The sequence below is a fragment of the Gasterosteus aculeatus genome, chromosome 13, assembly GCF_964276395.1.
Source record: "Gasterosteus aculeatus chromosome 13, fGasAcu3.hap1.1, whole genome shotgun sequence".
In the NCBI taxonomy this organism is placed as follows: domain Eukaryota; kingdom Metazoa; phylum Chordata; class Actinopteri; order Perciformes; family Gasterosteidae; genus Gasterosteus; species Gasterosteus aculeatus.
In genome coordinates this window covers 19,591,381-19,733,464 of record NC_135701.1, presented here as the reverse complement: position 1 = coordinate 19,733,464, position 142,084 = coordinate 19,591,381, and the positions used below count along the sequence as shown (strand labels likewise).

The 142,084-nt window shown below is 46.5% G+C and overlaps 5 protein-coding genes and 3 long non-coding RNA genes across 23 annotated transcripts; 5 read left to right on the top strand and 3 right to left on the bottom strand.

The window, feature by feature from the left end:
• Positions 1-59,313: 59,313 nt before the first annotated feature.
• On the bottom strand, positions 59,314-63,059 carry LOC120830267 (uncharacterized). Its single transcript, XR_013452105.1, has 3 exons — positions 61,398-63,059; positions 61,134-61,197; positions 59,314-61,057 (listed from the first exon to the last, which is right to left on the bottom strand). It is a non-coding gene; the product is annotated as an uncharacterized LOC120830267 (long non-coding RNA).
• A 4,615-nt stretch (positions 63,060-67,674) lies between these two features.
• hscb (HscB mitochondrial iron-sulfur cluster cochaperone) lies at positions 67,675-71,970 on the bottom strand. Of its 4 annotated transcripts, none has more exons than XM_078087526.1 (6): positions 71,364-71,970; positions 71,164-71,260; positions 69,523-69,612; positions 69,237-69,381; positions 68,240-68,317; positions 67,675-68,073 (listed from the first exon to the last, which is right to left on the bottom strand). In XM_078087526.1, the coding sequence occupies exons 1-6, from the start codon at positions 71,726-71,728 to the stop codon at positions 67,979-67,981; spliced, it is 870 nt and encodes a 289-aa protein (XP_077943652.1). In that variant the 5' UTR covers positions 71,729-71,970; the 3' UTR covers positions 67,675-67,978. The 4 variants fall into 4 exon arrangements, with proteins under 4 accessions (XP_077943652.1, XP_040050723.2, XP_077943651.1 ...); XM_040194789.2 differs by having other exon boundaries at positions 68,240-68,287; XM_078087525.1 differs by having other exon boundaries at positions 71,101-71,260; positions 71,364-71,927.
• A 1-nt stretch (position 71,971) lies between these two features.
• lrrc8ab (leucine rich repeat containing 8 VRAC subunit Ab) lies at positions 71,972-80,064 on the top strand. 5 transcript variants are annotated; one of them, XR_005713887.2, is made up of 5 exons: positions 71,972-72,110; positions 72,689-72,854; positions 74,264-76,382; positions 76,490-76,847; positions 77,487-80,064. XR_005713887.2 is itself a non-coding variant. In XM_040194785.2 (4 exons), exons 3-4 carry the CDS (start codon positions 74,271-74,273, stop codon positions 76,763-76,765), a joined length of 2,388 nt encoding a protein of 795 aa, XP_040050719.1. In that variant the 5' UTR covers positions 71,972-72,110; positions 72,689-72,854; positions 74,264-74,270; the 3' UTR covers positions 76,766-80,064. The 5 variants fall into 5 exon arrangements, 3 of the variants coding, with proteins under 3 accessions (XP_040050719.1, XP_040050721.1, XP_077943650.1); XM_040194785.2 differs by having other exon boundaries at positions 76,490-80,064; XR_013452103.1 differs by lacking the exons at positions 71,972-72,110; positions 72,689-72,854 and adding an exon at positions 73,435-74,124.
• A 426-nt stretch (positions 80,065-80,490) lies between these two features.
• Positions 80,491-82,754, top strand: ppil3 (peptidylprolyl isomerase (cyclophilin)-like 3). Its single transcript, XM_040194791.2, has 6 exons — positions 80,491-80,620; positions 80,893-80,967; positions 81,435-81,528; positions 81,624-81,691; positions 81,814-81,932; positions 82,111-82,754. Exons 1-6 carry the CDS (start codon positions 80,618-80,620, stop codon positions 82,235-82,237), a joined length of 486 nt encoding a protein of 161 aa, XP_040050725.1. The 5' UTR covers positions 80,491-80,617; the 3' UTR covers positions 82,238-82,754.
• Positions 82,755-82,873: 119 nt separating this feature from the next.
• Positions 82,874-85,204, top strand: LOC120830264 (3-oxoacyl-[acyl-carrier-protein] reductase FabG). The gene is made up of 8 exons (XM_040194790.2): positions 82,874-83,083; positions 83,182-83,352; positions 83,745-83,923; positions 84,051-84,144; positions 84,256-84,325; positions 84,413-84,449; positions 84,533-84,596; positions 84,737-85,204. The coding sequence occupies exons 1-8, from the start codon at positions 83,060-83,062 to the stop codon at positions 84,893-84,895; spliced, it is 798 nt and encodes a 265-aa protein (XP_040050724.1). The 5' UTR covers positions 82,874-83,059; the 3' UTR covers positions 84,896-85,204.
• col27a1b (collagen, type XXVII, alpha 1b) lies at positions 85,193-130,136 on the bottom strand. 9 transcript variants are annotated; one of them, XR_013452099.1, is made up of 61 exons: positions 129,684-130,136; positions 128,595-128,659; positions 124,999-126,149; positions 123,123-123,176; positions 119,539-119,592; positions 117,356-117,409; positions 117,209-117,262; positions 112,785-112,829; positions 110,837-110,890; positions 109,269-109,313; positions 108,358-108,411; positions 107,033-107,077; positions 105,732-105,785; positions 105,490-105,534; positions 105,233-105,286; positions 105,084-105,128; positions 104,846-104,899; positions 104,550-104,603; positions 104,051-104,104; positions 103,889-103,942; positions 103,764-103,817; positions 103,622-103,666; positions 102,879-102,932; positions 102,618-102,662; positions 102,406-102,459; positions 102,081-102,134; positions 101,838-101,891; positions 101,608-101,661; positions 99,763-99,816; positions 99,345-99,389; positions 98,983-99,027; positions 98,749-98,802; positions 97,998-98,051; positions 97,860-97,913; positions 97,453-97,506; positions 97,319-97,372; positions 96,582-96,689; positions 96,435-96,488; positions 96,182-96,289; positions 96,045-96,098; positions 94,876-94,929; positions 93,926-93,982; positions 93,809-93,845; positions 93,629-93,682; positions 93,490-93,535; positions 93,319-93,372; positions 93,110-93,217; positions 92,904-93,011; positions 91,848-91,955; positions 91,685-91,738; positions 90,040-90,102; positions 89,838-89,891; positions 89,709-89,744; positions 89,218-89,235; positions 89,069-89,104; positions 88,836-88,862; positions 87,575-87,625; positions 87,282-87,453; positions 87,077-87,186; positions 86,602-86,820; positions 85,193-86,504 (listed from the first exon to the last, which is right to left on the bottom strand). XR_013452099.1 is itself a non-coding variant. In XM_078087514.1 (61 exons), exons 1-61 carry the CDS (start codon positions 129,728-129,730, stop codon positions 86,358-86,360), a joined length of 4,926 nt encoding a protein of 1,641 aa, XP_077943640.1. In that variant the 5' UTR covers positions 129,731-130,136; the 3' UTR covers positions 85,193-86,357. The 9 variants fall into 9 exon arrangements, 5 of the variants coding, with proteins under 5 accessions (XP_077943640.1, XP_077943641.1, XP_077943642.1 ...); XR_013452100.1 differs by having other exon boundaries at positions 87,282-87,450; XM_078087514.1 differs by having other exon boundaries at positions 93,482-93,535; positions 93,792-93,845.
• LOC144386397 (uncharacterized) lies at positions 87,449-88,712 on the top strand. Its single transcript, XR_013452106.1, has 2 exons — positions 87,449-87,656; positions 87,954-88,712. It is a non-coding gene; the product is annotated as an uncharacterized LOC144386397 (long non-coding RNA).
• Positions 129,936-139,879, top strand: LOC144386396 (uncharacterized). Its single transcript, XR_013452104.1, has 3 exons — positions 129,936-130,253; positions 138,684-138,989; positions 139,077-139,879. It is a non-coding gene; the product is annotated as an uncharacterized LOC144386396 (long non-coding RNA).
• Positions 139,880-142,084: the final 2,205 nt, after the last annotated feature.

The window sequence follows — 142,084 nt, the reverse complement described above, 5'->3', positions numbered from 1 at the left end:
TCTTAATTTACTTTACTCAACTTCCTTTGTGCTGCGTTCCCTCTCATGCTCGAGCCAGGCAATCATCCAGAATTTATACAGAGCCTTTCGTTACAGGAAGTCACCGTGGGATAAATGTACGCCGACGAGAACAATAGAGCAGGATGGTCCTCACAGGGCGGTTTAACAATAATTCAGCTTGACTTTGTGAAGGTTAAAATACAACATAATCCCTCCCTCCCGTGCTACAGCAGTGGAATTCCAGGAGGCTGGGAGTAGGAGGGGAGGGGAGGGGGGAGGGCACTAATTCCGCCTCCCAGCCCTGCAGAATATTGGCTGTCAAGAAACAGACAAGCAATCAATCATGAGGCCAGTCGCGGTGATGTAAAGGATACCGGCCCTCCTTGGGTCTCGTGGTTGTGACAAAGCAGCGTTTGCATAACGTTCGACCTCGTAGTGCTGCGGGTTGAGATTAATGGACATTGAGTATTTGTTCTTCCAAGGGCATTGGGAAAAAAGAAAACGTGTCTGACCTCTTATGGGGGAGAACAGATTGTAGTGTTTGTGTATACATGGATTGATTAAACAGCAGAGATCCCGGGGCTCAAAACCAACACCCTGCTGCGACATGATGCTGGTAAACTCTGCTTAATGGTCTCGTTTTCACGATCATGTCTCGCATTTTATCCTTTTGTGTTTTCTTCCTCTCTTCCCTCTTGAGAATTTTGGCAAAGTATTGCATGAAAAAGCCACTCTGCTGCTGACGGATTCCTTCTTGTAGGTTTGTTCTTTGTGCTGGAGTCCAAAAACTTAAAGTCTTATGTGGATTCCTTTTGGAGTCCTTTTCCTTCTTCACCAACTCTGACAAACCAATTCTCTCATTTGAAATTCTCTTCAAGTCGGAGAAAAGGATCTGAGGACCTTGATGTTGAAGTCTTTGCAGCCACCCTCAGTTCTCCAGCCGAGGCAGTCACTCGACGCTGTTTTGCTTTGGGACAACTCAGCTATGAAATAACAGCTCAGACAGAGTAGTTCAGGAACTCATTGAAACACACAACTATGTCGCCATCTAGAAACTAAAACATTTACAAGAGGGAGCCTGCCATTCAATCCTGCGTCCGTTTGTTTCTCCAGGCCAAAATATATTTAAATGAGTCCCTCTCCTCACTTAATATCCTCCTGGATCGTGCCTTTTTTTGCTATTTCCACGATTCCAGGATGCCAACTTATTTAGCTTTGCTCCTTGTTGGGGATAGCGATAGATTGCCCTGGATTTAGCTGCGATCACACACTTATAGGATTTATCAAGCTTTCGCAAGCTGCTCTGCAAAAACACAGGCATGCTTCAAATCGCGGCTCCATGTGTTTGCAGCCCTGACAAGGAACATCATGTCGTGCGCATCTTTGCCAAATCAATGGACACTGTCAGTTGGCACATCTTCTGCATTGCACTCTAATCCTCAACGAAAGCCAGTTACTGTGTTGAGAGGCAACATGACAAAGTTGTTCCCCAAAATTGTCTGCCTGAACGCAAGTAGAGTGGAGTGTGCTAAAGGCTCAGTAAGGCTCAAAAGTGATGACTTCAGAACCAACAGACTGTGTCTTGTATTTATGACTAGTTTGGTGCTTATCTCTACTCTATGTTAAACCAAAAATAAAGCACCAAAAACAACGGCTTATGGCACATAACTTGCGGTACGCGGGGCAAATCCGGCGAGTGCCGCCCGCCGGGTGACTTTGCTATTGTGAGAATCACAGAACGGTCCTCATGCATGCGCGGTCGCTTCTGCTTCTTGTATATCGATTCGTCCCCTCCCTGGCTTATGGGATTTAGAATACACCAACACAGCAGGATGAAGATGTTTGCGTACATGATATGTCATTAGAAGTCAGTCCGTCGATCGGTGATGCATCACAAAGGACGTTGCAGTGGAAGATTTTAGACAATCTGAGTCTCTGTTTGACAAAAAGGTTCAACTCAGACAGCAGATACAGCGAGGTGGTGCTTCTCTGCGTTGCAGATGCTTTCTTACCACCAGGGCTGCTACGACAAGCTACAAACGATGCATTGGTCCAATACAAGTGGCCAGCAACTACTCGATGATAATTACAATGTAAATCAGAGACGAAATAAACTATGTGAGTGGGTTGAGGGTGCTGCTTCTTTGGTTAAATTGGGAAAGGAGTGCTTCACAAATAGATAGACTGTTGGAAGGCAACGAGACACCACTTGAAGTCTCTTGTGTCCGTTTGTTTCCCAGCATAAATCCCTGGATGAAACCTAAAGATGGCTCATTTTGCTGTTTTTGTTTTCCCCAATGAGGACAAGCTCTTCATTTTCGCACCTCTTACTGCTAAAGTAGCTCTATAAAGGACCCTTCATATTCTCATTATTCGGTGTTCTTAATTCAAACACCGCCAGAGGACAACAGGGCAGCATCAGCGGCATTCCTCTGCCACTGGTAATTAACAGACAACACTGATAAACAGAACTCTCCCTAATTGAACTGCCAGCCGCATTGTTCCTGGTAGTTTGTAGGGGAATGGAGGGGCATGTTGGTGGTCCGCAGTGTGATCACCGGCGTCTGCCCCAGTGGGAAACAGGATCAATCTTAGGTGACACCGGTGGTGGATGCCACTCGTTGTATTTGTCCTCGGTGAAAGGACGGGTTTATCACCACCGACAGAGAGACACCTCAGTGTCTCCAGGCGGTACCGTGTGTTGCCCTGTCCGTTTGCAACTCGACAGATTCCCTGTGGCACGGTTTTGTTTTGTTTCTGTACTTATTTTGTAGTTTTCTGCCTCTTGTGTCCCTGGGTAACTTCACTTCCTGCCTTGTCCTGTCATCCCCTGTGATTGTCTGATTGTTTTCACCTGTGTCCAATCACCTGCACCTTCCCAGTGTATTTAAGTCATGTGTGTCCCTTGTTGCGTCATTGTTGAATGTCCGGTAGTCCTAGTCAGAGTGTTCCTGGTTCATGTCTACATTTTTCTCCATTGGCCTTTTGTTTTGGAATTTTGACTATGAAAGTCTTTTTGTTTTTCTCAAAACTCTGCGTTTGAGTCCTGCCTTCCCTGCACACGTGACACCCTGGATCACAGTTGTTACTTCTGGTGTTCAGATTGCAAAGAAAAAACAGAATTCCGAAACACTCATTTCATAGGCTCCTAAACGGTTGAGGGAATTCAATTAGAAAAAGGAATAGGAGTTTTGAAAATGTGGCACTGTGCCCGCCAGTAACTCAAGGGACTTGATTGATGTCTGTGAGTGGCATTTAGCACAGCTGACCCCCATTCAGATTATCATCTCATTAGCATCAATAGACCGAGACACACAAAAAGAGAGCAGAGGCGGCGCCTGAGGGATTTTTATTGCTAAAAAATACTTTCCTCGGTCTTGGAGTGACATTAGGTTTGGGAGTGCAGCTGCATTCAAACCACTACAATCACCCGACAATGAATGAATGAATTATCCCCTCATCCCTGCTTTCTAAATTAATTTGGATTATGTTCCCGAAAGTGGGGCCGACATGAATGTATTTGTTGTTATAATTATAACAGCATTTTCCCGCTCAGGGTTGGAGGTTGTCTTGGCTTACATAAGTATAATCTACATAATGCATAAGTTATTTGTGGAATTTTACAAGAATTTAAAGATATTCTTTTGCTTAACTAGAGAGCTTTGAAGTTTGGTCATTGGGTCGGAGAAAATTACTTGGTTTAGCATCGCCGTGTCTATTATCCTTGACTTAACAATTATTAAGCTTTAGGAAAAAGATGTGAAGAATTTACGTCCTATATAGTTTGAAGGCCGCGGAGGTACAAATTGTTACCAATACCGGTCGGTTAGCAAAAACAAAAAAATTAAGTTACTTAGTCTAAAATAATAATAGATTTATTGAATTAAGACCTAGGAGTTTATAGCGACTGCTAGCTACTAGCTAGCTAGTTTGTCTGCTAGCTACTGGCTAGCTATAGCTAGCAGACAAACAACGAGAATCTTCATTCAATTCTTTGTGAGGACATTTTACTACCTTTTGGCAGCAGTAGTACTCAAAACAAACAGACAATTCGTGATTGATGAGGCCAAGAAAACCAGGCCAGTCACTGTTCATTCCTTTTACAACATTGATGTGTTTTTGTCGAGACCGCACGTTATATGAAAACAGGGCATCTTTGTGGTTTCATTTGAGATGCTGCTGCAGGCCTAAATATGGCCTACTTTTACCTTTTCCTCTTCCCCCTGGTGACACAGATGTTATAAGAAGATGTTTAAATATAGTTCTGAACAGATGTTTGCGTGCGATGGCAACGTAGGTGTGGATTTTGAATCATCTGTTTTTCCATTGTGGTGGTAAAATACATTTGGGGAGTGATACGTGGAAGAAAAAAAAGATACAGGAAAGGGGAGATGAAGAGAGGAAGGGCAACAGACCCAGAAGAGGGAATAACAGACAAATGGAAATGTGTGTGTGTGTGTGTGTGTACACATAAATGTGATTTTTACTCAAGAATGTGTGTGGAAGCCAAATTAAAGGTTGTGTAGAAAGGAAGAGAAGACCGTGTCTCCCTTGATTCTATTAAGAACAGGCTCCTGTCCGTTCCCAATCAAAAGCTGCTTTCGCTTGGTGCTGGCTCAAACCCCTCCTGCTCAACTATAAGCCACCCGGCTTTGAGCATTATCATTCACGTGGACCAAATATGGGATGAGCACACCGTAAGCTGGGCTCGCCTACATGCCTCCCCACCAGCCAAGATACATCCCTTCATCATTTTCTCCTGTTAGAAATGGTCACAGTTGAAATAACTGTTCTTGAGATATGGTACCAGTGACCAACAAAATCAACCACTCAAAGTTAAACGTTGAGTCCAAGTGGACGTTTGGTCAACATTTTAAGAAGTCCACTGAGGACTTTCCTGATTCGCTAAAGTACTTGAGGTGACAGTGACCTTGACCTTTGACGACCAACATCGAATTAACAGTTCTGGTGGATGTTTGCGCTAAAATTGGAGATGGACATTTAGGCCAAATATGAAGAAATAAATTCCATTTGCTCCAAAGGTTTTAGAATCACAGGACTGGACCCAAAAATACGAGGATAGCCACGGTTAGGTAAAATAACTGCAACAGTTACCTGACTTCAATCCACAATTATAATTATAGACCAATTCAAGTATCAAAATCAGTCTGAAACACTAATCTTTTCCAGCCATTAGAATTGATAGATATCTGAAAGCAGGCCTTCAATATAGGACATGAGGGGCAAGACATTCGTGGCATTATCAGTACAGCTAACCAACGGACGCTTGTTTTAGTTACAGTTAGCATTTATCATGGCTACCGTGGTTGTTTTACACAATTATACGAGGTAGTCGATGCCTCTCTCAAAGTCTGAGAAAGTTCAATGGACAGTTCACTCCCCATATTTGAAAGGCTTTAATATCTAAATATTAAGTGTTTCTGGTGTGACTTGTTTAAGAGTTATCTGTGGGACAGTCGTTGGCTTCTCGGGTTGTATGGAAATGGGCTTGTTGTGTTCAAAGTGTCAAAACATACATTATACATTTAAAAACATTCAAATCAAATTTCCAGAAATCATGACCCTGTAACCGGTTGACGAATTATGAAACATGTTCGTGCACGAGGTCAAATTTTATTTGCAAAACAGAAAACAAAAACTAAAAAATGACTTAGATAAAAAGTTGATCTCGCTGTGAATCTGTTTCTTTCGTGCTGTCTTTTTCTCTCCAGTGGTAAAGGTTGAAGCAATGAACCATGGACTTTCCTCAGGTTCTTCTCGGCTTGGGGGCTGCTAATTCCCTCTAAACTCCCACCAGCCTCTACTGAAGCGTGAGCACATCCGTGGGCAGGTCAGGGGAGGTCATGTGTGCATTGCTGTAAATCTGACTGGCAAATCCTGGCACACTTCTTATTCCTTTTGGCTGCGTGTGTAATTGCCCTACTTCCTATTGAACACGTGAATTGTGCGTTGCTCAACAGAAGCCACAGGCCGACTTGTGCGTGTACCATTAAATGATTGTCATGCCCTGCTGTTTGTTTGGTACGAGATGGCTCTGTTGCCGGTCTCACGTTATGGTTTCGTTGAACTCCCCTCGTGCAAAATTAAATGAAAATGTCTCCGCCATGCTGTCAAAAGTAACCGAACAGACATTTTGCAAATTGTCAGTTTCATCCCTAAAGGCCACAATCAAAATTTTTTTTCAATAGTCATCCGCATTACCCACAAGAGGAGGTCCATGTCAAAGTTCTTGGATCCGTGCTGTAGGATTGACTCATCATCTTCCCACGAGGAAACAGGAAATGGCAAAAGAGCCTGGCGGTCTGGTGGAGACAGGATGGAAAGATCTATCGAGGCACTCTGAACCCTATCTATAATTCAAAGGAGATATATTAAAATCAGTTTCCACTTTTGTCATTTGCTGTAGGTGTGCTGAAAGCCAGACCCAGCCGCTCTCTCCTGATGAGGAAAAAATGTGTCTTCATTATTATTGCACTGGAGCCAGCCTCCTTGTTTGGGTCTTTGATTAAATATTGACTTGCAATTGTGTGTTCCTGTCTCAGTCCAATCAATAATTCATTTAAAAAGGTAAAAAAAAAAGATTGTTCAAAAGGAACCATCCAAGACGCTATACATTTCTTCCAACATCTGCATGCACACAATTGAACGGGGCAGCTTCTCACGGCTCCTTCTCTCCTCCTTATGCTAGCAGCAGTGACACGGCGTCAACACTTTTAACATCGTTTTATCAGCGACGGGTGAATTGGTTTATTGTTCAGGGAGCGGAATCCCTCACAGAATTTGCAGGAAATATTTTCTTCAGCGCAGCTTCAGCGCCTCCATTGCACTCCAATTTGAGTCTGTCATATTCTCATTAAATTAACGTGACAATTTAATATTCTGCACCTGCAGTCATTTCCCATTACAAAGTAATAATTGACAAATCAATTTGTAGCCCATTTATTCGAACAATATGCCAGATTTGAAGCTTAAAATTGCCGAGGGAATTTCTTTCAACCAGTTGTGGACGAGGGCTGCTTACGTATTAAGTGGGGACTGTAATCCACTCAATTGCAAACCTATGTAAACACAAAGGCTTGCTGCATCCGGCAATACTACTTCATTATTTAGCATTATGGTATTTGTATTATTCAGGTCACCGTTTGCCTCTCAGTGGTAGCTCACCTGCAGCTCAGACTCCTGTTGCGAATCAGCAGCGAAACAAGCAGTGCCATGAATCTTTCATAAGTGTGAAAAGGTTGCTGATGAGTACAGTCCCTGAAGCGCGTTTCATAACGCATACCCTTATAGATGGGGAATAAGCCGCCCACACGCCGCCCTCATCAATGAAGCACTCGTGGGAGGAGAGCCATCTATACAGAATACCTCCATGATGGACCATCATTTACTAGATCATGTCCCCCACATGAAGAACCTTGACGATGAGCGTGTGTGAAAGAGCTTTCCATTAAAGGTGAGGAAAGGACAAAAGGGACGCTCAATGGTAGTCATCAAGGGGCTCCAGTTTCCTCACCTTTTACTTGCGTATGTCAAATGCATAACCCTGGAGAGCGTCTAGGAGGCTTCTGCACAACAGGCATCCCACACGCTGACTGACTATCCTCCACAGAGATACTGGCAGCTCGGCTTATTCTCCACTTTCCCCCCATGTCAGGACTTATATCCGGCTGGCCTCTGACACACACATATTGGATTTTACAGCCGTGGAAGATGCCTTTTTATTGACACTTGGGGATTTGCGGCCGAGTCACACTTTGAACCAATGGGATGAAGTGAAAGGGGCAAATGTGGAATGTTTTATTTTAAGAAGAAGGTTACCGGGCGAGAGTAGTACGAGTTAGATATTAATCATATAAATGATATTCAAAAGACAGCTTTTACAACTGCAGACAGAGATGAATGAAGCATTACTGTGAGTTTATTGTGTTCTAATGTTGACTAATCACTTTAGACACAATCATTTTGAAAAATGTTTGACCCAGTTGTTGTACATCACAGTATTTTTTGAGTTTGTAGAAATTGCCCTAGAAACAACATCTGCATTACATTCCACATCAAATTAGGTCGGTTCATTCCAAACAAAACACAATTCAAACTGAAAGGCGCCTGGTTTGATGCTCTGAGCATCTACTGCCTCTCAACATGGCAGAACAGTGATAAGAGTGCAAACAACAGCTACAGTGTAGACGTCGGCCTTTAGCGATGGGGGAACTAGGAGGCGGGCTTTTTTGCTAATCACAATACCCGCTCTTATTCTGTACATTATTCGGACAGCTGCACATTTAGATTGATTGATTTATGGAAAGACTAAAGGTGAGTGAAAAAGGGAGAATTAATCTGGTGGTAAAGAGAAAGATGGAGCTGGTGAGTGAGCGCATGATGAATAGGTGACAGAAGGTCAGTGAATGTCGTCTGATACAAAACAGCAACCCAGCCTGTGTGTTATCTTTCCCATTTAGATTAGCGAATCCAAAAACAGGGCACGCGCTGTCCAGAAACTACCAATTACCCCGTGCAATTCACGTTCTTCTTGGATTATGAACTCCCAGTCCTGTCCCAGTCCTGTCCTGTGTAGCAACACCTTTTATAAATCCAGGGTTTGTGGTTTAAAGTGCAAACAAGACGCTTGACCAGCCCCTGTCAAGAGGTAAAACAGACTTGAAACAATCAACCAGAGAGGGAAGCAAAGCTCAGTGCAAAGGGTCCGTGTGAAGATTTCTTATAAATAAGTAAGCAGGTTGCTAACATTGAGTGCTGTAACCCAAGTCTAACAAATATGTTGAGTGCATTTTCCTCCAAAGCCGATTTACCCTGTTGAAACAGCCGTCAGTCTCTTTCCTCTTTGTTGCCACGTTGACGTGTTTCAGCCAATTGTAGGTCCATGAAATTACCACTGACTGTGGAAGAGATCCACATGGACTCAGTCAGCAAATAGATTTTAAGTGCATCAACCAAAGTAGACGCTCCTACCCTGAAAGTTGCTTTGGATAAACGCGTCAGCTAAATGACATGTAATAAAATGATGTACAGTGATCCCTCGCCACTTCGCGGTTCACTTATCGCGGATTCGCTATTTCGCGGATTTTCATAATGCATTTTTTTTTTTTTTGGTGCATTGTGCTCTGCATTCTGATTCGCTAAAAACTCACTCCCGCTTTTTGTATCAAAACATGCTACGAATTGTGCTATAATTTTCGATGGTGGCATGTCGGTGTACAAGGATCTTTTTGCAAAGAAGAAAAAAGAGCGACAACAGCTGCCTATCACTATGTTCTTCTCCCGAACAAACACACCTGCACCGCGGGCTTCAGAAGAAGAGAACACTGCAGAGCGCAGTCAGGATGCAGCGGCCCAGTCTGAAGAGCAGTGAAACGGCCTACACGTGAGTCACTGTATTTGTATACATGTAATAGTTGCTAATTGTAAAAAAAAAAAAAGTTTTCTATTTCGCGGATTTCACTTATCGCGGGTCATTTTCGGAACGTAACCCCCGCGATAAACGAGGGATTACTGTATACTCCAAAATATGCCCATAATCCAAAGTTAAAGTAGTGTAGTGTAATTTTCTCATGGATTTTTATGAAATAAGACTTCTTTATGCAACAGAAGAGTTGCCCCTGATGGCCATTACAGAGGATGGAGTTCATAGCACTTCAACATTAGCGCGTTGGCAGCTGCAAAACGTAGCATCACTTTGCAGAATGGCAGGGTGATGCTGGTAGGAATGTGTATTGCGTGACTACACGAATACTACTTGCGTGGTATTCATGACAGTAACTAAAAAACAATAAAAAATCAGCTCATGAGCATCATAGGAACACTAAAATAGGAGCCCAACAGTGAATGTTCCAAATACTCCTGCCAGTATCCTATTTCTAATCGTGTCCCCTTTCATTTCTGCACGTCATATTCTTTTCACCCTGAGAGGATATTTTTAGGTTGATGATTTTTCATTTTCCTTTCTAAAATGAATGAATTGTGTCTTGTGATCAGAGGAGGACAATGGAAGCTGCGTGGATACGGGGGCTTTACTTTTGCGTCGACAAAGTCAAACAACAGCTCCCACTTATCACACCAAGCAAGCAATCCTCAGTGCCTGGAAATCACAAAGCTCCACCGTTCATGCTTGAAGTTAATTCCCCCCCCCTCTATTTTAGTAAATTTGCCAAGCCACGGGGATTTACTACTCCTCTCAAAAGATTAACCCCGAGACACCCATCCGATGCATCTCTACTCCGTTCTCTCAACGTCCCGCTGAGATTTCAATGCCACTTTGATCAAACTTTAACTGTCAAAATGAGAAATGTATTTTTTACAGCTATAACAACTTCAGAGGAAGCTGGTCGGCCATAACACGAGGTTCGGCCTGATAGACTTTCGCCTGGCACTCTGCAAGGGGGGGGATGGAGAAACGGACGTATGGTTTCCCAGGAGCATTGCAGCAGTCGACTGATTCGGGAGGAAGCGTGGCTCAGAAATGTTACCTGCTGTGCTTATCTCCTCTGAGAAGAACACCACCTTCACCTGGACGGCAGTCTGAAAGGCAAATATCCAACACAAGGTCTAAATTGAGCTGTACTAGGCCTAAATCATCTGTACTGGATTTCTGAGCCATGAAATAATGTATTAAATACATTTGGGCATCCCAATTTATTGCACCATCTTACTACCTTTAAGTATAACAATTATTCTGAAAGTGTGAACGATAACACTCATGGGTAACATTGTCTAAACACCCCTTAAATAACAGCAGTCAAATCTCCAAAAAGGACAATTCAACGTCTCACCTGAACCCCTGATGCTGATGCATCACCAATTGCTCTACACGCACTGGTCCAAAGGTTGCACACTAGAGGATGGATACCCGACGCGTCTAAGGCAGCTATTCACAAATAACTTTCGTAATGTCAAATGTGTAATTAGTATAAACAGTTGAGACTCCGTCACTACTCTACACTAGCAATATGTTTCCACTGTGGAGGGCGGCATCGTAAGGCTAGCAGGTTTGCACTGTGTGGGTAGTTAGCGTACGTTTCTAACTTTAGCTAACGTTACGTTACTCTCTGGGCGGTGACAAAAAACTTCAGGTATCTCTTTGGTGGCATTTTCCTATCAACAAAAGCACAAAAGAGTCAACAATATCAATGCTGAGACCAAAACGACATACTAATATGAGGGTTTATTATTTCCTGGCGTATTATTCTTTACTCTTCTGGGCGACGAACATAGAAAAACAAATCTGCACAATATATTATCTATACTAACAGGCAATTAAAATTGAAAATATATTGGAGACAATTGGGTCTTTCACAAAGTTTGGTCGTGACTAGTCCCTAGGGACCCTATGCAAACCTACGGCCTTGGTATATAATCCGATGCCAGTGGTTGTAGTACTCCACTGAATGCAGATGAACAGATTAGCAAAAGAAAGGTCATGGTGTTTGCTCGCGGGGGAGCCATGTTTTAGTGTTGTTAGGAGGCAGCGGTTGTCATCCTGCCAGATCGGAAATGGAAGAACAGTCAGCAAAGCTGTTTTGGGTTCTACACTAGAGCCGTGAATCTTCACTGGCTTTACGATTTAAATAACCCATTAAAACAGATTAACTGGGCAGCCAGCGGATTTTGGTTCGTTAGTTACTTTCACTTATGCAGATCTCTCCTGCCTGTTTTCAGGTGTTTCATTTCTCAGCCTAACATTGTGTACAGCTGAGCTCACAGCTCAACCATGATTGGTCAGCAGGGGGCATTAAGTGATCCGGGTTTCGGGATGCACACGTAAACACCATTTCTCAGTCTAAGACATTACATTACATGTCATTTAGCGGACGCTTTTATCCAAAGCGACGTACAATAAGTGCATTCAACCATAGGGTACAAACTCAGGAGAACAAGAAACAAGAAAGTGCAATTTCCTCAAATAAGCCGAGTGACGTTACAAGTAACGTTACAAGACCGTGTTAAAGTGCTGGATCACTCGAAACAGCCACGTGTTGAAGCATCAGGGACAAACCTGCACACCGCCCCCAGTTACGGTGACGTACAAGCTCATGGCTACGGTACCTTGTGCGTGTAAATAAAGGTCGCTGTACTACGTCCCTTTTGAAGACCCCTGACCAGGATACTCGTGTGCATGTTCGGAAAATACCCCCATTTCAATGACAAACCCCCGCGACGAACCGGGCTTGCTTCGTTCACACTTTACTTTTCATTTGCATTTTTAGGAGAGGAGTGGTCTTTACACGTGTCAAAATAATAAGCACAATGTTGTATGAGCCAAACATATTGCTCGACCCAATATGGTGGGAATCTTAATCACCGGCTTGACTGCATTCAAATCATAACAACAGAGTGGCTGCGCGTACGCCATATGACTCCTGAACTTAATCTAAAAACAAATCAGGGAGTATCTGATTATGCTGGAGCGCTGGCTTTGCATTTCAATTACAGGAGCACAAGCGATGAGGCAGAAGTGAGGCTCGCTGCCAAAAGCTGACTTGTCAAGCGAAGACACGAATGTGGACGGGCAGCTGTGTTTAAAAATAGACGTGAATATTATCTGCCCTCACTACTGTTTCACTACTATTTCATCATTTCCTCAGGTTCCTCTGAATTCCATGTAACGGGGCCGCATGGGCTGTGCTTAAATAGGTCGACTAGTGGCAAAGATTCCCCAAAGTGCTACTATACGAGCATTGGAACATTATTCATTCATCACGCTCAGTTAGCGGCGTTTGGCCTTTCTATACAAAAAAAAAGAGAGAATAACCAAATACATGAAAAGGGAGCAAAGACAAATTAAATTGAATCTCTGAAAGACAAACTGCACAGAAACACTCTGTTCATTCTCAATAATTCAGCTCCTAAAAAAACACACTGACAAACTACAACGTAGAAATCAAGCAGATTACGTGTAACAGGGAGATTTCTCGCTGGATTGAACTCCTTAGCATCTTCGACGGGGCTGTTCAGAGGGAATTTTACCTCAGGTTCTCAAGATCAAACGTTCAATGTGGAGTCACAGTAATTGTGATGCAGACATCTGTGTGGAGGATGTCTCCTGCCAAATGCACGACGATTTATATCCTTCTGTGCCTCTTTAGAGCCCTGCAGTCTGCACATAAACCATATTGCATCACATTCGGTTCAAGCTGTCGTGGGAATTAAAACATCTCAAATGTAAATAGAATCTGAAGTGTTTAAGAGGTATTTTGTGATGTATCCAATGGCGTGCACGCCACCCCACGTCGGCCGTGTCGTCCGCCACCCCCAGTCAAGTTTAGCAGACCCGCAAACTTCTGCATCAAGTCAGCTGCTGTTCCAGTTTCCAATTGCAGAAATGACCGGGCTGTCAACATAAACGCATGAATCTATGCGATTAATGTGGCCAAGATTAATGCACCAATTGTTTTAATGCCACTAGTGCTTTGTCTACTTCTGGTTTGCGTTCACCCCGGACACGAAAGTCCACGTGCTGTAGTCAGTGAGCTCGGAGAGACCAAGACGTTAGCCAAGGGATTATTGGATGGAAAGTTTATTTTTAAGACGCAAAAAGACGGAATAATCGTCAACTAGAGTTGTATAACCGGGAGCTGAGAGCACCGCAAACGGCACACGGACAGCAGGAAGAGTCGCTGGTCCAAGGAATAGCAAAGAAACACCTGTCAAGCCCACCACAGTGCCCTGTGAGCGGCATTGGCTCCAGAAAACGTGGACATGCTTGTCTGCCTTAGTACAATTTGGTTAAAGATCTGTTTTCATTTCAGTTTTTGCACTTTTAACATGACCGATTTAAATGTCACATGTTATGCTGTTTGTCGTTAATTCTTTATTTTTACGAACCTGGATGTTGCACTGAAGAAAGAAGCTGTGTTTTTGAGCATATTCTCAGATGGATTTTGTTCTTTTCACACAATGTTTCATACATAATTTAATTCCTGGCTGGCACTTTATAGGTAGGAGTTATTAGGCCTGAGCCTCTTCAAAAACACAAAAAAAAAAATACAATTAAGAACCTCTTTCTAAAATACACGCTGTCTCGTTAGTTCATAACATTAACCCGCTTTTAATCGGCATTTAATGAATTCCAAAATGTGCGTTTAATTTCCTATTGACAGCCCTAATAATCTTATGTGTCAAATGCTTCGGAGATTATTTTATTTTATTACTTCCTAACTGTGCACTTGACCCCCATAAATCTGTATGAAACGCCAAATGTGCTATCGGACATTCCACCGGCGGACCAATGTGACCCGACGCTACCTGAGGAAACCGGAGCCAAGAGGCCAGCTGAGCAGCTGATTGGGAACAGGTGTGTTTCAAATCAAGCGTCACAGCAGGAAACAAGCCTCCGCTTCGTGGTCCTGGTGTTATAAACGCTGCCGTGCCCTAAAAAGGACTCTTTTCAGTGCGGCCAATGTTAACTAGTAACGCCTGGTCTATAATCAGACACAAATATAGAATGATCAGGAATCCTTTTGATGAGTAAGTGTAAGCAAGAACAGACATGACGTGCTTTTGTGGAGTCACTGAACACACCGCAATGCACCAGCCGTATCTTGAACAGTGCAGTGATGCATTGGCACAACATTATTTGTGGATTTGTGAGTACACCGCATTACATTTATAAATTCCACCCACAACACTAATCCGTCAAATCTGTGTTGTCAAGTCCAAGGCTGAAGTAAAAGAGTTTTGTTTTTTTTCTGAGATGGAAACGCAATAACCAAAAGAGAAATCCAGAAGACGCACAACAAACAAGCCTTGCGTAATGGGACTCAGTCATACTTTAATATCAGTTACACTAAGCCCCATACCTCATACAGACGCACGCACACAATAAACAATCCCTTCTGTGTGATGAGATGTTAATGACTTGTGGGACCTGACCACTGGTTTGTTAATGGCTCAAAAACACAACCATGTGTCATTGAAATAAATCGCACAAACTACGCATCAGCCTAAATCCGCGAGCAGGGATCTTGACTGCACACCGCTCAGTACCTCCGAGGAATGTTTGCAAGAAATGTCGTGATCTGTCGTAATGCAGCGCGTCAGTTACTCATGCACAGGCTCCGCCGTCACCAGCGCCGGTGAGTACGACCGGCCCGCACACCGCCGCATCCGTCTCTCTGTGGGCGATCCGACCCGAGAGCCGTCATCCAAGAATGCATTATGGATTGTAATGCATAAATAATAGGGGGGAGAACGCTGTGAGGAAATCCACAAAAGGATTGGGACGGAAGAGCGCCACAAAAACCAACCTCACCCGTTGTTCTGCACATAGCGTGGCGATAAATCAGTTCCACAATCTTTAAACCAACGTGTGCCTAGATACTATATCAAGGGAGCGGGTTCCAGCCCGTCATTCTTGTTCAAACAGGTTTTTACATGTGAAACGTGTGCAAAACAAAGCAAAATGTTGCATTTGACGTCAAACTCGCCGTCGGCTGGCAGAACCGGGTATAGGGAAGGGAGATGGACGTGTCAAACGGGTTAAGCAGAACTTCAGGTCCACATCAGGGGCCGGCTTCCTGCTTGTCCGTGGTGGAATAGCTTAGCTTAATGAAATAGCAAGGCCTGTATTCGGGCAGTGCCTGTAAATCTGCCCGAGGTACCCACGAGCCCCGTGCGAGCCGCGAGGTGATGAAGTGGCGTCTCGCCGGCGGTACGAGGGTCACATAAAAGAGTCTCAGTTTGTGTAATCGACATCATATATCCAATCTCACACTTCTACAACACGGGCTTTAAATTACTCAGAGAAGCCTCTTTTTTTCTCCTTTTTTCTCGTCCCTACAAAGATGATGATGACAGGCTAAATCATTTATCCACCCGCTGTCGAATCCCTTATTCTAAAGCATTTTGTGCTAATGGTGGAACATACTGAAATAGCCTTGGGTGGGTGGTTATAGAATGATAAGTGGTTTAAACTGTCTGCTATTTGGCTCTGCAAGGAACCCGGGAGTGCAAACAGTTACACTTCCCTTGAACTCATATCCGATGCCTGCCGACATTTTAAAAACCCAGATGTATGGAAAAAGAAGAGTAACGATTGCTTGACAATTCCCTAGAAAAGAAGAAATGTTTTTATCCGTGTTAGACTCTGCACCTTTTTGCTGCTGCCTATTGTTTTGGTGCCCGGAGAAACAATTAAGTGTCAATGGTGTCTGAAATTATCCATTTCTTCCACAGTAATCTTTTCACAGAAAAATGTGTGACATTTATTTATATATTTCAAACTCGCAGTATAACGCATTACCTGGCTGATGCAGCTTGACATTACAATCCCCTTGCTGTTGATTCCTAAATGTACCCGGCAAAGTTTTACCAAATCATGAAGTGGAGCTTTTTTCTTTCTTTGGGACTTCAAAATCTTCCAGATATACGGAGTTGAGATGGGGTTGTATTCCTTTTTGAGGTGGCATCTATTTGACATCACGTAAACTAAAAAAAAACAGTGTCCAGTTTAAAAAGGAAAACTCATTTTTGCAAGAGACTGCCATATATGTAGTGAGAACAAGGCATTTATAGTGGATCAACCAATAGGTGAAACGTTGACCACATGATACACTTAAAAGCCACTTAATAGCCCTCATACGCATAATGGAAAAAAGTTCATGGGGAAAAGAATACAGAAATACAAATGAATCCATACATTTTAAAGATAAATTTTAAATACTAAAATGAATGTAAAACTAACAAAAAAAATCATACATCTTTAGTACATTTAACAGCAAATGTATTTGAGTATTTTTGTACTTGATTGTACTTTATAATGTATTCTCCCGTCTATGTGACTACGCCTTGTGCAAAATGTGATATCATTTTTCATACAAAAGAGGAAGCTGGAAAGGTTCTTTCAAGAATCCCAAGTGTTCTAAGTAAATGTGTGATATCTCCTTGAATACTGGATTGTTTAGCACAATGTGGGGAAGCCTTTGATTAATAGCCACGCTATTTATTAAATGCTTCCGTTGGTGCCAGTTTCGTTTCTTAATGAGCATCAGAATTAGACATTCTGGTGCTCATTAAAAAATAATCCTTGCAATTAACCCCTAAGTCCCTTCGAGGCTCCTCAAGAGATACATTAAATCATATGGTTATTGTGACCGTGACTGGTAAGTAGACAAATGGCTTAGTGGGATAAGATCTAGGGTCCCTCGTCACCCCATCGAAACGTCAAATAAATCCCATTATTATGGGGACTCGGGCTTGGTGCTTAATCTTTAAAATCGAACGTTTCATTGATATATACGTCTTTGCAAATAAAAAATACATCCGTGCAGCATCGCAAATTTGATCCTCTTGCATTATGAACAAAAGGGATGTGAAGTAAAAGGTGAACAAGGACATTTAAGGCCAGCGGCCACCTTAACCACATATTGCTGTTTACCTCTGAAGATCTTTCAAAATGATGGATGAACTCGGAGGGAGTAGTGAGACGGTCAAAGTAAAATCCAGCCTGTTTCACCGGCACGATTGGGGGCGAGACAGCTGCTCTTTTGTGGAGCTGGTGCTATTCCTTTGGTTTCCCCTCAGTTTGAACAGGGATTTCTCTTATTCAGCAGTGAGCGTCCTTCACCTGATCGCTCAGTCACACTTCACATTATGAAACTGCAGAGCTTGGCAGTTCACTTTCATACGTAAAAACCTGAATTAAAAAGGAGTAAGCACAAGGTTATTGATGGGAGATTATGATGTATAGATTATAACTTTTTAATTTTCTTTTTGTTGTCATAGTTAGAATTATAACCGACACACACACATTAAATATTACCTGGAAACGCTGTAGTTTCAATTCTATCTCACAACCAATGTTACATGTTTCATTGTAAATTCCTCGGTTGAAGCACAAATAAAGAAGGTGCATGTGGTCATCCAACAGGGCAACATGTCTATCCTCTGTGCACATTTGCTCAGGCTACCATGCAGTCTGGATAAGAGGTTATTCAACGGCACTATTTTGTCTGTTGTGTCAGTATCCCAAACTTTTTGGAAGTGATCGTTTCCATTCAACTTTTTGTTTACCTTTTCTATATTTAAAAAACACGAACTGAAGTGTGCGTTCTTACAGAGGAAATGCAAGGCCAGGGAGCGAGCTCTTACCACAGCGGAGACCCAAACAGCACTAAAAGCCCATTTATTTCATCCCCGGAAAGTTTATTAATGATGGAAAAACGTTTCGGAGCGGAATGTTGCGTCTCAATTGTTCAGCCTATTCATCGAGGCCGCTCGCCCTCGACCTGCAGTTGAAATACAAGAGGAGAGCGGACCTGCAGGTTGTCTCTGAGCAAAACAACTAGATGGTCTATGCGCAAGCTGATTGCATGACCGGGTCTTCTGTGACCTGTGATGGTCCAAATACAGCCAGAATTGCCCCTGAAAGATTCAAGGGATTGCTTTTCCATTCAAATTGAAGTGACACTGGTTTTTATATTTTTTTACCTGTCCTTTGTTACAACTCTGCAAGGGCAGAGTGTATTTCTAGAGTTGTTTACCAGTGTTACAAGTGGATTTAAAATACATCTTTTTGTGAGCACTTCCTACATTCTGTATCTCTAGAAGCGAATGTCATTCCACACTGAAATGTTTTTTTGGGCTTTGTTTACGTTTCTGTTGCCGTGACATTTTGTGACCTTGCCGTTTTTCAAATCTTCCAGGGAAGTACACGTGTCTCCGAAATGTCAAAGATGGGGTTGTCAACATTGGAGAATCCAGCAAGAGTAAGCTAGATTTCCAATGTATCGGCGTATGAACCTTTTCCTTTTCTCATGCAAAAGTAGACGGTTTGGCCTGCGAAGGATTTCGAAGGGTTTTCATTTTCCAATTCGAAGTATCAGAATGTCATGGTTCTTTCTGAGGGATCCATTGCTACATGTTAGCTTGAGGGGAAATTATTCTCCAACTACTTCATATTTGATGTGAAAGAGGAATAATTGGCATGTGAATCTAATTTGAAAATAGTTTTACAAAAAGGACTTTTCTTTTGAAGAACAGGTATGCCTTTTGTTGGACAAACTATCAAAGTAAGCTCACGAAAAATAAGATTTTGAAGGACTGTTTTAATTCAACACTAGATCAGGGAGTCATAATTCTCTCTAAATCATACATCGACGGGGTCGATTTCCCGTTAACAGTAGCTAGTTAAAAAATAACTACTATAAACAATGAACATGGTCTTTGTTGTTACTCTTTGCAGCCACGCTAGCAGTTTGTGGACGACTGCAACCAGGGGCACGAAATAAATTCATCTTCATTACAACAGGATTTACGTTGAAGACAAAACTCACCTCTAAATGTATGATGAGGGTTTCTTTCCTTTGACATTTCCAAAGGTGATGTTTAGGCGGTTACCTCAGTGCTTCAGGAGGACTTTCAGGGCTTTATAAATCAAAACCACAATGTCGCTTTTGCTGCTGGTAAATATGTCAACAGCCGAGCCGAGCCCACCTCCCCTCATTTCCTTCTCCACTAAGCATCTTTAAAAGCATAAACAGAAGAAGAAGAAAAAACGGTAATGGAGGTTATTTAGTCAGGGGCCCGATTGTAACTGTAGATTATTAGAAATAAACTCACGACCCGGTTCATGAATTAATAAAATGCATTTAGTGTACACCAGGATGCAGCCATGAGGCCGAAACTGTGTAATCAATAAAGAAATGAGAATAGTGTCACACCACTGTAATTTCAAAACCGTTATCAATAAAATAACACCGCAGATGCACAGCTATGATTGTATTCAATGTAATGTAACCAACCGAAATTCATGCATGTAATACTTAATAGCACAACTGACACTGACTGAGAGACATTCGAAATCCGAAGCCCAGGAGCGTGGACGATGCCTTTCACGCCTTTACTGATCTGTATAAATACCTGTAGGCACCCATTGTTCTGGGAGTTTGCTGGTGGAGGCAAGAGACAGTCACTACGGGAGGCTGTTCTGTGGACTATTGATTGCAGAGACCAGCAGCTCCTCAGCTGATTCTGTTCTTTTATTAAATACTTTTGATTTTAACTTTAGATCCAAGATGCCTTGTCTCCGTCCGGAGTTTCTTCATTATTTAGGACATAACATAATAAAAAAAAGGTCAAAATGTCACTGGTGGAGGTGCAGGTGGGTCTCTAATACCATGTTAGCCGTTGCTATCTGTAGAAATGGTTTAAATTACCCACTTAACTTAAGTGTGAACCCGGCCAGTAGGGAACACAGCCCTACCATTAGACTCCATTCAACAAATTACAGCTTTGGCTCTTTGCTCCAATGTAATAATTTGAGGCGCAGATGTGTTTGAAAATGTTTGGGAAAGGATAGCGAGCCAGTCACGTTCAGCCAAGTTGAAGTCATCAGTAGAAAATCCTCTAAGGACAAAGGTGCACAAAAAAAAAAAAAAAAACACCAAAGCTGTTGCACTCCAGCTCCTATTTTGCCACCTCGCAGCAAACATTTGCAGTTCTACCTCCAAGTGCAATAAACCAATTAAGGCGATCCAATTAAAACCCAATTCCAGCTGAGCACAGCATGCCTGGTGCCTAATGGTTATGTTGTAATTAGCTCCAGAGAGATGGGCCTTAGGGATACACTTCTCTGGATAGTTATGCGCACACATACACACATGCTGCATCACGCATGCGGGGCATATGCTATTACACCTTGAAGGGTATCGACCTGGTTCAAAAAAAGAAAATGTAGCAAACAGTGGTTATCCCGCAATGTCACGGTGGAAAAAGCTGTCACATCGTCAGAGCTGCAGCCCTGTAATTGGCTTTCTCATTTTACAGCCACATTCTTCTACAACACATGAGACTGTAAAGATTACGCACGCGGGGAAAAAAAAAAAACATCCTCAGTCTGCTGGATAAAAGAGATAGAAATCAAAGGAAAGCAAAGCTTCATATTTACACCGTGACTCTTTATGAAAACAGATGACTTTAATGGTCGCGCTATATCCGTTCTGGCCGCACTCAAGGCTGTTAGTCGGCAGCAGCCAAATGGAGGTGAAAATTACATTTTCACCTTTCGCATACGTGTTCCACTAAATGATCCGTATTGAGTTGACGGGTTATGTAGCTGCGCGGCGTCCGTGTAAATGGATCGCCTCAAGGCCATCGCCACAATATTGCTCTCATATTCGCCCGTGACCTCGAGTAGGGGTCAGGTTTGAACGAGCCGGGGTAATAATTGAGATAATTACAGTCAAATGCAGGCAAAAAAAAAAAAAACAACACATTCATCATGCTGCTTAGGTGTGCACGGGGATTGTTAGAGTGCGTCGTACTGCATCGCATGATCGGTTATGATTTATTGATCGCCATCCTTGCAGTGCGTAATGCAATTGCTTTTTATTGCTGTACATGGACCGGGGCAAATAAAACACTCTGACAGTCGACACGACGTGTGAAGTCTGGAAAAGTGCTGCGAGATTAAGGACAAAGAAAGAGTTTGTGCGAGCTCAGCAGAGAGGGGAGACTTGAGGGATGACTGATTGAAGTTCACACTCAGTCTGCACACTGAATGTGAACTTCTCCAGACGCAATCTGGATTTTTACCCAAAAGAACTTCAGTTAATTGGTTTATCAAATTCTAGTGGTCCGGTCATAATGAACTTAAATGTTTACAACTTTGAACTTGTTGCAACTCGAGTGTGTTGATACCTTAAATAAAGGGTTGTGTTCTTGTCCATTTGCATCCAATGGCAGTCATTAGGGCCAAAGCAGACAAGGGTATTTAGGATGGCGGTGCAGGAGATTACAGTTCCTCAGGGTAACCAAGCCAACCAAAGGTATTATGCATGTAGTAGAAAGCAAGACGAAATGTTGTACCGGGTGTGAAAACATGTATCTCTTTGAATCCAGGGGTGTGCAGAATATGTCCGATATTGGTAACACCATTGCAAGTATATACGCTGCAGTGAGCAAGTCCCCAAAAATAAATATGCTTGAGCTGCCAAGATCCCCTTCTGGGCCCTTGTGTGTTCTCCTGATCTCGCCTCCCCGCCTGTCCCTGTTGCTGCATGCCAGGCGCCGTATTGCCCCGTGGCCCCGCCGCTGATACGATCCAGTCGATGGTCCTGCAGGCTGACAAACCAGAACCTCGTCCCGCTCATCACCTCCTGGCGGCGTTTAAAGCCCTGTTTAGTCTTCTAGCCCGGTCCTCCAGGAATGCCGATAAGAGTAGAAAAGTGATACAAAAGCACAAGTCCATTCATCAATCACAATGTTACTTGTTTTTGCCACCCAAAGAGCCCCCACCCCTTCTGCCAGTAGAAAGATTGCAAGTTTAAGGCACTTCAGCATTTCACCACTTCAATCAAAGTGTTCCTTTCTTAGTTTGCATGATTCAAACACAGAGGAACTGTCAGAACATCGTTGTTTCCGGAGGTCGTCTCCTCTAATGGTCAGTTCTCATGCTGCCATTAGATCATTTATTCCTTTGTCTACGTCAAGTTAACTTTCTTTTTTTTTGTTGCTCCGAAGGACTCAAACTAAGCAGCTTTAAGTTTGAGTAAACTCCACCCAAACATCGTCGTGAACACACAGCGACTCTATCGAGAAAAAGTTTTTTTTGGTCTCTTTTGATAATCCCCCTGGTTCCCTTAGTCTTTTCATAAAAAAAATGCTAATATAACTGCGTCTGGCTGTATGAAAGATCAATGGGAAGATGAACGTGAGCGGGCGGATGAGGAGCAGGACGGCGGGGAACGCGTCGGGAGGGGCTCCCTTTCATTTCACCGGGAGACCACGCGGGAGACGCGCAGCCGTCAGGCTTGGGAAGTTGTGCTCGGGAAAAGGCTTGACAGCAGAGCCCTGGGCAACTGAGAGGAGTCGACAGGGAGGGAGGGAGGGCCTTAAAAGAAAAGAGGTGCGAGAAGGGGGGAGGAAAGAAGGGAGAGAGGGAGGGGACTGTGTTTCGGCAGCCATCTGGCCCATTCACCGATCCAGAACGTCGGCACTGGCAGCTGAAGAAGAGGGCGAGGAAGGCGAGCAGAGGAGTCCTCCGTTGTTGTGTTTTCCGAGAGAAGAGAAGTCTCTTTGCGTCGGTTCGATCGCATTCATAGTGGTGCACACAAGTACAGTGTCATAATGTAAGGCGGTGTTCACCGGAGACACACGCCGTCATAATAATGAATAAGTAGATCTGCTCTCTGAGTTTGCACAACTAACGACACTGGAGTGTGAGTTTCAAAGAATGCGCACCGGTGTGGAGGCGCTGTTTTGCAGAACACCTTTTAAACAAGAGTCAAAAAACGTGCGAGGCGCTTGTATGTCGCACAGCGGGCGAGAGCAAGGCTGGCACCAGGGGAGTCTTTGTGAAAGAGAAAAAGCAACATTTGTTACCTCCCGATTTTATAATTCCATAACGGCAAATTAGGGTTTATCCTGTGCTTGACATTTTGAAACGAGATAAGGCCGGCAATTAGGGTTTTTTGTTTGGCGAGAGAGCCACAGTGGTCCACATCGGTCGGCGCTAAGCCGGGCCTGGATTCAGCGGAGGGTTGTTCACACACAGGATCAGTCGGAGGTGTCCTATCTAGCCCAAACAGATGGCCTGTGTGCGCGCCTGCATGAATCAACGCACACAAAACAGGTATGGGGACATAAATAAGGTGTGTCAAATCATTTGGAGTAAAGGCAATAGGATGTAGGAACATATAACATACCTGGTGTTCACCAATCGCAGAGTAGGACAAAAATTGTACAGATGGTCTGGATGTATCAAGATAAGAAAAACAAATGGGGCCATTTTATTTGTAGGCAGCTCAAAGTGCTTCATAATCATTAAAAACATCCAAACCTAAAGCATCAGGGTCACGAACTGTTCAAAGCAACAAGCGTTGAATTAGAGGAAAATAAAAGAAACAGATTTCATGTGGGGCTAAAGGGGCATTAGAGGCGTCGCCTATTCAAGGAAACAAACAACGGACACACAAGATGTGATGCATCTGAAGGTGGCATGTCTTTTTCTCTTCAATGAGGTGAAAATGCACGACGCCATGAGATTAACAAACATAACCAGTCAAAAACAATGAAGGTCGAAGAGAGAGCTCAGCTGTGAGCAAAATCAACCTAATTGGAGATTCTGCCGGCGCCAATCGTGGAATTATTTGCTTTATAGTGCAAAATGACTAGCGAATATATCAATGGCTGCTCATCTGTTTATCGTTCACCTTATTTCATGTCTGAGCTCAAATCCAGAACTTGGTCGCTCATCTTTGTTCCACCTCAAGTTCATCCAGTGTGACCTGTTTTCATGATTTAGCATCTTGGATGAATCTTGGAGGACAAATAACAGCCGTAAGAAATTCATTGTGTTGGTGCACGGAGCTCAAGTAAAAACTGCATTTAATGAGGTGTTTATGTAATTTCAACATGACCAACTGAGCTTCTCTCGGTGTCTAGAAGGAACATAATTCCAAAGAGTTTCAAAAGAATTAACGATTTTCAGTCATTAATTGGCTCCAACGTCCATCAACTTTTCTTAAAAACTGCACGACAAAAATTCTTATAACCTTCTGCTTGCTAGTTAGACGCCTCTGTTCTCTCAACTGCACTGGAGGCTGCTTCTAAAAGATCTGCATCAATAATCCCGCTCAATGTCTCACTGTGAAGGAGCCTGTGTGTTTGCGGTCTGTATTCTCATTGGTCCGTGGCTAAGAAATAACTTCATTGGAACAAGTGGACATTTCTATTATTTTGGGAAAAACTTGAGTAAAAAATAAAGAAACACCAATACTAAGAGAAACAGTCAAGCAACCAGTGTGATTGAAGATAAGTTGTGTCCCTCTGTGAACTGTAAATCCTTCATGTGGAGTCAACACTCATTCAGCTTTTTCAGTGTTCAGTGGCAGAAAAAAACTTAAAATATCTACAAAATCGAACTTCTTTTGATGTGAATCCCATATTCTGTAGCCACCTCCGTTCCAACTACACAACCAGACGCTTCTCATTTGACCTTTCAGTCTGAACATGCTGCTGTACTGCAGCCACTGTCACCGTTCACTGCCCTCCTCTCTGTCGCTCCCTCCTTTCTTCCCCTTGTGCTCACGCGGGATCCGTCTGTCTTTGTGCAGGCAAGCTGGCAGCTCTCACACGTCCACCACCCTTGAAGCTGAAGCAAGCTTGTCCCAAAGTCGCTGAGGCGGATTAGTCCCTCTCCCACTACTGTCCCATTAAAACATTGTGGAAAAATAACAAGCTGACGGGGCCGCCAAAGCTTTATGCATTTGTTGTGGTGACTGAGGCGCTCTGTGTCTTTCATAACTCATGAGGAATATGGAATATGCACAATATTTCCCAGTAATATACAAATAAAACATAGTTGTAAGCGAATCTGAATGGGACACTACGGACCAAACGCTAAGCCCCACCGCAGGTTCTCCTCCATGTGCCACCACTGTGTCATCTATATGCATTCAGTGGCTTTCACACCAGTGCGCTGTCGCTGGTTAATGATCTGCTAACGAACTCGGCTTCTGTTAGTTCCATGTTAGCTTCCTCCCCATGACTTGAGGTTTAACCGGCTCCCAATCCACAAAGCCAGCCCCAAATGGAACATCCAACTTGCTCCATATACCATGTAAGAGTTTAAATATCTTTATTTACTCCCCAGCAGTTCTGGGAGCAGGTTAAAGGCCCCTGACTGTGCTCATGGAACCATGGTTACATTATACAACCTGGTACCCTTTAACCTCACAGGTCAGAAGTAAACCTGAAGCCAACTTTGTTCCATCCATGCTCACCATCCTGTTTTTTTACTTCTGTCTGTGTGTGGAGAGTAAAGAATCAACAAATCTCTCTTACTTACTCTCAACTTACAAACGGAAAAGGGGTAAAAAGTTGTAAGACAAGATCAGACAACTCCCTGGCCGAACAGCTCTGTGCAGGCAGCAGCCCCCTAAAGCACACAGGTGATCCATTTCATGCTGAAATAGGACCATCTTGTACTAAAGTACACTTGGAACTGGAGATATGGACCATGAACCAACATGTACAGTGGCCACGAGGTGATGAAATGAATGGAGGAGAAATGGTCATTTTCTCATAGACCTGGTTACAATCAGACTTTTTAGAACCCTGTGTGTGTCTGGCTGAAACTCATAAGAGTAAAGGGTCAAAACATCTCCGTGTTCCATCCTCTTTGAGCTTTCAACATCATTTACCATTTACTCAAGCGGTTACGTGGTGCAGCCTTACTACTCAACATTCAACACCCGAGAAGAGCCGGAAGAGATTACTTTTGAGTCTCAATCATTTTTATGAGATTTCTGACAACCACAGGTGGTTTTTAAACTTGAAATTATGGGCAAAATAAGATTCAGCCTCAGTTTAGCTCATTTCGACATGCTTCCTATCATATTTTATTCTCTTCTGAGAAGATAAAGAATGCTCAATGATTATTTTAGTCAATTCACCTATTTTTCTTACCAGAGAAAACAACTGTCAGTAAAATGAATCAAAGATTAAAAAAAGCAACAAACGTACCTCATTTAACTTTACAAATCCATGTACAAAGAGACACAAGTCTCTCCCGCACATGAACATGGAGCTGCAGGATACATCTATTAGTCCGGCCTTATGCCTCCAGTTAGTGAGCAGAATAGAAAAGTGGGCAGGTAGAGCTTGATATTTTGACCCCAGTTGTCATTAGCTCATTGTGTGGCATCTCCACCGAGTGTATCCATAATTAATGACCCGGCACACATGCAAGAGCACACACAGCCAATCACCGCTGTTTTTCAGACGGCACACCTAATGAAGACAGTAAGTCGAGTGATCTGTGCACACGGCCTCCCAAAGTGGTAGTGAGTTATTCCCGCTCATGTCCTTGCTTAGATTTAATTCACAAGTCTCGTTTGAGGAGACGCGAGGTGGCCCAAAACCTCCATTGCGCCATCTGGCTCGCAAACCAGTCACATAAAATTGGTCGAAACGAAAAGTTCCATTTTGTCCTCGTGAAGTTAATCAACTCATTGAAGCCCCCTACAACTCGGGAAGCTGTCCGTGCAGCGCTCCGAGAGGGAGATTTTTCTTTTCCCCGGCCCTCCATGGGGGGGAAAAAGCCGGCATCAAGTATTAGTTTTCTCGCAGAGCGGGCCGTCCGTTTTGTCGTGAGTCGACTCCCAGAGGAGTAGGCAATTTTCTCAACGCAGCCGTCTCCGTGTGCAAGATCCTGCTCCTGACCCAAGGTGTCCCATAAAGGGGAAACGGGGTCAGGCCTCAATTCAGGTTCACTGGTCCGTGGACGGAAACACCTTCCGTTGAAGGTTTTGAGGTAATTTGCCTGTCAAAATGAGTTTAAATAACACCAACATCATCCGTATGAAACTGGGTTTCACGTGGCATTTCTTTTGTGGCAGAATAGCATTGTTTTGTTTAAAAAAACACCCTCTTGGCAAAAATAATCTTATCTTATATTTACTACCGATGATATATTTTAAGTGTTGACTGCACCATTTAATGTTCATCTACTACAACCTTCAATTAACGACCAGCTCCAAAACCTGTCCACAGGGGTCTAGAGGCAATAATTGTTTCTTTTAAACACTATAATCTTGTCATTTTCTCTGAAATTAATGGTATGGTAACGGTTTCTCTCTCTTTTGGAAGCCCCAACACACTTACGCAGGGGTTTTAAATTATCCCGCCCGATTAGGCCTCGAGTCAGGCGGAAGGTGGACACAGCTTTGATGGTGAACCTCACCTGCTGAGGTTCACCATCAAAGAATCATCAACAAAATCAACAAGGTGGGGTAATCGGATATGGGCGCCGTTTGTAAAATGTTGCACGTACTAAAATCCTGCGCAGTTTTGCTTTTACATTTAACATTTACATTTAGATATAACATTTACATTTAACATTTACATTTACATTTAACATTTATATTTACATTTAGATAAAACATTTACATTTATATTATTTAACAACTTTGTGTTACTGCCAAACATTATCCTTTATTTTAGTTATTGCATGAATTTATATGAATTTCTCTTTAGATGTTTGAAAAAGTGACATGAATACTATCTTGCTTTTTTGTTCACATGATAATGCTAAATGTAGCAAAACTGCGCAGGATTTTAGAACATGCAACATTTTACAAACGGCGCCCCATAATCGCAACCCTTGTGTGGGTCGCCTGTGGTTGTGGAGGCAATAAATACATTTGCAGTGTTGCAACATGGCGTAAGGCAAACCCAATCATAAAACTATGCTGTTGATAATTTGCACAGTACCTCTGATATTTGCTGCGGTGTTAATCCTGTGAGGTTATCGGTGCGTTAGAGCATGAAAGGGAAAACTGAAAGTCATGTGTCTTCCTCTGGAACCGGTCGACAACTCTGATACGGCTACACTTCAGAAATGTTGCACCTTTTTTTTACATGAAATACATCTTTTGTTGAAAAGAATGAATGGTAACGGATGGTCGATGCAATTAATATCCCCTCTGGCTTCTATTGAAAGGAATGGAAACTGTGTGTCGTCGCCTCTGCACTCTGCGTTTCCATTCAAGCAAATACCCAAAACAAGGTTTTTTCTGTTAATTGTTTAACAGATTGAGTGTAGTTTGATATGACTGCGACAAATGTGAGTAATTAAAACGACAAAGCGCACAACCCGACTATACCTCAGTGCTTGTTTCATTCCCTCTGTTACGACAGATCTTTAATCCGGTCTTAGTTAACTCCTCAGGGCTCCCGATGCCTCCTTTTTTTTATTTTAAGCAAACTCATTTTGACCTCTTCGTTCGCTGACCTGTGACTTTTGTTCTCTTTTCCACATCACCACCTCAGCAGCTTGGGGACAGTTGTGCAGATGTGGGAGGACGGCTCTTTTTGAATTGTAGCTTGTATTCCCCGGAGGTCCAAAAGAAAACACAGTTCTTAACAAAGTCGCTCAAAGGGAAACATTTTCGGTTTCGGCTGCTTCGGACCCGCGGCGCTTTAAACTGAAATCATTTTTAAACCGAAACACTTTGAGGAGAAAATAAGTGCCAGTATTTTTAGTTGGAAGTTAAAGGGGTATTTAATGTATCACCTTAATGGCTTACTCAGCGAGTGAATTGATCACCTCCTGAGTTATAGATTCCCGTAATGACACAAACATTGAAGTCGCAATTCCTAATCAGACATGACTTAGCAACCTCGGAAAAACAAATGAGCTAATTAGAGGGGAAAGCCGAGGAAAATGTCTCACAGATGGATGATGCAGCGTATCTCGAAAACATTCCGCTGCTTCAGCTTTAAATGTGTTCTCGGCAATGGTTCATGTTGGGGGGGGGAGGGGGGGTCAGTGAAAGCCAGTTTCAACTGGAAAATGATGAAATTAGAATTTAGTGCTGAGTAAGGCAGCACGAAAGTAGAACACGATGTTTCACTGCTTCACGGCGATGACTCGACACAGGACGCTTTATTGCCCCGCGCGCATCCCTCAATCCCCCCCCCCCTTCTAGACTCGGGTTCAAATATGAAAACGGAAGCTGTTGCTACCCCCCCCCCCCCTCTCTCGTTTTACCTCTGGTCCCATGCGGGGAGCAGCAGAAGCCTCAGAGAACGGAAGTCAAATCTCCCAACTTCACGCTGCGGATGCTTAAACAGTAACTCTGCTTCTGTGGAATCTGAAACGCTGAGGCGCGGAATACAAAGCGGGCCTCCGAGCCTCTGATGTGATCACATCCAGATCTGTGCGCAGATGTCGAAATGTGAAACCAAACCGGGGGGCAAGTGTACATTTCGTGGGTGAATATTTACCGAGCGCCAAGTGTCTCTTTGCTCTCCCGATATAAAGAATACGGGACTGATGAAGACGAGGGGAAATGTTTGAACACTCAGTAATCACAAAGGAAGATGGGATACGTGCGTGAACTCTGAAATTGAATTTTCCTCCCAAGAAGACGTTTGCGGACTTGAATGTTAATTTAGCCGTGTAACAGGAGCTTCCCCCTGTTTTAAGAGGAGAGTGTGCAAAGCCACTTTGACGTCGCTGACAACTTAACAGTAATGAGGAGATTACTTGACGTGCTCTGCTTCGCTGAGAAAAGCAATCAGGGGTTAGTTTCTATCCTCCATCGGGAGTCACTTGCACCTGGAATGGACCGCAGCACTCAATCCATCCATGAAAATGCGACACCGAGCTTCTGCTCGGCTCTACAACACGTTTCAAATCCCATGAATACAATAAACTGTTTGCTATTTAAAAAGGGAGACAGCAAACTACCGCTTCAATAAAAAAACACCCCACCGATCCCACTGGAATCCATGATTTATTAGCATAGCTGCAAGGTGCACTGTATTCTAAAAGGATCAGGTGCAGAACATGTCGTGAGATTTGTAGACGGCAGGATTGCGTGAATAAATCCTGCGTGCCGGCGAGTATTTTTTGGCACCTCCGCGACTTGTTGTTATGACTTACCCGACAGTCGCCGAGAGAAACCCCTTCACATGCGTCGCACTCTGTGAATTATTTGGCTCGCGTTCAGGACTCCGAGCAGTTTGAATTTGGGTCACGCTGATTTTTCCCCCAGAATGTACTTGTTGTGCCTCCGTCTTCTATTCAAATAGCTCACGCTGACCCGTCGGTTCCTGTGCACGAGGCGCATTTGTTAAAAATGTCAAGAACTCAACCCTTTCTTTCCCTTGACATTTAATGCTGCACTCTGGGGGGGAAATCAATGCTCTGCGGTCTAATAACCAAAACAGAGGAATCAGTTCAACGGAAAAAAAAACTTGTGCCTCAATGTGCATCAATTCTATTCCACTCTCTTCATTGATCCACAAGCGTGTTAACAAACGGTTTTCTAAAACAAAATACATGTAGCTGATACCGGTTGTGTGATGAATTGCAGGCACTTGATCGACAGCATGGTTCAAACCCGAAGACTCTCACCTCTCTTTAGAACCATGGAATCTGTGCGTGCACAGAAAGGAGCGGCGGACATTGCTTTGCACCCGATGATTGAATGACCCCCCCCGTCGCCGCCCGTCTGTTGATCTGAAGTAAACCGCTGAATGCCGGTTAGGTGGCCGGCTGGAAGAGAGACGTGTGAAAGGTGGAAAAATGTAATACTTTTCTGACTCATGACACCTCCATTCATTCCTGAGCTCGAGGTCTTGTGGGGGTTTCGTTTGGCTGTGACTCATCGCGCCGGGGATGGAAAGCAGATACGCGGCGGTGGCAGAACCGGGGACAGGATTCAGTGGGACCTCCGCTTCGATTATCTCATTGTTGGTTGCAGGACAATTTTTCTTAAAACAACTTGTGGTAACTGAGTTGTGCACTTACTTGTGGATGTCGTATTCTTTATGACTCACATGGACCGTTTTTAATCTCATGCATGTGGCTCCATCAAAACAGTCAAAGAAAAAAACAACAAGAGGCAACATTAGAAGCATTTTACCTATCGAAATATAACCAGTTACAACATGAGCAGACTGCCAAAAGAGGACAAAGACAAATAACATTTTATTTTCATGGCTATGAATTCCCTTTTGCATGCTGTTCCTCATTTAATCTTCATTTGCTTACTTGCCATCAAATCAAAATATATGGTTATCAAGCAGCAGTTAAATCTTCTTATTTTCAGCCGCAGCTCATCACTGTATTTGATTACTTTTACGAGATCGACTTTCCAGAATATTGTTCTTTGAACCACCACAAGACTGTGTGTTGGTTCCTTTTTCGTTGGGTCCTCCGCGTGTCTTTCCTCTTGATTTGCGAAGCGGGTGATTTTGGCCGCCTCTAGACTTTTGATATATAAGCTTACTGTTGATATTTTGAAATATTTCCAGTTAATATCTGCAGTGCCTTATGTTCGTGTGGGCAGCGTGTTTTCAGTGATAACTTGAACCCTTTGTAGAAGCACTGCAGGTTTTCACCAAATATTTATCTGCATGCCATGCTCATGAAACAACGGTTGTCCTTTGAAACCTGCTCTGCTGGGACAAAGCTGGAGAGGTTAGACAGCAGGAGAACATTAAAGAGGCTCGCAGGTAACATCAGGCACACAAATACAGCATTTCTTCCCCATTGGTGCGCACACAGAGTGCACGCACGGCAGCATTCAGAACGCCCCTATAATGAGCAGCGGAATACTCAGAATGACCTTATTCATTTTGTTTATTGATTGATAATGTACTATTCTTAATATCATTAAACCTTTTAAATACGTGAGTCTTTCTGTTTCTTTAGGTGAAATAACAGGCGATGTGCGTGCAGTCGGCTTGAAGCTCTTCCGATCTGCGGCTGTCGGGTCACTGAGGTAAATGTCTTTTTTTTCCCGTGCCTTAAAGAAAATCGCTGGTCATGATTGGACAAACACTTTATTAATGAACTTGAACTTAAACGACAGATGGTGCGATACACAGCTCCTCCAGGTAGAAGTATCGATTTTCTCTTTTTTTCCCTCCACAATAGCTGTCAAAGTGTTTCACTTCACTGGCGACTGCTTTATTACAACTGATGACTGGAGATAAGGAGGTTAACACTGAACTGGTGGTTGACACAAACAGTAAGAGGCGGTTTGTAGCAAAAGATGCTGACGGGTTTAGAATTATATTATGCCTGACTGCATTAAACTTTTTTTTTTCAATACATTTTCAACATCCTACGTTAAAAAACAAACTCATTTCTCGCATGCATCCAAAAATCAATCCTGCAGCATAATAACTGAGAACAGAGATTCCTTTACTCAGCAGGTTTGCCTCATTTGAATGAGACTGACTGAGATGTGAAGAGTTCGTTATATTGTAAAACATCATGTGTGAGATACGGGGGTGGATTCATACCAGGACCACCCAGCATTCGGCCATACTGTACTTTAAACAGGGCAAGTGCTCCTACTGGGAAGTTTGCACCTCAAAAGAGAGGTAGACCTTTGATAGATTTTAGAGACCCTCCACACAGCGTTGCTGCTTTTTAAACCGGTTTTGCACCCCCTCAATGTCATTCCTGCCACTTGGAAATGGAACCTAGTTTGAGCTCCAACTCTGTCGAGCAGTGATGCATTGAGCAAGCGTCATTTTACCGAACACCCCATCGTGCACCTCACGCCACCGGCTGGTGTTCCCGTGATGACGATAAGAACACGCCTTGTTCCCCAACATTAACAGCTTCTGGACGACAAAATTGGGACTAGTGGTTTTAAAGAGCTTTTAGAAATGTGTTCGCCGTTTGGCTTTTTAATACATTGGTAAGCAAATCTGTCCTCGCGGCGTAATTACCCACGTTAGCGGTGTCCGTGCTGGTCCAATCTGGTGTCCTTTTTAAATGGAGGTGCAGCTCTTTTACTTGGTTTTTACTCTCTGAGACTACTTTTAGTCATTTTAGCCATTGTTTTTACACGAAGAGGTTCATTTAAGTCCTCTTTGCAGGTTAGGGCTACTGTTCTGTTATATTTAATTAGTACCGTGCATATTAATGTATCGATGTTGTTCTGCACAGATTCGGTTGCTTCCTCGGTTCAGCCTCCACTACACTTGCATGTTGGCAGGTGTCGGGCTCCAATTAGGGGAAGCCGAGGAGATGAAATTCTATTCACTGGCGGAGTGGGCGGCTGTAGCTTTCTTTTCTTTGGGTGTTCTTTTGAAATTCACAGGTTCCTTTTTAGCCCTTTTTGTCTCGGTAAACCTTTTTTTTGATAAAAGCCACTTTCCTTTTGTACCTCCTGTCATATTGATAAAGCTTCACGGTGCACCGAGTAGCTCCTGGTGACCAAATTCAAATCAAATTCAATGACGTTTTCTAAGAATTTCCCTTAACAGTCAAGACAATGTCGCTAATGATAGAAGTTTTCCCAAAGTATCTCAGCCCTTTAAGCAGAGGAGAAAATGTGTGCGCTCACATCTCCCCCTTCAAAGTAATAACTCTTTATTGCCTCGAGGGAAAGTGAAAGTGATCAGTAAATAAACATAATAGAGTAACGATTACCAGCATGTCAATACACTACAGTGCAAGTCAGCCTGCTTTTTCAAACAAACCAATGGCTTTCCATTCATTCAACAGATGTTCATTACATACGCCCACCACATCTGTACAGCAGCTAAATGCTGTGATTGGATGTATTTATTTCACTGCTGAAACCAAACAGTGTGTGTGTGTGTAAATAACTGTAACATTTAAAGCCACAACTGCCCACTGAAGCTGACTTTATCATTATAAATAGAGCCAGTAAACAATAAGGTAGACTCTCAGAAGGCGTGAGGCCACTGATTTATCTTTAACTTTCCCTCCACAGAGGCACATTTGGCCCGTAAAGGTGCGCCGAGGTGTCATCGTTGCCCCCATTAGCATACTGCTGCTGTCACTTGCGATGCCCAAAGAAAAAAAAAAGTCTCTCCGTGAATGAATTATATTTGACTCTTTGACCAGGAGAGGTTTAGAATCCCCCTGAAGGGATTAAGGGGATTTCCTGAAGCTTTTTTACTTTCTAGTCAGACTCTTGTTTCCCGGGGAAATGAGCACCAGCAGTTCATGATTGAAGCTTCAGCATCTTCTTTACCACTGTCAGAAGTCGTCTGATTAACTTACATTAAGAATAATAATATGATCAAATACCTATTTATTAGATGCTGCGTGGCTCGCTGGAGAATTAAATGCAGGTATTTAATTTAGAGTTTTCGTGACTTGGGAGTCGTGTTGCTCTTTTTGTGACACCATTACCACAACGGTGACTCATCAGTGTCTGAATGTTTAATGAAACAGAAACCTAATTAGTACCTGAAATCCAATTAGCCACAAACTGATTCATGACCTAATGAACTACAAACCAATTTGCCTGTGTTTTTCTTTATGACGCCCGAAAAGTCATTCTAAACTCATACTCTTTACGCCCAATGATATTGACCCAAAGTTACAATTAATTTCCCGGCCGCTTCACCGCAAACATGGTGGTCACAGACTTGGCTCACCGGTGGTAGAGTTCAGACACAGGAAGGTGATTTTGAGTATTTTTATTTATTTATTTAACCTTTATTTAACCGGGTAAAAGTCCCATTGAGATCGAGATCTCATTTTCAAGGGCGACCTGGCCAAGAAGGCGGCAGCACACGTCGTTAAAAAACAGCCATAAAATACATATACATGACATGAGTAAAACCACAATACAAATTAAGTCAAAAACTAAAATACAAAGAAAAAAATGGTCAAAAGCACCGTTCAATAGATTTTTGTTTGTCGGAAAACATTAAAGTGTACGAGTCCCTGAGCTGCAGAAACATCCCGCTGCTTCCTGCGTTGGACTCCCGCGCCAAACGACCATCCGCACCTCGGTTGAGCCGTAAAATAGAAAAGACGTTGACGAGACGGCCGTTGACCTTTTTTCCTTTGGCCAACAGCAGAGCCCACCAGGGATTCCCCATGTCAATATATTGTGTGTGTGTGTGTGTGTGTGTGTCGTCACGGCAGGTCCCGTGGGGTCACAACAACAACAACAACGGCAACGACCGATAATCCGAGAGCCACGTGGCGCCGCCGGGCCGCGTGTACACGCACTCGAACGCAAATTGACATCGCCTGGTGTACCTTCCTCCTCCATCTCCCGCTTCCCTCGTCCGCCTCTCGGTCAAACAACATGTTTTTTTGCCCTCACATGACCGCGCTGCTCTGAGGCCTCATTAGCAGCGTATTGATCGCCCTCATTGCTTCCCTCCACACGCCGGCTCCGTCGCGGGCCGTGTCCGTGTACACGCAGCGCCCCGTCGATACCATTGATTTCCATGTAGAAACAGAAATGATGCGGAGGTGCTGCCGTCTCCTTAGCGATCAAAAACGCATTAAAACCACCGAGGCAAAAGGGGCGCGCGTCGGGACTGTGTCGGGGGAACGGTCGGCGAGCCGCAGATAACAAATAACTACATTTATCCGTCAAAAAGAAAAAGAAAACGAGACGAGATGCCGTGTTTGCTCGCGACCGAAACCTCAAGTCCTCGCCGACGCTCCACCGCCGATCCGCCACATCGCTAAAACCACGGCTGACTTACCACCGCCACAACAAAACCGGCATCACCGGAGGGAGATGAAGCCAGAAACCAGGATCTACGCAGCTCCCCACCACCCGCTTTCCTCTCTCGTCTCTAGTTTATTTCAACCACCCCTACAGTCGGAGGGGTAGGTGGTGTCTTCACAAGATATGACAGGGATAGTGATCTACAAAAGGACCTAAGCTTTTCATTCCACCCATGACGGAGAGCGGAGGAGGGGAGGTGGGCGTCGGAGAGTTGGCTTTGTGAATGCCTGATGAGTTCAAGCAAGGAGATTCAATCGGGCCCGGGAGAAGGAGGCGGTGGAGGAGGGCAAGGCCGTCTCATCCTGAAAGGCTTCCCGCCTCCCACCTCTCCCGTGTATTTACTCTCCTCTCTATATATCTATTCTTCTCACTTCTCGTCTTGCCTTGCTTCCATTCGTCACGGCCTCCCGCTCGGCCTCCCTCTCTGTCGCTCCATCACTCTCCGTCTCCTCATCCCCTCCTCGCCGCCGTCCCAAAAGGGCCACTTAAGCCAGACCAGGGATCTGAAGATCAGGGGCCGATCTGCCTCGAGAGGTAAACACACCCCGTCTTTTTGAATGGATGCAGTGGCTGTCGCCTCGGAATATTGAGTCAATTACCCTGCATGTAAAAGGTATAACCGCTGATATGAGTCTACGGCAGGTCTTAATTTAAAAGCTGCATGAGGGGAAATAACCCAAAGCAGAACAGGAGTTCGTAGCGCTGCCCTCGCCGTTTCTTCCCTTTTGTTGATTCAGGTCATGGAAGTAATATCATTTGAAAGCCAGAATAAAAATGAAACCATAGACACAGAATACAATTCCTTACTTATACTCGATATGCATTATAATTTATTTCTCATTGTTGCAGAAAGAAATTGATCAAGTACTGTAAGATCCAAGAGCACCGCAGCCAAAAATGAAAAGGGTTTCACTTTAAATCCTTCATGGTCGTGGCTTTGCAGTGACATCACAGTTCTATTCGCCAGAGTCATCCCGATTTCATTACAATGACAGCTCAGCTGATCATTTATAATTGCATCATGGCACAACTCTCGCCCTCCTTGTAGTTTGTCTGGCAGTTACGAACTAGCTTCTGGTGCATTACGGCCGGCCCTTATTTGCATGTAGCCTGGGAACGGAGATTACAGTCTAAACAAAACTCAACTAAACATCATCAGGATTTTCTCCTGGTACAATTTCAAATGGGGCCTCAGAGGAAAGGCTTAAGGTGTACTGCTGTGAGATAATTCATAATACGTTATCAGCAGAAACCGTCTTCTCTTTTGGTTGAGGGAAGGCGGCATGTACAGTACATCCTAGTTTGTGCTCACCCAGTCGAGATGAGGTTGAAAGCTGCAGAAAAAGACGGTGGAGCATGTGTCCAGATTAATCCATTAATACATAGTTCAATCATTTTTCAATGCATACTTATTTCACAGGCTCAAACTAATTGAGAGCATGATGGATAAATAAATCATTTATAATTTTTTATTCCGTGCCTCAAACTTTGAGGAAATGACCACGGGTCACATTAAATATTCAAATTATAACTGTGCTGCAAACAGAAATGAGTTGTTCCAGTGAGTCGTGAGCAGACGAGGAAGCGAGGAGCAACAAAACCACAGTTTTCTGCTGCTTCATTAAGGAGATGTGCTTTGACATTCTCAGTGATCCAAGACAACAAAAGGAGCCCAAAGCCTCTTTGTTGCAGTTACGCAAGACTTCTTTACTGTGGAAAGGTTTGCCTTTGGTAAAGAAACACCCCAACGTGCCAGCAAGCGACGCCAACAATGTCTTATGTAAACATGTAAACGTTTTGTGCATCATTTGCTGAACAACTGAGGCTTTCCTCATGCAAAACAAATCCTGTACCGACGGTGAGTATGAGTATATATGAAGTGCCCTAACAGCAAAAGAATATGTTCGGGGTTTTTTTTTGTGTAAGGTGATAAAATCCTTAAACATGTAGATGGTCGACAACGAACCAGCAAATCACAGACAGTTACTGAAAGACCCGCTTTCCTCCCACACTGGTCCCGAATCCACTGAGGGAACAGAGCTCTCCGGGCCGAGGAGAGCGAGGTGTTGGCAAGTTGCAGATTAGCCCTTCGAGGTGTAAAATGCAGAAGCAGAGATGTGAGACGTTGCGAGCGTGACGGAGATAAAAACGCGGGCGAAACCACCGGAGCAGGTGTTAATTGGACACATCTGCGTGCTGCTTTTCAACCCCGGCCGAGTTTCTTTGCAGCGAGGGAGCCGCCGGGGGGGCCGCGACGAGGCCCGAGTTTGCGTTTGAAAGAGAGCGCTTTGTCGTGCGCGTGTGCGTTAAAGGCCGATCCCTCGGGATCAGACTCGTGACTGAGAGTCACTTTTGGGGGACAAAGACTGGTCACATTGGTGCCACCAGTCCTCAGAAAAGCTCATTTCTATCCGGTACCTGTACGGATCCACGACATCACCCCCCCTCCCCCACAGCGGCGCTCTCCTCTCCGGTGGTTATAGTGTGTGTGTGTGTGTGTGTGTGTGTGTATGTATATATATATATAGTATGTATACATATATGTATATACACACACATATGTATATGTATATATACACACACACACACATATATATATATATATATATATATATATATATACATATATACACACACATATATATATATATATATACATATATACACACACATATATATATACATATATACACACACACATATATATATATATATATACACACACATATATATACACATATATATGTATATATACACACACACACACATATATATACATATATGTATGTACACATATATATATATATATACACACACATATATATGTATATGTATATACATATATACACACACACATATACATATATATATACACACATACACAATATATATATACATATATATGTATATATATATATTATTTTATTTTTTTTGTCTACTGGGCTGTAAGCAAAGGTGATCAAAGTCACCAGGACGTGTAAGCAGGAAAATCGATTCGCTCGCCGAGGTGCCGGCCACGCGGGTCCAGACATTCGTTTTGCTCCCTTAATAAGCGGGGAGTTTGTGCGACAGCACGAGACAACAAACCGAGCCCCGTCGGAGGCCCTGAGTTGCCGCGCGTCATCGGCCGCGAGGAAATGGATGTGCTTAATTTTGCCGCCCACAACCTCTGCAGGGCTGACCGCCCGACTCCCCGAGGGGGCGTGTTCTGCCGTATTAAAGCGCTCCATCGTCCTGGCGGTCACGCGTCCTCGCCTTGATCGGCAGCCCCAGGGAGTTTAAGGTCGACGCCGAAGAGGCCCGGCGGCCTCTCGGCTGAAAATAATTGCAACAGCGACTGTTTGAGTCGCTCGTGAAGTCGCAGAGACTTGGAGCAGCGTTGACGCGGCGAGGGATGGAAGCCCGAGCACGTCGGAATAAGCCACGAAGGATTAGTTGCTTTTCCTTTAAGAGGAATGCAGCATTTTTTTTCTCCCCCACTGGGTTTTGGACTTTATAGTTCATGTTCGGGCGACAGTCTGTCAATCTGCTGCGAATAATCAAGAACATCCAGCGGTTTGAGCCGCGTGGGCCTGAAGGATGGAGAACATTAATCTGCACATTGCAGAACTAAGTCTAGTTTACCCAGTGATGACACTCTTCAGCAGTAATGCACATTAAGAAGTGAACATGAGTTTTTATATCCCTGAGTCATAAAATCATTCCACGGGTGAAAGCGCATTATCAGTTTAGATGTTACACGTGAAGCTGTGTGGCGTCATGTGAGCTTTTTAAGGGTGAAAGCGGCGCCCGAACAAGGCGGCCCACCTGACTCCGCGTTTCAACTTTTCGCAGCGGGGTGCAGAGCAAATGTTTGCTCGTTCACCTCGGGTGTTTATTCATGCGAGAGGCAGCGAGGACACGGAGGGGGGGGCCATGAAAGGCAATGAGATGAGGGAAGGAAAACATCTCGCGGGGCCTCAAACGTGCGGCGCAGGATGTTTTTATCCTCAAATTTTACAAACAGACTTGTTTTGATTACAATCACAAAACGCACAAGCTGAGCCTCGCGTTGATTGTGCTGCATATTTTGTTATGATCCTTGATTAGAATCGCTTGTCTGATTTCACTCCTTGCCCTTTGTTGTTATGGATTGTTTCCTTTTTTTTCCCCCCGAGGAGTAATGGATAACATCTGATACTCATCTGTAACTCTCACAGCTGCCCCAAAAATGTCATTGCGGCACCAGCACATCTCCCCCGAGGGCCGGTCTCCTTCCCCTCCCTCCTCTTCCTCTGCTGAGGCCCCTCAAACGCTCTTGTCTTATTTCACAAGCAAAAAACACAGACGTCGCTACGGCCGGCCGCCGCACCCGCCATCTTTCAAAGAGACCCCGTCATGCCAGTCTGAGCGGGCCTGAGGGCGTCTTCCCGTCCGTCGAGGTGGCGATGTGTGTTATTAGCTTAAGATGGACGTAAGCCTGTGCTGTGTTGTGTCTCCCGCCTGTTCGATCAGCTCCGTGAGGGACGCAGAAAGGTTCTGCGTATCTCCTGAACATGGACGAGTTTAGTTCATTCCAGTCACATTCCCGGGCGTGCAGCGGGAATCCGGGAACGGGTGCGGCTGCAGGATCGCCTCCGTGGCCCCCCGACGTCGTCTCTCCGGCTCCCCGAGGAGAAGCTGGTCTCCACCCCGCGTGTTCGCTCATGCTCCGTTTGTCCCTTTGTCCCCCATTCAACCCGTCTTCCTACGACTGTCAAGGTTCCTTTTTGTCCATCACGGCGATTGATAACATTGTGCATTTCAGCCCGTGTTGCTTCTGTCTGATCGTCCGGCGGGTCAGTTTGCGCGAAGCGGCCCTGCAGAGCGAGGACCGTTGATTCAGGCGAAACCGTTTCAATCCCTCAAAAGGAAGCCTGTGCTAATTAGATTTTAAGGAGGAGGAAAGAGAAAATACGGATTTTCAGTCATTGCCCATGAATCAGCCAGCCAATGTGGTTTGATATGCCGCGAAGGGAAAAGAATACCTCTAGAGACGTTTCCCCTGGCAGCATTCACACCGAGCAACGCAGCGCATTTCAGGCGACTCGAAGATTAGCCTCCTCTGCGTTGAAATTGAAAAAACATCCTTTTTTTTTTTTGCTTGATTATTTGTTTAGTCAAACAAGAGCACACAGAGGCTCTTGAGATTCACGGTGTCCTTGCACCGAGCAGATGACAAATTCCCACTTCCCCTTTCCTGAGACGCACAAAGCGCACGTCCGCCGAGGCGGGGCGGATAGCGAGCGCTGCAGAGGTACGCTTTATTTAACCCCACTGAGTCACAGGCCCGCCGAAGGCCCACGCGTCTTCTGGCTCCCCGGACAATTCACTAATCGTGGAGGGGAATCCTGTTGGAGATCCTGGCAGATTACAGCCTCGGCTTCTACCCCCCCCCGAGGAGCGCGCTGCCACAAAGATAAGAAAACGGCTGCCTTGGCGCTCATCGAGGACACATGATTCAGTGGCGATGCGGCATAATGGGGGAGGGGTGGGGGGGGGGGGGCTGAGGAATGCTTTGACGGTGACGCTAACCTGTCCTAATAGATTCCGTCGCAAAGGAGCCCTTTCAAGCGCGCGATGAACGGAGTTTAGTGCAAAGTGCGCTTCGGGGGGGGGGGAAGCAACACTCCAGCAGCCGGGTGTGCTGTCGTGTCTCGGCTGGCTGGCACGTCGGACTCCGGGGGGGGGTCGGGGAAGGGGGGCTCACACAACTGCTGACGCTAATGATGTTATTAGAGGAAACACTGCGAAAGACCCGGCTTCTGTTTCCAAACTCCTGTCCGTCCATCAAAAGGCAAAAAGCGGTTCAATCGTTGTGAGTCCAATGCTTCAGGTCAGGCCTTTTTCAGCGTGAGACCTGCAGACATTTAGCATTGCGTGTAATGGATTAATACACAACGACGTTTTGTTTGCCTTTTGCGGTATTTGGTGTCGTTTTTCTGACAGAAAACTGCAGCGTAAACGTAAGACTGCACAAAAACTATGTTTTACATTTGTGGCCCATGAAACAGCAGCTTTAGTCAAATTAAATAATAATTAAAACTCTCATTTTAAGTGTAACGATGAATTGATCATTTCAAAACTGATTTTCTAGCACAGGTCGGTTCTTTAAAGCTCCTCAGACCTGTGGACGGGCTCCATATTCAGAAAGACCCCCAAAGGAGAGGTGGCAGTCGATACGGCCCAGTGCATTATGCTCTCTGATCAGGTTGGACCACCGGCTACAGAAGGCAGGTAATTTTCAGCCGAGCAGGCAGCATCTTCCTCCTCGGCTGCACATCTATTTGAATAAGCCGACACCGAGCGAGCGGCACGCAACGCTCGCTGACAAACACCGGCGATAGAGGCGGGATAATGAATGTAGAACAGTGGCGGATAATTCCCTGTAAATTGTGCCTGATCGGACCCCCCCCCCCATCCCCATCCCCACCGTCCTCCTCCCTCGCTTATCAAGACTAATGTAATGTACCGAGCGGCGGTGAACGCGGCCTGTCACGGGGCTGTTAGCGCCGCTCTCAGTAGCATTGGGTAAATATCTCCTGCTAAGAAGAGCGAGAGGTTTCAGCTTCACTTCTCTGGTGGTAAATAGACGCAATAAGAGCGGCGCCATGTTCCACTTCTGTGCCACAAGCTGTGTATTTATTCTCCAAACTGACAGCAGGAAAGTGTTCATTCGGATCCGTTTTTTTAATATGATCCCACGTTGGATGATTTAATTAAAAATCCATCCTCGTTTCCAATGTGTGTTGAATGTGAAATAGGATTGAAAGGTGCACACACGCGCAGATGTGTGACAGGTTTATCTGATTTACTTAACCGCTGCACAAATGTTGGTGGAAAATGTTGTGTTCTTAGAACAGAACATCTTAATCTGTTTGCAGAAACCCGCCTACAATTGTGTAACAACATATGATGACGTTCTACCAGCAGCAAATTAGTTTCCCCTTTAAAAACAAAAGTCTAATCTTTTTTTAGACTCTTTCCCAGTGTTCACCTTTAGAGGAGTTGGTTACAATAAAAAAGACAGACATTCATCTGTTTCTTCTATGTCGATGGGAAAAAGGATCTGAAATGTGTAACAACAAATATAAAACAAGTTTTCTTTTTTTTTTAAATATCTCATCTATTTTTAAACAGGTAACATTTGAACTAGTAATCCACACGGTACAAATTGTTCTTGGCTTGAGTGACATTTTTGCAAATTGTTTTTTTCTGTCATGGAAATGTGGTTCACAAATATTCAGTCAATGAAGTTTGAGATTTTGTATAGTTTTCCCTTTTTTTGTCTCTGGAATCACTACCTGAGCTGCAAATAAGCCTTTGTTGCAGCTGCAGGGAACATAAAATGCATTAGATTTGTGCCCTGGGGAGTTTCACAGTACCTGGTGTTCTCACTCTAAGAGACCTACGTGGACCCATTTATGTCTTTTTTAAATAGAGATTTGGAGCCATTAAGATGGAGGTATTTGATGGCCATGTGAAAAACTCTCAGGTCGGTGTGTGCTTCTGTTCTGCAAAGCCTCTAACCATCTGGATGCCGTAGGTGGTGACATTCCTCAAAGCTGTTCTGTTGTTCTGGAGGTCACAACAAGTATTAAAAGTTAAAACAAAGGGCTGACACAAATAACCTGGCTAGAAAACTTCAACACACATGGAATCAGGCTAATTGGACCCAGAACATACTAAGAACATTCCTAAAGAACGGCTGCACCACTTTTAGATGATGGGAATTGCACGTTAGAGCGGCGATTCCCAAAGTGTGGGCCGCGGAAGGTACTGCAGGTGGGCCCGCGAGAGGCCATTTACAATAAATAAATCAAATGTTTTTCATTTTCAATTTTGAAAAGTTTGAAATTAATATAAATATTTGTCAAATGGGGCGCCCTCTTGTAGTATTAAAGTAAATATATATGAGCTCCGGAGAAAATGGTATACAAAATATACATTGTCGGTTAATACATTTATAATCGGATAAATTCTTAAGGTCGTTTAATCATCCCTAGTTTATGTTTTGATCAGAGTTGTGATTGAAGGTTTGGGTGGGCCGCAAATGATTTTCAGGTTTCAAACTGGGCCGCGGCATTCTTGAGTTTGGGAACCGCTGCATTAGAGCGTGTCTGAAACAGGAGACTCAAATGAAACCCATGGAACCAGGTTTTTTGTAACGTTTGTAAGCTATTTTTTTCCGGCCTGACAGCAATTATCAGAAGCAGTCGTGCTGCATCTCTGACGTGCACCTTACACAGCACCCGTGGCTCTTCTTGTTTGTGAGATTTCTTTCCTTTTTCCAGGGTTTTTACACATGGAAGTAGACACAGTAATTGAGAACGCAGGATGGAGGATGAAAAACAAAAAGAAAGTCGCTGGTTTATTTTGAATCTTGTAATCATAATAAACCTGGCGTCCTGGCGCGCTGGTGAAGAAAAGGTCTCGCCGTGTGCCGAGGCAGAAATCACAGGTGTGGATGTTGGGAGTGAAAGAAACCCAGACTGATAATGGGCTCAGAACGGCACCTGAGAGAGAACCCGTCGCTGTGGCCGACACACACACACACACACACACACCCTCGCTCACTGCCAGCGCGTCGAGCACTGGAGGGGAGTCATTAAAATGGCAATCAGTGTTTCTTAATTACTAGGCATTGCAGAGAGATATTTGGTGTGGGGAAGGGGGGAGAAGGGGGGGAAGGGGTGGGGTGTAAGGGACAATTCTTAAACGCTCAGCTGCTCTCCAGTCCATTATGCAAGTCGGGTGTTAAAGACTTGCTCCTCTATTTGCATTCTGTTCAAAAACAGACTTAATAAAACTGTGCATGTGTCCCGAAGCCTCGTTAGAAGTCAAAATGCAATCAACACCCGAATCCAAGCGCTACTCTACGCCACCTCTGAAAAGCGCTCAATGGGAATGCAGGTAGATACTTCAAGTCTTATAGATACTCGTACTCTATGCACGCAGTAGACGTTGCGTTTTTACAGGAGGAAAGAGAAGGGAATAAAAGTCTCGACATCACTTGCAATTCAATGAGCCCGTTTGATTGAATATGGCCTGAGGGTGAGCTGCATAATTAGCAGAGATGTCTTAAAAATGTGTGGGGGGGTGGAGGGGTCCTCAGAGCTACAAACAGAAAAAGTTTTACGCTCACGTGGCCTTAAAGAGAAGCACACATGTGCTCACAGCGTGCACAGTGACGGACACGTTCGCGCGGAATCCGTGTCTCTGTATCACGTTCCCACACTCTGAACCAACAGGCTGCAGCGGGAGGTGCGTCCGTCCGCACGGGGCTCGTGTGCTGATTGGTGGTGGCAGTTTCTCTGAGTGCCAGAGAAGACGGCTTGGAGGGCTTGTTTGGAATAGAGCAGATAAGGCAGATCAACGGCTGTTGATGCATGTATGTATATGGATTTTTTTGTAAAAAGCTTTACAAAATGACATTGTGGGTTATGCAAATAACACCATATAGCTAGTTTATATCTGCACGTCAACAAATAATAGTATCATGTGTGTGCATTTAGCTGAGACCCGCCCCCTGCTGGTTCTCCGTCAAGCTGTCAGAGCTACCGTGGAGTCATTAAAATGTATTATCTAATCTAAAAAAGAGCAGATGCAGAGGACGCAGACCGAAGGTTCTGCAGTTTACGATTGATAAATTCAGGCGGTCAGACGGATTCATCATCATCATTTAATGGTTTAGTCTAACGGTTAATGATGGACTCGCAGGATTTTACGTGCAGATCTCCTTCAAATCCACAAAGCTGACCAAGGATAGTTTTATTTGGATATTATTAACAAGATGTTCATACAACTGACCTGTCAAGATACATTTAGATTAGGTGCTGGATATTTTGACCGTTAATTAGATTAGTTGAGCTGCTACAATCTTTAACCCCTGGCAGCTGTTGGGAACATATTTGATTTATTCAGAGAAAAAGTCATACTTTTTAGAGGCAAAAACAGCCTCTCGGCCCGTTGGATTGCGTTTTGGAGCCTGTTGCGTTGTTAGAAGAAGCCCTCGTCTTGTTGGGCTCTTTCTGTTCGCTACTTCATTCGTTTTTTAGCCGCTTTGGCTCAGAATGCTGAAGGCGGGAAATCTTCCTCCAGTATCTGAACTTCACAAGATGAAGACAGGAATGTCCAAACGCCAGTTAACTCCACGTTATGAAGCTCAACATCAACGCTAATAAGGCTGGAAATCAACCCAAAGGAGACTGAAGGCTCCTTGAAAAAAGAACCCTGATAAACGCCTATCGAGATGTGTCTGAATTATTTATCACCTCTGGTCTGCTTGCAATTTGTTTCCGGCCATTCGGTTGTGCTGTACATGAGATCTTTTGAGGCAAATTGCCCGCAATAGAAGAAGAGAGGGGGGGGGGGGGTAGTTTGTGCAACATTATTAAAAACCCTTCGGCAAATAGAATCATTTCCCAATGAGCAATTGGCAAACAGCAAAAGGTTTAACAAGATTTAATTACATCTAATTGTATCCGTTTCAGTGTGGTCTCATCAATCAGTCTGATCCGTTTTCATCCTCGTGCACAAGTAAATAGAGAGAATTCTTGTTCTAGGAAAAGGCCGCGCAGGGAAGGAAATGGCGCCTGTGTGAGACGCTGAGTCGTGCACGATGCAACTGCAGGAAAAAAGCCTATACGGCGCTCCGGCTCGAGGAATGGAGCAGCAACCCCCCCCCAAGTAAATGTCACGGCATCTGCCCTCCAGACTGTTATCTGCAAACCTGTCTCAGAGCCTGTGAATGAGGTCCCCCATTGGACCAAGACACGGCACCGCAGGATTAGTTCCGCCTGCTGTCACTCCCCGAAGCGTCTCTCTGAGGGGCTGCAGCTGCTTTACCCCCCCCCCTTGTGCGCGCATGGCGTAGCAGTGTTTATTCGGGATATCTTGGGAAGTGTTGACCCTCGTGTACTTGGATCTCGCAGGGGTGGAATAATCTCCAGCGTGCTGTCCTCCTCGATGATGGAGCGACGAGAAATGGCCGCTGAAAGTGGCGCTAACGAATGTAAGATCCGTGACAAATAAGACTTTTACTCGACGTGATTTTACAGATTCTCGGAGGATGGACGTGCTGCTTCAGACTGAGACGAATACTTCTGACTTGGCTGAATGCTGCTCAGCCGCTGAGCTCCACGGCCCGGCAGCTTGGAGGTGGCCCGTGCTGTAATTTGTCATTTCTTTAACTGCTCCCTTGCAGAAATGCAACAGGTGATTCACTACAGATAAAACCATGGTAAATGAATCAATTAATTATTTAAAGTTATGAAATGTCAGTGCCCAGAAAATTTGCGCGGATAACCAAAGTTATTAGGACTCATGCTCTGGAGCTGTGTGTGTACCGATTCGATTCATTGGCTCTTCTTCCAGTTCATCCTTTGCAGAGTTTAGCTCCTCAAACACAGACGTGCGGGTCGTCGCCGGCTGCATATGTGGGATATTTCACCCCAAAAAGATGGTCAAGAAGGTCTTGAGGGACGTGACTTATTCACGTCTCATTACTTAATTATCTCCGTTTATTCCGTATTATTGTCTCCGTTTGTAACCCTCGTCCTGATCCACCACGTTTGCTGATGGCGCCGCGTCTCCTTGTTTGTTTTGACCCCCCCCCCCCGAGAGCGCGTCTCATTTTCTTCCACGCGAAAATTCCACAAACAGTCACAGACGTGCAATCTGCGCGGCTCCACATCAACTCGGTATTAACTGTGCTCAACGGTGTCCACGAAAGATGAAATGCAACGTCATTTCTTCAATCTTTTATTTTGATAGGGCCTATTATGACGTGTGCTTCCTCACAGCGGTGTTTCAATTTCAGGCCTCTGCGTATGAAGCGTTCTGCCGTCGTGTCAGTCGCTGGCTCAGGACGCTGGCATGTGATACCGACATACTTATCCTGTCACATTTGGATATTACAAAGAGAGACTGACGAGTGACTTATGCTGCCATTACGTTCATGTTCCATGTCTCGGAGAGAGGGGGGGGGGGGGGGTGATGAACTGCGACGGGAAAAACCGATGGCCGGCGTGATATTTCCAAAGGTTACCCCGCCATCTCGCTTTAGCGATTGTTTATATTTGTTTAAAAAAAAGGGGGGTGCTGCGGTCGTCGGCAATAACAAATGCACTGACAAACAAGCCGGGCAGCGTGCCACTTGGGGAATTCATTTGCCAAGACAAGGTGGAGATAAAAAAAAAAAAAACAATTTAAAAAAAGAAGGCGCCACCCGGACCGTCTGCCAAGCGACACTTCGTAAATCAGAGAGCGGCGTGGATGAGTTACGGCGGCGGGAAAGTCTCCCCCTCCCCCCTGAAGGACAACAGCAGCGTGTCTATTTACAAGCAGGCCCGCCCCCCCCCCCCCCCCCCCCCCTACAGGTCAGCGCTCACTACTGCCCCCTCTGTCCTTTTGGAAAACGGCACACCGGGTCAAGATGCAGGCGGTGATAAAAAGATGGAATGCCGATTCAAAGTGTCGCCCAGAGAGGTGATGAACTGTCCGTCGATGGGAGACGGAAGCAAATTAAGATGTATCATGTACTTGGGAGTTATATGACACCTTCTTGTGGTAAAGAATTCATTGCAGTGGTGGTATTGTTTTACAGCAGGACAACGGATGAGTGATTGTAAGGAATCGAATTCAGGGTTCAAACACAATGGGAATTGGTGGTTGTTTTTTGAGAAGAGACAATATGGGGAGATGAAAGGTTTGGTGGGCTTTTTTTCATTACGAGAGAAAACCAACAACTCGGTTAGACATGAAGTTAACTTTTTCCTAAATCATTGGAGGTTTGATTTAATGGTGAAAGTGAAACATGTCTCAAAGCCTCACTTGTTGAAATAGTTTCCCGTGAATAATGCAAGTCATTACATGCAGATTGGAACGTTTTCAGGGCACCAGCAGCGTTGATGGTCATCATCGGAGCTCAGTGTCCTCCATCGATCGGGAAAGGTGGACCAGGGTTGCCCACAATGCCCCCCCCCCCCTTTTATTTATCCATTTGTCATTCCATTCCTTCAGCACAATATCATGTTCGGGTTTATATTCGACGGGTTTCTGGGGTGAAATCATGGGGTTTTTCAGGTGTTGTTGTGTTGAAGATTTTTCATTTTTTGGCCGCTTCTTACACATCTGGAGCGGGCAGTGGACAGAGCATGTTGTGATGTATCACTTAAAGTCACCTTGGCTTTTCACTTTGACACAGTCGGACTATCGGTAGAATAACTTGTCAGTCCATCATCATAAATCGTGGTGGAAGATTTAGTCTCAGGAGGTTTTTCCTTTTTTTAACTGTGTGTTTCATCATTTCTGGCAAGTTCCCAGACATGACATTTTCAACGTGCTCATTAGGAACCTTACAATTTGGTGATAGAAATCTGTATCCTCTATTTAACAAAAGGTTGAGGTCAGATGAGGCATCGTGTATTTTTCATGAATAGACCTGAACCAATAATTAGCCATTTCTCTTTTTTTTTTGTGTCTTTGTCCATGTTCATCTTAATAAAAGCCAGCGCAACACTGTGGATCCTCAATAAGCTGCTACGCAGACTTATCCTTTAGAAATACCAGACAACACCTGTCATCAAGGGTCCTTGTCTAAAAATCAAATCAGGAAAGACACATTGTAAATGAGATAAAAGGAAATAAATCTAAAAATAAGTTATTTTTGCTTCATGAAAAATACAGCATATAACATGTTTTTTTAGTATCAGGTCGTGAAGTCAGATTATGACAACAGACTCTCTGAAGGTTACCCTGGAGTATCTCATGTAGGCCGAGCTGAGTGGCAGATACGGCACAGCGCTTCGTTGCGCTCGCAGCTCTTCGCTCTGGGCCCGAAGCATGTGGCCTTGATTCAGGTGAACGAGCACATCACATTTATATTCAAGCAATCAACAACACGCCGCAGCGTCGGATCCCTCTCACTCTTCCCCAGTGCCCGTGAAGCGGGTGAGACGGGGGGGAAACGGAGGACCCCGGGTCGCAGGGGGGGGGTGAGATCTACTCCCACACCGGGCTACGCCGCCGCCGGCCAGCTGCTCGTCCTGCGTCTCCACCCCCCCCCCCGACCTCCGAGCTCCCTAGACCCCTGCTTGTGCGGTACCGACCGGACCGGTGCGGAGGGAGGAAGGGGACTAAAGTCAGGCTCTTGACCCGTATTTCAAACTGTGCTTCTACGCATGAACATTTTACCACGAGCGAAAGTGTTCAGAGTTGGCAAAAACTTGATTAAACTGATGAAAACATACCTCCTGTATTACATACAGGAGATTATGTTGTGCAGATACAATAGGTGGACCGATTTTTATGACTTGAATTGTAAATCTATTTCTGTCCACGGTTCCGTTGCCATGCACAGTGCTTTCCTTGCCTGTGAACTCTCTTGCCTCCTGTTTCTGTTTCCTCTCGCTCTACCCTTGTTTCTCTGCAGGTGCTAACGAAATGATTGATTCCACGGACGCCGTCCGGTCATGCTCGTCGCTTCCCTCAGGCCTCAGGCTGGCCAATCGTCCTCCCAGTAAAACCAGCAGGAGCATGTTGGATCAAAGAGCTTCTCGGCTCTTAGATGTGACAAGAAACATCACGTTTTGTAGAAAAATCAACTTATTATTTGACACTTGATTGTTGGGCGTTGGGGTCTCAATGGGGGTTTGATTTAAGACCAAAACGAGCGGAAAAAGTCCTTCACCAGCAGATGTGAAAAGAACCAAAGATCCATCTGCGGCACCATCTTCTAATGTCTCCAACAAGTCCAACGACTGGAAGGTCTTTGCCGCTAAACCTGCCCTCCGCTATCCAGATGTGGCCCAACTTCAGTTTCCATCAGTGCACACAACTCACAATGAAATGACAAAGAGCTGGTGGTAAATCTGCAACATGTTGCACCTCTGTATTGGGTGATGTTTGTTTTTTGGACTAAGTTTGGACTCTTGTTTGCTTTTTTTTGTTAGTCGGGTCCTTTGTTCTTATTGTATTGGACCAATTCGTCCTTCATTTTAAGACCTTGTTATATCTTCAACTATCGAGATGACCTGGAAATAAATATTGCATTTCCCTCCCTGGTATTTTTAAAAAAGGAACGAAACAGTCGTATTTTCTGGCTGTGCCGCTGGATGTTTGACTCAACAGCTACTTGGCACTTCTCCTGTCATTCGGTCGAGCGGCTGAGGGAGATTATTTGCTGCTTGCTGCCTTCTGGACTTGGGCTCGATAAGAGGTGATGAAAGCAAAATCAACTGGCTAAAAGAGGTTAAAAAAAAAAAGCTGTGGTGCTCTCGCGGTTGTTATAAAACCACATTTCCCTCCAGTCAGAAGGGTATTTTTATCAGTCCGACATGAAAACAACTTATCAGTAGAACACTAGGTTGGGTAATTCACACCGTTACAACAATAGTTTTGTAAGCTTCACGGAGGAGGTGCTGTTTTATCGCGCTGCTGTTGTGGTAAATGGAATTAAACTGAACAGATGTTCACGACCAAGATTGCTTTGGACAGATGTTCAGAGTCTCGTGGTTCGCATGACAGAGTTGTAGTGGCAAAACGTGACCAGACACACTTGTTGAATCAATGTTGGGAGCATCGGCGCTTCTGTCCAGTTATTGCAATTAATTATTCCTGGGGTCGAATTTGATAGCGACGGGATTAGAAGCCCTATCCTTTTTTTTTCTTCTTTTTCTTTTGACAAAACTCTGCCCCAATTCCAGCAGCTGTCACTCAAGATACGCACTTCATTCACATACACGGGATTATTATGTGGAGCTGTCAGCGAGGAGGAGGATTGTGTTAACAGCTTAATTAGACGACTGCTTTGCCGTTTTGATAATAGTCGGTGTGCGCATGTAATTTTAGCCAATGAACAATTAAATCCTCTATGTCGTGAAATTGAATTAGACTAACCAATCTGTATTTATTGGAAATGATGATACTTCTAATCGCTGGTGTGTTACACTGATATCATCTGATATCATTTCATCAGATACGACTGTGACAGAATTACGTGCATTCAATTTCCAATAAACGCAATACGGATGGTGGCGGGTTTACAGACGTGGGACAAAATTATAAATATATATTTTTTGCCACGTGAGAAAGAGGAATAACAACAGCATCACATCTTGCAACAGAGAGGTTTGGCTATTTAATTTCAACACCCGAGACCTTAAATGTCATCTGTTGTTGACAAACTAGATTCAAATTTAGCTGCAACAGATAGCGGTCGCTTTCAATCAGCGCACGTGATGATACGTCTGCAAACCTAACCTATAAATATTTAGATTTTCATTGCCGTCATCTGCAGAATTACCTTCATGCGGAGACAGATGAGCATGGATTGATCCGTGTGAAGAAGACACATGTTGCTTGCAGATGTCCACAAATGCATCTTTTAAAGAAAACGCTGTCACGTTGGCAGAAGACACGCGTGTTGGTCCCGGCGGGCTTCCCGCTGCGGCTCGTGCTGGAGATGCGTGGACTGCCACAGAGGATGGGTGGGGGGAAATGGCATTTCCTGTCATCGCGGGGACACGTGTCACGGTGTCAGTGAAGGATGTCGGCAGTCTCCGGTGAGCGTCGGAGGAAATGGAAAATATTGTATTCTTGATCTCTGCGTGCCTTAAAAAAAAAACCAGCGGCGCTGTTATTTTGCACAACGAGGCATAAAAGCGTCTGTTTCTTTTGTGTCACTGCATGCAGGAGGCTTCGTAAATGGAGCTGAGACTCATTTTGCTGTTTGTTTGGGCCTGGAAAGTTCACGCGGCATTTTTGGAAAAACTTTCCTCCAAAGCTTCAATACGGGAGTGCTGAAACTCTAATCTGCATTGTCACATGGATGTACAGCCTGCAGCTGCTCCATTAACCGCCATAACGGGGAGGAACAAACTCCTTTCTCTCCTTTCTGGCAGCACTCACAGTTCGCTAATACAGGCTGAAGTCTCCGAGGGCCACAAGATGACACGTTTCAAACCCCCGATACTGAGATTTGCTGGGAAAGGATTTCTAGCTAATGCTTTTTTTTTTTTTTTGTTAACTGTTTACCCAGCGAGCCTCACTGGGAGCTTCTACAGTGAGATTGAATATCTAATGTTCATGGAAATTCTTTGTGCCTGTGGCCCCTCGGAGAGGACGACCCGAACAATGCAACCCTTCACTCAACTTTCTCCTGATTTAATGCATCCACCGCCGCAGGCAGCAGGTATTGGTAAAAACAAACAAGCGACTGTATGAGAAAGAACTGCACTGGAAGTATTTTATCCTGTCCTCAAATATTCCATCTGGTTTAAACATGCTCATTTTCCTTCTTCCTTCTTTTTTTTTCTCCCCCCGTCTATCTCCAACTCGACGCTCACATCTCCTCCTTCCCTTCCATCTCCCTCTGCCGCCTCGTTGTGCTGTTTCGTCTCTTCATCTTCCCCTGTCTCCTCTTCTGTCCCTTCGCCTCCGTGACTCCCTCGTTCCCTCCCTCTTTAAGTCTCGAGCAAAAGAAACAAATACCAAATCCTGGCTCCGATCTTTTCTCCAGCCTCCGTAGCGACGCCAAACCGCGGCCTCGGCGGGGTCACGTATCTGCCTGCCGGCGAGCAGAGAGGTACCGGAGGGGTATGTATAAAAAATTTTTTTTAAAAATAGATAGCAAGCAAATGGCGTGCTTTGCTTTGCCCTGAGTCGTCAGATTAGCTCCTTTCGGCACCATATCTCGGCTGGAGTTTGAGCAGACGGCTCGGCTATCACGGACGAGGCGCGTGTGCAGCCGGTGGAGATTGGTGGGAAAAATGGAAACTCGGCTTTTGAGCGACCGGAGGACAGAATCACCAAAAGCATTTCATGTATATGAGTTATACCCGAGTTCTTCCAAGGAGCAGTAAAACAACGCCTACATATTCCGCAGTAAGGAATTAGATGGTTTCCACAAGCAAACTTAAGTTTTGGAAAAGTCCTGATAATGGTGATAAAAATGTATAAAAAGTCGTCCTTTGGGGATCTGGAATACACAATTAGGATACAGATTTGATGGCAGTTGTATAAAAGTTTAGCTATTTTCCCCTTAAAAACAAAAATGCTGACCTCAGGGTAGCACAAAAGAGAGGTTTATCCTCTGGGGACCAGTAATGGCTGTACATAGTAATTATTGACCTTAGTCTGGACCAACTAACTGACATTAACAACCCTAGAGCGAAGACAAAGACTAAGACAAAAAAAAAAATTGAAGGTATCAAATTACGAAAAAAACTGCCGATTAGCCAAAAAGGTGAGTAATTGCTTTTCTTCATTAAACCGACTGATTTGAATTACAACATAGTGTGATATAGCGACTGGTTGTAAACACTTTACCGGTAATACTCATGTTTGGGACCGTTTACGCATCAAACCTAATGTTGGGAACTTTCCTTCCAGGCCAAAAACATGAAGCCTCTGCACACACTCAGCCTGCACAGATTTGAGTTTTTTCAAAATCGACCATTTACTGTCATTTAAACAAGAATTTCACCAAGAAAACCCGTTCCCTACAAGCCTGAGAGCTAACACAAAGCCTCTTAGCTCCGCTGATGTCTTCTAAGGCGAAACACTCGTTAAGAGGTAGAAGGATTCTTGTGGCGCTTTAGAACTTTTCGAAGAGAAAAAATGTCTGCAGGCAGCAGACGCGGAGGAAAGTACCACCAGCGCTTAACAACTGCGAGTTTAAATACGTCGTTAGAGATTAATTTGGGTTACTTTGTCAAGGTAATAATTCAACTTGGCACGAATGTTCTTTCCGCCTCCGATTCACCTGACGCGTGAGCCAACAAATGGGTCTTAGCGGAGACGCGGCACGTCCCCGCTGTGCAGTTACGTTGCCGGGGGTCACGGATGGGACACATTTGCATCCCGGCTGCTTTCATTTAACAACTCCGCTTCGCTGGGGCTGAGAACCGAGTGTTCGCTACATTCCAAATATTTAACCGTCCTGAATATTTGATGAAGATGGGATTTTCATTTGTGACCACAATTCGGGGCTAAAATGTGAGATAGTGGATTGTGAGGATTAACAAATGGCTTCCCGACGATAACGGGCGCGTTCGTAGCGACGAGAGACCTCCCACGCGTTGCGTGTAAAGCGTCATAAGTGGCTGCGCGTGTGCCCTGAAGACCCCCGGTGGGCCGCGATGATCGATAAGGGCGCTGAGTGACTCATCGATTGAACACAGATGTAGAGTCGCTCTCATATAGAGCCGATATGTTATGCTGAACAAACATCTTTTCTTTCGGGAAGCATGGATGAGGAAGGCAAAGTAAATTGTTTCCTCGCTGCAGGACTGTGGGAACAAGCTGCATGATAAATTGGCAGATATCCATTCCAGGCCACAGACGGACGTGCCGTTTGAAAATGGCGTTATTGGCGAGTCTGCAGACGCGGCCTATCTGGAAAACCAATGTCTGACTCCACGGCGCTGCAACACACAGCCAATGCTGTCCTTCTTTTCCTGTGTGACTGTGGCAGAACATAATTACGACACCCACGCAGTGACATTATTGCAACCCCGGCTTGCTATTTTACCCAAACATTGTGAGCCGCGGCATGATAAATAATAAACAAAACCGTGCGGGAAAGGAAATAAGACACAGAAAAGCCAAACCATACATGCACTGGAAATGATGAATAATTGAAACTGGGAGGCATGCACACACAGATGCAGCCTTGCTATCGTGCACGCACACACACACTCACACTCACAAGGGTCCACTAAGTCTCCAGTGCCATCTAGAGTTGGTTTGCAGAGATGTGCATAGTGCATGCTAATGGATAACGCTTTTATTGATTTCATTTGGTTTTGTGTGCGTGGGCTCCACACATGTCCCCCCCCCCTGAAGTAATGAGTCGATACGTCGCTCCTCCGGCTGGCCGCTACTGACACAGCGGGAAGCTGGTCGACATCCTCACCGTGATTATCCCTCAGCGCGTTGCTGCTGCTGCTTTTCTGCATTCTCCGAGGACGTCGACAGCGTCGGTTGGTGCGGACTGCAGATGCTTTCCTGACTCTTGTTTCGCTGCTTCCTTAATGGGTTCTTTCATTTAAAGTGATAAACTTCATTTTCTATCAAACCCCTCCTTTTTATTTTTTAAATTGCCTCCCAAAATGAAATAAACTCAAAGAAATTTTGAGGGAAATAAAGGTTTGAAACATGTGCTTCACCCTGACATTTTCTTTTGACATATATGATATTTATTTATCAAAGAACTCAACAATATATTAAATGTTTTATCGTCCCCACAAATGGCTACCGATGCTGTTGAGAGCGATATTTCCTGCATCCAGTGGTCAAAAGTGGGCCACGCACAAAATCAAATCACTTTAGGACTCACACACAGGTCACATCTGGCGACCCTTTTTCCCCCCACGAGCTCGCCGGCACAAACACACGCGCAACACAAGCAGCTGTCCGTTAATGTCGAGCTTCCCATCGGCACCACTTTAGATGACGTTTCCGTCCTTTTGCCATTTAGTGGCTCCGCCTGCCCTCGCAGCTTGGGACTCTTTTTCCCCTCCCCCCTCTTAGGAGATCGACCACGCCAGGCCAGCGCAGAAAAAGGTACGGCAATTTTAAAATCACAGATGCTGTTCTTCTAAAAAAAGAAGAAAAAAGCTCTTGAGAGTTGGAACTGATAAAAGAACATCCAAACTGAGAGAGGCAAACTTTTAATTGGCTGCACAGCTCCGTTTTGTTGTCCCCACCAAATTCCATTTGTCAGAAGTGCAGAGTGTGTAATAGGGAGGCAGCACCTGAGACTAAAACTCACTGTAAACAACGCTGAGTGGATCCACAGTGAGTGACGGTCACCTTCCAGAGCCGTCCATCCCAATTCCCGCAGAAGCTGACTGACCAATACGACACCAAGGGCTGTTTACTCACATTTTGTAAAAATCACACGGGTGATGTGTGATCACTGAATGTTCGAAGGGAGGCGCGACTCTGACCCCGAAATATCTGCACTGGCAGCGATCCGGCGTCCCATTTTCTTGGCTTTATGTTTTATTCATTCCGCCCGACTCCAGAGAGGGGAAGAGGGGAGGCGATGTTGGGAATCAGACCCGTGTTTCCAAATCAAACGACAGCGTTGCCTTATTTTCACTAATCGTCATTCAAATGAGATTGATTCGCTTCCCCGCCCCTGCGCCGTGTCGGTGTACGGCGGCGCGCGGCGGAGGGATTCGCGCCGAAAACCCCCATTTACCGCCGGAATGCGGCTGAGCGGCCCTCCGAGTTCCTGACAATAAGCTCCTGAATGCCGGAGTAGTGTTTTATTTGGCTCAATCCTACTCCGACTGTCACAAAAGAAAAGAAATCCACCCGTTTGGATCATTTGCATGCGAGCTCGGCCCGGTAATGGAATGAAATTTGACGCGGCAATTTATTTAGTCCTTTCTAATCGTCTCGCCTCACGGTGTAAGTATCGATCCCGGCGTCTCCCTCTCCTCTCGTTCATCTCCCTCTTTCCCATAAAGTATTCCGATCTCTTTCTTTCGAATTCTAAAGCCTCTTTCCCTCCCTCCTCGCGCTGCTGCTGCCTCCTCCATTTTTCCCTTTTAGTGCATCCACCTCTCATCCGTCTCCCCACTCGCCGCTGCCCACTCCTGCGAGCATCGGGTTGATGCACGTCAGGGTGTTTTTAGGCGAAGACCAGCGAGGCAGCGACGGATATGAGGTTGTGGGGCCCCGGGTGAAGACGGCAGCGGCGCTCTACATGCGGCCCTCGGAAGGCGGCAGGAGGAGCCCGTGGAGTCGAAAAACACAGGGGAAAAAAGCTGTCAGGGATCAAACACACAGAGGTATGAAATGCCCCTTTTTAAGCATTTGAATGGAGAGGATCAGTGAGTGGCTCTCATAGCCGGATCCTTTCTGCCCGTGAAGCTCGTCTGAGTCAAAAGTGGTAAAAGAATAACATGCAGCATCGGTAAAAGCCTGCGCGCTCCGTAAACAACAGGCCGCTCCTCTCAAGGTCTAAGTGTTTCTCATGTTTTCACAGCGCTCTTAACAGGCTGAATGCCTAACAGGGGTGTCCAAACAAGAGATGAATTGAATCTCTTGCCGGCGGGTTTAAAGGCGAAAAAAAGTAAAGCACCGGCATTCCTCCTAACAGCTTTTTGTCTCGTTTGTGTTAAATGGATTCCATCGTCCCACAAGACGCGAGCATTTTATTAAGTTTTAATCAAGAATTAAGAAGACGGATCAGTCAGCGCGTCGGGCTCACCCACACGGAGAGAAGCTACGTGGGCTGTTGGGCCGCCCTGCCTTTCAGGAAGGCTGCACTTTCAACCCACTCGCTTCCCTCCTCTCCGGGGGGGAGGGGTCACATCCAATCTCCTAATGGCTTCACTCATGTGAATCATCGCAACGCGGCCTCGGCGAAAGTGGCGGCGGCGTTGGCGCGTCGTTAGCGCGGTGCAGCGCGGAGCAGAAGGAAGAGGCAGAAACGTGACCTGCCGGGGCAGATTGATCCGACCAAGCTTATGCGAGGTCAGCGCCCCCCCCCCGGGGCCACGGACAAGCGGGCGCAGAGGCAGCCGTAATCACCACAATGAAGTGGCTAAACTTCTGGGTGGTGTGAAATCGAACCGCGTGGAACGATGCACTAGTTGTGGAAGCCGAGAGGAGGCCGAGGCGGGGGAGCAGATGCTGCGTTTATCTCTCTGGTTGTCTCTGATTTCTTTCTTTTTTTGTTGGTCTGTGTCAGTTTAAAGGCTCTTGTGTCAATTATTTTTTGCACATCGGTACGTTTTTTTAGCTTGTAAATAAAAGGATTATTTTTGGGAGTTAAATCTGATCAATCGCAGTCTTCGTCTAATTAAAGAACTAGAAGAAGTAGCGTTTGTTTTCAATGCTAGTCTGTTAAAAAACACATCTTAGTCAAGTCATAAGAGTCACCAACTGTCTCCTAAAGAGGCAATAAACATCTTTTTACTGCCCCAAACCACAAAATGGCTACAATGCAGCATAATGGTTACGCTTTTCTTCCTTATACTCCGTTTTAAAGCAAAAATACGCAAACATCATGAAGTTTATTATTCATTCTGCTGCTGTCAAACATATGAAAAATATTTCATTTGTTTCAGTTATTAATGCAATTTACAAGCCTAACGTAATGTGGGATCTCTGCTCTAATTACCCGGCTTACCTATCTATAATGAGAACAGGTCACTTAATTGTTTTTCTATTCCGAGTCCTATTCTTTTATCAATAACGAAATTACATTTTGTCGCCGTGTACGTTTTCCCATATGTTGCAAGTAATTTTGTTTCCAAAGTATTACCAAGTACTTTTATTGAGCTTTTGTTGTTTAATTTGACACTTTCAAAGAGCACTTTCGTTGCTTAAAACTTTTTTTTTACTAAATCTAATTATTCCGCAAATACCCGACAAAGTACCGTTGTGTGTTTTATTTTTCTTTCATTTACAATGTGTTACCCTCAAAAGTAATAGAAGTAGTTTAGTCGTGGGGGCCGTTTTGTCCCTACAGAGCTCAGGGTGGCGTCTGCTGATCCTTCAACGATGCCGAAACTCCCACTGCTAATCTCCAGAGGAGGATTTATGGTTAATATCCATAAATCCTCAAAGTGCCCCAGTTGTAATCTGGCTTTCGGGGGTCTGATGAAATCATGTTTAGAACTTGTGCCACTAACACTCGTCCTGCACGTGAAAAGCACAGGTGGAAACATCTCGCTATTAAACTCTCAATCTCACTGGGCGAGGAAATGTTGAGATCCATTAGCTTGTGCTCCAAACCTTCTGTGACTCCACACATTGAACATGGCTCCCGTGAATCTGCTAGCCAGCGATTAGCCGCGCCATTAGAGATGTTTGGGTCCCGTTGCATCTACTTCCACTCTCTGTTATGTTGCTTGTTGCCGAATGTAAAACCTATTTGAAGGCAATTATGTGATAATTGAACGTGTGTAATTGTGCAATAAAATTGAGGGTCTCTGTTCATTTGCAGAGAGAGAATCCTCCCCTTTCCATACATGTGCATTGGGATGAAATAAATAAAGATGCGTTTGATCATTAAAGTCTTAACAGAGTGTGGGTGGGGGCTCGCCTCATTTACTTCCTGGTCCCAGAGGAGCGGAAAGAGCAAAGAGGAGAAACGTTCAGTCCGTAGAATGGAACAAATCTCACTTTGTCACGCGGCCCCTTAACCGTAATACATATTTCATTTTCCTGTGTGAATATATTGGCAAACTTGGTTGGTCTTTTAGGGGTTGGAAAAATTGGACAACTTGTGGGTGAAAGTGGCAATAATGTACTAGTGCATTGGAAGTTACACACATTGGAAATAAATGTTGCAGTATGTTTCACAGAGCAGTCTCTCTCTGCTGGAATGAATGAAGACAGAAGGACCGATCCTCATACAGTGAGCGCTGAATACTTCGTTCGTGCCACAAATTTGACTTTATAGCCTCTCAGCTGGGCGACATGTTGTATCTAAGTCATCTGAGCATATCTTGTTTGAGTTTTTTTTTCTTTAAAGTAACCAAAGCTTCAATTTATTGGAATCCCTGCTAGATGCCATGACAGCATTTTTTTTTCCCAAGGTCCACCCGGTTAGTCACATTTTGCCGGTCTAGTAGGTTTTCACACCTGGACAAACCAACTCTCTATCTCCATCCCTTTTAAAAAAAAAAATATGTGTGAGCAGTGGGCAGAAAATATATTTTGGCCGGTGAGTCAGAAAGCTTGTCTGGGACATAATGAAGCAAGCGACATCCTTAAGCCTCCAGGTCACCAGTGCTGAGCATTTCCCTTCTATCTGAGCAGCATGATGTCCCAAGCAGGCTAATGTCAACTCAGCTGCTACATCTGCCCAGGCTCTCCTAATCTCCTCCCTTAATTCCTCCAGCGGGCAGCTGGAATGGGCCGAGGGGCCCCGCCGGAGATGGAGGAGCAGGTGGCCGCCTCAGAACTCTCATATGTATTTTCAAAAAGTTACCAGACAGGAAATAAAACCTTGCCTGTCGTGACTTTTTTCCCCCATCGAAGCGTCCTCTCCGGAGCTGTAAAGTGTAACGGGTTGCTATCAGTGATTTCAATGCTTATGCAACAATGTGTGAATGATATGCACGCACTCACATTTGCTTTGCCAGGGGACCAACCACCGCTGGAAAGTGGGACATTTAAGAGATTTCATGCAGAGCTGTGAAGATAAAAGTATAATGGCTGTAATGGCACCAAAAATGTAATTACAGCTATTCCGTTACATTCAATTACAAAAATTCACTTTGATAAGGTATTATCGTGGCAGGGGTCACGGTGAGGCCTGGTTCCCATGGTTACAGTCCCACAGGCACCCACGGATGAATTAAATATCCAGTGGAATATAACGCCCATTCTCACCGGTCAGGAGTCTGAGTTGTTCCCCGCATCAGCTGGCGGGTGTTTGTCAGGCGGACGCGGTGCGAGTCCATGTCCATCGATGCATACGTGAAGGGGGATATCTGGCGGAACAGGCAGCAAATGTGCAGGTAAGATAAAAGAAACGGGCACTGGTTGAGGGAGGACTGTGGAGACAGCGATCCATACTGATAAACCAGATTATATTTCCCATGACCCACGCCGTCAAAAGATGATCGAGAGACGTCACATAGACAAACAAGGCCTCGCTACACTGTTCACACAAAGACCAGAGTTCTTTTTCCTCCACATATTGCTCTTTGAGATTATGTAACACGCTCTACTAACAGTCAGCGTGTTACATTTTAAAGTTTTTTTTTAATTGTTTTTCAAGTTTTGTTATTTTTTAAGCGGCTGTAAGTAATTGTGGCTAAAAACTTAATTCTGATTACCAATTAAATGAAGTATTTTTGGCAATTTTTCATCTTGACACTTTCCTGGATTTAAACGATAATGCAAATCATCCTCCAATCATCCTCCAAATTAAGATTCCACTGTTTCCAGCTAATAAGATAACTGAGAGTCACTCACGTTGAAGACGACAGTCATTAATTTTCTATTTAGCTTATTGGTGGAGAAAGCAGGAGCTGCCTTCCGAGCTGTCAAATGAGAAAGATAAAGATATTCTGAGACTGTCTCGCCCCTCCAGAGGCCTTCAAGTAGACATCGAGTTTGTCCAAAAAAACAGATCCCGAGACACCAGATACCAAGACTTGGTGGCGACGTGCCGAACGTCACCCGCTGAACAAGCTCCTTTTTTCTCTCCTGCAGGTTCGACAAAATAGCATAACGTCCCGACGACGCCTGGCGAGCGAGTACGGGGTCCCCGCTCGCGCGACGAGTCAAACACACGGTCGCGTTTTAGCGGTGCGCCTAATCACTGTGCGGTTCTGAGGGGCCCCGGAATCACAGGATCCGATACATCATCAATCCGTCACTGTCTGTGAACCCGTGCTCTCCTGGCAGAGACTCAGGCACTGAATTAATCACCGCGACCGTTATTGCCAAATTACTGACACGGGATCAAAGATAAACGTCTCCCCCGGCTGACGCCGACTGACGGCCCACAGTCTGATTAATTTCCCTCCTCTCTGGTGATTGACAAGAGACTCAAACTGAGGATGCTGCATCCTAATCGTTGCCACCCATCGCCTGGATTACAATAGCAGTCGCCATTATACTTACTACTACAAGCCGGGCCGCTGTGCAGAGAGGGACAACATATTCCTGGGCTGTTTTGTTTTTTGTTTTTTTCTTAAGAGGCGCTGAGTGAAGCCCGAGGGTCAGCGGCACAGCACCTTCTCAAAGGCCTCAATTTGAGCTGGAGACAGGATTAAGTTATGTGGTCCCTTGTCCCGTCAAACGCAATAAGGAAAGCGCTCGCTTCCTCGTGACCGGAGCTCCGTACAGACACACAGAAACAATAGATGCGGCCGGCAATAACGCAGCCGCGTTTTAGTAATGTGGTGAGACAGGTTTCCTAAGAGGAGATGGAACCTGGATATTAGCAAAGGGCCACATGTGACCTCCCTGGATGAGCGCCACTCATATGCCCGTTAGAGAAATCCGGTCTTAATAAGCGGCAAAAAAACAAAAACCCATCACCTTTTTGATCTTCGCCTGTTAGCCTAAACAGGCCTATCAGTCTTGATACCAATCCAGTGGAGAGAAGCGGGATCAATCGAATCCCTTCTCTTCCCTCTCTTTTGTGGTAAGTTGCAGCAGGGGCTGGCGTTGTCATAGAAACAGCCGCAGCAGAAAAAGGTTAGCTTGTTGTTGAACTTGGTAGGATGCATGGAGTAACGAGAGCCATCATTATGTGAGGTATCAGCAGCACAAACGGAGGGGCGACTGCTTCTGTTGTTTGGCTGAAAAAGCGAGGGCTTAATGTGCGACAGTGACCGCAGGTTCTCATCCCTCTCTGTGGGAGAATGCAGGAGGATATGATGACGCTCAGGGACAATTTGGGGTAATATACTGCCCAAGGTGGCGGAATTCCTGCAGGGTAACAAATCTCAGTGTTTTGAGGGCTAAGAATTAGATGCGCGCGCGCGCCACCAATGCAATGATCTTGTCTGGTCTTCCTTCAGAAATGAATCCTGTCCGGCCCGCCTGCGGTAAAGCTGAGGAACGGTGTGATATCTCTTTACTTTAAGACTTTGCATTAGCATTCACACCGACTGGTGAGCCCGCTGGGCGCTCACAACCCGCTGAGACGTTTGTAAACGCGCTTCGATTTTCACAAAGATGTGACAGCGAGAAATTTTCCCACACGGAAAGCACATTATCGGCTGCTACGTTTATCCAGGTAGGGGGAGGAGATGACACATCAAACAGCTCTGGCCTTGATAGCTAGTTTGTTCCGCCAATTGGCAGCGACCGTAAAGACGGCCCCCGCGGGTTAGCGCCGCTACGGCCGTTAGCTTAGCGAGCCGGAGCAGCACGACGGCCGCGTGTCAACGATGGCTACTCCGCACGTACGTCCGGACCAATTCCACCAACAATCGTTGCGAAGCATACGCTCGCCGCACAAAGCGCTTGATGTCTTTGAGATCAGGCTACGCCTATATGGTCTTTTTTAGAATGGTTAATCAGTGACTTCCGCCTCAAACCAGAGCTAATTATTAGCTATTAGCGTAATGCAGGAGGAACCCAGGAAATAAGGTATTTGGTATTTAATTAGGCTACATAGGTATGTCGTTGTGGGCTTTTTAGTAATAATTTTAAAGAATAAATTACGGTACGATAACTATTTAAACGTATGTGTTAAAAATAAATGATTCCTTCATTGGGGGTTTCTCTATCCCCTATAGCGTCTTTCCCTGTGGCGATGGTGTATTCAGATGTGTGATAACAAGGCCAGATCCGTGTCTTCAACAGTGGGATTGCTGTGAGATGGGCAGCGGGGAACATCCGCAGCGCAGAGGAGGAGATACGGTGAGGAGCGCCGTCTCACCAGAGGCGAGTGGTTACAGCACTGAGCTGAAAGTGAATGACTGATCGGTTTCCACGCGCTCGCGCCCCCGTTTAAAACCACCTGGTTCTCCCCCTTCAGAGGCTTCCCAAACTCAAGAACCACAAAGGAGCCTTTTGAAGTGATGCTGGTGTTTCAAGAGGGACCGCGGAAATCCCTCTTAACTCGCAGACCTGCTGCCTCGTAGATGTTTAATTTAAAACCGGACCCCTCGTTTTCCACAGGCGTCAAACTTTTTTAAGGGACACATGTAAAATATCAGGACAAGAACATTTCTTTGAATGCTTTGTCATCCTTTAACAGTTTCAGTTGTGACAATCACCAGGAATGTACGCCTAGCCTGAGCTATAAAAAGAGATGAAAACCTGCAATCTCCTGTTTATCCTTCAATACACTGTAACATGCTCCTAGTAACAGCTGCTACACCAAAGCAAATGTGTTCAGGAAAATCATTTTGATGTGCCGATTCCTTGGCGACCCTCCATTCTGGTCTTGCCTCATATTCCCCCAGAATTCTCTCCGCACTGAGCCTGAATCAAAAGCTCAGAGGAGCGGCTCGCCTGCCGCAGAAAGGATCACCGCTGGGAATTCTCCCCACCAACATTCAGCCCGAGAAGAAAGGCTCCCGTTGTCGAAGTGTGTTCGGCCCTGACTTATAATTACATTCAATTAGGATAAAACAAAGCTAATCCGGAGTGCGTGAGACACTGCGTCCCTGCTTCTAATGAACCGATCCCCGTTACCGCTTGAGATAAGATGTTCACATCAAGTAGAACGAGGGAGAAACAGTCATATTTTACGCTGCCGCCTTCTATTTTCAGCTTGTTCAGTGAATTCCGCCACTTTAGCAGACGTTTTAGACGTGCCGGTCGTGTGTTGTCGTCCCCCAACAACAGCAGCCAGCGTAACATTGCTCTGAATCACACCTCTCCGTCGGCACGAATCAGCGTCAAAAAGGCAGGCGACCTTCAGCGGAAAACCCCGAATGTGCCACAGAAGATTCAGAGAGCACATCTTTTTGTGGTCTTAACGGGTTTCAAAGCAGGCTAGTGGTTCTGGGCGAACAACACGAAAAGGTGCGGATTTAGGGCGGGGGGAGAAAGCCCGGTAGTGGGAGATTATAATGGAAATCACTGCTGAGACACACAGCCTGCGAGGAAGAGGCCTGGGAGTCATCGTTTGCTGCTTCAGGCTTTAGTCAATCACACCTTCCATTGGCCACCGTTTGCGTCGCTGAAGGTTTTTCCATGTGGCTCAATGGTGTTTGCGCTCCATAAGTCAAACGGCCTATAATGAGGGATTTTCCCATTAAAATTCCGTCGGGGGAAACCGTAATCGTGTTTCAGTGGCCCGCCAACATCAAGGTCTCAATGTGATTAGGAGAACATTATGATTTTTAAGGAACTAATCTTATTATGACATGCACCACACGGAGATGATTAATACCGCAATTGGGACGCGCGCGTTGTCGGAGGCTTATTTGGACGCCACAATCCACGCAGGTAAAGTTGTTCTCCGGTGACTTTTCTCAGTTGCAGCCGTTTTTCACCGGCGCGACACATCCATGAAATGAGACTCAATTTGGAAAACAAAGGTCTGCGACTTCATGGAAAGCGAAAAGTACATATTATTAGTATTAATGCATGCAGACAGCCTCCTCATTACCTCCACTGTGATAAAGGAACCGTTTTACATTTTTGGGAAAGACGACAATTTGCTCTGTTGCCGAAGGATTATATATATAAAAAAGCTCTCATGTGTGTCCTTAAATTCTGAGCTACAAAGAGTTAGCGTAGCTTTGCATTATAACTGGAAACAAGGTGACAGAGCCGGCTTGGGTCTGTCCGAAGGTGATAAAAGACACTTGCCGACGGAATACAGGATTAATCACAGAGCTGCGGTTGGTGGAAGAATGGCGACCTTGTAAAACGAAACCTCTTTGATTTTGTAAATAGAATAATAGAATCACACGTTCTTCCACTAACAGCGGTGTTGTGATTTATCTTAAAAACGTCCTGACATCTACATGTCAATGAGATGCAAACTGAAGATACTGGTGAGCTAATCTTTATGCTAAGCCAAGAGGACCTCAGTTTCATATTTACTGTACATTTTTTTCCATCTAATTTCCCAAAATGACATGAACTGGGTCACGCAGGCCTTTGGAGAACGTTTGAATGAACCCAGTGCACCGTGACCACCGCACGGTGATCACATGTGCTCAGTTCATTTACCATCCAATTCAATTTCACAGCCCAGCTGTGCTACGTTACCCCCACCCCCACCCTACCCCCCCTCTCCGCCTTTTTGTCGCTTTCAACCTCCATTTGAAAGAGTTCTGGGAGACAGCAGCGGCCTCAGTGTTGGTCGATCAAATTTTCTCATTAATTCAAAAGGTGGCGCGGATGCATTGCGATTACGACATAAATAATAAACACGCCCGTTCGTCTCCCCGCGGTGGACACTGTTTAATTCAATGTCCATCCATGTGTATTACGGGAACTGTCTCTCCAGGGTCAACGAAAAAGCAACAGCCTCGGACAAATGACACTATTGTTCCAGACTTAATAAACAACCAGTCAGGTTGTGTTACAGTGCAATGTTCCAGGGGGGGGGTGAAACCACTGATACATACAGAATGGTTCATGTTGTCACGCCGGCGTGTTTCAAATGACATTTTTCATATGATACCTGATCTGACGGTTCCCTTTCTGCCATCAGATTAAGTGACGTCCCCGCTATTTTCATCGCGATTGCGCCGGTATCCGTTTCTCGGATCAGAATATGTCCATGTGACTTGAGCTCCAATTTGAAAAAGCAATTACCGATTATGCATCTACGGTGTTGAAAAAAGAAAGAAAGAAATAAAACAACCGAAATGAGGGAGGAGGTGGATTCATTTACATTGTGACGCACCTGCAAGCGTTGGGCGTGCAGGGTACATCCATTTTTGAGCGAGAACTTTACAGGGATCAAAGATCTTTGGCTCGTCAAGTCATCGTCATTCAGTGGGGCCTTTTCATGATCAGAGCACTGACGCGAAGCCACCGTGAATAATGGAACAGGTTGTCGGCACCAATAGAGGACTTCCTTCTGGTTCCAGGCTGTACAACATGGCCTCTGTGTGGCGACTGCCAAGGTGTTATGTCTCCACCTACAGGCACTCGGAGGAACTGTTTGTGCTGGACTGATAGGCAGGATAATCATATTAACCCTCTGAGCAGCACATTTAATCAGCGCCAATTATAGATCTCAGTCATATTTAATGATACATTAGGTACAAGTGGATATGATTAGGCTCGAGGAAATTCCAAAATATCAAAAGGAGATAAGCTACGTATCCAATTACACCCTTGTATCTGTGCCGTTTTTATAAAAAAAAAAAAAAATAAGGAAGATTAAGTACAAATCATGATGGATTACAATTAGTTGTATTATTCAACTTGAACAATGGCTTTACATAATCCAAAAACAAATGTGCAATAATTTGTGTGCCAAACAGTTTTTTTTAAATATTAAATAAAGACACAAAATAAAAGGTGGGGGGGGATCACATGAATTCAGAAAGTTTTTCCTTCACTTTCTCTTCGATGTTTGCAAAGTACTTCATTTGGGCAAGCAGGGCTTTGGCGGCTTGGAGCTCTCCTGGTGGTAGATGAAGAATAATTGAGTAAAAGAAACACAAGGTGGCTCAATCACTGACTCACTCTGTGACTTAAAGGAGAACTTTGGCAGAGTTTTACAAAACAAACAAGAAGAATGAGTGGGACCGACTAGAAAAAGGTCCCGATGCAGCGCCTGACTGCAATACCTTCAAGAAGGGCAGCGTCTATCGCCTCCGTCAAGACTGCCAGTTTCCCTGCAAGTGAGGAGGAGAAGAGTTCCAGTTCTTTTGGCACACTGACACATAAAAAGCACAGGGATTAGCTGCTCGATTTGAAGTTACACAAAACACATTAGAAAAATGGAGCGTGTGGATACAAGGAACTATTCTAGCTTCCATAATGGGACACAAATCGTGTAGAGAGACATGAATCGTGTCATGTATGCGTGCATCATTCATTGGACATTTTCCCCCTTGTTGTGCATTGCAACAGTAGCCAATCATATCCCATTTTTTATACTATGGCCCCATTCTTTTTATAAATGATCCATTCAGTGATAATATCATTCCAATTGGTAGTTTGCATTTTGAGCGGCGTTGGGCTGGATTCATATTGCCTGCAGGCTGCACAATTTACTGTTTTTAAAATCACCGCTACGTCAAATTATTTGATTAAACTAAATATCTGTAATCGGGGATTTTCTTTAGTTAGTTGAAAGACAGTATCAGTACAAATGGGCAATTAAACATTTGACTATTTATCAATGGTGCCTTTTGTGTACAATATGGAAATAATTTCCTTTCATTTTTATTAATTCAATTTGCCATTTGTTCTATTTTAGTAATGAACTGACTGACAGAAGCAAAGGGAAAGAACTTAGTAAACCTTAATATCTGTTTATTTTTCACAAGTAACATAATGCATATGCCGCAGCATGCATTGCAACACATGAGATCTGTCGGTTACACTGTAAACAACCAGTTCTTCTAGGAGGGCTGGCTCGTGGTATCAAGCCACACTTGCTGTTACCATGGTGACAACAGAGGTCACCAAATGAACCAGAACGGAAATCTTAAGGATTACACCTCCATCCCACAGGATAAAGGATTCCGTGTCTCTCTCACCTTCGTGATGATCGACGCTCGGCTCAAATGGATCCACCAGACTTTGCCTCAATAAATTGATCCGGCATTTGTTATTTACCCTTTGTGTGCCGGCCGATCTCTTCGGCGTCCTCTGGCGTCAGTGCTCCGTCGAGAGCTTCATTGATCTCCATCAACTCCGCCAGGAAACGCGGGTCCGCCCCGGGGTCGGTGCCCTCTTCGGTACGAATCCCCTCCAGCTCCAGCTGAAACGCAGGACGGGGGTCCGTCAGAAACTTCGAAGCGCTCGTTTACTACTTTGGACCGGCAGCCGGTGGAAGAAGCCGTCAAGACACGCCGCGTGCCGGCGTTCATGTAAATCAACTGTCAAGAGATTTCACACTCACCATATAAAGACCACGACTCAAAGGCTTAAGCAGAGTCTGGTATGCTTTGTTCACGAGAGCCGAGTGGCTTTCTGAATACTCCTGTTCCGTCTGCGAAAGAGAGAGACGTTATGGTCGCTTCCGACAGCGCGCGCTCCATAGTCACGCGTCGGGAAACCCAACGTGCTGCCGCGCTCGCGTATTCACAGACCTGAGTACAGTTCTCAGGACTGTCAGCTCGTGTGAAAATCACCCGTCTCAAGGTCGTGTGGATCTGTTCCTGCAACAACAAGCGGCGCGGGAGGCGGCTGCCTTGTGGCCTCGTATAAGTAATGAGTTTTCTTTACACGATGAGGAGCTCGGGGGAGGGAGGGGGGGTTGTCTAATTACGGATAAATGGCCAGAGGTGCTGATGAATAAAACGGAGCGTGAACAATGTCGGACAGGTTGTTTGTGAAGAAAGCGTTTTACATTAGCTTCCCTCTCTCGCTCAATGTGAGTCAAGCTTTCATACCGTATAACGACAACATTCTGCGTGCTGCACGAAATAAATTACCTGCGATGCAACACTCCTCCTCCTCTTCCTCCCTTGGGTGACTAAATAATGCTTAGTCATCCAAACTAACTGTCAATTTCTTTTTTAATGATGCACGAGGGGGTAAAGAGTCAGCGGTTTTACTACTTTATAAATAAACTATATCTTATTTCTTTCCGTGAAAGATATTTATAGCTGCACTAATCAGTGGTTACATCCTCTGTGTCTTTAAACTGCCCTTCCTATAGTTTCTAACACGTGGCCTTCAGCTGCCAACTGCTGGCTCAGCAAAAGCCACGGAGGCAAAAAAATATGTTCTAAATTTTGAATTTAGCATTTTTACTCAAGAATATCATTTGGTGATTAATTAATAACAAAATGAAGTTCTGAATTCTGCAACAAATATATCTGTCATTTTTCTCCTCTGACCAATGGGTGGGAAACCATTGCCCCCACAGCAGGGATAATGAAGTACATCCATCCATCGTCAAACCGCTAATCCTGCAGACAGGGTCGCGGGGGGGGCTGGAGTCTATCCCAGCCAACTTCGGGCATTAGACAGGGCACAGGATAATGAAGTATATGTAGAATATAAAAGGCATAGGCATTGGACCACATTAGACAATCAAATTACTTAAATGTTCTCTTGTAACGCCTTTTAGATTCTTAAAACAATGTGTTTTAATGTATACCGTAAACCAGATTTTTCTAATGCAACCTTTGTGTCCACCAATCGTGTATAAGAAGGCAAAGGACTTTCTATCTTGGATTATATTATTTTACTTATTCTCTTTCATAGAACTTCATATTTATTTGGCCAAGACCTTTTCCCAGTGGACATCTTCACATAGCAGGAAAGGCAAAGTTTAAACCAGGTACCAACCTGGTACTTATTTATATTGATCTCAATGCTTTCATCTCATTTGCGATTCCTTGAACTTGCACGACCCGTTGCAAATTATAGGCTAAGCTGCTTCATGGCCTAACTGTCAGCGTCTCATAAGGACATCACCAAATGTCACGTGGTCAAATAAGGTGTCCAACTCCCCTGTCACGGGTCACACCTGGACTAACAGATGTAACTGGACTGATGTGCATTCTGGTTCCCGCCCACATCTCCTGCCTACCACAGACTTCTGGCTGAAGTTGTCTGGATGTAGAGCCCGCTGGAGCTGCAGGTATCTTCTCTGCAGCTTCTGTGTGTCCACCGAGAACGTGAAGTCGCTGAAAAAAACAGGCAAACACAACGCGGGGGTGACGTCATGTCGCGGCTCACAGTTACACACCGATGGCAGCGGGGAAATCATAAATACAGAGTGATACTTACCAATCCATCGTTTTAAAGTAGGACGCATCTTCTTCCGGGGGCTGGATGACGTTGCATGACGTACAGAAGAAGGCGGGATTTGCATCGAGCGGCTGTTCGCACTTCCAGCAGCGCACTTGGACTTGACCTGTGCAGAAGCTCCTGTGGGAACTGGCCGGAGTCGTGGAGTCGATGAGCTTCCTTTCCCTCCCCCGCGCTTCGAGCTTCAGGCAGCTGTGCCGTGTGTCCTTCACGGGGATGCTGCTCATGCAACGCGTCCGACATGTAACAGTCGTATAAGCGGTCTGTCGCCTCGTCGCGAGGCGGCCGTGGTGCAGTAAAGCCCCCGATGAGCACAAAGTGCGCAACGTCTTCAACGACAACATTTCTTAAAAAATATATATATATATATACATATATATATATATAAAATACACCACTCGCGGTGCTGTAATGGTGTCAGCGAACACTCAAAGCTCAGCGAGTCCTTCCTGTCAAAACATGTTAATTTCTCCTCCAGAAACGGGAGGAAGTGCGTTCTGTGTCTGCGTATCCGTGTTCTCGCGCCACACTGCCACCCGTCGTCATGGCGGCGCAGCGGGGGAACGTCTCTGAGTGCGGGGAGGGGAGGGGAGGGGGGGGAGGAGGCTAGCAACAGCGGCGAGCAACAACAGCTAGCACGCGCAGCCGCAAGAAACAGCCAACGCAATAACTTAACGGATAATCAAATAATGTAGCGTTGGATTTGATCGCGCCACGGCAAACGTAGTAAGTTCAACGTTGCGAGGTCTTTAATACACGCTATAAACGTATCGCTGACACGTGCACTACAACGTTTGAGAGGATGTAAACTTAAAAAGAATCAATTGTCAGTACGTTGCCAGGTTAGCTCGTGGGCTAACCTCAGCCTAGCTTAGTTTGCTAACGTGTTATTTCAGAAAAAAAGTGATATCTCTTGTTGGCTCGTTGTCAGCCACCAAGTGGCTTCCTTTAAAATACCATTTGAGGTCACTTAATGGCATTAATATGAATAAAACACTCCGCCTTAACTTTCCGCTGAGAAGTGCTTGCTCAGCTAACGGAGCTAGCCGGCTGACAAAGACATTCCATGCTAACGCAACCAGCTGGGACTGGTCCGCGGAGCCTCCATCCAAACTAGCCGGCTACTTTCCCAACGTTTCGTGAATCTGACGACACGATCAAGTCTGGCTCGATGTATTAAATCACCTTGTGTGAGGAGCAGTAGCCCGTAAAGCCACAGCCCTTTTATTGCCAAATAGTGTTGTTGGGACATAACTTTTTAAATTAAAATATACGCATGCGAGCTTTAACGCTTTTTGTTGCAGAAGATGTCCCTCCCAAGCGTGTCGGCGATCAGCTGGGACCTCATTAACTAACCCTATTGCGACGACCAAGGCGATGGTCGATGAGGAGTTTTGGTCACACGCAGAGTGGCTTGTCCACCAGGGTCTTCACCGAGCGCTGGAACCCAGATAACACCTGCAAACCCTGGTAAGTATTTCATTGACTGAATGTGCCGTGTTGTGCTGCCACATCATCTGCCCTCACCGGGCTGCATCCCATTGAACAGTTGCACAAGTTCCTCTGATCTGGGGCCAGTGTAAATATGCCTATTTGGTTCAAAAGATCAGACTGGGCGTCTTCAGTCCTTGTCTCTACAGTTTCCTGTCAAAAGGACGAGCTCCAGTGAATGCCAAGTCCTGACTCATGTTGCGTGTTTGTAGGTGGTGGGGGGGTTTTGGGGGCGGAGGTGCAAAAGGTGACGGTAGTGTATTCCAGAGAGAGACACTGGTCGGAGACAGCAGTTTCTACAAGGTAAACAGGATCTGGTCCTGAAGGCCGAGGGAGGTGCTTCTCAAGGCTCCCACAGACAATACGCTGGGTATTATTAACGGAAACGGCTAAGAATAGAGAGCAGGGGAGCGAGGTGGCTCCTCTGGCGGTCATGTTGTTTGGGTTAAACGAGCCAGAACGAAACATCATCGTTAGAAGAGTGGCTTCTCGAGCTCACATGGGTGTGTCACACACACACACTGGCTGAGTGTTGATTTCCAGTGCTTTATCTGTGCAGCAGCAGAGGAGTAGTCCTGGATCGCTCTCCGCTGCTTATGTAGGCTTGTTTTGCTCAACGTTTTCGGATTCGTAAGTAGAGCTATTTTCAAATGTGTTTTGTGCGGTTTTAAGTGGTACTCGGTAGCCGTTTGCCATGTGTAGATGTGAGCCTGAAGACTTTCTCCTAATTAGTATCGGGCAACAAATCCTTTGTTACATTTTGTATTTTTTCAAACATAAACTCTAATTTGTTAACGTATGAAATGATCAAACGGAAATATAATTATAAACATCCGTCGATGACACTGACTCAGCATCGGCACCAGTAACAACGCATCAGACAATAAAAGGGATTTATTAATTCTGAAAGGGATTGAATGGACGTGCTTTCTTTCTCATCCATTTGGGCCCTTAACATTTGAAATGCTGGGTCCAGTTGGAACCCTTTCTCAAAACAAGATTAATCACGCCTGTGTAACAACAGTTGAATCAATAACACGATAGATCACACAGAAAAGTCAATCAGGCGGTTCTTTGTCACAGGAAGCGTGCATCTATTGTATTACTCTTATCTGCAATTCTACTAAAATCTACTAAAATCTTCTTGTTTTTGACCTTTTTTTGTGAGCAGTGTACTAGTGATATTTGGGGCTGGGTATTCGGTTGTGGATTATGTGAAGGCTGTTCAGGGATCAGAGGCAAAGGCGAAGTGAGTTATTTGTGTTTTTCTAATTGGGGAAAAAAAAGCAATATTTGTCTTTAAGCTTTAACAAGTTCCATATAACTTAGGACATCACTGTGCTCCATTACGAACACGACGTTGTGTGATTTCTTTCCCCCCCTCACAGATAAACCATGATCCCCATCACTGAGCTGCGGTACTTTGTGGACACGCAGCCGGCGTACCGAATCCTGAAACCATGGTGGGACGTGTTCACCGACTACATCTCCATCGTTATGCTCATGATCTCCGTGTTCGGCGGCACGCTGCAGGTCACCCAGGACAAGATGATCTGCCTGCCGTGCAAATGGGTGGTCAACAACACCTGCAGGAAGAACGTCAATTCCACCCTCATAAATCCGTTGTACATGCAGCCCAAGGGGATCCAGTATGATCTGGACCGCCACCAGTACAACTATGTGGACGCTGTGTGCTATGAGAATAGGTTGCACTGGTTCGCCAAGTATTTCCCGTACCTAGTGTTACTTCACACCCTCATTTTCCTCGCTTGCAGCAACTTTTGGTTCAAGTTCCCGCGGACTAGTTCCAAACTAGAGCACTTTGTGTCCATCCTGCTGAAATGCTTCGACTCCCCGTGGACGACGCGGGCGCTGTCGGAGACGGTGGTCGAAGAGAGCGACCCGAAGCCGATGAAAATGAACGGCTCGATGGACCACAAGGCGTCCGTCGTCAGCGAGGACGTCGAGGCGAGCGTCCCCATGCTGCAGAGGACAAAGACGCGCTTCGAGCAGGGCATCGTGGATCGGACGGAAACGGGCGTCCTGGACAAGAAAGAGGGGGAGCAGGCGAAGGCCCTGTTTGAAAAGGTCAAAAAGTTCCGGATACACGTCGAAGAAGGGGACATCGTGTACAGGCTGTACATACGTCAGACTATTATCAAAGTCATCAAATTCATCTTTATCATCTGCTACACAGGGTATTACGTGCATGATATTAAATTCAGTGTTGACTGCTCGGTGGATATAGAGAGCCTGACGGGTTACAGCGTGTACCGCTGCGCTCACCCGCTCGCCACCCTTTTTAAGATCCTGGCCTGCTTCTACATCAGCTTGGTGGTGGTGTACGGTTTGATCTGCATGTACACGCTGTGCTGGATGCTGCGGCGCTCGCTGAAGAAGTACTCGTTCGAGTCGATCCGGGAGGAGAGCAGCTACAGCGACATCCCCGACGTGAAGAACGACTTTGCGTTCATGATGCACATGATCGACCAGTACGACCCGCTGTACTCCAAGCGCTTCGCCGTGTTCCTCTCGGAGGTGAGCGAGAACAAGCTGCGGCAGCTCAACCTCAACAACGAGTGGACGCTGGACAAGCTCCGGCAGAGGATTACCAAGAACTCTCAGGAGAAGCTGGAGCTGCACCTTTTCATGCTGAGCGGCATTCCCGACACCGTGTTCGACCTGATGGAGCTGGAGGTTCTGAAGCTGGAGCTCATCCCCGACATCACCATCCCGCCGATCATCGCCCAGCTGGTCAACCTGCGGGAGATGTGGCTTTACCACACGCCGGCCAAAATCGAAGCTCCCGCGCTGGCTTTCCTGCGCGAGAACCTGAAGTCTCTGCACATCAAGTTCACGGACATCAAAGAGATTCCCTTGTGGATCTACAGTCTGAAGAACCTGAGCGAGCTCCATCTGACGGGCAACCTCAGCGCCGAGAACAACCGCTACATCGTCATCGACGGGCTCCGGGAGCTCAAGAGGCTCAAAGTTCTTCGCCTGAAGAGCAACCTCACCAAGCTACCTCAGGTGGTGACCGACGTGGGCATGCACCTCCAGAAGCTCTCCGTCAATAACGAGGGCACCAAGCTGATGGTGCTCAACAGCCTGAAGAAGATGGTGAACCTGACCGAGCTGGAGCTCGTTCGCTGTGATCTCGAGCGCATACCGCACTCGATCTTCAGCCTGCACAACCTGCAGGAGATCGATCTGAAGGACAACAACCTGAAGACCATCGAGGAGATCATCAGCTTCCAGCACCTTCATCGGCTGGTCTGCCTTAAGCTCTGGTACAACCAGATCGCCTACATCCCCATCCAGATCGGCACGCTGACCAACCTGGAAAAGCTGTACCTGAACCGAAACAAGATCGAGAAGATCCCCGGCCAGTTGTTCTACTGCCGCAAGTTGCGCTTCCTGGATTTGAGCCATAACAACCTGACCCACATCCCCACAGACATCGGCTGCCTCCAGAACCTGCAGTACCTGGCAGTCACAGCCAACAGGGTGAGTACTCGGGTTTGTTCGCACCAAACAAATGTCCAGGTTTCAACTTCTAAGGCCGCTCTGCTTCTCTCCTGCCATGTGACCCCCCCCCACCCCTCCCTCTACAGATTGAGGCTCTGCCCAATGAGCTGTTCCAGTGCAAGAAGCTTCGCACTTTGAACTTGGGCAACAATTGCCTGCAGTCGCTGCCGTCGCGCTTCGGGGAGCTGACCGGGCTGACGCAGCTGGAGCTGAGAGGGAACCGCCTGGAGTGTCTGCCGGTGGAGCTGGGCGAGTGCCGGCAGCTGAAGAGGACCGGCCTGGTGGTGGAGGAGGACCTCTTCAACACCCTGCCCTCGGAGGTCAAGGAGCAGTTCTGGAAAACGGACAAAGAGCAGGCGTGAAGTGGTCTAGTGGGAACAGATACTGAATCAACCCGGGGGGGGCTCCACTCTCCCCACCGGGGCACGCTGAAGTGTACCGCCGGTAAGGTTTTGGGTATCGAGAGCCGACGCCGGTTCGGGCGGGACCAAATTGCAGAAAGCTCCTGGCCGTTGTCTTAGTTCTTCACTCTGTAGTCGATTGTTCTTTGTTTTGCAAACAGCTCCTCGGGCCTTTACAGTGACACCAGTGATGCTCAGTGAAGGCCATTGCATAACACGCAGCCCACTTCATCATAAACAATGACAGATTTAGCAGTCCCATAAGTTTTAGGTCATAGCTGTAGTCCATGTAACTAGTGTACATTCTGGTGGCCATTGTTCTTCAGGCCCTCGAATACCCTTCAATCTGACTGAAATGGAACTAAATGGGGTCGTCGTGGCTACAGAGGTAGAGAGGGTGTGCTGGGAACCGCAAAGTTGGTGGTTCGAAGTGTCCCTGAGCAAGCCACCTGACCCTAATTGCTCCCCGGGCAAAAATGTAAAAAAAGCCATGGCATAAAAATGTAATGTAAGTCGCTTTGGATAAAAGCGTCAGCTAAATGACCTGTAATAATAATAATAAAATCTACACATGTGTCGGGGACGACATACAGCACGTGGTGTTGGACTAGAGGTCCGAGGGGCTGATCTGTTGCACCGGGTGCTGGGAGAGAAGCATTCAATCTACTTCTTCTTATTCCAGAATACGACGGCCACCCAGCGGAGTCGGTGGAGCAGATACCCAAAGCTTACCGCCGGTATCCTGTTGAGCGGAAACGCAGTGAAAACTGTGTCATTGGCCGTTCCTTACTCACGTTGTACAGAATAAATGCAACAGGGGGGAAAGGTATTGGATGAGATGCATTCGATTGGGAGTTCACAAATGATAACGCAGCGTTGACATTGAAAATGTTTGTTTGTCTGAAACAAACGCTTACCGGAAACACTACGTCTGTTTATTATCCACTTTTCTTCGTAGTCTTTCTGTATTAAATCATGTGGAACTGCGTTATTCAAAACATGTGTGAGATCACAGCCATCTTTTAATCGCATACTACTTAAATAATTGTGTTGGAGTCCTTGAGATGAGGTCAATATGGAATTTAATCATCATCTAATTAATATGAAAAAGATTTTTACGAGGGGAAAAAACGATGCAGTAAGGAAACTAGTTACATTGAGCTTAATTTACAAATTGTGACTCCTTCAAAATAAATCCTCATTGACAAGTGAGATTAGGCTTTTTTGAAAAGAGACATGGCCGTCGGATCAGTTGCCTTAACTTGTTTTCACACCCGCGTTAAGTATTGATTTCTGTTTCTTTTGTGGTCAAATCTGCCAAATCGGCCAAATTGCGTGCAGATAATTGTCTTTAAGCTGCACTGGACGCCCAAACGATAATAAGAGCAACGGGACAGTTTCCCATGTTACACACTGAGGGCCGATAAAAGATACTGATGAAGAAAAAAATACATTTCGTATGTGAGTATCACAAAATCAAAATTACATGTCATATATTATGATTATGGTTGACTAAATTGGACTTCCAACCTCATAGTGAAAAATGTCCTGAGTTCATCCACAAACAGAGAATATGTCTTCTCAGAACTCTTGCCGCAGCGTCGTATGTTATTGAATTATCTTATTCATAATTGTGGGAGATATTTTCATCGTTCCTTTATTTCCTGTCGTCAACGGGCCTCCATACGTTTCCAGGTTTGGCCCTCTAATGGTCATTTACTCTAATTCCTCTGTTTTTTTCCATTTTGTAGAGAGATGTGCTGTTAAGTTTTGCCTGAGAGTGTTTTTTGCCACAGTAAGCGCCACGCTAAAAATACACAGTACATAATATCATGGCGCAGCTCAGACGCAGCACAACACTTAACGGTGTGTTTACCCAGAGAACAAAGTCATCAGTTAATGTTTTAATAGACAACTGCACACAGACTTCCAGTAGCAATAGACTGGCACGGCTGAAAAGGGTAGTTTAAGCTATGGACATTTATTTTGGTAACATGTTAAACTATGCTAGATTGTGCAATATTGCCTTTACTTCAACTCTGTAAAGGTTATTTTTTATGTAGTTCTCAAAAGTACACGGGCATTATTTTTGTTTGTTTCTTTTTACTAAGTCGATGGTGAGAGTTTGGAGTCAACGCTTTTGCACCTGTCCCACAAGTTACATTTAGCTAAATGCAAATAATATAGTTTCTTGAATACATCAAGTGTAAATTATTCGGCACGGGGAGGTTGGACCGAATGACCACCGACCAAGAGATTAAATTAGACCTCAGGTATTCGATAAATATTTAATAAGTTATTTTTATTTCCGATCTACACCTAGAAAGACAAATTATTTCCCTTTAAGTCACAATTGGAGCATTTTAAATGACCTCCAGAACTCCTCAGCAATACGATTGAGACAATCACCTGTTCTAAATAAGACTGACAGCAGAGACCTTTGAGTGTTGTAGTCGCTCAGCACGGTAAAAATGCAGCGCCTCGAAGTAAAATAGTATTACAGATTTGATATTGAGCTTGTCGTTCATCTTTTTGTTCTGTTTTTCCTTTTTTTTATTTTTTATTCTGACTTTTTCATTTTGACAACACTTGGTATTATTACTATATAGCTAAATTACTCAGGAAACCAGCTAGTACTCACTCCTTGTTTGAGTTGATTGCCTGTTTTATCTTTTTACTACACGTTATTTTTTATTAATTTAAATAATTGTTTTATACAGTTACAGTTTTATATGCATTTCTATACGTTATTTTCTAGTTTGGTGTATTTAATATTGACTGCTGGTGTAAAACGAAAGGCGTTTTGTGTTTTTAAAGAAGCCACTCGGTCTAACATTGATTCTGCCTTTTCCTCACTGACCATGTGCAAACTGAGCTGAATTGTTTCGGGATTATTGTGTCTTTGTCGGGATTCGCACAGATGAGAGGGTGTGTGTGTGCGTGTATGTGTGTGTTTATCTGTGTGTCCGTTGGCATGATGAGACTCTCTCATGCTGTGATCTCCATTTTCGTCCTTTCCCGTTGAATCATTTTTGGGTACAAAATGCTTATTACAATGTTTCCCCAACTCGCATCCAATTGTAAATGATGTTAACAAAAATCGGCTTAATGCATTGTTGGTTTGCCAAATTTGTCATTAATAAGGAAATCATCAGTTTGTCAGTGTTAAAATGAATTATGTGACCGTATGTTTTAATGTGTTCCATCTTTTCCTGCACACCATCCACTAAAGGCAAAATAAACTTGATTGAGTTGAGTAATTATTTGACTTAGTTTTGGGTGTTGGATAGATAATGTGTCAATGTTTGGGATTATCCACCAAAGCACAACTGGTATGACGCTTCCAGGTGACCCTTCTCGACTACATCGTGTACAGAGTTGTGTCTTTAACAAGGTCCCTGAATCAAAATGTAATACAAACCTCATCCCAGCTTTCTCATTGTATGTTGGATGTAACCCGTAAAAAATCTGGTAGGCATAATAGTTAAACAGAGATGGCATAGAAAAACTGTAAAGCATTCACAGAATGGGAAAATTGGGATTCTATTGAGGCCCCATATTTTTTATCTTTGGCCCATATATCTTAACAGCACATGTTGGTCCAATTCTCTTATTTGACGCCTTGAGATGGTCTACTAATAAATAAAAGGAAAATTATTTAGTAACTGTGGACCTCTGTGGAGTCATGGTGGTTTACAGTAAGTTATGGTTTTTAGAACATTCTAAATTCATCCCGGAACCATTGGTCGGCGGCCCTTGTGCGTACACGGACATGTTTTTCCGATACACTGGTTCAAAGACGCAACGTTTGAAATGGTAAATTTGGTTGTGGACAATTACAGCGCGTATCTAGTGAAATAAAAAAAGCAGAAGCAGTTAAGAAGCTTTACACTGTTACGGTGTTTTAATGCGCATGTGATTATTAGAAGAAATACGAAGAACTTCCTTTTACTGAGGAGAACGTGATTTTTTTATTTGCAGTCTGGAGCTAACAAGCTAAGCTAACTAGCAAACAGTAACTCAATGAATGCCGATTGCCTCCTGAAAGTTAACGTTTTTGGTTTATGATTCTTTTCTTGGTGTTACAGGCTGTTACCCTTCAAACAGACCTTGGAGAAATTAAGATCGAATTGTTTTGTGAGCGGGCACCGAAAACATGTGAGGTAAGTTAGTTGACGTGAGGTAGAACATTTAGACCTGCTAGAGAAACGTTAAGTTAAGCTACCGAAGCTGTTATATTGTTACCAAATACACCGTCCTTGAATGATGAAGAATTAGGTCGACAAAATCTCACTTCAAGGTTTCTTGAAAAGTTGGCGGCTCTGCAATTAATAGTTTACTTGCATATATTTTGAAATCTGACTGCCTTAGTAGCAATTAACTAAAGAAAAATAAATGCATGCAGTTGATTTGAAGGCATATTAGTTTACCTCCACAATGCAATGGAAAGAAATACTTCATTATCGCCATTTCATTCTGTTGTTGCTACTATACTAGTACCCTACTTTAATGAAAGTACTTGTTTAGTTCCAGCAGAAACTGCTATAGACACCATTTAGGATAACTATTTAATGTGTAAAGGCCTTAAGGGGGATTTACACATCTTAACTAATGTTTCCTCTTTTTACAGAACTTTCTTGCCTTGTGTGCCAGCGGGTTCTACACCGGCTGTGTCTTCCACCGCAATATTAAGGGGTTCATGGTTCAGACCGGAGATCCTACAGGTACGGCACTGTTGCTGCATCTGCTGTATGTCTACACTAAGATGGCAAAATTCACGCCCTCATGTCTTGTTTGTATTTTTGCTCAAACCAATCAGGCACAGGCAAAGGAGGAACAAGTATATGGGGTCGCAAATATGAAGACGAGTTCAGTGAACATCTAAAAGTGAGTAACTACTAGTTCCAGCTTCTTTGCCGATGTCAGCGAGAGGGTTTACCTATTATTTAATCAGGGTTCACCCCCTATTCAACATTGTAACTTTAGTGTCCTTTTGCTTTCTCTTGCAGCATAATGTGAGAGGAGTGGTCTCGATGGCAAACAACGGCCCCAACACAAATGGATCCCAGTTCTTCTTCACATATGCCAAACAGCCGCATCTGGACATGAAGTACACCGTGTTTGGAAAGTACGCGACCTTTAGCCCGATACATTGGCGTTATGTGAAATGGAAATAATGATAGTTAGAATTTGCTGTAGCTCTTCTTACAGCCGGTTAGGGTGCCTGGAAGTTACTGAGCGTGTAAAATATATTTTATTGAAGCAGCTTCTCTCTCGCTCTCTCTCTTTCTCGCTCGCTCGCACAGAATCATCGACGGCCTGGAAACACTGGATGAACTGGAGAAACTTCCTGTCAATGAGAAGACGTTTCGACCACTGACGGAAACCCGAATAAAGGACGTGACGATTCATGCCAATCCTTTTGCTGGATAGACAGTTTTCTCTTCAAGTGTGTAAATAGGCCGTTAAGACAAACTTGGACCCTACTATTTCCAATAAGCCTGTTGAAAAATATGTCATTGAAAAAATACCATGCTTTAGTTACAATAGATGACCTGTCAGAGGCTAGAAACCAGATCAAAAGCCCCAAGACATCAACTGACTCTAATTATGTTATGCTGAGCAACCCCCCCCAAAAAAAGTACCACCAAAATAAATATGACTCATAAGTTGTTATGCGTTTACAAAAACAAACAAACCTAGTGGTAAATAAGAGAATACTTTCATTGCTGTCCATGGAGTAGTGCTAGACCTTTCCAGATGGTATACTTGTTGTTGTATGACATTCTCTGCATTACAATTTATGGGTCACCCTTTTCTATTTGTCGTTCAGAGTTTAGTCAAAAAGGACAATGGCCGACAACTGCAGACTAATCTTTAATTTTTTTTTCAAGAAAGAAAATGAATGCATTGTCAATGTTTTGTACTAAATAAAATGTTTGTAAAGAATGTGTTTTCATATTTTTAAATGTCACCACTTCAAATTACTAATATTCATAGACTTTTGACCTTTTAGTTTTATTTTTTGACCTACGATTTGTTCGACATTTTTACCATTATATTTTTTTTAAACGATTTTTCAACCTAATAACTTCTCTTTCCACGACATATTTCATGTCCATGCTAAAGTCGTAGGTCCGTAAAACAGGCGGCGCCGTCAAACCAGTGATGACCTACTACGTCATCATTAGTGGCCGAACCGTGTCGAGCAGACCTCAGCAATTTCTTGCAAACTAGTCCAAAAACTCCACACAAATGGCCTCGGACGATGCGTTTAAAGTAAGTCTACGCTGTTTGCGTGTTGCCTTTACCAACTTACTTACGGTCCATCTATTCATCGTAAAGTGACGTAACAACGGTGTGCGCGTGCGTTCCAGGTGTCTTCCCTGAGGGGGAAAGTCGCCCTGATAACGGGGGCCAGCTCGGGCATCGGCGCGGGAGCGAGTCTCCTGTTCGCCAAACTCGGAGCCCTGTTGGCTCTAAACGGCCGCGACGTGGACAACCTGAAGAAGATAGCCAAGCAGTGCACCGACTGCGGAGCAGCCGAGGTAACGTGACGTGACGTGACGTCACACCGGCCGGTACGCTGACGGTAACGCGGTGGGACTTGGACGAAATATCAAGTTGATAGTAGTGTAGTTACCACTTAAGAGTCCCAATGCACTAGTGTGCGCACAAAGGAACATTTAGGATCACCTGAGCTTGTTTTACAGTTCCACACTTTGTCAATGGGACAGTGTGTCCAAACCTTTGACTGATATGAAATAGACGGATCAGTGTTAGTAAAAAGCCTTCCAGACACCTCATTTAAAAAGCAATCACACAGTTTCCGCCTTTAAAAAAATGAATTGTTCATTATTGTGTGAAATAGGAATTTTTGCAAACGACTTCTTCGAGTTGGGGTCACGCAAGCCACCTCGTTTCACGTGTGTCCATGTAGCCGCTGCTCGTGACCGGAGACCTCACCGACGAGGACACGGTGAAGAGGACGGTGGAGCGGACCGTCGCCCACTTCGGCCGGCTGGACGTCCTCATCAACAGCGCCGGGATCCTGGCCATGGGCAGCATAGAGACCACCGACCTGGCCCAGTACGACAAGGTCATGGACGTCAACGTCAGGTGGGCTTTATCACACCACCAACATGATTTGTCCATGTGTATTAAATACAGCAATTGACAGTTGAACTGTTGCACGTCTAAAAATATACATTCACAGTGTGTGTATTTTTTTGATCTAATTTTCTAGAGCCGTTTACCACCTGACTCAGCTTTGTGTGCCCCACCTGATCAAGACCAAAGGCTCCATCGTCAACGTGTCCAGCGTGAACGGGCAGAGATCAGTGGGTATTACGGCCGGCCGCGGAGACACACGCACACGCACACACCCACCTCACGTCTTTGCTGTGGTGCTTTTTGAGGATCACCACACACACACTGTTTCCCCTCCGTAGTTCCCCGGCGTGCTGGCCTATTGCATGTCCAAGTCCGCCATCGATCAGTTCACGCGCTGTACGGCGCTTGGTGAGTGAGGCCTTTTTTCACCCTCTTCATACTGCGTGTTACTTGAAGCACTGTAGCGAATGACAAGTCCATCATTTACATTTGCAGAGCTGGCATCAAAGCAAGTCCGAGTGAACTCTGTCTGGTAAGAGGATGAAGGACGGGCTTGTGTATTTGTTTTTTTTTAGTATCAACTGTATTAGCAATGCTTATTGCATAATATTTCAGCCCGGGTGTGATCATCACCGAGGTCCACAAGAGAGCAGGACTGGACGAGGACCAGTACGCCCAGGTAACGCCTCACGCCAACACTTGGTTGTGTCGCATCGCAGCGCCGGGGAAGCGATGAGTCAAAGAAACCCCCGCGTGCCTTCTCTCTCTCTCTCTCTCTCTCTCTCTCTCTCTCTCTCTCTCTCTCTCCCCCCCTTCCAGTTCCTTGCAAAGTGCAAGCAGACCCACGCCCTCGGCCGCCCGGGGGAGGTGGAGGAAGTGGCCAACAGCATCGCCTTCCTGGCGTCCGACGCCGCCAGCTTCATTACCGGAGTCAACCTCCCCGTCGACGGCGGACGCCACGCCATGTGCCCGAGATAAGAAGATCATGTATGTGAAGATAGAGGCATGAAATTGCTCTTTCAACCTCTTTTTTTTTTTTTTTAGTTCCCGCTAAGACTGATAGCGCAGCTGACAGAGAATAAAGGAAGGGAAGTGCTTCAAGGACACAATTTGTCCTCCGTGTTTACACGGGTAGCTGTCAGGATTTGACAGTTCCACGTGTGAAATGAATATCAGGAAGCTTAAACCACATTTAAACCGCAGGCAGCGTGAATCCGTCTTATTTTCTCGCTTTGCCATCGACTTTTCTTTGATGTAAAGAAAAATTAAAGCTGCTTATCATCAAAAGGTTTCTGAATTTTATTGAATTACTTGTTGAGTCACTACTTCATTCACACAGCATAAAATGTCCACACAGATTAAACGCTGAGCGCTCCGGCACCAACCACTTTATGTGTAGTAATAAAATCCTCTGAGTTGATAGATTGGCAGAACCAGTCGCAATTGTTGCACAGAACAGTAAATAATCCAGAGGGAGATTTCCAAAAATACAGTTGATTGTCAGACAGATTAATAAAAAAAATCCATAATGCTCTAAAATGACCTTTTATGACACCGATGTCTGGTTTAGAACTAGAAAACTAAATAGAATCCCCTGTAGATAACAAAAAGGTGGCATAATTATAGACATTTCCATTTTGACAAATTTGAAAACCTAACGTCTCGTGTCAGACAGAACAAAGAATATTGAAAATGTTGAAAATAATACCATGAAAATATAATTTAATGAATTTGGGCATTTGAGTCTTATAATTTACAATCTTCCCTTTTGGTTTTCCTCATGAAGCACAGAGCCGGCTCGGCGAGTGTCGGCGGTTGTAGCGTGCGGTGTCTCCCTCCCCCTTTGTCTCCCTCCCCCTGTGTCTCCCCTGATTGCTGCGAGATGAGCGGTGCAGGGCGAGGTAGCGTCAGAGAGACTGACCCGGAGTCAGCGTGTCTGAGGCACACTGCAGACCTGAATGAGTGATGTTCTGTTTATAACGTGCGCGCCCAGAGGCTGTGGACAAATAACTATTGCACTTCATATTACAATGTACAGTACATATACATGTATAAATAATACATAAACTTTGAAATAGGAATTTTTGCATTTGCTGATGTAACTGTCCCATTTATGTACAGATCGCTCTTCTGCTAAATCGGGTCACAGCCCGTGAAGAAAATATGATACAACATACGGCGAGACGTTGGTGTTACTTCCTTCCCGAAAGGAAAACGCACAAAACCAGTCTCTGAAAATAAAAATGAAAAAAACGAAGCTTATTATTTTCCAAAGGTTGATTTAGTGCTAGAAGTCTTATCTCTGGGCCTTCTTTCTCCGGTGCCCCCTCCTTGTTTCTGCAGTCCAAGCATATTTCGTGGTCTGTTGCCGTGGAAACCATTTGCCTCCCCTGTCCACCTTCCTCCACGGCCAACCCCCCCCCCACCCCGACGCAGGGGCCTATAAGAAGCACACGGGTCCGACCTCCAGGTGAAAGCGCGCGCCGCGTTCTCTGACCGCGAGGTTGTACACGTCCACGATGGGGAGTAAGTTGGGGTCCTGGGTCTGGAAGACGAAGTGGGTCTGATGCCAGCGGCCATCTTTGATCTGGAAGTGAAAGGTGGGATCAGGTCGTGGGATGCGCTGACGGAGAGAACGACGTTCTCAACGCATTGGAGTTTGAAAAGAAAGCCGCGGCGCTTACCCAGCAGTCGTCCCGCAGGACGAGCGGCTCCAGGAGGTCGCCGGCCTGAATGGTCTCCCCCGTCCAGGCCCTAAAGCTCACGGCCCGGGGTGACGGCTGCAGCGAGGGCCCCGCCGCCCACACGGGCGTGTTGAGGCAGTGCACGGTGATGCGCTGCACGGCCTCGGTGCTCAGCAGGTGGATGAAGTTCATCTGGATGCGGCCGGCGGCCATCTCCAGCTGTGACGCGAGAAGATGTGGTTCTCAAATAACTCGGATTCAGCAAACGGGATCAATTACTCGACTCGGTTCAAATGAAGAAGTACAATCTTTAGACTCCAACTTGAATGTGAATATAATACAAGCATCTAGTGTACAGCTGTAGTAGTCTGTGTTTTTATGGCTGTAAAAATCCATCCCAAACATTAATATCCCAGAGGATATTCTAAGCGATGAGAGTTTACGTTTCTCGCGGCAAACAAGTAGTGATCCGCACCTTGGACACCGTGATGGGCTTCAGACACGTCTGTCCTCCCCCGGTGAAGTTGCACATCACCTCAATGGTGTCAGCAGCACAGCCGAGGTTGGGATCGATCCAGTAGGTCCCTGTCGGGTGGGGGGGGGGGAGCAGGCATTACGTGACGAGAACCCCCACGTGCACCAAGGGGACCCGAGCGCTTTGTGTTTTTGTGTCTCCTCACCGTCGTGCATCCTCTGTTCACAGCTGTGCAGGTCCCGGCAGATGCGCGCGGGGTTGTCGCGGTTACCCAGCGGGTTCTTCAGACTCTGGATCAGAGTGCTGAGATGCTGCAGGGTCTTGAGGATCTCCGTGCCTTGGTCCAACATGAGCAGGTCCGTGCTCTGATGGGTCTGCTTCGGGACATGATTACCTTGTAATTTCCTTTCTGTTTCCACCCATAATTAGATCAGAGGAAGGAAACCCATCGGGAGCCCAGCTGTGATGTGTGTCCGTGACCAGATGCTGGGAACTAACCTCGGGCCGATCGATGAAGACTTGAAAGGCGGCACCAAGAGCCTCGTTTCTCTGCAGGAGCAGAAGAGAGCAAAGCGATGAGGTGACAACACAAATGGGACTTTTCATGACCTGCTGTATATTTTACGTGACATCTGAAATGTACACTTTGCTGTGACTTTCATGACTTGGCATAACTGGTATTTTTGTAACTTTTTATGACGTCCTGTGAAACTGCCGTACCATGATTTACAAATAACGCCATGACATTCTATAATATGATTTTACACATATACTACTACAAGACTTTGGGGAATTTGTGATATAAAATATTTGTCAAATGTTATTTGGTTTTTATGAACCCTCGTAGAAATCTAATCGCAGTTTTATGATGTTTAAGAGACGGATGAATCTTTTTGGAGGAAATCCATGAACAACACTGCTGACTGCCGGCTACTCGATAAGCAGGGGACCAGATGGGGACAGCTGTGATTCACCGCGGGTCCACTAACCAGGCCCCCCCCCCCCCAGCGGTGCATCTGATCTCCTAATGACGGATTCCATTGAACGTACCACGTGTCACAGGAACAGCCGGTGATTCATGTTAATGAATTAATTTAACTTCTAACTGGTAAACCAGAGGCAGAGGAAATTGAATTAAATGAGGGGACCCGTGAAAACGCTTCATTACTGACAGTGGAAAAGTCCAGAGAGGAGATGAACTTTACGTTGTGTAGAACCTCTACAACTCTCTAATATATATTCTCTTGGTTGCCACCGACAACCGGAGGTGGAGAAGACAATTCCAGGTGTGGCTTGTCACTCTCGGGGCAAAAATGATTAAGTGCTGATAACCTTTGACCCCGACGGAACCTGTGAGCAGACTGAGGACATTGGAGCGCATTCAGGCGAATCGGTAGGAGGGAAGAGACAGCGTGTCTCATCATCGGCGTCGCCCTGGTTATTTGTCCTCAGCTGCAGTGGTTTGAATCGGATTCACCAGCCAGTGAATTAAAAAAACTAAATCTAGAGAGTCGTTATGAAATAGTAAACGGGGCCGACGTCATGGAAATTGTGGTATTAAGAGGTTACGGTCTACTTTTAAATGTGAATGAGACAGATGTAGTAAGCTTTTAAATAAAAAATGTGTATTTTTTGACCCAAGTGTTTTTGTCATACATTTCTATTAAACTGTGTTTTTGTGAAGTACTATACATTTGTTTTTTTTTACTTTTCACTATATTTTTACCATTTCATCAACTTACTGGAGAAATATACTTACAAGTAAGAGCGAGGAACTGGGAAGACCCTGAAAAAGAGAAAAGCTTGTATTTTATTCTCCACCTGTACTGCTGTTTGTTAGAAACAGCCATTCAGTCCATTTGTACAGTTTGTATCGTAACGACTTCTATAAATAATATTGTCCACTTTTTTGGGTGGATTCTCATCCAACATGCATGTATGCACAAACGCAGGCAGAAGTGTAGACTGAATGAAAGGGGAGTTTTGACTTACTGGTGGTCCCGGTGGTCCACGAGGGCCACGAAATCCCTGAAAGATTTCAACACGACATTAGCCTTTAAATGATTTGGCGTTTGTAGAAGACGATCGAGTAGTTGATTGATTTGGTTCGAGCACCGAGCCGAGGGACAATAATCACTCACCATTGGTCCTGGCAGCCCCTGCAGGAAACAAAAAACACAAAACATCCGTATTCACTAGTGGACAATCCCACAGAAATAGTTTGAGAGCAGACCAGATATTATTGTACCACGTGCAGTGTAATGCCGTCTTTGTGCCGACCCAATCTGCAGTTTGTTCAACCCTAATTTCCTACAGCAGACCCATCCCTGAATGTCGGCGTTTTCTTTTTTGTAGGACTGAGCTCGTGAAACGGGCCTTTGTGCGAGCGCTCAACAAACCACTTAAAAAGCTTAAGACGCGCACGCGGCCGACATTCATCACGCTGACAGGAATTCCACAGCAGCTAAGTGTCACTGTGAGAGTGTGAGGAACCAACAGCGGAGCCGCGACAGGAAATGAAAAGCGCCGAGGGGCCAAAAAGGAGGCCGAGCGCTGTGCCTTCTCCGTACTGAGCCTCCTAGCCTGTGCTCACAGTGCAGACAAACTGATGCATCAAAACACCCCCACGCACCGTCTCCCCCCGACTTCCTTTGTCACCCACGGCTCCCTGATGGAGAGAAAAGGAGACAGAGGATCACTCCATCACTGCCAAAAAGCAGGGGGAAGATAGACAGATGGGATGAGATATGGAGGTACGTACGGGATGACCGCTGGGGCCAATGATGCCGACGGGGCCCGCGGCCCCCTCCGTTCCCTGTGAAGGAGAGAGGCATGCCGGTTGACTGACGACACATATGATGGAGTGTCCGGCGGAGCGCTGCTTATTTTTCACGGACAGTGTGGAAGTTTGGGGGAGTTCAGTGCACTGAGAGTTTCCAAACTGCCGTTAATCTTCATCTTACCAGCAAGCCACGTGGTCCTTTTGGTCCCTGAATCCCTGCTGGGCCGAGGTCTCCCGGGGGTCCCTAGAAAGGCGGATAAGATATGTTAAGTTTAAAAGGTTAAAACCAGACTGAACATTCAATGACTTTTGTTGACCTCTATGGACAAGAAGCAGGATTTGTTACATTGATGACTTTCTCCGAGGTCATCAAATGGCTACAAACACGTTAATGCTAAAGTAACTGAGGCGTCTGTACCGGTGTCTTTCCTGTTTAAAGACACAGGTAAAATACTCTGATGGCCGTTGGGCCGATTCTAACGTTGGTTGCCAAATAAACTTTACAAAGAGAAAGCGCGTTCCTTTTAAACACAATATCTGTTGGTTTTCCAATGTGATTATTCTGCACACCCATCGAAATGCATTTGAATTCTTTTCAGCTGTTATCAGCTTCTCCATTTCCCGTGGGCAATGTTACAATGGGGATTAAGAGCAGGCTCTAAATTAAGTTTGCATATTAAAATAAGTGCATCCCAGGACACCGACATGCTATTCAGTATGCCAGAAAAACAGATTATTAAGGATGTCCTCCAGCACCCACACATATTTTGCAGTATGCAAGCCAGAGCACTTTTCGAAACTCACGTATTTTTTGTGCTTAAAGAAATCTCTTACTCAATGCCAAACTTGTTTATTCCCCAGCTAATTGTTTTTAAAGAAAACTCCACACGGCTTTTATTTAACAAATTACCCTTCACTGTCACGACGTTACGGTTTGCTTTGCTAAAAGCAGTCCCAGCGCGTTCCCCTCAGGGGGGGGGGGGGTTAGTGACGCCGTCCCGTTCTTTGAGAGCGGCGATCTTCAAAAACGCTCCTTCGGAAGCTGTGTGGTGCAGTGCTCCTGTTTTAGTCTACTGGCAGTGAGGCCATGTTATGACGCACGTTATGACGTAACCTTCTCACACACCAGCAGCTCAACGACACACGTGGGCTTTAATCTGCCATAAAGCTGTCCTAAATAAATGGTTACTTATTGGTACTTCTATCATAATAGAGGAAGAATAAAATAATTCCCGTGTGGAAAAGTTTAATAAGAAACTAGAGTAAACAACTTATTCTCCTATCTGGAATACGGTCGATATTGTTGCACGGCAACCGTTGAACATCACTCCGGGGCTCGACTCCGGGCGCTTTTATCTGGCGGCTTAACTCCAATTACTCATAGTCATTGCTCCGGAGTTAGAGCAATTACAATAAACTCCACTGAACGCTAAGCTCATCTGCTTCAGACGCCTGTTCAACTCCCACAGTAGGAACCCGTCCAAGATCGCCCTCGAGGTTTTGAATTGAAGAGCGAGACTACTGCGGGTAAAGCCCGCTCTGTTTCCTCAGCTGGCAGTAATCTACGGTGCCGCAGTGCTGCGAGTAAAGCTCACGAGGCAGCAGATGTCATCCTGGGGCGTGTTGCCGTGATGCATAACAGCTTTCCTATCAATTTTTCACTCGGGACGAAATAATGTAACGTACCGAAGGACGGATTTTAAAACCTCAAACTCCACAAAAGCACTTCGACCACAACGGGACGTTGGTCCACACATTGTGCACGCCTTTGGGTGGACTTTGGACTTTGTTTAGAATGACCAGGTCCGCTTCGTGTGCGCACGTACCTTTGGTCCAAACAGACCGAGCACCCCTGGAAATCCTCTTTCCCCAGCGTCCCCCTGGAGAGCAGCAGAGAAGAAGAAGAAGAAGAAGTATAATCATCTCCAGCACTGAACAAGCAGTAAAAAGATGCCACGTAAAGTGCTCAATCCATGAACCAGTGCTCACCGGTTGGCCTCCGTGTCCCCGCTCTCCTGGTTGCCCTGGCAATCCCGTCCCGCCAATAGAGCCCCTTTTCCCTGGAGCACCAGTTTGGCCTCGAACGCCCCCCTCACCCTGCAGGGCCAACACACACACACACACACACACATAAACACATGCCAACCCTCCAGCAAGGTGACCTGTAAACAGACACGAGTCCCTCCCTGGCCTGCCGACACTCGTTATTCCATCCGAAGTAGGAAAGCAAACCAGGAAGGACGAACGTCTGCTGAGAGCGGACCCGCTCATCTCAACCGGGCCGCCCCCTTAAAACCTTTACAAGACGCAGTAAAACCAAACTACAGCTCATCTCATAAACAACTGGTCAGATCCAATGAACGTCTGCACGCTGATCACCGACATGTGATCGGATCATAGAGCCGCTCCAGGGTTTCTCACTGTTACGCTTGTGTAACTTTAATGTAACCATGAGCACCAACACAGTGGTGCCTACTCGACACTCATCTTCTGCGATTAACTGCTGCGAAAATGAGCTGCACAGAAAACACGGTGGCGTCGGGAGATTGGAACGCACTCGGAACATGAAGGCGGCGCCTGTGGCGCCCAGGAAGGTCGGCGCGGCAGATCACTGCTGAGTTAATGGCAATTTCCATAACGAAATCAGCTGCATTGTAGAAAAATAAAAAAAGCTTGAGCTTTATTTCAGGACACATGAGTCCATATAAAAAGCTATAAAGACAAATACAACTAAACTGAATGAAAGAGGAGACAACCCTAACCCCCAACCCTAAAACCCTAACCCCCAACCCTAACCCCTAAACCCCAACCCCTAACCCTAAAACCCTAACCCCCTAACCCCCAACCCTAAAACCCTAACCACCAACCCTAACCCCCTAACCCCCAACCCCTAATCCCCTAACCCCCAACCCCTAACCCTAAAACCCTAAAACCCTAACCCCTAACCCCCAACCCTAACCCCCAACCCTAACCCTTTGCGATCACATCTCATGATAGCTTAACATTAAGTTCTTTGTGAATAAGACTTTTTAACCTCATTCCCACCTTTGGTCCAAAGGAGCCTTGACTTCCAGGAAGCCCCGTCTCGCCAGTTGTGCCCCGCTGACCAGGTTTGCCATGTAAGCCCACCTCTCCGTCTTCTCCTTGCTCCCCCTTAACATGGAGGATTCAAGGAATCAACGACGGCGTAACGTCACGCACAGTTTGGTGAACGGCTGGCTGGAAAGGTGAAGCACTGACACCGTCCTCACCTGGACTCCTTTGGTTCCATCTTTGCCGGGCAGTCCGTCCAAGCCGCACAGGCCCTCAAGCCCCTCCCTGCCCGCCACTCCCCGGGGGCCGAGCGGACCCTCCGGACCCTTTGAGAGAACAGAGGTTTACGCCACAGCTCGCGTTGGGTCTTTCATATGGAGCTGCACCGTGGCGTCTGGAGATGAAGTGAGAAATGAACCCAACTCACTGGTGGTCCTTTGGTCCCAGATGAACCTCTCGCCCCAGACTTTCCTTTCTGACCCTGTCAAGAGTTCATGTTCCACACTTCATGGTTCCATGGCAGTAAATGCAGTTCACAGCAATTGAGGTTTTCTAACAACAAATACATGCGACTCTATGTATGTCCTTACTTGTTCACCTTTGGATCCTTTCAGGCCCGGTCGTCCCTTCGGCCCCGGGTGTCCCTAAAATGTTCATTGCTGTTTGAGTCGTTTGCAGAAAGTGACGCAATGTCTTCAAATCCTCCACATTTTCAAAGCTGTGAACGAGACACTTACAGGAAGCCCAGAGGCACCAGCTTCGCCTCGCTTTCCATCCACGCCCGTTAGACCCTGAAACAAAGACGCCTCTGCACGTCAGTGCACAGAAGTCACTTGAATGCAACTGACGCTTTACCTGAGGTCGATAACAATAGTCAGTTTGTTTCTGCATGTCCCTTACAATGTGTCCGTGATCACCTGGCTCTCCTCTCTCTCCTCTGCTCCCAGGAGGACCCTGGGTTCAAACGCAAACAAAGGAATCAGACGACCACTAGCGAAGGACCGGTTTCTGTAAAAAATAAAAAAAAAACTCACTCTGTCACCTCGGGGACCTGCTGGACCTTCGACTCTGCTGTCGTCTCCCTGTTCGCCCTAAACAAGCAATGAAGTCACAGACGCACAACCACAATCAATGGAATCTCCCTCAAACCCGATGATTCGTGTTAAGATCAATGCACATTTGGTTAGAGAGAGTGGAAACACACATTGCACGCTCCCTTTGTGTGAACGGCAGCTCATTACATGAGCTATTAACCATTTCACTGTAATGGTGCCAATGTCCGTTTCAGGGGTTTTATGGATTTCGTTAAACAGGCACCACAGGCGTGAGCGTGATTGCAGTAGTCATGCATGACGCACGTGTCGTATGAAATAAGTAGACGTAAAGCCCGACAGGCATCTAAAGGTAGGAGAATAATTAGTGATGGCCAGCGGCCAAGCACAGCTGACGCCTACCCGGGCGAAAGCAATACACTTTTATTATAGCTGTGAGACAGGTGTGTATTTATCCGCAGCAGGTTCCCCAGGGTCACCCGTCTCACTCGATCGGCGGCCGCGCACTGTGTAACGACCGGTGTGATAGCTTGATACTCATTTAATTACAAAGCAAGCAGAGCCATCATGCTGTAGATGTTGGCAAAGAGAGAATAACACGTCTCCTGCCCAGGGATACAAAATTAGTGTCCTACTAAATTGTTCCATTTTGTGCGGCTTCTGTCAAATAAACACAAATGATGCTGCTGATTTCCCCCAAATCATTATATATGATTATAGAGATTAGACCACTCTGAGCTGATTGGATGTGTCCGAGTTCATATCGGTGATCAAATTAGGGATGACTATTAGGAATAATATTCAACTGTAGAACCAATGTGTTGACCAGCAGAAGACAATGAGCTGCAGGACAGTTTCACAATGCAACCGAGTGTCATTAGGCTCAAAGAACAGAAGGCGATTGAAGAGAGCGAGTGAATGTGGTTATGTACCTTTTCACCTTTAGGCCCAGGAGGTCCCAGGAGGCCCTGCCATCCCCCGTGACCCTGCGACAAGAAAAAGAGTTTGTGACCGTGAGCAGCCGGCTTCCCTCCCGACTCCCCTCCGCGAGGCACCACGTCCCTAACGGAGAGACACACCGAGTCCAGGGGGAGACAAACTTCTGTAAGCTGAAAACGCACACCGCTGTCGCCAATCAACGCTTCATCTCATGTTGCCGTGGGCGACGCAGGTTGAAGATCCGTCAGGCAAGGCGTTGTTATATGTGTCATGTGTCTTAACCAGAATGCATCATACACAGATTTTATTTTCTCTCTCTTATCCAAAAGAAAAATGTTAAAAAATTAAAAAGCTTCCCCAGCGCACTCTGCTGATCTTCAGATAAGGAGAAGTACATTCATGCCGCTTGCTAGGAATCGACAACGCACTCGCTTTGTGCCGTGTCCTCTGTTTAACACCTGCGTCCTTGTGTGGCGTCCACAGGACACGACACGTCCCTTTCTGCCGTCTGGTCATCAAGCTACCGCCTCATTGCCTCCATCTAAAATGCCATTAATCAAGATACGGTGTCTTATTTCACTCTGCTTTACACGGAATCACGAGAACGGAGTTTATTTCTGTTGGAAAACGTCAGATCCTCGGAGTGAGGGGGAGGAACAGAACCCCAGAGAACCGGATTCAACTTGCGATTCATCAGCACCAGAAGAACACGGGCGGTGAACCGTCGGCGGGGGTCAATATTATCATTCAACGCTGCAGGAAATATTCACCGGCATGAAACACCTTCAGAAAATCAATCCAAGCTTTTGAGCTTAGAATTTCTCTGTGGGAAATGTAGAAATAACCCAAAGAAAAAAAAATCCCACACACACTAAATCGACCCCTCTGAATACAACGGAGACGTCTCTTCATCAGGTGTTGAACTTGTTGGTTTGTCATGACGGTATGAAAGCATTATGATACATCAATCCAACACTTTAAACACTTAATACACCTCGTAATCACTTTTCAAGCACGATCACGGAGATTTATTACGTTTTCATGGAGCCAAATAAATTACAACCACATTCATGAGACACGATAATGTATTAAAAGACTTTTTGTTGTCTGGAGCCGGCTTGGCCTCTTTAGTTTTATAACATCACTGCATCACTGCTCTTACCTGGTAACCCGATAGGCCTCCATCCCCCTGTTGGCCCATTCTCCCCGGGGCACCCTGGGCAAATATACATACATATATCCTGTATATGAATACACAACAACCGAGCAAGTCCATGAAACTCTCTGTGGATGCCTCACCCCCGGCCCGATGGTTCCTCTCGCTCCCTTCAGGCCAACACACCCCGTCCCCCCCTGCTCACCCGCCGGCCCCGACTCACCCAGGGGACCTTGGAGACCGTCGCTCCCCTAGAGAGGGAATGTCAACGACAGACTCATGGAGGGGACTGTCGGTTTGCCGCCACAGCCGAGAACCAATCAACAACGGAGCAGGTCAACAGACATCCCAGAACCAAAGGTGGATTCAGCCGCCTAAGCGAGGCGACGGACAAACCTTTTCTCCCGGTTTTCCTCGTTCACCAACAACGCCGGGTTTACCTTCCTGACCCTGTAGATCAAACGGGGTTGTAAGTGGACAACGAGAGCCGTCTCTCCACGGGGGGGAGGAATAAATTGCAGAGGCGGCCACCGAGACGCTCACCCTGACGCCGACCAATCCGGGAGGCCCGGCGGCTCCGTCGTCTCCTCGCAGACCCATTTCGCCCCGTTCGCCTCCAGCGCCTTCCTGACCAGCATCGCCCTGGTCGCCCTGGGATACAACACGTATTACACACACACAGTTTAATTCGATTAAATAATTCATATACAATAAACACGAAAAACATGACATGCTGTGTGTTTGCCTTTAGGTTTTTCTTGTTATTTACTTTACTGACCCAAATGTTATTGCAAAAGACTTATTGAGAGACAAATATGGTTTATCTGTGAGGCAACCGATGTTGCAGGCGCGCAATACAACAGGCTTTTGCTATATGGTTAAGACTCACACAGAATAACAAATAGCATCACTTCCAGCAGGGGTGTCTTGATCTTTTTCTACTTTCCCTCTCTTCATTTTAGCTTTCTGACACAATACTTTAGCAGGCTTTGGCGCTCCTGAAATAGCCCCGCTATCGGTTTTCACTAAGCGTCGACACAATGCAGCTCCAGCTGCACGAAGGCCAAACATCCCACAAACAACGGTCACCTTGGCCGAGGCACAAAAAGCTGCCACGGTGAACTGGAGAGTTCCCTGGGTTCACGGACCCGGGATTGAAGAGAGAATTAATCCGCGTTGACGTCAACGACAGGAATTTGACAGCCGGGCCGAAGTTTTCTTCCTTTGCTGTTGGCCGCAGCAGTGAGAGCCTATCAGTCGAGTTTTATTTGTAAACTTACCTTGGCTCCATCAGGTCCACTTAGTCCGGCCTCTCCATCAACGCCTGCCTCACCCTGACGGACACACCATACAAATATCATGGTTATACTATTATATATATATATATGAACTCTGAATGAAGCGGGCTCCTTACTCTCTGGCCAATCAGACCCGGCTCCCCGAGGTTTCCTGTTGGGCCGACGTCGCCCTGCCAGCAGGAGAAGCACCGAGGTCATGACACTGGTGATGTTTTGGCATCTCGTGATGTATAAAACATACGCGGTCGACCACCGCGGTCGATTCTCTTCAGTACGTTTTGATTACAGAAATAAATAAACGGCAGAACACCTTTTAGTCTCACTGCCGTCCGTGAACAGTAAGATATTCAGCTTATCGGCAGTTAACTCTCCCCTACTTCCCTCACAACCATTAACAAGGACAATCATTTCCGTGTGAAATCAAATTAATGGCTGTTCTTCTTTCTTGAGGGGGGGAGGTGTGAGGCACTGAATTAATCGCGTAGAACGGCAGAGCCCCCCCCCCCCCCCCCCTCATCTTCACCTTGTCTCCCGGTTCGCCGGGCAGTCCGCTGTCTCCGGCCCTCCCCAGCGGCCCCTGTCAAAAAAACAGTGACAGCCTTTATTTAGCGCTGTGGAAGTCAGTCGCCGCCCTACAGCCGCCGGCGTGATCAGTTCTCACCCACGGACCCGTCGGCCCGAGCGGCCCGAGCGCTCCCGGCGGCCCCGCTGCTCCCTGCGGCGACAAAGCAGAGGCACCGGTAAAAAGATCAAGAGGGCTTTCTCGTCTTGGGCGAACGCCTCTGAACGTGAGAGTGAAGACGGCGGGAAGAAGAAGCGGAGAAGACGCTTGTTTGGAGGGATGAATGAACAGTCCAAAGCTGCTGTAATGGAAACAGGCCTGCTGCTGAGACCAGAACCCTCCGACAAAGAAGCTCTCCAGGGAGGGAATGGTCTTAATCAAATAGTAGCACGGAATCAAAAGGTGACAATTTCATGCAACGGGTGAGAAGAAGAGTTCACAGCGGGTGCAGGAGGGGCCACATGCAGATGATGCAAATGTCACGGTGTAGAAGTAAAATAAGTAAAATAGTAAAAATATAGGGATTTACAGAATGGTATGCCATGAAAACTGAATTCATAGTAGTCCATATGAAGAAAATCTAAAAATAAAAAACATAGTATAGCATGAAAAAAGAATGAGTCAGAGTAGCAGTCCATAAAAAAAACATCCTAAATGTCAAAAGATAGTATTAATTAAAAAAATGACGTCAAGTCATAGAAGGTCACAGTACCTTCTATGACTTGTGTGCTACAATGTGCTTTACGCTAAATGTCACAGCATTGCATCGCATGAATGACAAGAACTCCATTAAAACACAGAAATATAGCATTTAGATTGCATGGAACATACGAACAAATATTAAACTCACCGGCTCTCCTGCGATTCCTTTGGCCCCCGGAGGTCCAGAGGGGCCTTGGACACCCTGGAAAGAGTTGCGGGGTTCATGACGCACACAACCACGCTATTGTTATCGGCAGACACGATGCATCGCTGCGATGGCCACCAGAGTAGACGTGGCCACCAGTAGCAGCCTCACTTGTCCACTCACTGCCCCCCCGAAATGAATCCACCTGAAAAACCGGTGTTAGCCCAAATCACTTACTGGAAATCCCTTTGGCCCCGCTTCACCCGGCGCGCCGAGCTTTCCCTGCAGCAAAGTGACACAAAGGGGAAAATGAGTTCTCCGCGTCCAACCGATGGAGGGTTAAGGAGGCGTGACGGCCCACCGGCAGCTTAGTTCACCCGCTCCTCCCGCTGCCTGATGAATGACTTGAACTGATCAAGAGGTGAGAAGTAGCGAGATACCTTTTTCTAGCGTGGGGATTTCTATTTCATTTATGTTACTTTATTTGTCCAATATCTACTTCTACCCCACCACTTTGGTCTGGCTCCTACATAAGCGTTGATGATAATAATAAATAACATAATGACAACAATAATGATAACAACGGTGGGCTTTCTTACTTCATACCCGGGGAGGCCCAATCTTCCTGGTGGTCCGTCGGAGCCCTGCAAAGAAAACCAACGGAGTAAACCGAGCTCTCCTTAAAAAAAACGGTTAAAATGTTCCCGACTACCAGCACCATCAATAATTGAGTCCTCTTTGATTTAAGCTTCTGATAAAGCTAAAAAAAGATTAAACTAAAAGAATCTTCAGATTTAAAAATAGTTATTAACTACAGTCCACTGGAAAAGCTGCTTGTAAAAGTTCTACCGATTTTTTTTCCCAGCGTCTGTTACAGAAATTAGCGCTATTTTGTTTTTATCCGAGCTCGATTTGAGGTGTCTAATTAGCGAGCTGAAGAACAGGCAGTTTTGGCGCTCAAACACCATCAAAAGAAAAGAGCAATGAACGGTTTCATCAACCGGACCACGTGCTCACCTTTACTCCAGTGGAGCCCTTGGCCCCCGGCGGCCCATCAGGACCCCTCGGGCCCTACGTAAAGAAAAAGGAGTTTGTCATTGACAAATAACTGGGGAAAACGTGGCCTTTTTAAGGCGTCACAGGTTGTGGCTGTTTCCCACTCTGTCCGCATCTTTCCACGCTCAGCGGCTCCGCCTGCACACTGGGCTTATTGTGAGGCGCCTCGGGGAAAAGGTCAATAATCCGGGAGCTGATTCATCCTTGCCTTTAAAACTGGAGCAAACTATTGGCTGTCAGAAAACATTACAGGACTGAATGTGTCGGTTTGTGTCAGCGTCTGTGTTTGAGGAGCAGAATGCTGCTATATGAGGCGTTGGTTCCCCTGCTGCCTGCTAATAACATTGGAAAAGACCTTTGTTGAGAATATCAATCAATTTGAATAAGCTGTGTGATCATTAAAAGCATCTTACATGAATAAAGCTGACCTTGTCAGGTCTGTTTCTGCCTTCAATTACTGTTTGAGACATTAAAAATACATTTAATTTGATACTGAGCGACAATTAAACATCAGAGTTGATAACTTGACATCACCTTTCCAGGGTTATTTGGCTGAACACTAATCAAGATTGTTGGTGCTCGGGAAGCGATCGGTGTTATTGGCACTCAAAGAAAACATCTAATTTTCGGATCGAAAAACACATGACTAATTAAGATTGACACGTTTTACAGCGCAGCCATTTATCATCCATTTCTGAATGAGGAACATGACTTGTTTGCATTTCAGAGATCTGCATCACAATTAAACTCAATTTGAATGTGCAGAATCCACAGGACACGCTGCTCCGGTGTGACTGACGTACGACTTGAAGCCCTCCATGTGGAATCTAAAAGAGCGTAACAAGGTCTGAGGGAGAAGCAACACGCATCCTCCAAGTCGCTGTCACTTCGTTTCTCCATTCATCTACATTCCTAAAAGAAGTGAGATGACTTCATTTAATTTAGTTTATTAATTCTAATTTAAAACACCCATCTTTAATATCCATGTCCTGAGGAGTGAAGATTGGACCTTTAGGCACAGCAAAAGGTTGTAATTGTTTTTTTCCCCACCTTTCTTGTTGATGGGGAATTAATCAGAGGCTGGAATTCAATTGACCTGGTGGTAATTCTATTTCCCAAAGCCTTGATGTAATGTTCAGCTGTTACGGCTATAAAATGTTACACTCGTGACTGCTTGTGATGTCGGGGGGAGCCGTGTAAAACCAATCAGGACGAAATGCTTTAATTATACCACTTATTCATGTTTGATCAATTATTCATTCAGTCCAATGAGCCTGCTGTGCAACCATGGGCGATTTTGTCCAAATTAGGAAACTCAATTACGGAAAAAGCCAGCGAACACTGAAATCATCCTGAGGTGGCAGACACAGCAACACACACACACAAACGTCCAGACAATCCAGGGATTTACGTTTGGACATCACAAACGTGCCTCACAAAAACATCCTCAAGCTGTACTTGGTTAGTCATTTATATTCTTTGGGGAAGGTTGCTAAGCAATCCTCACTTTTGCCTTTTTGATTTTTATTATTATCATTATTATAATTCTGCTTTGTGCTCATATATGGTCTCTTCAGTCGAGGTGAACATCCCTTCTTATGTCACCTACTGTAATGTTACGCAGTTCTTATTCCATCGATGGTAAATACACTACTTATGTGGTTGTTGTGCAGAAAAAGAAGTAATGCAACTTTTTCTTCGGGTGAAAGACCTGACAGCGAATGCAAGAGTGAAGAAACCATCTATGATGCTGATGTTTAGCGGGAATACGTTTGAGCACGCTAACAAGTGATTTCAGTGACTTACACCGCTGCCTTTGGTTCCTCTGATCCCGATGGATCCAGGTGAACCGGGGGGCCCCTGAATGTGTGGGACAAAAATATTCCTTGAGTTAGACCGCAGGAACCTATTCAAACTAAGACGCAAGGCAAATTCATTCCCATCGTCACTGCGTTTCTACCCGTGACCTCGAGTGTGACTTCACAGAGGTTTGAGTTCAGTGCACGAGAAGCTGCGGCATGTTAGCCGTGACTTACCGGGATCCCTTGCAGTCCAGGTGGTCCCGCCTCCCCAGGTACTCCGGTGTGACCCTGGTGTGAACATTGCTCAAATGATATCCACTGTATGCGATTCATCAAATAAATCACACATTATTTCTTCATTGTTTTGCGTGGACGGCCTTTTAGATGAGTAACATCGCATATCTCAGCCCCCATCCCTTACGTATGTCAAATTTAATTCGCCCGGTACGAGAGACGGGGTCCAGACTTACTCCTTACCATCGCCCCCGTTTCACCTGCCGGCCCGGGGCCGCCGGTTTCGCCGCGATTCCCCTGGAGAGACACAATAAGGGGAACGTTGATTAGCTGTTGATAGATGAAATGATTACAAAATATGAAACCACAACTATGTCAATCACAACTTCACGCCTCACAAAGTGATGCCTTTGAATTATTGTTGCAAATTGTAATTGTAAACAATAAGGCAGCAAATCTGAGAGGCTGAAACCCGACGTCGTAGATCCTACAACATTCTGGTTTCAGCACTAATCCCCCCGGCGCATGAACGCAGAGGACTTTGGTGTGACGAGCTGAGACAGCTGACCTTTTCTCCCGCGACGCCGGTCTCTCCGACAGGCCCGACGAAGGCCGGCAGACCCTGAAGCAAAGAAAACACGGCGTCTTAACCGTCTCTCACTCGGTCGAGTTCTGTTTTAATAAAATGGGGATTCCGACTGAAACGCGCGCGCACGCACACACACACGCGGCGAGCATCAAACAGAAATCAGCAGGACGAGAAGAGAAAAGGGCCTTTACCCTCTCGCCAACTTGTCCACCCTCGCCAGTCATCCCGGTCTCGCCCTGCAGCGAAAACCAGCCAATTAGCATTTCACAAACTTATTCATGCTTGTCTTTTTTAGTTGAAATCAGTCAAAATGTGCTCGGGGGGGTGCGTTCCCCCGCGGGCAGCGCAGAGAATTAACATCTCATTTACACATATTCGGCTGATGCACTTTTAATAAATGAGAGGGAATGTTCCGTTAAGGACGGCGGCAGCTCGTGGAGCTCGGGTCTGACCTTGAGTCCGTCTGGGCCCGTCAGTCCGGGGAATCCCTGCCTCCCAGGCCTGCCCTGAGCAGGAAGCAGAGAATAACAGCACGGAATGAAATAACAAACGCTACCCATCTCCCTTTTTTTGCCTTTGGCACAAAGAAAACCGACAGTTGAAGCCAAAACAAAAGCCCCCCCCTGCTAAAAAAAACAACCCTGGATTGATCCATAAAACAAGCTTTTCTATTACTCCCAGAAGACATCCAGTCACTTGTGATTGTTTCCAGTAATCACTTGTGGGTTCAACTTTTGTGAGACGGCCAACTGGAATCAAGCATTGGAAAAATAGAGCACTTCCTCGGAGGAGTTTAGTCTGGGATGAACCGAACCAACGCTGGACACAAACATAGTCACTGTTTGTTTAAATTAAACACAAGAGACAAAGCCATTCTTCTCGTGTTCATTTAATCTCTCTTAGCTGGGAATATAAATCTCTGTATGGTACAGAACAAACAACAGAGAGGACTGTGAGTTATTTCATAGAGCCTCTGGATTCAATAACATTAACTAACACACTCGAACGCAATAGAACAAATGATTGTGATGTTTTGGTAATTACCGCTCCTCATCCAGGGCATCCGTCTCCGAATGAATCATCCATTACGAGTATATTTGGGAAAGAAACTGTGCGGTTCTCTTGGTCTTTTAAAAACAGCTCTAGAACCATAACCGGTCGTAGTTAAACGCTAAACGTGTTGTTGTATTTGTACCTCGAGTCCAGCGGGTCCAGCGAGGCCGACCGCTCCCTCGTCGCCCTGCCAAGACAATTAAATTCATTAGTTAATTAAAAAGTACGGGAGAGGAAGAAAAATAGTGTTATTTACTTCTTAAAATATGTTAAGTCAACCCCACCTGAAGGCCGAGTGTTCCTATTGGACCGGGAAAACCTCGGGTCCCTTGCTTCCCCTGTGGAGGAAACACAGAGGATGAACTTCCATCTCTACCCGTATCTGAGGCGGTGATGTCCCTCGGCTGACCTTGGGTCCCTCCGGGCCATTTTGTCCTGGCGGGCCGATGTCGCCCGGGAAACCCTGTTAGGATGGACCACAGCTTCATCACCACACAGTGGCACACGGCACTTTGTCAACAATAGCAGCAATATAACACATTGAGCCGGAACATAATACTAAAGTAAATACCTCTGGGCCAGGAGGACCTGGCGAACCATCCGGGCCCTTTTCACCGGGTTTGCCCTAAGAGATGTCACAAACAGCCCCAACGTTATCACCCGCGTCACAACATAACGGCCCTAAATGGTTCATGAAGGGAAACGTTGTGTGTTACGTAACACAAATGATCGAATATAAAATAGAAAAAGACAGGAAATCAGCCTCAAAAAGCTGCATCTTCTTCTTTTGTTCATTTCAAGGTCAACTTAAAAAGGGAAATCTCCTTTTCTTTAAGCTCTAGTATTCAACCGTTGTTGCGCTCAAAATATTAAGGACGCTTCAGAGCGCCAACTTGCGTGATTAGTCTCCAGACTAATCTAAATCGACTAGAATGAACGTATGTGAAGGAAAACTCTCCGCCAAGCTCTTTTTGGGTCATTTGATAATGTGCACGATGTACCTACGTGCTTGAATCATCTAGACTTGGTTTGTCTCGTTACGTAGGTTTCGAATGTGCAATAGGAGATACCTGTAGTCCGGGTTTTCCAGAAGGACCCAGCAACCCGGGCGAACCGCGCATACCCTGCGGAACGAAAGCAGGAACATCATGCAGACGGACATCCGGGTTAGATACACAAACGCAACATCTTAGAAAGAAAAGGGCCAAACAAACACGACGATGTTGATGTCTGAAGCCGCCTGGGCATCGGGGTGTCGACCGAAGGACACTTTGACGCGCCGGCAACATCGAGCATCGCACACTAATCCCATTGCGAACGGGGCGACCCGGCGCAGCACCCCGAGGGCCCGCTGACACGCGCTCACCTTGTCCCCTTGGAATCCGCTCTCCCCCGGCTCCCCCGCTATGCCATCATCCCCCTGAGAAAACACAAAAGAAAGACATAAAGAAGCGTCCAGATGTTTGCGCAGAGCTCATTCGGGTCACCGGTCACTCGAGCCGTGCGCAGGTTTGAATGATCTGTTCCCAGTTTTGTGATTCTCCCCCTCTAGCGTTATTGTACATTGTAGGTGAGTAATGATGGAATATACATATGCAGATCACCTTATCACCTTTCAGTCCTGGTTCCCCAGGGTTCCCAGGTGCTCCCTTGGAAGCAAAATAATAACAAAGAAAAAGCAGATGAAGGACGGAACACGATTAAGGGGCATAAAAGCCGATCTGAAGACACGACTACAAACCGCGTCACGTACCTTGAGTCCTGGTATTCCTGGTGTGCCCATGAAGCCAGCGGCGCCCACGTCTCCCTGCACACGTAAGCACACGCAAAACACACTTACAACGCTGAACGTCCAAACCAATCACGCCTTGAAGACAAGATACAAGGAAGGAATCAAACTTTCTCTTCGTACCACTGTTTAAATCAGTAGTTATAAGCAAATTATTTGAAGAAAAGCCAAGAATATATTGTATAAAATCCCAAAACATGAGGTCATTAAAGAACACGTACAATAAGACCGGTGACTCCGCATGGACCCGGAGAGCCCAGCTCACCCTGAGGAGAAGGGAGACAACAAAGGAGAGATGACACACACCCACAGCCAGGTAAGCGAGTGCACATTGGGTTCTTCGTCCACCGGTAGCCGGAGCGTTGTGTCCCTCCGCTCATTTCAGCATGGCAGATTTGACATGAAGATGTGCGCGGTGCGAGGGGAGTAACTGCTGCATCACCCCCCCCAAAGCATCACTTACTGGCATCCCGTCAGGGCCGGGGGGTCCTCTCTCTCCGAAGTCACCGGAAAACCCCTGAGCACACAAACAGAACGGGATGGACGTGTAAACCAGAGAGGACACTCAGTGGCGTCTATCAAGTTCGCGCTGTCAAGAGCGCCTGAACGTATTTTACATATCACGCGGTTTGTCGCACCAAGGGTTTCCCCCAAAAACGGCGGTCTAAGCCGGGACAAATCCATCGGCCACGGCTGAGCGCTTCCCGAGTGTGTCTGCGCGCTGGCGGGGGAACCGGACCCCACCGGGACGCGTCTGAACGGCAGAACAAGGCCGCTTGGCACGGAGACTGTGGACCGAGGCCCCCTTTTGTTTGTTAACATCTTTTCCAGCTGTTGCTTGTAAATTCTGTAATAGAGGCCACGTGGCCGCGGCGACCCGTGGTTACATCAGGGAGACAGAAAAAAACAAAAAAGGGATCCCTCGTCGGGAGCGATCGCATGGAGGCCTCGAGGCCCACAGGGAGCTGGAGAAGGCGCCTCTTTTGTTCCCGTGTTTAACTCTCATCGCAGCCCGGCGAGGCGGCTTTGGTCATGTGATCGGCCATTCCGCTGTGCACCGAATACAGCTTTTATATGATGAAAAGGAGAACGTTTCCCTACTTTTCATCCATGAAGCTAACACAGGAGGAATGAAGCTGCTGAACGTAACATATTCTCTGTGGCTCTCGTTGTTTTAGGCTTCGGGACGTGTGGAGCAAACATGGTGCGTCGTCACACCAAACGGCATTAACTGCTGACTCAAGACAGGCCCTGAGCTCACTTTTCACCACAGAGGAAGAGGACTGGCTCGCTCGCGACTTGGCTATTACGCCCGCCGTCCTATTTTCCTTCTTTTCTTGGCGTCGGCGTCTCGCTGACCGCTACTGCCTGATCATTTCAAAAACGAACACGTGCGCCGCGGCTCGGGAAAACAGCAGATTAACACCAGCGGCGCAACACTCGGTGCTGCATTAGGACGTCCCGTGGAAGGACGGGAAGACTCACGGCCATAAACGCCCTGCGTTAATCCAAAACGTTTACGAATCAGCTTCAGGCAAAGTGAGATTCAAAGATGAGGAGCCTCTGACTTTAATAAAAAAATTTAAAAAAAGAGGCTGCTGATGGTGCAGTAATCGCCAGCGTCACGGGGACGGTGTGGACGTTGTCTTCTCAGAGTAATGCTCACTTAACGCTCTGTGGCCGTGGATGAAGACAAACAACCCTCGCGCTCATGAGGCTGCATCACAAACGTTCTCTGAGAAGTATGTTGAGAGAAAACTTTACCGGCCTACCCATCTTGCCCTTCTTCCCATGACCGCCAGGAATTCCCTGGAAACAGGAGAGGAAACACAGTTGAGACAGAGAGAGGAGGATGAGAAGCTAATGGAGCCATTAAAGAGAGTAATGTGAAAAACACAGAAATCATTAGATGGGACACAAAGCCTTTAGCCACGCAGAAGTGAAAGATGGAGTAAAAAGGGAGAAGCAACCTCTCTATTCTTAGATAATTATACCAAGATGAATGTTAAAATATTCAGCTCAACAGATACTCTAAAGCTTGGCAACAGCAGCAGCTGTTCTGTAGCTAACAGGTAAGGAATTGGGATAAATAATTCACTTTTAAACTAAAATGGATGAGAAATCCTTAAAGTGGTCACAAGCCGCCTGGAATTATTCAACACAGTGATTTACCGTCTGTCGATGGAGGTATTGTGATACACAGTTACATTATCTTAGAAAATGTGAGTTCTGCTCGTGAGAATATTAAGTTGCAGTCAAATTAAGCAGCTCTCCTAATTGGATTGCTCTGCCAATATCATCAATATGCAACCAGAGGTTCATAAACTGAGCAAATATTCAATATTTTATGTTTGTCAAGAATGTGATTCACACAGGAGTATATTGAAAGGGCTTTTCCAATTTCCAATATCATACACTGTGTGTATCAAATAACCAGAAGCTTTAATCGTATGCAATATACAGACAATTAGGCAAACTTTGTCTGCCGAGCAAAGTCATGTGATGTGATCGAACGTTCAAAAGAGCTACTAAAAGGACCTTCATCTGATATTCATTCATCAACTGGATCACAAAATGCTCATTTGCAATATTCGGGCTCGTGCCGTCGGCTTCAGGGGCTCGTTGCTGTTGCCTCCCTCTCATCAAGACTGAATTGTACTTCGTCAGCCTCAACAAGCGGCGCTCGGCCCTGAGTGCCACATCATCATGCTAGCGTGCTTACTTTCAATAAGAAAAACCGCAGCACGTCAGCTTCTCAGCGTGCAAAGTCAGCACAGCCGACAGCGGAGATTGACAGAAATTGGTCATTAGTTTAAGGACAATGTTTTAGTAAAGAGCTGAATGGAAACTGAAGGAATCGTCAAGTTGGACTAACTGTCCAGAAAGATAACAGTGCTACTTGTGTAGCCCAAAACTGCCCTGGAGGTTCTTGGGATATTGATTCCTGACTGGGTTAATTGGGAGGTTGGTTTTCTTCATCCCTTAAATGCAGGATTATTGTGACATCTGGCTGCGGTAATTCAAGGGGTAAAACCTATTTCCACTCAGTCTCCCGATGCCACAGGCATTGACTCTCCACCGATACTCACTCTCTCACCGTCAGGACCAGGGAGGCCGAAGCGCCCGAGGAGACCTATGTGACCCTAGAGAGGAAACGGATGGAGGGGAGGGCCCACGAGAAGAGAAAAAAAGGAAGGCGGATTGTGAGATTTAGCAGAGGTGACGGACATTATGAAGAACTGTTTAAGAGGTCTACAGCACACAGAGCTGCAGCGGTGGAGCGGCGTTGTGCAGCCAAGCCTTGAGGCAAGTGTATATGCCCATGGACTGCATGGTGCTGGCTTCCACGATGTAGTCCAAGGGCACATACCCTCACCTCAGGGATCTCTGGAGAACTCTCAGCCAAACCTGCTCTGGGGAACGAGAGGCGAAGCAGGTAGTGGTGGTGGTGGTGGGGGGGGGGGTCAGCGACACAATTTACAACGGCATGTAATGACAAGTTAACGTCTGAATGCGTCACGGTCATGCTGAGGTTTTAAGATGTTTGGCAACCATTAGGACCGTTAAAAAAGGAAGCGCGGCTTCAAGAAAGCCAGAGTTAATCCTTCAGCACTCGGCGTGTACCAAAGGAGCCATCTGTCGTTATCATCACGGGCTTAACGGGGCCACAGGAGCGGCGTTTACTACGCTGGCCTTTTTCCCTTTTCTAAGTGCCCACATTGGTCGGGTAATTTCTTTAGCAGTCATTTCGCAGTTCGTTTAAGACGGCGAAAGTTCAGAGGGGTTTACTGCACAGAGGAGAGTCCCCCCCCCTCCGAGCCCCTCAACGGAAGCCGAGCGAGGAGAAAATGAGTTACAAGTAAACAGAGAAAGTCACTCTTTAAACGGCGCGGCGTCCGAGGTGCACGCGGTTTACGTCGATTACAAAAACACGCTGCTTTCTGAGTGTTTAATGACACACATTCATGTACATGTAGTAGTTTTTTCAACATCTACTTACCGCAATTCCCTTCGGCCCCATTTTCCCCACAGGCCCGGGTAAACCCTGCAAGTAACACACGGCAGCACAAAGGCCCACGGTCACCAACGAGCGGCAGGACTTAAAACACTTGATGAGCAAATTTATTTCAATTAATAAAAGAAAAAAAAAAATGGAATCAATATTCAAGTCAATATTTAAAGGCTGGGAAACACCTGCTGCATTCTGCCAGTCAGTGAGAGACTGGTTTACATTTGTCTGCTCGCTCGCTATATTTGCACGTTTTTTTTTCCCCAGAGCTGTGTCGTGGGTGACCGCGTCCAACCTGGCAACCCGTCGCTATGTTTTTATGGAGGTTGAGGAATAAAGACAGGCGGCTGAGTGTGCAGATAGAGACACACACACACACACACTCCCAACTGGTTCTAGGTAACCATTGAGAGGACCATAGGTCTATTCCTATAGGGGGGGGCGGGATTGTACTCATTCTGCCTTCCCGCAACATCCGCTAATTACGTCCATTAATTTCTCAGAGACGCTGTCAGCGAATCCACCGGAGCAGAAAATCTCCCCCTGCAACGGCAAAGGATCACGTCGGCCTCCGGAGGACTCAGAGCCGTGACAAGACGCTGCTGATCCACAGCCCACAGATGGTGGGTGGCGCCCAAACCTCATCCATCACGCACGGGTTGTCCACAGGGGGCCCACGTTATCAGAGACCCCCCCCCCCCACCCCCCCCCCCGGGGAGTGGACAGGTGAGCAAGGCGGTGTCTCGCTATTTATGGAGTGGACGGTGTCGGCGCCAGCTTACAGAAACGCATTCAGGAGTACTGATGAGAGAATGAAGATAATAGATGATAAAAAGGATTTCAGCCACCTCAAAGACAGGCGCACAATATCCAGCTGAGCGCAAGACACCGTTTTTGGTGAACTGAACTCAAGAGGGCGACTCATCTGTTCTCTCTTCGCAGTAACAAAGCGGCCCAAGCGGGTCACGCCTTCAGATCCTTCAGTTACGCTCACATCGATGGCACCGACTACAGAGAAGTACCGGAGACATCGAAGGCAACACCATTACATACGCAACGTGTGGCGCTCTCGGTTTGACAGAGGAAGCTTATTTTGTACCCTGTAATCTTTCTCCGGAGCGGTGCTTACAATGACATTTTATTTTATTTTTCCTCGCTATAGACCGGAGGCGCACGCCGCTGAAATTCCCGCCGCAGTCGCTTCTCGACATCGTCGTGGCCTTTCGCTTTCATTCGGCGGGAACACACTTTTTATTTGGGTTCACCGAATTAGATTCTTTGAGGCTGACTGAGACGCCGATGGCCGGGGGTCCCTGCCGGGCATCCAATATCTTTTAAATTACATTATTTTATAGCTGCAGAAAGGAAAACCAATTGGGCGATAATTTCTTCATCATTATGACGGGGACAAAATCTTACTCGCAGAAATTAGCTTTATTTTTAAAAAGGTCAAAAATGTTTTCATACGGCTGGATTCACAATAGAGACAACTGTGTGTGTGTGTGTGTGTGTGTGTGTGTCCCTGCTCAACCAGCACCGAAACACTGGGTTTACTGCACCTGCCTGCCAGGATAGCCTTTGGCCCCGGGGCTTCCATCATCTCCCCACTCACCCTGGGGAGGGACAGAGAGACAGAAGAGCAGTCAGCGCTGGACGAGGTCAGGAGACCAACAGAGGCAGGAGGCAGTGAAGGATGGAGGGAGGAGGTGATCTGTAGGAAAAACTCTCATTTTCTTCTGCACACATGGTTTCTGTTGGAGCTGCAATTATTGCAAGAATAATAAGCTAAAAACGTCCAACAAGCACTTCACTTATGAAGTGAAAAGAAAAAAAAACTCCATTTGGTCCTTTAGAAGAAATTCACATCTCACAGCGTTTCAATAAAGACCTTTTGTTCAGCAGAGTGAGTGTTGCATCAGAAAAGAGGTGCCGCTGCAGACGCTGAAAGCACCTCAACTAATCCGACAATAAGAGCAATTATGACGAGTTCCTGCCGCATGGCGTGAAGAACTACCGTGGGCACAGTTTGGCCTTCATTTGTTTATCCCCACCAACGCGCAGTTTAACATACGAGATTCCCTCCTGCGCTGAAACCGAACAAGATGCATCCCTCCGAGGGGGACGTTTAATGCTGCATGCAGGGAGAGATTAGAAACGAGGTTCGTTTAACAGCCACTTCTCCAAATAGCAGACATTAGTTTACCTCACAGAGAAGCGTAAATCCAGACGTGGACACTTAATCGTCCTTTTTGCATCCATAAACTTAAAAGTAATGTAAATGCCGTGTAAGCAGTTTTTTTTTTTGTTCCAGTCTGGGCCTTTTTATAACTTTTCACAGTCAGAATGTGGATGAATATTATTTGTATTATTATTATCAGTCAAATAAAAAGGAGAAACTGTAACTAAGTGGCAATGAATAGAAAATAGAGATTTCTGACATTCTTCAAAAGCACGTTCCAGAATCATTTAAGATTTGAGCTTTCAGATGATTTATGACGACGACAATGTCTGCAAATCGCACACATTACATGTCGCTGAGAAACACTGAAAGTAAGCATCACTTCTTTTCTAAAGTAAACTGAAATAAACTAAGCATCTTTAACTTCAATGTACAAGTTCCACCAAATTAATAGTCCATCAAGAAGTAATGTCCTTTGGACACAAGATGTCACCAGTTATCTTCACCGGATCACAAAAGCATCAAATCAAATTCCCTGACAGGAATCACAGCGGTCCGGGCCGCTTGTGCACGTAGAACCACGTTGCTATTTGAGTTCCCACAGAAAGGAGCCCGTCGTCTCCAGAGAGCGCTGGAGGAGACGGGGATAGTTCTCCCTTTTTTTTCCCCCCTGTGACGGAGCACATTCTTGTCAAAGATAGCGCACACAGGGTCTGGACTCAGGAAGGAGGAGGAGGAGGAGGAGGAATGACCTCGGGACGTCCGAACTATCCAGCCCACTTGCCACCTCTGCCAAAATAAACCCCTCCTTCCCTTTTTTTCTTCCCGCCAACAGCTAACGTCCCTTCTCCCTCGCCGTAATGCCCGAGTGTCGGCGTTCGCTGTCTCTCCTGCTTTGTAACTATAAATGGAAGGACGCGGCGGACGGGGGGGGGACGCTGTCTGTTGGGATGAGTAAACACAGAGCGACGTACGGCTAACACGCAGCAGCACGATGAGGCTTCAAAGGGCGGGAGGGGGGGATCGTGTCTGAGGAGAACCAGAGAATTCACAACTGACCTGGTCTCTTTTACTTGTCTCCTGGTTGTTACTAAACCCTCCTGTAACGTCTGCATTCTCATCTCCTGGTTTTATTTGCACTTTTTTGCATGAATTGCAAATTTTTGCCCCTTCTTGTTACACTTATCGGCCTAAAGGAAGCACTACCCTCATAATCATTGGATTAAGTATGTGTTAATTACTATGTGGCCAACACGTTGGTAGTTTTCTGATGCTGATTGAGATGTTCCACACGTCGACGGAATGAATGATAAACATCAAGTACTCACAGGTTCCCCTGGCAGACCAACAGGACCGGGATGACCTTTATGCCCCTGTTGACAAAGAAGAACAAGAAGTTCCAAGAATGAGAGAGTAAAAATACCAGTATCTCATGTTATAGTCTGATCAAAGCACCACGGGGGAAGTGGTCAAGCGGTCAACGGCGCCTCGGTCAACTCAAATAATGTCAAATCGTGTCAAAGTGCTTCACTTGACTTTGTTTCCTAATAAAATAGAAATTAATAAAGACCCCAAAGGTTGGCATCCAGCAAACCGGTCAGACAGGAAGCAGGGAGACCCAACGTGGTAACCAATGGTCTCCTTCGTGTGCTCTCCAATCAGCACGCCGACTGCCGCAGCCGGGAGCCGCGCGGCGTCATCTCCGAGGGGGGGGGGGCACTCCAGCGTGGGAGCCATTAGCCGCCGGCAGACAGAGAGGCGGCCGCAGGCTGACGTGAAGAGATGAGCATTCTACAGTAAACAAATCGCCTTCAGGAGGCCCATTCCGAGGCCTGCTGCCACGTGCATGCACAGCGTCCATGTTAAGCAGCGCTCCGCTCTTGACAGTCGCTGTGCGGCGTTTCTGCGCGCCGGGGTGACGCTGACGAGGAACAGGAACTGGACCAAAGAATCTGGGCAAACGTCCATACTGTGGTGGGGATTGTTGTGTGCCGATATTCATTTGTTTACTCGCCAGGATGCTGAAATCACTGAAAACCATATCTCACCTAAACCTACATGTTTTCCTGCAGTTGAAAAGGAATAGTATGGAAAATATAGGTCTGTTAAATATCAGGCTAAAGCTAGGGGATGGTTAGCTTAGCTTAGCACAGAGACTGGAACCATGGGGAAACAGCTAGCCTCTGTTCCTGTAAACCTGATGTGCTGTGAATCACCAAATACATATTTCACAATAACGGAGCTCGACATGATTGCTGGCTACTGAAATGATGGACTCGTGATCAGAATTTAAAAAGGAGTTTTAAAGACTGTCTGGCTGCACCTCACGGCGAGGGACCCCCCCCGGTGAGTCGGACCGGTTCCAGAGCGATGTTGAACAAATGCTAATATCTGTCCGGTGCATCATCTTTACTCAGAAGAGCGTATTTAATAACACGCCAATGGAACATTTGTGAAGCTACAAAACAATAAAGTGGGACTGCGGCCCCTGGTGTCGACGTGATGTTGGACCTGGTCCTTGAACCCGTAGCAGAATGATTCGCTTTTGCGTTCACAGAAGTGTGTCTCAGAGATGAGAAACACTCGTGCGTTAATCACTTACAAATGGTCAGAGCCTCTTACTGAGGCCGATAAATAAAAGTAAAAAAGGCTCACGTCTCCTGCAGCGTTGGGACGCTGAGTGAAGCCAGATGCTGGTTCATCAGCCACAGTAAGAACAGTCCAACTCCCTATCGATGACTGTTTGTGTATTTATTCACTGACAGACAGCACTGCGCTTGAAGTTGATCATAAGCAATCTTATTAGATGGGTCTCCTGCAGGAACCAAAGCGCTTCAGCCAAGAAGAGAGACGAGTATGCGCCTGAGCCAAAGGAGCACAGTCACCATGAAAGGACATGCCTGTATGTATTCTGTATATATATATTATACATGGACATAAACTAAATTCAAATGTGTGCCTCAGAGACAGCAAATTCTCCATTAGTTCTCCCTCATGTCCCCAAACTGTTCATAGAGAGTCCGTGGACTTTGTTACATCACAAAAACCTATTTCCACTTGGCGAGCTTCACACTCCTCTTCCTGGATAAATCAGACTCAGCAACTAAAAGTCTACAGTATGAAAACGTTATTATCCAAAGATGAGGAGCAGGAAGCACCAATATGAAAAAGGGCTGCGCAGCCAATAATAAAAAATAAAAAAAAGCTGAGGGTTGTTCCAGTTTGCCGTAATCAGAGCGGTCTGCGTAAAAAGGCACACTGGTCCAGGGCTGTTAATACTCCCAACATTTAGCTATGACACACACACACACACACACACACACACACACACACACACGGACGTGAGTCTTACTTCCCCGTGCAGACCACTGACTCCTGAGCATCTCCACACGTTTCCCACAGCGAGAGAGGTTTTCTCTGGCAGCCGGCCGAGACCGGAGCACAAAACTCCCAAAACCTCCGGCTCCATAAAGCAGCGGCGGGTTTTACTGGCTGGCTGGACGAGGGCAGGCGAGGGAACGAGCCCTCGGGCTTCATCTGTGGCACACACTGGAATTTCGGTGTAATTGGAATACAAAAGTGCACTGTAAGGGGTTTTGGCTTCCAGTGTCAGAGTATGATAGGAAAAAAAAAAAGGGGCGGAAAAAAAAAAAAAAAAAAGAGTCAAGAACAGCTGCAAGCAATATATGTGTTTGGTGGCTTCCAGAAGAGCCAAGATGATTGGTTTTATTAGCTGGATTTCTTTGGCTCTCCTTGTTTACTTTTGGGGGGATCCGAGTGTATTTGAGGTTAACACGGACTTGATCAGAGGGGCCAAGATCCCACCTGAACCGATGTGGTCACAGTGCGTCTTGAGCCAGGGAGCCGGTCCACGCCCAGCAGAGATCCCGCATTGCCGCAAATCAGCAGGAAGAACAACAGCTTTTTTTTCCCCATGAATCCGCGGCTCATGACTCGAGGAGACGGCGAGCGGAGGTCTTCCTCCTTTCGAGTCCTCCCCTGTATTACTACACTGGATGGAGATTCCTTCAACACACCAGCTGGTTTTACGCAGTCGGCGCTGTCCGATCGCATATCAGATTGTTGGTAAATCATTTTAAACTCTTACCGGTGTGTGTGTGTGTCTAAATAAGAGAAAAAGCTGCAGACAAAAGGTGTTCCCACGTTGCGTGACAGTTGTGTTCCAATTAGCACTCTTCTGGCATTTGAAACCTGACTTTACGTTGACTTTAACCGTACCGATGCACAGTTTCATCTTGTGCGATTCAGTACGATTCTGACAGCAAACCCGCATAAGGACCAGTGCGATGATAAATTGCCAAATGCAATTTAGGCAAAAAACGGGCCTGTCTTTTTCCCTCGAGCTTTTGTTTTCCTCGACAGATGTTGCCTGTGAAGTAACTCAGCAGAGATTCCCTTTGCAAAGCTCATTGTCCTCGCTCTCATTTCATCCAAAATGAAAATGTTACCTGCGAGGAAATTTCATTTCAATTTATTTGAACAGCGCAGTAAACCTTGAAAATGAATGTCCTTTGTTTAAGTCGTTGTGTCCCACAAATGCTGTTTATTAATTAAAGTAGGAAGGTTGTGAAAGATTGTGTGAGGCCTTCTGCACGTTGGAATCAGCCAGCTAGCAATCACTGATCCACAAACACGGTCAACATCAGTCAGTCGTCTTCTAAACCACTACACCCTTAAAAGGGTTGCAGGGGTCAATCCGGGGCCAGTATATCGCAGGGCCGACATAAAGACAGACGACCGTTCGCTCTCCCATTCACACACACTTCACAGGCAATTCCGGCGTCACCAATTAGCCCATCGCACATGAACCCACGAAAGGCTTTAAAATGGATCCTGGCGACGAGCACGACGCAATGTTCCTCGGTTACGGAAGCATCAAATGTGTCATTTAGCCTCGAACACGAAGTGCTGCTTAGGGTCTTTTTATGGGATTTATCGAATATAAAATAAAGTAGAAAATCAGCAGGTTTATTCTCTAATGGAGGAAGGTGTGAAAGTTTGACGATACTCCACCAACATGAAAAAATATTCCCACGGGGGGGGAAATAGAACCGATCACTGTTTTAAACAATGTGGAAAAACAAAGTCAGTCAGTTAATTTCACACTCTGCGAAGGAGGAGAACCAAAAAGCTCTCACCACCTTGTTTATGCGTAATTACTGTTTTGGGGGGGGGGGTGCAAGGCTGAGGCCAAGGATACAATATACAAGGCCCTGGAGAAAAAGATCTGCTAACCCTCACTGGGCTGTCAGGATAACGCAGTTCTAATGTAAACCAATAACCCAGAGAACTAAACCCACTATCAGGACTTTTCACTGGATCTGTCCCCCAGAAGGAGTGAAGGGCACAATGTGTGCATTTGAAAGGAAGCATGTAAAACCTTCCTTCCTTTGGGAGGTCTGCGGTATCGAAAAAATAAAACACGAGTATCTTGACTCTCTGGGGAGCCCGAGCCACAGGTGTGCTCTTTGAAGCCTGCAAAATGTCAGGCATTAGGCGGCCGACAGAAGGCCGCCGCGGGCGCGTCGGGGCTGAGCGGGTGTACGTTTCGTTTAGGGATCCTCGGCAAACACAAACTCCAAATCACATGGAAAACGAAAACTATTTTGAGAAGGGACAGAGAGCAGCAAACACGATGTAAACTGAGAGGCGTCTGACGGACGCCGGTTACTTCCCCGTGGATTCCTCGCGGGGTAAACACACGAGTTGGGGAACTAAGCGGATTGTCTACCTCGCGTCCATCTTGGCCGTACAGTCCAGGGGGGCCGACGGCACCGGGCTCTCCCTGGGGAAAGAGAAACAAAAGGAACAAAATCAGGCCACGTTTAAAACGACCATCATTGGAATAATCAAGCAGCTGTGTTGACGACATGCATACTTTGAGTCCTTTTGGGGCGTGACCAGGTGACTGTCCGTAATCTCCTTTTTGTCCCTGGAACACAGAAAAAAAACACAACGTTTTCTTATCGTTTATCGCAGATTCTCCGCCTCCACCTCACGCGGCGGCAGAGGAGTCCGCCGTTTACGTTCGCGCTAATCGAGGAGTGACGGGTTCCTCCTACTCATTGGTGAGCCGAGCGGCGGTTTTATTTACAGAAAAAAGCGCGGCCCATTTATGCCGCGCCGGGACTCGGTTTACACCCAGGCCGGCGGGAAGTCACGGTGGGGAGCGATCCTCTGCATTCTTCTCCCTTTTCGGGCAGTGGGAACCCTGTCGCCGCTTTCCGAGTCGGTCTGCAGAAATCTACACGATTAGAACGCGAGAGGGCCGCTCATCGTGTAAAGAACTGACGGAGGAAGACGATTGGACTGCAATCAAGCAACTGCTGCTAGGTGTTCCCACACATTTCATTTAATAAAAAAAGAACCTTTAGGCATGCAGAGAAGCAGATCTCACCAGGCGCCTTTTTGGGGATTTATTTGTGCAAAAGGAAGAAGTTCAGTCCAGCGGAAAGAAATTGCACGGCTTCGAAAATAACTTTATTTAACTTGGTTACTGGAAAAAGTACAACAGGAGTTCCCATCTCCAGCACATTGGCCCGTTTAAAACCTACGTGTGTTCCTGACAGCAACAGCTTGGCATGGAGAGGAAAGTCTTTTCTAAGCGGGAGGACGGACACTCAGAGGTGTTTTCATCTCAACCACTAAATACAGCAAACTCAAAGAGAAGCTAAATGAAGTCATTCCTTCTGAACGCCGAAGACCGTTGGAAGCAATTATTTCGTACGCATTCAACTCTAATTTTTTTTTTTTAAGAAAGGATACGGTGACATCGTTCGCTATCGTCTCGCCCAGACGCTGTAGTGGCGGCGGTTCGTGATCCTTTGATTCGGGCGACGACGCGCGAGTTGCTGGGCCCCGAAAAGCGCGACCCGTATTCGACAGCGTGAGTTGTGTGAGAGCTTGTAAACGGATTACCGATGGTAAACCTGGCTGCCGCTTACTTCGGCTCATCGGGGGATTTACGCTTTCTTTGCCATTCAAATGTTGCTGCTAAGGGTCCCTTAGGAATCCCTTTAAACCTACTGGTAGGCTTCTCATGTTAGTGGGTCGTTAATCGTCGCCCCATCTACATGTCGGCTTGTCACGTGCAGATAGAAGCATCCAAAAGCCGAATCAAGCTTACACACGGCGTTTTTCATCCAGCGAGTGGAGAACTGTGCCAGACCCGACTGGCCGCTGACTGAGGTCCAACTGAGCAGAGCCAAGTTTGGTTAGACAACACAAATGCACTATATGATTCTTCCCCCCCCCCCCACGTTAAAGCAGGCCAAATTATGGTACCAATTATGTCGTTTTAGATGTTCCGAGAGTGGTAAATGCTCAAGTTCGACCCAGTGGAACGGATCGGGAGCGTTTTCCATCATAGTTTAAGACTGTGATATCAGACTGACAGGATTTGGAGCTGAGCAGCTCGCTGTGTTGACAATTCAAATCAGCTGGAGCAGACGGACTGATGTCAAGTACTTGCAAAATTAGTGAGTCGGAAAGGATTAAAACGGCTTTTCTCCCCCGAAGGGGAAACCAATGGCTTCTTGAGAGGCGAGACGAGTCGCGATGTGAAGCCAAGAGCCTCCGACCCTCAGACGGGCAGACACAGAGGAATAGCAAACCAACACAGGAGTGACTTTCTTCAAATTTGCATTGTTGTTTAAATGCTTGTTTCTTTGGTTAGATACAGACCATAAAACGCTCTGTCGTGTCTCATTTTAGTATTTTATTTATTTAGCGAGTCATAAATCTCCCCTCAGGATCCAGCCGATAGTCTGTGATCACACAATGGAGAGGAACTAACTTGAATGCTCGCTGCGTTATCTCAACAGAAGATGTAATCATTTTGTTTTGCCAATTCATCATTGACTGAGAGTGTGGACCGGATTCCCTGCTGTGTTTCTCTTTGAGCAGAACCATGATCAGTTTGGTGAGGGGACTTTTGTTCTCAATATGGGGGGGGGGGGGGGGGGGATTAGGATGGGGTGGGGGGGCATAGATACACACAAAGATCAGTTTGCTCATCCTTCCAAAATGCAGTGGGTTAGAAACAAACTCATCGATCCGTACCTTCGCTCCAGGAGTTCCGGGAGGACCGGGGTTTCCATGAGGTCCCGGGGGACCCTAGAAAAGACAGAGACACACGAGAGGAAGTCACTGGCTGGATAGGCGATCGCCGTCGAACAGAGCGGCGAGCTGGAACTATTTGCGGGGGTCTGCGCTGGTGCGCACGGGGGATGGCCGCGCCCCGAGGTCGCCCCTTGTGGATGTGGTGTGCAGGTGCTACGCGAGACGTTCTGCGTCCGCCCGCCCATCCAAGTGGGGACACATGGATGTGATTCACCCCCCCCCTCCCCCCGCTCTCTCCGCAGCTCTCTCGGGGTCCCACAAAGCGAATGCCGCTCATCCATCACGGCTTGATCCCCAAATGGCTTCGTGCCGCAGGCCGCAGGTATCTGTGATGTATGAAGCGCTTAGATGTAATTCATTGAGCCATCTGCGCTTTAATGCCTGATCAAAATGGCCCATCTCCTGCGAGTCGTGCCAAGTGGGTGGACGTACGGGAGCAGGGGAGGAGGAGGCCAAAGAAAAACGAGAAAAAAAAGCGACTGTACAAATTCAAGAGAAGTCATATAAAGCCACCAGCTCCCGAGGCCTCCTTGTCAGGACGCTCGGTCTGACTTCGCCCACACGGCACACCAAAAAAATCTTTACCTGGCTAAACTGACAGCACTGGAACATGTTCAGAAGGCCTGAACAGGATGCAGCTGGCTCTTGGACTCCACCCTCCACCACGAGGTGAAAGTCAAACAGACGGAGGAGGTGGACGGTTGGGTGATCCAATCCATCTCTGTTAGTCATCCGCACTGAATTATCAGGACTGTGGAGAGGAGTCAGGCAGCACCAGGCAACCCCCCCCCCCCCCACACTCCCTCCCCCTCAAACAAGCCAGAGCTCTCCCCTCGCTCGCATCCGGACATATGGAGACACTTAACAGAAGCTCATTGACATTTTTCCTCCTCCTCTACATTCTCCTCCCTTTTCCTTTCCCTTGGCTCAGTATGTAAACGTATGGGGGTTGTTATCCGGGTGGTAGGAAGCAAAGGGACGAGGGGGACGTAGAGAAAACGGGAGGTCTGGAGAGAATGTTACACATTGCATTTCTTGAGGTGCCACAAGGTGAGGAGGCGTGCGGCCGGGGTGACGAGGTGGGCGGGCCTCGTGCACAGACATAAAGTATTCAGCACGTACACATACACACACACTCGCACACACACACCTGAGGCCTGCAGACGTATGCCAGAGTCGCCAGGCGGTTTACGATGCGGGCCGATGACTTTTACAGGTGTGACACATGGAGCGCTACCGTTTTTATAGGCCGTTAACCCCCGAACAGACCTGCCCGCGCCGCCACCGGGCTGCACGAAGGGAAGCCGCCAGCGGCCCGATGATTACTCGCCACGGTGCGACTTATTTTGGCGGGATCCTCGGCGACTCATTTATCTATTAAGTCCATGAAATGTCATCGAAAAATAGATTCGACTGCTCTCATTTGTCGATCTTCGACTGGCTTGTGTCAAGTACCTCTTGGCAAGAAATTACTGATTGTTCGCAGTAGGTTCATTTCCTGCAAACTTCCTTCCTTTGGTCCTTGAGGTTTCAGAAGGTGTCGACAACTACTCAAATGAATCAACTTTTTCTGTCTGTTTTGATTTAAAAGATCTAAAGATTTAAAGACGTTCACATTTTTACTGCTGGCGCTCAGGATCAATTCAAAGATAATGAACAAAACTGACTCCCGGGATCTTCTGTGAACCTCCTGACACATCACTAAAACGACTCCATTAATATGCTCCTGATTAGCTTTAGCGCGGGAAATAGCCGACGCGTCAGTGTGACCCATAAAGACAGAAGGCACTTGATTAAACCCCTGAGAAGACAGCTCATTTGAGCCAACACAGAGCGCTCCTTTCAGAAGGATTTCAATTTTAAAACACAGATAAAACCGTGGTCGGGGGAAGGCGGTGGTTCGGTCTCAGAGGCAGCGCCCCCCGTGGCGCCGGGTCGCCCCGAAGCTTCAGCCCCTTTTGCGATGAGTGAGAATACATGGTTTACTTTCTACTTCAAATGAGACGGGTGTCTTCCAAAGATTTAAGCGCTCTGCAAACACGGCAGTTCTGATGAGGGTCAACGAGGAAGATCACAAGATGGAAGAAACCAAATCTGCTTCTGGTGTCTTTAGCAGTTTTTCCAGTATATTTATTTAATAATTTAATAGCTTCCCTAGTGCTTTCCTAGTAAAGACCATGTGTACTACACAGCCTACAGTCAAAGCAGATTAATATAATATATATGTTAAATTATGTTAATGCAACGCTACTAGCTAATGGCCAACGGGCTGTTGCATGGGAACAGAGACGTTAGTACGTCCACTAAATAGAGAAAAACACAGTAAGAGCAAATAATGGGGGAAAAACTGAAAACGCTACTCCTAATCAACTTTTTTTGGATATGAAAGTATGCTATGTGCAAAATACAAAACCCTCTGCTCATGTAAAAAGCTGCTTTCACTCCCACCTGAACTGCCCCCTTGGGGTGTTTCTTTCGTTTTGTTGAGCCGGTGCCGCATGCAATCGGCTCTAAGGAGCTTGATGGCGAGTGAACTCTGCAGAGGTCGGTGCTCTACCAGCACGGAGCTGCTGAGCCCCAGACGGGGTCTTAAGTGCCTTTAATAAGAACACAAAGCCCCCTTTCTTCCTCCTTTTAAAAGGGATTGTGGTTGCCGCAGCCCACCGCGCCGCGGCCCGGCTGCAGCGCCCGCCGGGTAGCTCATGCCGAGGGAGCAACCGTTTCGCTGCGGGAGAATCCCTCAAAAAGGTAGTAAAGGTAGTGTCTGCAAAACATATGCGTGCATCCACTTTTCCACATCCAATTTTCAGTTTTTCAGCTACACTCACACACACGACCATCAGTTGAAGTTCCCTGGATTTTAAAATATCAGGTCCCTTGGACAAATCATGTGCGCGGTGTCTTCCTTCCTGAGCTTGAAATAACATCTCACCCCCCCCCCCCCTCAGGTTCCATCGGCAGCTCGTGGTCGTAGAACTGGCACTTTGCTCCACAAATGGGAGATACGGCACCGACAGACTGGAAGCATTCACAGATGCTAACGTGGTAGCTGTGCCCAATTTAAGTGCTGCGGCCTCCAGTGCACGGGAATAAAGTACTTTGCTTTGGAAATGCATGTTTACATATCTTCACCCACTAAAAAGCGCCTCTTTTTTTTCACCTCGACCCCAATACCTTCCATGTGTGTTCGATACATTTTCTACCCCTGGCAACCCAGTGATTTGTTGCACACGGGTTTGTTTTTGCTCTCCAGTTTTTTAGCAAATGGACCTTGGCAGCGAAGGAGCGCAGTTCGATCAGAGCCGGAGCCAAAAGCCAACTAACGTCTGGCTGAATAATGCTCCGTAATCCAAACGAGTCACCGAGGGCGTCCGCCGCCGGCGTCGCCGCCGTCTCGCTTTAATGGCGATCGGACGTGATTAACTCGTCATTGAGACGCGGTGGGACACGCCGGGGAAGACTTCGAAGGGGAAAATGAAAAGGTGGTAAAGGGAGAACAGAAGGAAGGGAGGGAGGAAACTCACCCTGGGACCCCTCTTCCCCGGCTTTCCTGGCAACCCTTGAAGTCCTTGAAGGCCCTGAAAAGAAGGAAACATGAGCGGTGTCAAGGACGAAGAGAAGCAAGTCTAGTCTCTGCCTTCTAGCCGTGTCACTCCAAGTCGCTCTTTGATACCTTCGAATAGCAAAAGAGAAAGAAACCTGGATATTCATCAGTCGATACAGCTCAGGTTTCTGCACTGGCAGGGAGGTCAATGTAAGGGAACCCGAGTTTTTCTTTGAGATGTTTGATCGTTCCTTATTTTCCAAGTCTTGCAGGGGACCAACAACTATAATTACACTCTTTCAGCCAGCATACACTCTGACAAGGCCAGAATGCTTTCAGCAACCTTTGGACCCTTTAGACAGCCGCCGCCAGGCCGTGCACACAACATGATAAGTGCTTGAGCTGCTCGGGCTCAGCTCGGGAACGCATGCGGATTATAGGAAATAACAACCCAGTCATGACTTTATTTGTGCCTCAATCATTATTAAACTACAACAATCAAGACAGTTGATGACCTCGATCCACTTCTGCAAAAGATGAAACAATACAGGTTTCACACTACCTCAGTTTAAGGTGTTTCCCAAATAGTTAGTTGAATCCTGGGCTTAATTAAATATCCACTTTTAATCTGCAAGGTTAAAAGTATATCCAATATATTTATGCAAAGCGAAATCACGGATATCGTCACCCTTACGATGTGCCCACATGTTTACATTCTCATTGAACAAGAGAGAGAGAGAATAGGAGGACGATTTGTCATTAAAAATAATAGGTTATTTTTCATTTAAATGTCTGGAAGAGCCGAATAATAAATGTGTCGTTTTAGTCAACTTCGTAAAGAGACCACGGCGCATTAATGTCGAGCATAATCGCAGTGAAACAATGTCTCCTTGTCATCACTGAAATGGAACAACGTTTTGCCTGACAATGGCACTGATGTATAATCTATACCTGCCTGAGCAGTCTGTGGAGCCTTTACGCTAATAGAACGGTGACCTTTAACACACCCCAGGGACAAATGAGTTACAGCGCTTCTGGCTTGGACAGAGCTGTGGGTTCCAGAGCAGCGATGCTTTACTTGAAACATTCTTTTCGGTCAAAACAAGACTGAGAAGTCCTTTTAACGATGGAAAATGTGGGTAACCATCTCGTGTTCAACAGCGGATCAGTGTCTTCAGCGTGAACACAGTCCACAGTCGAAACTCGTTGATGGCGACGGCTTTCCCCCGTCAACTCTTTGCTGTGAGTTAATTAAATTACTTAAATTTAGTATTTGCTGCAGTGAGATGTGAGCAATAGCGTCAGTAAAGGTGAAGACAACACAACAGCTTTAACCTGGATAGAGAACTGCTTTTACATAAAATTCAGTTCATTGTGCTCAAGAGCTTTATGCTTTTTTTAACCTTTGACCCCATTTTAAAAGTACCCATTCTTTGAACTGTCGCGCTTTCTCTCAGAGGAATCTTAACACCACAGCGCCGGCTCCTCCGCTCAAAGCCGCCTCTGAACACGAGTATTTCTACCACTGCTGCTAAAAAGAAAAATCACACATTAAATCGCCAAGAAGTGGACGGCCCCAGAGAGCCTTTAACACCAAATGCAGTTCAAAAAGTGAATAGAATACAGCGATCCCGAATCGTTAACGCAGCGACACACCATTGTCAAGTAAGCAAACACGTCAGGGAAGTTGTGTGTCATTGCGATCCAAATAAATTGGTGGGAAGTACTGAAATATAGCAGTCGAGAGGTAAAACGTGCATTTATTAAAAGATAATCACGAGTGTAAAGAAGCGCTCATTGTGGCTGATGAAACACGCACACACTCGTGCCCGGGCATCAAACGCGTGGGGACTCACCGCGGGTCCTGGTTCTCCCTTTAGTCCAGGCGGTCCATCCAGCAGCGAGAAGGCGGTCGATTCCAGGAGGAACATTTGGAGGACTTCCGTTGCCGCGGTGATGACAGGAAGAGGTGAAGTGGCCTCGACATCCTGGACACTGCTCACTTTCGGCTCGGGGGTCGTTGGAGCTCCGGTGGCCGGAGGGTCCGGCTGCAGCTCGTTGGCGGGTCGGGCGGAAGAAGAAGGTAAATCCGTTACTCCGCCGGAAGGCTCCGGCGAATCAGCGTCTCTTCGCCCTGTGGCGCTCTCGTCACTGCCGGCGGCAGTCGGTTCGGGCTCCGGCGGCGTCCCGCTGGTACGAAAGTCCGCTGGACTGGCCGACCCCGGGGGAACCGACCCAGAAACAAGCACGGCACCGGGCTTTAGGCGGGTGGACGCCGCGCTCGTCGTCGACGGGCCATCGGCCCTTTTGGACATTTCCATCGACGCCGGTTGAGTCGGAAAAGGGGCCCTGATGGAAATGACAGGCAGCATGGGTGGAAGCGCGGGCCGATACGTGTCGGCTTCTCTGCACTGCTTCTTGATGTAATCGCAATAGTTATGAGCCGCCTCGGCGGACGGATAGATGTCGAACTGGCAGATGGCGCCTTCGAACGCCACCGAGTTGTGGTTCATTTTGCCCAGCAGGAAGGAGCCCTCCGCATCCAGAGCCTCCTCCTTTCTGGAGCGCAAATCCAGGTGGGTAACTCGCTCCCCGCAGGAAGTGTGCAGGGACACCCGGCGGCCCTGGATGCCCACAGCGAGACTGTGCCACCGGCCGTCCTGGACGTCATAGTCGAAGACCACCGAGCTCCTCTGCCCGACGCGCACCAGGACCTTTCCCCGCAAGAACTGCACGCCGAGCTGCACCTTCCCTTCCGTCGACAGGGCCGAGAAGAGGAAGGCGCCGTTGACCCGGTGAACGGACAGGCCGAGGATCAGGGAGAGGTTGGCGGGGCTGCACGACGCCGGGAGGACGGCGCGCAGGGGCGCCTGGAGGCGGGCCCTCGGGGTGAGGATGACGCCGGACTTGAAGGGGATGACACCGTTGGGGACGGGGCGATCGCTCGAGGTTGCCGAGCCGCCGGGCCTTCGCCCGGAAAGCCCGAGCTGCTGCAGAACGTCCACATCTGCGGACAAAAAGGGCGAGAAAAGTCACTCACCGGTAGCATCCAAAGATGCTGAACGTGTATTTGCCATTTTCTTTGCATGCACTACTCATGTTCTTCCCCAAATTACCATAATTTACCACTTTGGCGAAGGCCCAGACCGCAGAGGGCTTTAGAGGACAGTCAAAATAAGGCTAAATGCATAGCACGTTTAGGTTCATAGGTTCCCCTACATAAAAAACAAGAAAGCAGTTAATATAGGGGATAATGATGTTGTGGGGCCATGCATTTAAAGTTAAGATAATGGAAATCCTGCGGCAAAGGCTGCATAGAATTTCCGATACGGCCACACCTCAACAAGCCGCTCTGGTTATTTCCGTAAATGATGTAATCGTTACATCAGCGCCAATTAGCAGATCTTTGGGAAGCGGCGGCTGAAAGTTCCAGGAGGCACATTAGTGCGGAGACAGAGAAAGCCACGTGACTTTATCCGCTGATGTACGGCGGTGGCGTCGACATAAAAAAGGGTCGCGCAGTGTTTCCTGCAGCTTTTAATTGCTACTTGCATGTCAGGGAGGCAAATGTGGCGATTCGTCACACATTGAAGTCTGTAAGTCTGTATTGCTGCAATTTCGGATGCGGAGCTCTATGTGAGGCCGTAATTATATCCACATTTTGTAATGGTGAGACTACTATGAGCGTCAAGGGTGTAACCATGTTGGACACTACGGCCGACTGGGTGTATTCAGTGTAGTGAGGTTGGAAATGAAAGAAAAACTAAAATATTACACACAGGCTCCACCATCCGTCCTCTTCCGGACTATAACACAAATCAAATGTGTGCAAGACTGAAATAAACTGCTAAAATGATGTATTCCGACTCAGCAGAGAAGGAACAAGTATATAGACACTAGACATAGGGGGGGGGAAAGGCTCAGTGTGTGCAGACAGTGGGAGGTCAGCTCGATAAAAAAAAACCCACACATGCAAATGGAGAAATCCAACAGATAGTGAGAAGCTCCTGGGCTGAATTTCCCACAGAGCGCCGGTTGGAATTGTCAGCGCGCTGAGAGGAAGGCGCAGGGATTCCTGATCTGCGTCTTACGCTGGATACCTCCGAATCCTAGCAGCCCGCGCCTTTTCTGTGACCCCTCTAACCAGCCGATATCATTCATCATTTAGGATATCATTATGTTCTCAGTTACACTTTTCCCACGGCTCATTCAAATGGACCCGAGAGCAACGGAGGAGCTCGACTCCCAACATCGGGGAGCACAGTCCTGGGGTGTGCGCCTTCATCTTGTTACGCATGAATTATTTACAATCATTATAACCGCTCTCTGCCCCAGATGGCATCAATTGCCACTAACCAGTAACCACGGAGCTGCTGGTTTGATTCTCGGCACGACTGTGTTGATGACATGTGATGAATATACTGTATATGTGAGCCAGTAATGGAAGAAAGTGAGTATTGTTTGCAGGATCACCTCCCTGGCTTGTGAGGTCCTCGCTTTATTTTGTATTTGTTAGTTTGCTGGGCAAGGTCTAGGGGCGGGCCCCCCCCCCCCCCCCCCCAGTTTGGCGAGCACTGGTGAGCTTTCTGACGGTATTACTGACTCGTGCTGTTGCTGCTCCGCTCGGCGTGGTCGAAAAAACGATCGATTGGCCTGCCGCCACTTTCCGGCTCCTAAAGAAACGAGTGCTAATCTAAGAAATGACGCAGGACACCGTGCAAGCTTTTTAGGTGACACGTTACAGGTGAAAATGTCAGAAAGTGTCACTGATCAAAAAGGCGTCTAAAAGCTCGCTTTGACTGACAGCGGAGTCAGACAGAGGGGTCTTTTTAATGAAGCCGAGTGCATCGGCTGAATGTGTGACGACGTGAGGAGACTTTGGGAATCAACGCACACCGGGAGCTTTTCCCACGAGACCTTGAAGGCATCAGAGAGAGAGAGAGAGAGAGAGTTGTGTGAGGCTCGTTCGCTGGGCCGTTTCCAACCTCAGAAGCTGTTCAGAAATGACATCATCAGCAAAGACATTTCACATAGCGGTCATGTTCGAGGAATGCCCCACTTCAAGCCGGTGTGTCTGACGCTCCCGCCGAGAGCGTGGGACGGCGTGAGAGCGAAGTACGTCGTGGGAAAATAAAAATAAAAAAAGGGTTCTACTCTAGTTACAAACTAGATCCAGTGCAGGTGTTTGAGTGCACGAACATCCACTTCTTTTGGGCCCCGACGGATCAAACAGTGACGCTAACGGAGAAACCGGCTGACCGAGCCGTTGATGGGAAACATTGACGCTGATCACTGGACAAACAAGGTGGACGTTTCAGTAGACATAGAATTAATGACGACTGATGATAACGTGACCCCCCTGTTTAAATGTCCTCTCGCTGTCTACGAGGCCTATTTGAGACTCTACATGGCGTTGGCGCGCGTCGGCGTCCTCGTCCCGAAGGCGCTTTACCTTGAGCTTGTGCTAGCCGCAGAGAGCAGGCGCAGCAGAGGACGGTCCAAAGGATCAGAATCCTCCTGGAGGGGAAGACAGAGAGGAGAGAAAATTAGAAAATGTAGTATGGAATTGTACTACAAAGTCACGTTTCAGGACAACAGGCTTTTGTTCCTCGGCCTCAGCTCCCGTGATGCACTTTTTCGACCGCGGGTTTTGAAAATGTTGGAGCGGATGTTACCCGATCCTTCAACTAGACTGTTTTTACTTTAAATCGTTCTCGCCCCACTAACGAGAGCATTGATCGTTCTCCCTCGGAGACGATTCTAAAGGGTGTTGAGCTGTGTGAACTAATCAGGGGGGGGGGGCGGGTTCTGATGCTTTGGCCTGTTGACTGAGCGATGGTTGGAGCCGACCCGGGCCGGGCGACAATGTGCCACAGCGGAGGAATCAGTTACGTTCTATTACATTCACGGGTTTCCCAAAGAGCCGCAGGGAGCCACAGGTCAACTACTGACACGCCGACTGCGGCTCTTGTTACGGCCCACCCACCGTGGTGACACACTGACATCAGCAGAAACTAAGGAAGAAGGGGGAGAATACGGAGGGGGGGGGGGGGGGGGCAGTTTGTGATAAAGTCTCTCATATGTCCAGCGGCGGTTGTATATATGATGCAACATTTGGACTTTTACTTCCCCTCCCATTGGGACAGCCGGCCAGCCAGCTGGGGGAGATGCACAGCTGGGAGGGGGAGAATGTGCAGAAGGGAGGGGGGGGAGAGAGAGAGACTCTCTCCTCCTTCTCACACATCTCCCCCAAATCAGTCCCAGATCGCCTGGCAGCACGAGCTGCAAAAAGACGCGGCGTCAGGAACCCCCCCCCCCCCCCAAAGAGCGAAGTGGGTTTCCATTAACAATAAACTCACTCACTTGGGCGAACATGAACACGTTGTCCGCTTTAAACTTGTCAAAACGGGCGAAAGTAAGTCGCGTGGACGGTGGACGCGAGCCGAGAGGCGCAGGTGACGCCGGTGAGCGCGCGACCCCCCGCCGAGGCCGCCGGGAGGAGAAACACGAAGCAGGAATTGCCTTAAAAGTATCGACTCACCCCGCGGTGCCTTTGAGTCCGGGGGACGGGCCGTTGTCCGGCTCCATTGCGGTTACTTCATTCTTTCTTGAGAGTTTTTCCCCCCGCAACAGTCCGGTCGAGGCAGACCGAGTTGTTCCATTCCAGAGTGTCACAAACACAAAAACACACGCGCACACAATCACACGCAGCCCGGGGACGAGCGCCGCCGCGCAGCCCGCTCTCCGTCAGGCGCGCGCGCGCTTCTTCCAGGTGATGACTTTCTGCCGCTGCGCAGAGCTCCAAACCTGCGCGCCGCCGCCGCTGCCGCCGGTGCTCCGCCGTCTTTTCTGCGCCGTTCGGGAAGTTCAATGAGCGTCAACGTCCAGGTCCGGTCCGCGAGCCGCTGTGTGCGCGCGCGCCTGTGCGTGCCTGCGTGCGCGCGTGTCTCGACTTCCACGAAAAGTTTATTGCGGACTGAGGGAAATCTTGAGGAATGGGAAAATGTGGGGGGGGGGGGCGAGGAGGGGGCCGTGGGGGGGGGGGAAACACCTCCCCCTGTCGCCCTCAGCTGACATCCAGGGAAAAGCTCTTCTGCGCCTCCAGCTCAAGGTGAGTTTTTTCGTGGGGGGGTCAAAGTGGTGTACGTTATCACGTGCGTTTGTTTTTGCATTCATAGTTGTTTTTTTTCTCTTCTGATTGGTTGTCGGTGTCACACATTAAAAAGCCAATGTTTTAATAGAAGCAAATGTTTTAGGTGCCAACTGAGCAAACTGCTGATGGAAACCTTGTGAGCTCCAGAGGTTAGAGGACCTTGAGTTAAGGCGACTTTAACAAATTAGTTAGTGCTCTCCTGTGGACAAACTGTGTCATGGCAAGTCTCTAAATTACCACGGCAGATGGATTTTGTGTAGTGGAATATGTTTATTGCTGTCAACACTGTCGTCTACTGTAACCAAGGACAGAACATACGTGGGGTCACAACAAATAACCTCCGTATATTCGCATCGGCAAAAACCGCCGTTCCGAACATATACTCCATTCATTGTGACAGTTGTGGTATAACTTTTACAGTATCATTTGTTTTACGGGTGAACGTTTCCAGAGTCAACACCTCGAGGTTTGTATTAAAAAGGCCTAAGATGAGATCTACGTATTTTTAGCTTTTTTTTTTTTTTAACAATTGACTAACAATTAAACCAGTAGACTGGCTTCGTGTGTCGGCCTTCCCTCACCTCCGGCTTCACCAACATCCACTTCCGTTCTCACCAGAGATTCAGGGTTGCAGTGCTGAGCTGGTCCCAGTGTGTGTGTGTGTGTGTGTGTCTGTGTGTGTGTGTGTGTGTGTGTGTGCCGTCGTGTGCTGTGAAATTCCTCTGCCATAGAAAGTCCTCATTGACCCGCCTTTGGCAAACACGCTATGACAGTGTCCAGGGGAGACCCAACAGAGCGCAGATTCAGCCGCTTGCAACCGGATCGACCCCCCACCCTCTCCTCACACAGAGACCCCCTCTCAGTTCGCCCTCTCGGGGGCCGGGAAGAAAGGGAGCGAGCTCACCGCCTTGAAAGAGCACTTCCCGTGTACCTGTCTCAGCTCCGTCGGATGCAAGCTTTTTGTTACCGCGGGTTTCTGTCCGCGGACAAGAAGGCCAGTGTGTGTGTCCCCTCGGCCCTGTGGGGGGGGGGGGATCTCCAGATCGCGGGTGTTCGGTTTCATGGGGGTCGGTAATGATTATTGCAGCCGCCTGTGGAAGCGGCTCTCAAACTGTGGCCCCGCGGGGACTGAGGCGTGTTTGTGGAAGCATACCAGGGAAGACCTCTCATGAGTTTCAAGGAATGGTTCGACTTTTGCGCAGGCGTTTTTGTTCTCCGTTGCCCCGTTGGTTAGCGTAGCTTAGCATAAGCACTGGAAACAGTAGGGGGGAAAAGCTAGCCTAGCTCTGTCCAGTCAAAGGTCAAAAGCGATTTGTTGCGGCTTTAAGGGGCCGGGTGGAGAAAAGTCCGGCATTTACCTCCCAGTAAAACCACAGCTTGACGCTCTCGCCCTGGCAGTGCGTTAGCCTGACCCGCCAGATGGTTAGATACTCAGAACCATCTGAAAAAGCCGTCACGGGAAAAAGTTTGGAAAAGGGCAGGAACTTTCCAAAATAAAGCTTGGGCAGGTGATTGGCGAGTCCCGTGTTGATCGAACTCATGTGTGTGTGTGAGTGCAGCTGTCCTGTTCTTTGTTTTAATGAAGAAATACCCTCCAGTTCAGGTTTGGTAACCGCCAAGGTGGAGACACCCAGAGCTGCTGACCGTGGCTTTTTCTTTATACAAGCAACGACTTTCTCCATCGAGGCCCAAACCCCCCGACTCACGGAACCCCCAAATGAGCTGTGCAGGAAAGAAAAATCGCATTTTGCTAAAGGACATCTGCGGGCAACTTTTTTTATTTTTGTATTTTTTACGAGCTGCATTTCTTCCACTCGTCACATGTGACTGCCATCCCGGACCCCGTCCATAACCAGTGACAGGTGTGGATAGGCGCTGTGGCTGTACTCCAGACCAGCGGTGGGTAATGGAAGTCAGCTGGGCTCATTCTCGCGACATATCGGTGGATATTAGGAGTTCAGTCTCTGCAGGATATTGGAGGAATTTCGTGCAAAACGACAGTGCCACTGTAACTACCGCTTCTATACCATGCGCAAATAAATCAGCGTTAGTTTAAAGAGCAGTCACACTACCCACGAGACACATTTAGTTGTGCGCAGTCCACAGTACGGTGAGGATTCAGCCCCAACGATGAGATTTAAAAAAGCCGATTCTGATCGTTTTAGGTTTTCTGTCTTCTTTTCGCTTTAATAATCTGCCTCAGTAAGAACACGTCTTGTGTCCTGTGTGGCTCGAGCAATGGGAGGCCTTATCTGATGAACACACAGTCTTTTGTTTCACTCCCCATATCTTGGGGTTTTGGGTCCAGCTGGATCCAATAAGTGCGTGCCCCGCGTGTGTTTACCCGCTCCGTGCGTTGCAACGGGACGTTTAGGAAAGAGGCGCTATTTGTTCTCGTTAGGTAAGTCCAAGCTAGAGCCATATAATCGCGTCTGTTTTTTATTTTGTGCCGCCTCGGGATGGAACTTTATAACTTCAAATAAGGGAAATGTTTAGAATTGGTTTCATTGTTGCATGACGGTTACTGATTTCAATTGCCGAACCAAATGAACAAATACATTAGAGCAGAAAACAAGGGGGGCTTAATATAGGGCAATAAAACCATGTTATGGGGGTTTAAGTGGATTCACTGCTTGTCAATGTGTGTATTTCCTTTTTTTTTCTTAGATTTGAAACTAAATGTATGTGACAAAACATGCAATTTGAAACTGTCAACTTAGTACTAAAAATACAGTACAAACCCAGTACAGTGTAGACAAATAGTTTATTGAGTGTTTTATCAAGAAACATTTCATCTGCCTACAATGTACAGTATTCCAAACTATACATCATTGACAAAGTAGAGCCAATAAAGCTGCTCTAACGAATATTCTTATATCTTAAAAAATGACCAAATGCTAATGTGTAACGTCACATCGTCACTCCGCCTCCTCAGTTCGTTCTGTCCGCCTGCTTGTCTCACTCACCTGTCTGCTCTACTCGCTCCCCTCAGCATTTAAACCCCCAGTCACTCGCTCACTCGCTGCCACATCTTTCTCCGCAGTCGTGCCAGACCTTCCAGCACTTTCTTTTGTGGCTGATTCCCCCCGTCTGGCCCCGGTAGTCCACCCAGCCTTCAGTCCCCGGCCACGTCTCGTCCCAGTGACTCTTGCACTGTGAAGGAAATGAAATGCTCTGATTGGAACGACCGCTGTCTGTCGGTCTGTGGTACTGCGTGTGTGTCCGTACCTCACCCGCTCAATGGAGCGCTTTAGCATCTGTGTAGAAATTATAACTAGCTATTAATGTCAAAGAGCCTCATTTGAGGACCTGAGGACTGGGTGGAGACAACAGAGATGCAACATTTGGGTGAATATTGTACTGTTGGTCGTCTGCCCCGAAGCGCAACTCCATATGGTGTTTACTTTTTGTGTGTTTACAGACCTGGATGTTGTGCTACCCCAAGTGGCCCCAATAAATGCAATCAATTAATGTAGATAGAAATACAGACAGAAAGTATCATTTAAACAATCGGCGCCCATGTCAGATTCTGCCTTTACAGCCAAAAGACAAATTGCTCTTTTTTTGCTTTTTGTGGTGAAATTTCTGAATTTTCTTTCCTCAAATTGAGGTCTCCTGAGAGCTTGGTCTTTTCGGACTGATGTTCGCTAAACCTTTTTTGTTACTTTCCCTTGTAACCATGAGTCTTTTCCACCCATCAATCATCTGAGGCGGTAGGTTATGCTGCAGCCTGCATGCTGCCTGAGCCATGTAACGTATGCACATCACAAGCCACGTGGTAAGCCAAGGTTTCTTTTTCCTAACTGTGCGCAAAGTGGTGAGACCGGTTCTTTGACAATCCCGAAGCAATACAATAGATGTAATTATAGCAGATTCCTCACCCCGCACAGCTGCAGAAAGGCTGCAGCCGCTGCCGAGTTCGGGGCATTGTTGTGGTGACATTTCAGCGGAGGATCAAACCGCCCGATTAATAATCCGCGTTGAAAAGCTGCTCTTTCAGCCAAGTGTCAAACAGTGGCGTTGTCCATTGCTCAAAGAGCCGACTCGGCAACTTTCCATTCATGGTCATCGCTATGCAGTGTCACATACCTTAGTGGTTGAGGCAATGCAGAGCGCACGGAATAAACCATTGTGTATGATCTGAGGAGCGGAAAGGCCCAAGCGTTAGACTCACAAACTAAGTCTCACAATTATTTGAATGGGACTTCTCACTGGCGAGGCCCTTTGCCGTTAATAGTTATTTCAGTTTCTTTCAGTTTCCTATGAGGGCCGAAATCATTGCTTTCTAAAGTTTGACTCTAGATGAAGCAACTGGGAACTCATTGTTCCAAGTTTAATATGTGTCAGCATCGCTTCGTAACATGGCAATGTTTATAATAAAAAACCATTCCTTTTCTTCTTCCCATCACCTGGTGTTTATTTTGTGATCCATCCTGTGGTTTGGACCCTCTGCCGCTGTCTGCTGTGCCACGTGTGGGAGAGTAAAATACACCCGTAACTGTACTACTAATGTAGCTAAAGCTTCACCTGCGTCATCGTCACAGCAGGATAGCCAACAAATCGCTCTCCCATTCGGGACAATAAAAGATCTGTTCCCCTCAGATTGCGCTGACACCCCCCAAAATCTCAGCCAGGCCGCGTGGACAAGGAGTGAGCCAACATCAACTTCCTGCCCCCTTTGGGCGCTGTTTTTAGAAGATATTAATACTGCAGCTAATCAAGACCACATCATAGTCCTCTTTGGAGCGCCGTCACCTGGGACGCTTTCACAGACTGGCAGAGCGATTCTTTTTCATCGAGCCACAAAGCAGCGAAACGTTGCAAGTCACCGTGTGGAAAAAAAAAAAAAAGAAATAGTGTTGAATCCGCAACAAACAGCCTCAAAGATGTATGACTTGGACCGACCAGACAAAACAAATGAGCATGTGCCTGCAGTTAATACAGAACAGACTTAAATGGTCCCAGCAGAGGGTTTGCTGTTCCGACAGAGGTCCGCCGCCCCCGGGCTCCGATAAACACACAAACACCACCTGGCCTTCCAAATGTGGGCCGACAGCGGGTCCGCAAACACACACACACACACACACACACACACACACAAACACTGCTGCCCATCCAGTGCCGACTGTCACGCGGGGCTGTTGGGAAATAAGGCGGTATGGAAGGCTCAATGTACCGTGGGTACATGGAGACACATCCTAATCCGGCATCGTTTTTAAACAGATACCATTTAAAAGGTTTTTCAGCCGAGCAGCTGAGCCTGCCGTTGATTAACTTTAGATTTTGTCACAGTCGAGAGACTGAATTCCCAGAACTTCCCTCTCTCCATAGTTCCCACAGCACAGCACCCGTTTTGACTGAAACTCAACTCCTGCGTACCACAGGATGTGTTTAAAGCGGTTTGGAAAAAGAGAAATGGCTTGTTTTACAGAGGGTTGCAGAGCTCACAGTCCAGAGAGGTAGAGTTCTTATCGGTTTCGGGCTGATGAATGAGTCTGGTTATTTCTGGGCTCTAGCGGATCCGGCGGCGGTGCACAGCTAAAGGAGCAGGAGATACGATACGGTAACCCGCAAAGGCCTGAAAGGGGAAACTGCCCGAACGGGTAATTTACAAACAGATTGAGCTTCTGTGTTCGGAGGGCCGGTGTCTTTTCCGAAGAGCGTCTGAAAGAAGCAGGATTCGTCCCTGGCCAAATACAGATAACCTCAGCGGACGGACAAAGGGGTCACTGATCAGACTTTTACTTGTAACAGAGAAGCACGGAGGCTTATCGGTGAAATACAGTGCGGCTCCTGTTCGCCCGGCTTAAGCTCGGCCAGGCGTGATCGTGTAGCACTTGTTTTTTTTCGGCTTAAACCTACAAAATGTGGCTTTTGAGATTCCAGCGGTTCAGCGGTTAAAAAAAGAAGAAGAAACTCGCATTCTTAAAGTGGTGATGATCAAAAAAAAAAGATACAGCTACAAAGAAGTGAGCTCAGGAAAACAAACATCTTTTCGGTGCTGCACAGGGGTTTGAATGTACGCCGCCACAACAGCTCATTCGGTCTGATACGGTAGGAGCAGATCTAATCTTCAGGTGCGCCAGCCTCATTTATCTGTCATCCTGCTTTGGAGGCGGCCTCTTCACAAAAAGGAATCCGTGAGAGACTGCAGATGAAACGTGGAGGGATTTGTTTCAGCACAGTCACTACTGGTAATTACCGCTCTGACAGGCTTTGATCACATGTACAGTTGTGCTCTCACAACGTCTGTGCTGATGGAACAACGAGATGACGGGCCTGGAAATATGAATTTGCCCCAGTTTTCCTATTTTCTGAATAGAAGCTCTGTCCATATGACTTTTGATTTGAAGAAGTGGAGAAAGGGGATTCGACGATGGGAACTGAGAAGTCGTGAGTAAACCATCCAAAGAGATGCTGTGGGTGGAATGAATCACTGGAGTTTCTTTTTTTTTATTTTTTTGTCAAAAGGCAGCAAATTATTCAATAAAATGACTTGAGGGATCGGTGTGCTGGAAAGCCGTTTTAGCAAAGCAGGAGGTGTGGTGTCAGGAGCGGTAATGCTGGTGGGAAGAAGAAGAAGAAGGTGGAAAAGGTGAAGATGAAACCTCCCCACAAACAAGAAGTTCATTGGGATCCCTGTGATGGTGCATCCAGACCACAGTGCGGCCCGAAAGCAAACACGCCACCTACACCACCTGCCTGGGCTAAACAAAGACACAGCATTTGTCAGCAGGGCCTCCCACCTATAGAAGGGTGTGTGTGAAGGTCAAATGAGTCACTTTTCTTTTTGTTTTTCTTAAGCTCAAAATGTAAACAAAGTATCGCTCGGTTTATTGCGCCGCGTGGGTTCTTTCGGTTTTCTTGTGTGTCCTGCAGGATTCATTTAGATTTCACCTCCTCCTGTATCCTTCGCATGAGTCCTGCGCTGATGTCGTTCTCCTGGAGGCTCAGGTGCGTCAGCGGGCAACGCAGCGTCCTGCAACGCAGCGCCCCCGCGATGTCGTTTCCTCCCACGTCGCTGACGCCGTTCCGGTCCAGATCCACCTCCCGCAGACTGGCGTTCTCCCTCAGCGCGTCGGCCAGCAGCCCGACCCCCGGGTCTCCCAGATTGTTCTCGTCTAGGATGATCTGAGTCAGCGAGCAGCTCCCCCTGAGGCTGTCGAAGAGCTCCTTCCACGCCGCCAGGTCGGCGGCGGCGGTCTGCGCCAGCCCCAGGTACCGGAGCCGCGAGTGGTGCCTCATGTACGACGCCAGCGCTTTGACGCCGTCGCCGCTCAAGCCGTTCCCTCCGACGTCCAGTTCTGAAAGGGCGAAAAGTCGCAAAGAGCTCCACCCGGTGGGCAGTTGCGGAAGCTCGTTCGGCTCCAGTGGGAGGAGCGTGGCCTGCTGGGTGGCGGCGGCGGCGGCGGCTCTCGCCGTGTGCTCCTGCAGCTCAGCGACTCCGCTCAGCAGGGTGAGCACTCCGCGGTCACGCAGTTTGTTTCCAAACAAGCTGTAGAAACAGAGTGGGGTGGGGGGTGAAAAGCGGTAACCATGGAGATTGATTTAGATTCCTCCACGAGCTGCTCACTTGGAAGGTTTGTCCTTGCACCATGATGAGTTTTTTGTTTTCTTGTGTGAAAATGTAAATCATAAGCTAGAAAATTCCTTTTCTTTCTCACACTGAGTCAGATAAATAATTTGTACCGGTTAGCTCTGCAGTCTTATGGATGATCTTTAGAGATATTTCCCAGGTATTAATGTAGATATATTATGGTATATCGGAATGTAAACAAGTGCAAACCTTTTTGGAAGATAATGTGGGTTAATTGTGGAATTCATCCGTGTAAATTTATCACTGTTCAGTAAATACTTTCATTCCTTACAGCGACGTTTAATCTGCTGCACACAACAAGGGAATGGTTTAATAATAACACAAAAAGTGCAAGCCACATTTCAGGGTTGTGTGTCTGACTTTTTCCTTGGCAGAGACCAATAACCAGTAGCCTTATATTCAAAGGACACATCACGGATTGGTATGAATCTTCTCATCTATTCCTTTAGACCAGACGCTTTTCTTTTCATCTCACCCATGTCAGCGTGCACTGCAAATCTTTATCTGTCAACATCTCCGTCAGAAAGACAAGTCATTGCACATTCCCTGTATTTCGTCTAAAAAAATAAAATCTGGTGGTAAGCCACTGGAGGCATTTCTTTTTCACATAAAAGAGACGGATCGTGTAATTCAACAGCAAGAGGCGAAGGTTTTATTCTGCAACAACGAGGCTGGCCTTGGATCAGCTGTGTCTCTTTCCCTTTTATCGTTTTATTATGTTCTTTCCTGAAGTTTATTTTGGAACACTTTGCTGGATCTGCTGGTTATTCTGTATTCTGTCGGGATTGGAGATCAGTGGAGCCCGGGACTTACTGCAGGCCCCTGACCTGAGGCTTGGCCCTCAGGACGTCCAGCAGGATGTGAGCACCTTGCGGGCCAATGAGGTTGAGGTTGAGGTTGAGCAGCGTGACCTCGGACAGGCTGGTCATCAGGGCCCCCGCCAGGCTCAGCAGAAGGTCGTCCGTCAGGCCCGTGTTCCGCAGGACCAGCTGCTCCACCTCGTCGGACGCGCTCAGCACCGTCACCATGGCGTCCAGCTGCCAGGAGAAAGGACACTCAGTGAATATGTATCGCCAAAAGGTCATCCGTTCACAAGGGTGAGTTTAACCACTGGGCTGCAGACGGTTCCAGGGATGGTTTTATGTTCTGTAATCCCACAGCCTTTTTTTTTTTCTACAACACAGGAATCCCAGTTCTCTCCCCCTCAGACAGAAAGAAAATGTTTCGCCACGGGCCCGAGGAAAAGGCGTTGCGCTCTTCGCGTGTGACGGCAGCTCAGCTTCAAGAAGTTGGCCGCGGCAGTGATACGCGAGCGGGACGGGTTGCCGCCGGTTTTCCAAGCAATGAGACGGGCTCGGAGTCCAGGGAGACATATGGTCTGGCCGCCGGCCACGTCCACTGCGCCACTTCGCTGGGCCTTGAGGAATTTTTCAGGTGCTGTTGGAAGCTTTCTCATTTTGATGAGTGCGAGCGAGCCGAAGTGCCTGCGTGCCCCTGATAACCTCCGTGACCATTTGTTACAGTCAGCCTCTAAGATTAATGTCCTTAATGGATTTTGTTTTCACACACCGGTGAGATAAAATCCTAAAAACACACGTACTTATTCACCCCTTGTGAACTGCTTTCAATGCTAATGAGTGAACAAAAGACATTTGCATTTTTAATTTTCCCTTTTTTGAGTTAATTTCATTTTTTAATTAACTTTCTGCTTTGTCATTGAGGAAAGATACGTCTCCGGGCGGAAAGCTAAATAATAATAATGTGAAAAATAAAAATCACAGCATTATATTAAAAGGAGACAAATTGTTTGTTGGCACTTAAAAAAATCAAGTGCGCGTGAATTCCAGTGATTCAATGCCAACAGCTCTGCTGGCAAAAATCACTGATCCACCGCAGTGGTTCGTGTTGTACGGACACACCTGCGCCTGCAGGTTCCTGCTCTTTAACAGGCTCTTTGCTGCCAGCTCTCTGGCCGGCCTCCTCCTCCTCCTCCTGCTGCTGCTCCTGCTGCTGCTCCTCGGGCTCTCCGTCGGGCTCTCCATCGGGTCGGGGGTCCGTGTCACTTTCTGCACTGCGCTCCACATCAGAGGCCGGGCCTTCGGGGCACGACGACAGCCTCCTCTGGAGCCGCCGCCTCTCCACGACTTGGCACCGAAAAAGGGGCACAAAAACTACTCAGGCGCCATCGAGCGCTCTCCCCGGGGGGGGGGGCGTGCACAGTGCGATATCGACGCCCACTGTGGGTGTGAGGATGTAACCGTGAAATTCTGTCGATGCGTCACCTTTTTTTTTTTTTCTCCCATATGTTTGCTGCTTAAAGCGTGAAATGCAAATATGTCACAGCGGATCCGAGGAGGGTTGCAGTGCGTCTACTCACTGTTTGCCTTGAACCAGTTGTGTTTGTTTGGGCGGCGCTCCGACGCCGCGCTCATTGCCACGCATTCCTCATAGAAGTCCTTCAGTCTTCCCCCGTCTCTTTTTTCCCCGTTTGATCCGAGCTCCTTCTGTTTCACTCCGTTCTGCTTCGTCAGGGCTTCCTCGTCCTGCAATGGATCTTCAAAAAGGAGAAAAAAAACCTTGTTTGTTCCTGTTTATTTCCCCCCCGACAAAGAACATTCAACGGAAATACCACATGCAGATGGATTGAAGGTATCCTCATGAAGGCTTTTATTCTCCTGTTTTTCAATCTTCTCCCACAGTGATTAAAGCCACTAAAACAAAACCATAAAACAGCCTCACTGCAAACTTTGCTCGTCTTGTTTGCTCCGCCGCCTTTTTTCTGCTGCTTCTGTTCTTCTCTGACAGACGACGCTTGGTCCTCAAAGTCTGCTGTCTCTGTTGACCTCTGCGCGACCCCCGGGGCCTTGCCGTCGCGTCCACCCTCCCTCTTATTTCTGCCCGCTTCGCCTCGCCGTCGCTTCTTCTTGGAGGCGTCTTTGTTCCCAGCCGCAGCGGCGGGGTCTTCGCTGTCTGTGGATCTGCCGTCGGCCTCCTTGAGATGTTTCCTTGTCCTCCTTGACGACTTCTTCTCTGGTTTGGCGGGGACAAACAGAGGGGGCGATGAACCCGACTCCATGGGGCCTGCACATAAAAAAAAAAAGCAAGGAAAAGAAAAAAGGATTTGTGGGATATTTTGTCTTTTAAGCAGTCGTTTGAAATCGAGGGCTTAATGTCCAATAAATGTTGATGAATCAGCTTTAGGAAGTAATGGAGACACTCATTTCCAGGGTTTGTACCATTGCCAGGGCTCAGGGCTAGAGGGACAATGAGCTTTTCCTTTGTGCCGTTGTGCAGCTGCTCACCAGAGCTGTATTTGTTTCTGAGACTCGTACATCTGAAAAAGATGGAGAAAAAAAAAACAATACATCAAATCTGCAGAGCAGACGGTTTACTCCATCAGCTTTTGACGGGTATCAATTTCTAGCGTCTCCCGAAAGGCTGACCTCTGACCTGTAACAGGGGATGCCGCCGGCCAGCCAAGCCAATCGGAAGCAGCTCCTCCTGCCCTGCTGGAAGCCGGGGGCGTAGCGGTACTCGCAGCAGGAGCTGATTCTGGCCGCCATGATGCCGTTAGCGTACAGGGTGGCGCTGAAGGGGAAGCCTCTGTGTCTCTGAGAGACGAACTGGAACTGCTCTGAGAGACGCAAAGGAGGAGAATGTTATGACGCACAAGTCACGAGCCAACACGCCAAAAAATGTCCCTTTTATGTTTGAAAGATTGGATAACATCAACTTCTATAAAATAGGCCATCTTCACTGTATTTACAACCCCGTAAAACGTGTAATATCTACGTTGTGGAACGTGGTATCGTCGTACACAACGTTTTAGTTGCAACTAGATCACGTGACTATTAGCTTCCCCTCAGCTAAAAAAAGAAAATGTCGATGTATTGTCTGTGAAAAACACAATATTTTAAGAAAGCATCAGCATTTGTGTGCATTTCGATGGCGTTTCTAGCAATCTTTTCATAATCTTCTATCAGAGAATGTGACCTTCCGTTTATTAGTTTCTAGTGACGTAGTTGCAAGGCAACTTGGGCCGAAATAAAACGTAGTATTGTTACGGTTTTGGGGATAAAACGTAAAGAATACCACGTTCCACAACGTAGCTATTACACGTTTTACTATTTTTACAAAGAAAGTTTTGCCCTTTTTGAGGGATGATATTGCAAATGGCACCAACTAAGTGGAC

Bases quoted from the DNA above. Each gene is read 5' to 3' on its own strand.
- hscb (XM_078087525.1), bottom strand. From the start codon at position 71,728: ATGTTGTCGTTGAAGACGTTGCGCACTTTGTGCTCATCGGGGGCTTTA. The intron at 69,382-69,522 runs GTGAGTGTGAAA...CCTGCGTTTCAG, and splicing joins TGAGTCGTGGTCTTTATATG to CTGGAGCTGGAGGGGATTCG. The intron at 68,318-69,236 runs GTAAATAACAAA...GTGTGCCAAAAG, and splicing joins GATCGGCCGGCACACAAAGG to AACTGGAACTCTTCTCCTCC.
- lrrc8ab (XM_040194785.2), top strand. From the start codon at position 74,271: ATGATCCCCATCACTGAGCTGCGGTACTTTGTGGACACGCAGCCGGCG. The intron at 76,383-76,489 runs GTGAGTACTCGG...CTCCCTCTACAG, and splicing joins TGGCAGTCACAGCCAACAGG to ATTGAGGCTCTGCCCAATGA.
- ppil3 (XM_040194791.2), top strand. The intron at 81,692-81,813 runs GTGAGTAACTAC...TTTCTCTTGCAG, and splicing joins AGTTCAGTGAACATCTAAAA to CATAATGTGAGAGGAGTGGT. The intron at 81,933-82,110 runs GTACGCGACCTT...TCGCTCGCACAG, and splicing joins AAGTACACCGTGTTTGGAAA to AATCATCGACGGCCTGGAAA.
- LOC120830264 (XM_040194790.2), top strand. From the start codon at position 83,060: ATGGCCTCGGACGATGCGTTTAAA. The intron at 83,353-83,744 runs GTAACGTGACGT...GTGTCCATGTAG, and splicing joins CCGACTGCGGAGCAGCCGAG to CCGCTGCTCGTGACCGGAGA. The intron at 84,597-84,736 runs GTAACGCCTCAC...CCCCCCTTCCAG, and splicing joins ACGAGGACCAGTACGCCCAG to TTCCTTGCAAAGTGCAAGCA.
- col27a1b (XM_078087514.1), bottom strand. From the start codon at position 129,730: ATGGAGCCGGACAACGGCCCGTCCCCCGGACTCAAAGGCACCGCGGG. The intron at 104,900-105,083 runs GTGATCTGCATA...GTGTTTTCTCAG, and splicing joins CAGGACTGAAAGGTGATAAG to GGGGATGATGGCATAGCGGG. The intron at 96,489-96,581 runs GTGAGCGTCTCG...TTTGATCTACAG, and splicing joins CCGGATTGGTCGGCGTCAGG to GGTCAGGAAGGTAAACCCGG.